Raw genomic sequence first — 144,179 nt, 5'->3', positions numbered from 1 at the left:
TTATCTCTTTCCATCTTACTTGGGCCCTTCAAATTCAGGGAAAAAATAAAACATTTATCACTCTTGTGGTCAGAATTTTTTCCTTTCATATTTCTAACACATCATTGTTTTTCCTCTGTAAGTCAAGAAACCATAGCAGGTAATAATCAGTGCTTCCCAATTATTTATACCAAATAGTAACCTATTACCAAAATTTAAGGAGAAAGTTTATCTTGTTTTATTACTGGCTTCTCAATAACCTTATCTTACAATGCTAATACGGTAGCTGTAACTAATTCCCTTGACATCCATAGAGAATTTTACCTGTGACTGTATTAGGATCAGGATTTCACTTAATGTCTTTAAACCAAAGTCTAAACAATGAAAAGAAAAATGTGCAGAGCAAAACTGATTCTAGCCAAGTTGTATACACTGAATGTTTATACTGGGTTTAAAGCTGAAGCATTGACAAAATAGTACGAAAATCGCTATGCTGATGTGGTGGAGAGAAGAGAAATTTGTGATGTCTGTAGTTGAGGAAAGAACTGACAGCTGTCAGTATGAATTTTTCTTGTCATTTATAAATTAAAGATTGATTCTGTGGTGGGAAGCAAAAAATAGGTTTCGGTCTAGAAAAAGCTCTGATTCATATTTATCTGGGGAGAGGAAGCAGAGGAGAAGGTTCTTTTTTTCCCCTAGACCCTCAGGAGTAGCACAGTTTCTGGTCTGTCCTTGTGTGTGTACTTATCTTCAAATCTCTCCTTCCTCTCCTCATTCAAATTCTGAAGAGTTAGATGTTTTTCTCTTTGAAAGACAATCTGCATGTTTGTGAAGGAAAGCTTTTAGGGACAGAGCACTTAGAAAGGAGTCCTCGAGTCTATAACACAACTCTAAGAAGAGGTTTTTGCCGTTCTCTAGGGATGGTTGCATCATCATAAGCCTGTCTCCTACAGTCAGAGGCAACCATCCCTACAGAACAGGCAAAAACTTCTCTCCCAGCTCCTATAACAGACACCTGACCTTCAGCAAAAAAAGACCAGAGGCCATAAAACCTAAAATGTTCCCATCAGGATGGAAATCAGAGAGGTCAAGGGCATTGCCCATGTACCTACAACATCTCATGGTTGTTTTAAGGATTCAGCTGGATTAAACTAGTAAATTGAGCTAAGAAACCCCATTAGTTAACATTTTCTACTAAACATGCTCTGAATAACTATAGTGGAGGGGAAAACTCATATTTAAGAATGAGTTATCTGGTTGCTGTCAACTTAAACCTCGACCACAACTAGATTAAATGCTCTCCATTCATCTACATGTACCTTAGTACCAGAGCTTGTTGTACCAATGAAACTCTTACTGAGTAAGGAGTTCCTTTAAGGAGCTGTTTGCATCAACTCTTAGCACAAGTCATCCTTATCTGCTCAATTTATGAGCTCATTTGAAAAGCTCCTGCAAAACCTACTGCATTCTCAGTATTCAATTTGAAATGTCATAACTCAGTCCAATGAAAACCAATTTTCTCTAGAGAACTCAAAAGCCTTTCTTCTTGGTGAAAGCAATTTCCAAGCCATATTTCAAGTTTCAACTCCAAGTGGTTTTGGCTGTAAAAGTGTTTAAAAAGAAGTCACTCTCACTATAAATATAAATGCATATAAATTATATAGATATACATTTTACTTTAGTATTGAGATTTTTTTTACCCCTCGGTTTCATCAGATTCAGGAACAAATTAATTGCTTTAACTCAAGACTTTCCAGGAAAGATAAAAATACAATCAGTTTCAGGAAGAGACAGGGTGGAATATTGGAGAATCAAAGGTGAAACTTCAGAAACCAATTAAACCTGAGAGACAGACATGGAAATCTTATAGTTGTTTGTCCTGCTTTTTCTGAGGTGTAACAGAAGACTCTCCCCTTCCAACACCTTTGGTCAGATACTGTGTAAATATGTCAACGTTTAGAAGTTTATCCAAATTCATATAGGCCAAAAATACTCTTGCAAAAATACTTCCTAAATAGCATGTCACATTTACATTATGCTGTACACATGTGCCACCTACAGTGCACATATTAGCTAATCTACACGTGGTCTCAACTATACAATGTGGCATATATAATCCACATTGAGTTTGCTCTGTGCAGTCAAATCAAACTCTCCTTTGTTTCAGATTTGTCGCCTGTGATCTTCCTTTTATTCAAGCAGTAATGATGAAACAGCTTTATTTCCAATGTAATTTTGTACATATAGTGCACGCTTAAAATAGGAAGCGGAAAAGAAACTTTTACTTTTAATTACTCCAAAAGATTGCCTCAGGAGAATAGTTTCTATACTTATGCGAATATATGCAATATATATAAATAGGTACACATTTCCATGTTATTTTACAGCATCTTTTCAGATTAACATTTTAGATTTTGCTCAAATTTTGTTGTGTTCTTCTAAGTCATGCTAGTGTTTGCACCGAAATCCTTCCTAAGGCCTTCCTGGATATGCTTTGTACTAGCTCCAACAGGAGCATGGTTTATTTATGGCAAAGGGGGTGGGGTGGGAAGAAGCCAGACCTTTGACTTGGTACATGAATAGATCTTCCAGTTGAGAAAGGCAACCACAACTGCAAATCAAGTTCTCAGGCTGGAACTCAACCTAGTCATGAAATATTCAGAGGATTGATTTACAATGACACCTGAAATGTGCTGTAAGCTGGGCTACTTCTGTCTAGATTTTTTTTGTCCAAAGTCACCCAGCAAGCTTATGTATGAACTGAAGTAATGGTGGTGAAGTGAAGAAACTTGTGCGGATGAAGAATGACTGAAATCTAGGAAAAAGGATAATGGAATGAATACAACAATAAGAGGTATGAGACTAAGAGGGAAAGAGGAACAGTGTGATGAGAAAGATGACAAATGTCAAAAGACTTGGAAAATTTCAGGAAGACTTCAAGGGTAAATCTGCTTTGACTGGAGAGTAGGAACTAATGCAGTCCATGCAGAGCCATTGCCTTTCACAGGTATAAACACTCCTTGCTAGGACCTCTTTTTTTCTTCGTTTTTGCAAGCTGAGTGCATGTGTGAAGTTTGTCATCTATAACAGTCACCACTGAATGGCTGACTAATTACACTTCCTAAATCATTCAGCGCTGAAAAGGCACAGGACAGTTATTATTCACACCTCTCCCCGCAAACTGGCAGAAAGCGAGAAGGAAGCGATAGAACTGCTTTGGGTTACTGCAATACAGATATGCAGGTCTGTAAAAAAACCTGCTACTTCCCACCCCACCTTCCTCTTAGGATTTTGAGAGAAGTTTTGATGGGCAGAGAATAAGACTAGGAACAACGTTAAGAATGAATCCTTTCTGCCAGCTCCTGAGAATCCTCACAAAACTGAGTTTCTGGCCTACTCCATACGCCAAAAAGCGATCATAGCAAACCCATAAAATTCTAGCTATGCAGTTGTTTGCAGCCCATGTTTTTGTTTGGCAAATACGAGGCTTTGTCATTTGCTTGCTACAACAGCATCTTGTGGAGAGCACCCCACAGACATTAATTTCACCCTCGTTTTCTCTAGGAATTAATTAATACTTCCATTTTACTTACTGACAGCAAAAAAGAACGGTCGCACTGAGGTCAGGATTGTAAAAATTACTGGACTGAGCATGTTAATAAATGGCCATCCAATTAGTCACAATTTGACGCTGGTAGTCCCCCTAATTCTTAACAAACAGTAATCCACATAAATATACTGAGAGTAATACACCTTTGCATGCTAGGGTCAAACCAGCCATTTGATCAACTGAAAATGAATTAATACTCTTGAAAGCGTGAGCTAATAATCATTCACCAGTGACAGCCCTGGGTAAATGATGCAGAGATGGAACTAGAACTGTTATTTTGTCTGCCTTTGGGAGCAGATCGCTGTACAGTTGAGAATGGCTGCTGGGTCGCACTCATATGCATCAACGTACAGGAGCTGATGCATAAAATCAGCCATTGTATGACTATTGCATGGCAGGGTCCCCAGAAATCCTGAGCTCAGGACTCACCTGTACTAGTCACTCCGCAGAAACACACATATTAAGAAATATTTCTTCCTCAGTCACAATCTAAATACACACAGCTAACAGGTGACTGAAGAAACAAACAAAATTGAAGTCCAAATAAATCATCCAGCTCCATATAATCCAACAGTGCAGCCACAAATAAAATTCAAGCCTCCAGACTAATTTTCCTGTAATTCTAAATCAACATAAGGCTATTTCTCACGTGTTATTTGTTTGTATTGCAAATTTTCAGTTACTTCTTAAATGTTACACTTTTTTGTTGACAGAAATATCAAATGCTTTCATGTCTTACACTTCTGTTTGTCTCCTTTCGTTTCCAAGGTGCACTTTTATTTCTTCGCTACCTGGCAGTAATGGGTACATACTGATTTTAAAAGATACGTTGCTTCATTTTTGGAAAGGTTAGAGTGCTCAACTCCATTGCTTATCTTATGGTAATAAACAAGATTGGATGGAGAGAAGACACCCCACACAGATGATTCCTGGCATTTAGATACTGCACTAGAGTAGGAAGAAAAGTAATTTTATTGTCTCTGAACAATTTGGAGATTTTTTTCCACTTTTACTGTGTACAGCAATTTGAAAAACTCAGACTGTTGCAAGCTGAACTCTCACATGCTTTTTGAGTACTTTGAAAATTTTCAGTTTGAACTCAACCATTGTAAACATACCTTTGTTTGTTAAAATCACCTAACGTTTCAAAACAAGAACTTAGTCAAATGAAAAAACCCCAGCCCACATTGTCTTTCACACTGGAAGATTGCAAACACTTTGATAAATTAAAAACCTTCCGATTATAAAAACTGTTTTCCCTTTTCTTTCCACTCCCTTTCTCTTAGTTTCAGTTTCAACAAATTAATATTTGATATCAAAAGATACCTAGAAAATTCTTGGCCAGTTCAAAACTAAGACTAAGTGCTGGAGACAAGCAGGTCCTGTGCATCACTGGAGATGGTGGTGCCATTTCCACACACATTATTGTCTACATAAAAGCAGGCTTAGTCCTACATATATTAGTGATTTCTGTTTACTTTTGAGTCCTCTGTCTTACATGCAACATTTATTCTCAGACAACACTGTGTATTCTATTTTAAAGAGTCTTCAAATGTTTGCTTATTAGTGGAAAGGATACAAGCCATTCTTCTAATAAAATTAGCAAACAAAAGTGCTAATAGTCTTTTCTAATTAACATTGAGCTAGTAACATACACAAAAAGTTTTTGATGAAGCCTTGAAATGAAACGAATTAAAATATATTCCACAACCTCAAGCAAGGTGGGGCCATAATGGCAAAATGCTAGCTCTGTCAACAGCAACCAAATTAATTAGATACATTGTGACATTACTTGTAGTGTTCTGGTAGCCAATGCAGTTTACAAGTTAAAAGGTGCTGGGAAGAACCCAATGCTCAATGTGCATATTGAAAAGCTAATGATGTTGCAGTTCTAATTAAATTAAGCACATACACATGAGAATTGTTGCAACACCATCCCCATATCAAACAGTTGTGCATCTATGTCACTTCACAGAGATTCTGCAACACTGGTTCTCATCTTGCAATTCATCTTTGATGCATAGGCATGAAGTTCTCCTGTAGACTTCCTTGTTCTGCCAATTTAACAGGTCCTTCACATTATTTCAGTGTCTTTTGTGTATAAAAGCAACTGCCACATGCAAACACTCGGTTAATAACTAAGCCATGATTTTACATCTGGGCAAGCATTCAGGAGCTAAGCCCCATAAAGTATAATAAAGTTTGGGACAATATTAGGAGTAACAGCTTGGTTTACTTATTCTCATAACCTCCTACAGGGTCTGTGGCCACTTTGACGGTTTATGAAATATTAGCCTATGCAAAACACATCACTACTCACATATGTTTGAGAAAAGTAATTTATCAGAAATACAATAAACCCCAGCGGAGAATAAGAAGGATGTAAATTCTCTCAAACGTTATTATAACTTGGAAGTTAAAATTTAGATTTTTAGCAGAAGTAGAATTTACATTGGGTCGAATTATTTTTTTGTGCGAGTGAACATGAATCATCCAGTTTGAATGGAGTTTTATCAAGTTATATCAACAAATGATTTATGCCATTGGCATCAAGCCCTCATAGCTTTCAAAATTGCTCATATTTAAAACTAAGTGTTGGAATATTCACTCTGGTCATCGTTTCATTTTGGAACCTTGCAATGTGTCTCGGTCTCTTGGATGCAAAACCACGCAAAGCAGCAACTGCATGCAGTAGCACTTCTTTCAGACAGAAGCCTAGGCTGAAGACAGCTTTTACTGAAAAATACACATCACAGCTGTAAAATCTTGCATTACAACTGAAAATGAGTATTTCTCAAAGACCTAACTTCAGCACACCAAAATGAACAGAATTAGTGCTCGTGTCTGTAATAGTATCAAGGGATTAATTCCACCAGTATTACACTTCTCTTTTCTTACAGACTCGAGTAAAAAACTTTTGCATTTAGATGAGTTCTTACTGACCTAATCATAATGATTTAAAAAGGCAGGCCATGGCTGAAAAAGCCTTCTTTTAGTTCACCTGTTAAGGAGAGATTAATGGAACTGACATTTCTGAGAGCAAAGATAAAGCTGCAAGTCAAGAGAAACAGATCAAAACATGCGTCAGCAAACCGTAATATGACAAATATATTTCTTCTTCCATACTGCTTCATTCTCTGTCCAGAACTACAGATTTACATGAGATTTTGTCTATAACCTCATAAACACAGGGGAAGCAGGACCTCTAACAAATTCTTTGATGTGTTTGGAGTTGCGACTTTCTCCTCTAAGAGACAGAATAGGAGGAAGAGTCGTACAGAAAGAGCAATTAAATTTTTTAGAATGAGTTTTTTACTCAAAGCTGCTACTAAGTTGCAGGTGACTGACAGCAAAGTAAGAAGAGAGAATTAGCAGCATTTTCTTCAAAGAAAAATCACTGCATAGCCTAGTAAAATATTCTTTTAGTGTATTACTTATTTTAAAAACAGGATTGACAACCGTAAGTAGTCTATAACAATACAAAGCAATCAACAGAAGAGATTGACGTTCAAGTTTAGCAGAAAATGCAAATGTATTTCTACCCTGAATACATTTTGGAGTGTTTCCAATTGTTAGTGGAAACTTCAGCATCAGAGTGCTTGCCACTGAATACAACACAAAAGTCATGGCCCCTGATGCCAAGGAGTGTATAATCTAAAGGCCAGCTCTTGTAAGCTAAATCCAAGGTTTTTTTCATAGCCTAAACAGAAAACTGGTTTTGAGTTCAATAGAACTATTCACTTGCATAAGGCTGGCATACTGTGGATACTTATAGAATGAAAACCTGTTTCCACTGAAGTCAGCAGCAATGTTACCACTGACGTGGGTGATAGTAGGTCTAGAACTTAATTTCCCTGCAACACTTGTACCTGGCTCTTCTGCTGCCTTGGAGGTACCGAGCTTAAGTATTACTGCACTTAAAAGAACACAGGAGCATTTTAAAAACCCTCTTATTTTCAAATTGGTTTCCTTGACTGGAAAAAGTATTTTGTACCCTTTATGTTTATTAAAATCACTAAACAGAGATGTTCCAAAAATGTAATAAATAATAAATTAGTTGTATTTTGTTAACAGATTAATTAAAAAACCCTAGGCTTTTAGAAATGCATATATATTTTGCATAATCTCCTTGTATGTGTTTTAGCAAATTAATAAACAAATCTTTGTGGTTTCCCTTCCCCTGTACCTCACAACTAATGTGCTAAACTGAAATACAGCAGTGGGAAAGTATAATTATCCTTAATAGCAATATATGGAGAGCAAGATACACAGAGAAGCTAAGTGTCTGCTTCTAAACTCTACCGCAGATGAATCAGAGTTCACTCTTTCTGAGCTACAAACCAGCCAGACATAAGCCACTTCCAGACTGGGAATTACACAGTTCCTCAGAATTACATCACTGGAGAGCAGAGGGTATCTGGAGCAAAATGCCAGGTTAATACGATTACTTATAGTAATAAGTACCCCATGCTTTTGGGCTAAGCGTGAAGTGAGTAAGCTTGGGTCTCTGCAGAAGACCACAAAAATACAGCCAAGGTTTACAGGAAGTTGGAGCAAATAACTGATTGAGGTCTTCCAGACCCCAAACTCAAAGCATAATTCTTAGAACAACCTGACTTACCAATAATTTTATAGAGACTTAAGAGGTTTACATATCATTTGATTTTGGGTAGATAAGGGTGGTACTTACTGCACTGGAAACTTTTGCTTAGTGCCACTTAAGAAATTTGCATTAACCCATGCTATTAAAAAGTGTGACCCAGCAGGGAACACTGATCCTGATATCTTTTTCTTTTAAATATTTTTAATTGATGGCTTTTAAATGTTACAACAATCCATAAAAAACATCTCTCATATTTATAATATACTTAATACAAATATGAACTATTGCAGTTGTATCTTGAGACGTCTGATCTCATGCACAGAGCTTTTAAGAACAATTTGTTTGGCTTAATGAGATCTCTACTGAGGAATAAGCTGAGGAGCTCCTAACATACCATTTTAGTACAAGAATAAACAAATCAGATTTCTATTTCCTTTGGCAAGCTTTCAGCATCTACCTTTTCATCATTCTTTTTTCTTGATCTCTTTCTAGCTCTCTCCCCGCCATTGCACAATAAAAACCTTTCACATCCCAGAGCTGTACCATATCAGACACCTTATAACTCATACTACTAGCAGATTAATTCAGTGGGCAAACTGCTGCAGTGCCATTTAAAAATCAAGAGAGTATAATTTTTTTTGTACAGCATTACCAAAAAGATTCTAAAAAGGCATGACTGCAAATTGTGATAGAGATCTCAACATTCCCTTTTAGTTTACATGGCACCCTTTGGTTATCTTAGTGATACGCATTAGGTGCACATATTTCTCCTTTTTAAACTTTTTCGATAGCCATTTCTACAGCAAAGAAAATCCTCGTATCAATAATGAAATCTATCGCTGGACTGTGGCAATAAAAACCCAATGCTTTACAGAGAAAAAGGACACACATGCACCGTGTTGACATATATGTCAAGACTATATGTTTATCTGCATGCCTCCTGGGCAACACTACAGCTTCTAAACATGATATGCACAGGTTAGCTAAAAATGCTCTGTGTAGCTGTTCTAATCCTGCTTGCGTTGGCCTAGAGATGGAAAAAATCCCAGTCATCTGAGGAAAGATTCAATAAATGGCTGACCATTTTTTGTTCACCTTGAGAAAGCTGCGTATCACTAGTTTTTAGTCAAACTTTCCCTGTATTATAAAGTGCTACTTGAATCTGAATGTAGAAAGCTTCTGTAATGGTTTTGTGTAGAAATGATCACACATACTGTGTAAGACTAACTGAACACTAAGAAACACTGGATTTTTTCTTTTAGAACAAGTGACCCCAACCTGAGTCAGTCAGATCCTTCTGTGGAGCTCCTGTGAGTTTTTCATTAAACAAACAAATGATTCAAAATTAAAAACTACTGTTCGACAACAAAAATTGTACATGGGACCACGCTACTAAATGTTGATCACTACAATTCCCCGTGTGGCTCAGACAAGTTGAAGCACTATAAAACTCATTTGTGAAAAGACCTTAGTGCTCAGAACAATTACTTTAAAACATCCAGTTTAGTGTTTTACCACATCCTTATTAAAAACCATTAACACTGTGTGTGTATATGTATGCATACAGTTCTTGTGACAATGTTTATTGTTTAGTTGAAACATACTGTACTTCTTAATATGGAATATTACATCTTAAGCACAAAAAGTCCTGCAGCATTTCACAAATTATCAGAAACCACTTTAAAGTACGAACGTTCACTTCAGCTCACACAGCACGAATTTAGCTCTGTCAATAACAGCATACAATTTCTCTCGCACAGATGTTTTATGTTGTTTGATATGGAAAAATACATCCAAGATTATAGCTTACATTTTTAGCAAGATATTTTTGAAAACTCCTGAATGTAATGTCAGAACACTCTTGGCAGTGACCAGTACATCTGGTTACACTTAGCATGAACTAATATCCCTTTTAGCTGAAGAAAATAAAACCAGGTCTCTTTAGACAACTATGCATCTTCTCAAAAAGGCATCACAGATGCTTATGAAAAGCTCCAATAACCAAACAATTAAGAAATAGTAAGATTTGATTTTTACATTTATGGACTGTGCCTAAATAATCCATTCAAAGTATGACACAATTTGTTAAATTACTTTACCTGTGATTGACAGATCACAGCATTAGCATCAGCTGGCTGATGCCAATAAATCCCACATGAATTCCTGTCATCCTCCAGGGAATGGTAGCATTAAAAGCCTCAAAGAGAGATTAGGCAAAAAAGCTGACCCAAAGAACTGAAGATTCAACAATTAATTGAAAGCTGCATATTTGCTTCCAAGTCCAGCACAGTTGAATTTGTCTCACTTTATCCCATGGCTAACAAAAATCTGAAGGCTTAAGAGGCAATGGTGGAAAATATTTCACTTACAAAGCAATGGTATAAAAACCTCAAACACTGGCAAAACCATTCACTGGAGAAAAGATAGCAAGGATGCTGGTGGCACGCTCCCACCGAAGAAAGAAAGAGAACAAATCAATCCTTTCAAATTAGTTTTTAAAGAAAGAAGATTATTTTGTGAATCTAGGCTTCTGAAAGATTCTAGAAAACTCTGCAAATAATTTCAAGTAATGGATTATTCTGAGAATACCATCTGTCCAGAGAGGATCAGAAGGCGTTTTTGTTTCTGACTTTCTTCCTATGATATCCTTTCCCTTCTTTCCTGCTCCCCCCATTTTTTTTGTGCTGTATCCAGTTTCAGGGAAAAATAACCTTAATTTTGGGGCTGAAACGAAGTTTGTGCATTTTATAATGAAGACCATTTGAGAAAGTTGTTTGCAAACCTGGTGTAAGGAAATCCACAATAGGACACGGACATTAAATTCCCTTTTATGGCTTTATACCTGAAAAGCATACCTTTTATACGTTTGGAGCTATAATTTAAAGGATGATAGACAGAAAAAGTCATGTTTCAAGATTATGAGATAAAGATTGCTAGGAATGTAGACAGTCATGAAGAGTGAGACGCTTAAAACACAACCTTCTCCTGTGTGGGGCAGGAATGTGACCATTGCTGGCACAGTGATTTTGTAAACCTGCAGTGGCTTCAAGAATTGAGTGGACTTTTTCCTTAGCTGTCTATATGAGCATGTAGAAAACATTCCGTTAGCTAAACAGCTCTGTCAGCGACGTGGGTACTGTCAAAATTGTCTCAGTTTTCATTAATGACTTCTGAAAAGCAGCAGTATTTTATGCTAGCACTACCATATCCTAAATACATTAGTTATTACCTTTTCGCATTTCCCTTGCTTTTCTCTCTTTTACATTCTTATCCAGGGGCAATTCTTAACTTAGTTGTGAAATTCAATTTGCACATAGCACCCTATGATTTACAGTCACTGCAGTTTTCTGTATTAGTTGATGACAAGCTCATGTATCAACATGGATCAACGAGTTTTATTTGGCTCGAGTGCCAATGCTCCCCATGCTAATTCCATTTAGGAGGTCTCTGTTGTTACACAAAAAGCTTTGAATGTATTTGTTTCAGTTTTTAAACTTGTCATAGTTTGAAATGTAAGACTAATGAAAAATGTAAAAGGATGACTCTGGTCTTAAAGGGTGAGATAAATGGCAGCACATTACCTACTGCCTGGGCTACAAACTGCTTGGCAGATACCTCCTAACTGCTGATTTTATTTATCGTCAAGATGACACCTAACAGGGCTATCTCCAATCACATGCCATCTACATACCTGAACTAGGATGTCCTTGAAGGACTTCACTTTTATTCTGAAACTTCCCAAAGATTCATTTCTATTCTTGTTTTTCAGGCTTCAATTAATGGCCCTTGGAATTATAAAAATACATATATTTTAGCAATTATTGACAAGTCAGCAAAGCCACTTCTGTCTGTTACACTTCGAAAAGCCAATTATGATCATGTGCAGCAGAAACACTTTTCAGCTTTGTTAGTCTGGATATTAAATTTTGAAATCTTTTAGTAGTCCATAAATTAATATTATACCTATAAGTAGTTACCAAAGAGACATTCAAAATAGATTTTTATGGGAAGGAGTTCTAGCTTTTTCCTCTCCAGCACCATAAGCCCTGGCCTGCTGAACAGGAGACAAGACATCATTTTCAGAAGTCTCAAGGAACTAAAGCTTCTAGTTAAGACAGGGGCTTTAGTGGTCCTGCACACCTTCATTGAGGAGAAACTAAAAAAATCAAAACACACTTTGAACACACTGGTCCTTGTGTCTCAGGAATATATTTTTCCCAGCTCTGAAACAGGAATCTTCACTCAAATTTCAAACCTAGCAGTTATTTGGAATAATTTGAAGTAGAATTTATATTGATTTTATATTGCACTTTTTGAAAAATTATATCCCGTTTCTAAGCATGTTACTTTACCGTTATTATCTTTTATCAACAATCTTTTAGTTACACATAAAGGTACCAAGTTAGTTTTGTAAGAACTACTTCCCCAGGTTCTTCCATCCATTATTATTTATTTTCTCTTTTATTCAAGTCAATATCAATAATTCTATTATTTACATAGGACTGGCAGCCTTAAAATACCTGTGTTACCTCATTTTCTTATCTAAAGATTGCTCTGAAATATTCTAAGTGTTCCAAGAACTATTCAAATAAATGTTAACAGCACAGATATCTGCAGCCAGTTGTTTCAAAACTCTTGGATGTGAATTATCTAGATTTAAGATCATCTAATTACAAAAAAAAAAAGCGCTTTTTTTCATAATCCCTCCCGTAATACAGCTTGTAACGTCATTCTGCTTTTCTGAAAAAACAGTTTTAGTACATCCAACCACAAATTTCCAGAATAGCTTATTCTGGATACTTAATTTAATTTGATGATTAATTTTCTAGCTAAAATGTTACCATGACTTGCAAGAAACACAAAGCCATTTTGTAGTCATTCAGACTATAGTAAGGTTCCCACTTTGGGGATTGTAGGGTGGCTTCCCACCTTTGGATCTACAGGAACACAAACAGTACCACATTCTTTGCCAAACAACAGCTGGAAAAGACACTAAATTCTAACAAAGTCTTGGCTGAACAATCATCTAATCTTTGACTGTCAAATCACACACCCAGTGAACTATAATTTATCCTGTCTGTTAGGCTGTAAGGTCTCTCTGTCAGTCATTTTTTTTCAGATATGAAATGGTTAGTATACGTTGGATGATAGTAAAAGCAGAATTATCACACATCCAAGCAGCAGATTTAACCCTTTGAAATGTCATGTATGACTAGTCTGCGTGGTCAACGTGAATCACATACGTTTCTGAACACAATTACTATCTGTACTGAAACAGATAGAATTCCCCTGGATTTTAGCGGGTCTAAGATGTGAATCTCCAACTGCCATTTTCCCTATATTTAAATATTTGGGCTTAGAGAGAACATTACATGTTGCTGGACTTCTGAATGCTCTTACCATTATATATACATAATGCTACGGGAGAGCAAAGTCAGCTAAAATGCTTTGCTTCAAAACACTTCCTCGCTTTGTTGGTTTTGCAAATTTTGTCAGCTTAAAATGCTACCTTAAATTTCTGAGCTTCAGTATCTATTACATTTAACATTTAAATATTTATGTGCTACTTAAATCACTAAGAACTACAAAAGAGTATTTCAATTATTATCTTGCACTAACTTTTTCTTTCTCACCTTTTTCTTCCGAGTTGTAAACAGATTATTTTGCTTTTAAGAAAAAAATGTGACTTTAAGACTCACAAGTCAGTAACATATCAAATTTGATTTTTAAAAAAATTATTTAAAACTGTTGTTCCTGAAGAGAACAAAGATATAATTTTCTGCTTTTACATTAGAGGAAGTCCCCTGGAGCAAGTCTCTATTAAAAACCTTTTTTTTTTTAATTGATATATTTTGATGGGATTTTTTTAACTGAGAAACTCCATGGAGATTGTCATCTAAGTAATAAAAGAGTCTGGGAAGACTGAGAAGGGAAAGTGTCATTGAATACCACAATTGAAGTGTGTGGGTTTTTTTTTAAATTACAATTTATAATTTAAAATATCCTCAGATAATGGAAAGCCTACAGAAGAAACAGAAGCCTAACAGACGCTTATGATTCTGTGCTAAATTATTGGTGTTATCAACCTAATAGTATCTGTGCCTTTAAAGATCTTTTCATAAAACTTCAGTGCATTTTTATTATGAATGTTATTTTATTCAGAGTCTTTCCTTTCCATTTCACTCACTAAAATAATTTCCATGATGGATTTTCAAATAAAGGGAGGTAGGGGATGTTGAATTGTAGTTGAACATGCAAAAATTTGTAATATTGAGGAAGTTCACATTATTGAATTGGCCTTATACACTGCACTGCAATAAGAATTGCATTTTTACAACAAAATTCTGCCTCTGGAAAGACATGAAAGGTAAAGACAAAATCTATACTCATTTTAAAGACAAATTTTAAGCTTGTTTATCTTCTGTAGGGGATATGACTTCATCTCTTCCATCATATATTTTATAATTATATTTGTATAGTATAGCATAGTGTAAGCCCTTGGTGCTATATAAACACTAGATAATTAAACAATATACATAATCAGTATCCAACAGTTATATTATTTCAGTTGTTACCTAGAAACCACCCTAGAAAACATCTGCGCAGAAATACAATGAAGAAGGCACGTAGAAATTATATTTCCTTTTCCCCTAATTAGACCCTATCAGAGCCTCATCTCTTTTTCAGGACATAATAAAGTATCATTAGCAGAAGAGCAATCCTGCTTGACAGAACCGTTGAATTTATTTTAATTTACAGCACAGACCGCATACACCTAACTAGGCCTGATTTTGTTCGGCCTGCCTTCAGGCCCAGGCAGGAGCCGAGGGCCCGCTGCTGGCACGGAGCTAGGCTGGGCTGAGCTGCCTAGGCAGGGAGGTCGTATAAGCAGGTCTAACCTTAAATTATCTGTTTTTACAACTGGATGGCAATTACCTGCTTTTTTTTTCAGTGCACTGGCAAAAAGGCTAAGCTAAACAATAGCTTAAATCAGATCAAGTAGCCTCAGTTCGCTCCAGGCTGAATCCGAAGACACACTAGGTTTTCTGCGAGTGGCAAGTCTCTGAGCAACACAACCACACGCTCAAGAAAAAAAAAAACAAAACAGTGTACTAAGCCATACAGGCGACATGAATATCGATGCGATCAAATACTGTCCATAAATCTGGCTTCTTGATTGCTTTTAAAATATTCCAGTCAGCCAAGAAGCGTCAAACACTTCCTCAGGGACACGGAGGCCCTGGAGACGTGACTGAAACATTCGTGCCCATGGATCGTTCTGCCACTATATTCCGCTTGCTACCATAATAATCCCTCTCAAATTCACAGATTTCAGCACATTTTTCAAAAGTTAGTAAGCATTCCAATAAATTTCAGTGGTTCAAGGTTATTTCCTTTGTCAGTGATTCAAGTTACTCAAGACATAACATTTAGGCCTCACTGAAACCCAAATAAAACCTGCACAGCAAAGCAGTGGTGGAAATAAAATGCAAATATTTGACTTCATGCATGTAAACCTGAGGCTATGTTTATGACAAATTACTTCTCCTGGAAATAATTTATTAGAAATCACACCAGACACAAAACATTCTGTGTCTGCTCCACAAGCATAGTTCTCATACCACCGAGGACAGGGTGGGGATGGGGAGAGCAGCTCTTGTAGCACATTACCAACAGCTTAGAGGCCAAACCACAAAATGCAAGTTAAGTCCATAAGCCTTATGAAGGCAGAATAAAATTCAAGGGGCCATATTAGGTCACTTCTTATGCACTCTATACTTCCTTTCCTTTAGTTTAACTGACACCAGTGAGTCCATATATCTCAAGCCTGGAGCGGCATCTGTCATTGGGGAAACAACTACAGCCTTGCACCGCTCACATCAATACAGGAGATACAACTATATGCTGGTGTTCTACAAAGGACTGATGTCGTGAAAAAGCTTAATTTGAAGTATTTGGTCTTTTCTTCCATGAGCTATTTTAACTGGGGACACCCAAACTTACAGCTTTTAGAGGGGTATTTGTTTGGGTGGGTTTTTTAGTTGTTGGTTTGTTGTTTTGTGTGGGTGGTTTTTTTTGTTTGTTTTAAGTCTTTCAACTGAAAATATTTATACTTTTAAAGGAATTTTTTTGGTTGATAGGAATTCATCGACATTGATATATTGTAGATACGACTGCTGAAATAATATGAGAAGTATGATTCTATGATTCTAAGTACTAAACACATGTAACAATTATGTATAACCTGCTTATTAAAGAATGATGTAAAATTACAGAAGTGCTGAGAGACCTCTGCAGGATTTATAAAATAGACTTCAGTGAGTTTTGAAGCTGCTGTTCCCATTTGAATAAAATATTGCTGCAGAATGAAGGAAAGGCTCTAAGCTGCTTATCATTCCTGTGTCTTCATACAATCTTTCAATCCAGCTGCTTCATAAAACCAAGGACAATTATTTTCCAAATTGTTGATGGTGCGACAGTCACAAATGTTTGCATTTTAAGGCAGCTCAGCACACTTCCATCCAGAAACAGATATGTACCAAAGGCTAAGGTTTTAAAGCTCAGTGTCAAAGTCCTAGGTCCTAAAAACTTAATCCCCAACTGATTTATTGCATTGGTGGCATGTGTAGAAATAGCCTGATGAGACACAGATGAGACAAGCACCCAGGATTTCTGTTGTGGTCTTTGAGAGGTGATGATTGAACTATAGATTTAGTTTATGCTGCTCTCTGCTGCCCTTGAGGAATACAGGACCCACTGGCTGATTCATTACTGTTTTTCCTTACTCCTCCTGTTGGCTTTTGTGATCCTTTTAGAGTATTCTTGCTTTAGAAGGGCAAGTGTGCTTAGCCAAGAATGATGGCCTATACACTACCTTCTACACGCCTGCTTCAGGTCAAATTGTTATTATCAAGCTCACAATACAGAATTTACAGTGTAAATAAATAAATGAGAATACAGACAGAAGGGCACATAATATACAAGCAAAACAATGGAGTTGCATTCTTATGTTTTATTTGTTGCACATGCTTTTATTTCCCTCCTCCTGCTCATCTGTGGGTTTTTTTTTTTTGTCCCTGATCCAGGCCTTTGCTTTTCCCTTTTAGAAACACTGAACTCAATTTGAGATGTACAAATAAGATGACTAAAACGATTAGTCAGTCATGAAATGCCTTGAAAGGCATCTCTCTATCTGCCTATCTAAATAGCTGCACCTCAGACTGGTGGGGATACCATTTTCATGGCATCCTCCCATTTATTTTCCCCCTTTATACAGAATAACAAGCAAATGTCATCTATTCAGAGTAGTCATTATTATTGTGGCACTGGCATTCCAGTGAATAAGGGCAGCTGGGTTAGGTTACACAGGGTTTTTTTTTTCCCCAGGTATTTAGGAGCTCATTGGGTCTGAATGCAGAATAACAACTCTGACACTCTCCTGCAACTACTGTAGCACAAAAGCACCTTAACAGCTTTTCTCTTTCTGAAGACATCTCTTTTTTCTATAGAAAATGGAAGTACCTCTCAATTTTGTATAATCACTCTTGTACCTCAAAGTGAACAGATATAACACTTCTGCTTTTTTGGTCTATTGTTACTGCTGCATTACAGCCCTGAAATCAGGCTAATAAGAATTTTTCAGGGAGTCACGTATATTTTTATTAATCATTCTCTGGCTCCATGGCTAAGTGAACTAAATAGACTGCAGTCTGCACAGACTTCAGGCGTACAGCATAAGCACACTAAGCCTGTGCAAATGGCTGATGCAGCACAGCAGAACAGGGTCTCTGAGGCTTTCAGTAGTAATTTCTGTATAATGCCAAACAGTGTGAATTACAGTGTAATTCAGAGTGTTCCTGTGATAGCAGAAGGAATAATTAATGCAAGTAGTTATTATGGAAGAACACAGCCAACCTCATTTGCATCAACAGTACTCCGCCAAACTCTTTACAATTGTGATAAATTGTAATTTCCAGGCCATTTTAGAGTCCCTTTGCAGGAGCAGTGTGAAGGACATAAGAATAAACAAAAAATGAGAAAGCCTGAAATATGAATTAATTTTCATGTGAGGAGTTAGACTTAAGGTACATTAAGTTTCATATTGAGCATGAAAACACTGAAAGAACCCCTGAAATTTTGTTCTGGTTTGATTACTATGTAAACCTGTCTCTCAGAAAAGGACTCAAAATAGTTGATGCTGAAGCCATAATGGAAAACATTGCATCAACTTTCACTTTCTTGGAACTGTGTGATCAAAGTGAGTTAAATCATTAATCCTGCTTTTGTCAGAAAATGTGCGAGACATCTTCTGGCAGCACATTAAAAAAATACAGCTTCCTTTTTTTTCTCTTGGTTAATATAAGAGCAGATACTGAAGTCTAGTTCAAAACCCAGTAAGATTAGTAGTCAGTCTATTAGCTTCAGTGGATTTTTTTTAATCATACCCCTAATATACAAGAGGTTCAAAATACAGCTAGTATGCTTGTCTTCTTTTTGGTGTTTGTTTTTTTTTTTTTTTTTTCCTTTTTTTTTGTGGTTAGATATACCAGCTGCCCTCCTCTCTCTGCAGTGATCAAATGCAAAATGAAGACTTGCAGTGCTACCACAATGAGACAAAGAGGAACAGCTGAAGAATACAAAAGCAAGCAGAAATTTTTCAAAAGACACAAACAAGAACTTTGAAAATAACTTTCAACTACATATTGTAAATCTCCTATTCTGCAGTGCACATTTAGGCAAGCTATACTGGCAGAATTGGCCTTTATAGATCACCTAATAATACAATCTTTGAGCTTCACCTAACAATCTCAAATTCTGGTGATTTTCAAGTTTGTTTTTCTCCAACCCTCACAAGTCATTACAGTGGAAAATGGAGCTGATTCACTGCTATTGTAGACAGTAATTCAACTTGAAAGAAAAGATTTACCAATTTATATCTGCTCTCTGCATATATGGTAGAGTAATACTGACATATGCATGGAGGTATAGACAAATCAAAACAAAACACCCATCTCTCTCCACACATTTCAGTTTTCTGTCCTACTAATTTGAAGTTAATTACTGTTTGCATAACAGCAAGTAAAGAGTTTAATTCTTTCAAAACCATATCAAATCAAATATCCTATGTACATTCTGCTGAATGGTATTCTAAATGTGTTAGACTGATGGGAATAGGACATCTTGAACCAGGTACAGAAGCTTAAGTCTATCAGCAAGCAATGAGTAATCAGCACTTAAATGATGACTATACCTTTTACAGTAGCTGCAAGCTAAACAGTTCGTAACAAGAATTGTTTCTCTGCTGGCAAACAGAAGGAAAACTAGTACGCACCCACGTAGAATTACCTGCCAGAAGACTTCACCCTGAAATATCTTCTCTTATGGCTTCTCACTCTTTTTCCACCATCCTTAAGATAAAGGAATGTTTGGGGTACATCTTCTACTTATTAACACTAGAGCAAATACATTCGCTAAGGTTAAGATGTTCAGGCAGACATAAGTGTTCTTGGAAGGTCTAATAGAGGCATCTATGTCAATATTAAGCATGCAGTGTTTTTTCACAACAATTTCATGCTGTTTCTTCTCAGATCAAGCATCTCAAGCTGTCCTTTTCAATGTTTTGTTTACTGAAGTATTCTGAGTAGATTTCTTTGAGAAGCAATGTATTTACAAGTGGCATGTCTACACTGAAGAACTAAAAAAAAAATGGCAACCAACATACTTGGGAAATGACCTTTCAGTAAAATCAATAGTTACTAAAGAGAAATAAGCAATTCCTCCTTGCCATCTACAAAATCACTAGTAATTCCCAGTCCTCAATAAACATCCAGGATAAAGATCTGAGAGGCAGTGACACAAAGAACATGAGGAACTTCAGCCCTTTCACAGGAATTTGTATAGAAACAGCATTTTTTTAAAGCTGAGTCAAGGATAGAGTTTGACAGGGTGAACAAAATAATCATGAATGTGATGCTGTGCAAAAGGGAACTTGTAAAGAGTCCCTGAGAAATGAAAACACCACCTAAACCCAGGCAAGGCCTATGGTCCTAGCCACAATTACAAGACCCTAATTTTCTAGTCAATTTCAATTAACTTTGCAATTTGAAATTCCTGAATTTTTTTTTTTTTGTTCAGAAAATAATTAACTGGTTTCACTAGACTGCTTTAAGGACTAGCAAAGGTGCATATAATTAAGACAACCCTCAGGACCAAATGCATACATAGTAAGCAGTCAGGACACCAGAAGGGCTAGCATCAGTATTAGATGTGGGTAACCTTGAACACAGAACGCACAAATGCAGAAAGCCCTGTCTTTCCCAGGCTGAAAGTTACTACCATTTGCAGTCATGCATACAGTTTTAATAGACAAACACCTTTCCTCCCCAGACACAAATATAAACTTCATATAGATACTTTCTTTTCTGGAAAAAAAAAGGAACTGTGGAATTTATTAGGCAGAAATGTTATTTTTCAAACACAATTTCAACGCTCAGATGTGATTTTGAGAAGACTGCATTGAATAGTGGTCAGGAACTAGAAAAATAGCTCTTCAACGGGAGATTTTTCTGTATGCTGCAAAAGCTTTAAAAAAAAAAATCAAACTCAAGATTATGATCTGATTTTTTTTTTTTTTTTTTAAACAACTGCCTGACCTGTATGAATTAAGAGGAATTAAGAGTAGGACTACACAGAAGAGATCAGAGGCAGCAGGACTGGGTTATACAGACACTCGTATAGTTTTCTCAGCCTTAGCGCTACCTGGATAAACTACTCGAGACAGTTCATGTCACTTTGAATATTCTCAGGAGGGTTTCACAGAACCACAGAATGTTTGGGATTGGCAGGGACCTCGAAAGATCATCTAGTCCAATCCCCCTGACGGAGCAGGATTGCCTAGATCCTATCACACAGGAACGCGTCCAGGCGGGTTTTGAATGTCTCCAGAGAAGGAGACTCCACAACCTCTCTGGGCAGCCTGTTCCAGTGTTCAGTCACCCTCACCGTAAAGAAGTTTTTCCTCATATTTATGTGGAACCTCCTGTGCTCCAGCTTGCACCCATTGCCCCTTGTCCTGTCAAGGGATGTCACTGAGAAGAGCCTGGCTCCATCCTCATGACACTTGCCCTTTACATATTTATAAACATTAATGAGGTCACCCCTCAGTCTCCTCTTCTCTAAGCTAAAGAGACCCAGCTCCCTCAGCCTCTCCTCAGAAGGGAGATGTTCCACTCCCTTAATCATCTTCGTGGCTCTGCGCTGGACTCTCTCTAGCAGTTCCCTGTCCTTCTTGAACTGAGGGGCCCAGAACTGGTGAAGCTATACAATGTTACATAAAATAGAATATATACTGAGTCAAGGACTTAAGTCAAGCTCTTTCATGTATGACTGCAGAGTTGTTTTTCCTACCTTTCCTGCCCCAATAACTACTTATTTGTAACAAAATGTTCCTGTTTGATACGAGGCTTCCTTAAAATACTTCAAGCATATTTGAATACAAAACTCTTTTGAATACAAAACAACTTTGAATACAAACTGTGCAATTTAAGGCACAGTTTTAAACTTGAGTCTTTCACATGTCAAGTAAGCACGCAAACCATTGTGCCAAGGAAAATGCCAATTACTGCCAACGCAGTAACGAAAATTCATCTCACCTCCGCAGCCTGCACCGTCTTGTCTTTCAGTGATCACTACCATGCCTGTTAGAGCCAATCTTGCAGGCAATAGGAGTTTATCATCTTCTATTATTACAAGACATTTCTTCAAGGCTTTTATGTATATGAACTTTGGATCATGTTCACTTCACATTAGTAAGTAGCGCACACAGTCAAAAAAGTCCATTTGTATTGAGTCTGAAGCCATTGCAGAAAAGAATAAAACCATTCCAAAACCTCATGCACATACTTTAAACTCTAATCCTTTCACAAAATAGTATTTTAAACTATCAGATTTGTCTCAGCCATTATTCCATGCTGTGCACATTTCATGCTATTGTCAATCTGTCTCTCTAATTAAAGAAATTATTTTATGATGACTGTGAAGAACTTTTTCCACCTCAGCCAGATATAGCAAATTGTTTGGCAAGCAACAGTGTTTGAATTTGCCAGGCTTACTTCTACAGAGGTCAGATACGCTTTAATGATAGAAGAGATGAGTTCTCATGTGGGAGACCTGACCGCATGCATCCTTTTGTCCAATAAACAGATCTTTGTGTTTAAACCTGACTGTTGTGTTACTTCTCTTTATTCTGAGCACTTCAAAAGACCTCCTCAATTTCGCACATCACATGGAATAAATAACACATACCATCTGAAAGAGAATTTCAAATGGCTCTGCTGTATAGGAAGAACATTTCTATTAAAATAAAAATGTTTGCCAGCAAACTCTGCAAAGGAAAAAAAAAAGGCCATTTCAGTAGACTGCTAATTAGACTAACAGCTTTGACTGACAATAAGGTGTTTGATTCTGCTAGCTGCTGATTTTACCTCAGCACTGGAAACAGTGATAGGAATGTTCATGAGTCTTCAGCTGTTGGCAACCTTATTCCTGTCTGCAAACACACTCTCAAAACACAATATACACAACTTGCTTGCGCCTTCCTGCAAAGAGTCACTTAAAAGCATTGTGTGCAGATGTTCCAAGCAGTGTTTTCAATTTACTTCTGTTCAAAAACCAAACGTGTCTTGGAGATGACTTGGACATCCCTGGATATACTTTTACACATGGCCTACTCCAAACAGATTTGTATTGTGTGAAGAATGCTTTGCCAAGAGGGTTACTCTGAACATAAAAATTTAAAAATCTGTATTTCAGGCCCGTTCTGTACAACTTCTATAATAAAAAAGTTTTCTTAATTTTTTTTTTTTTAATACACTGAGTACTGAGAAAGCAATGTAGCCAGGTTCCCAGGACATTATGCTGTTAATCAGTTACATTTTTGTTCTAGCAAATCATAATCTTTTTTCCTCCACTGAGAAGCTTGGTTAAGTCTGTCTCCTGTCCTGGGGCTTGGTGCAAAGAAAGCTTCCCAGGCAGCATCTGCACTTGTTTGAGAATGAATCCTTTCTCTCATTAAGGCTTGGGGATGTTCCGGGAAGATGCATTTTCACAGAATCTTTGCTGACTAGCCAAGACTAACCTCAGCCCTTGGGTTTGACATGACAGAAATTCTTGATGAGCTTTCCTAGTCGCACTCGGACTTTTGCCAGATGTGTTTGACTATACAAGTGATGCTGTCTACAGACTAACTGCTTCTTTGGTAGGCACTGAGGTAGCAGGAGAAGGGACTCAGGGGAAGATCAAAGGCTGTACTATGTGCCATTGGCATTTAAAAAGCAACTCCCAACTCAGAAAAACAAAGGGGATGCAACTGCATCCAGGACAGCTGGGGAGCAGAGAGAAAACAAATTCATTGTGTGAGAAATAATAATTTTCAGAAGCAGATCCTGTGTGTTAGGATCAAAGGGGCTGGTAAATTAAGGCCATTCCATAGCAGTGAAATATATTAGTAGTGTCGTATAATGCAGTGACATTTATGAGGCTTTTATTGTGCCAGTAGATCTCTCTGCATCCCAAATACTGAATCTCAATGCAAAGAATAATTAATGTTAATTATTTTTCTTTAGAGATACTGTTATGCTTATGTAAGATTCTGGCACACATATCTGAATAATCTATTTAATCTATACGGCCACAGACCTCTGTCTTAGTCTGAGAAAGACTTGACGTGTTTTTGAGTACTAGATAAATTATAGCCTTAAATCATGTCCACACAGTCTTCTCTGATTACAATTTTGAGCTTTCCATACCTGAGATAAAGACAAAGGCACATTTATTTCTGTGGTAAGCCCCTCTGATATTTGCCTAGACTTTAAAGCCGTCAGTTTTTCAGGCTGAGAAGCCACAGATAGCCTACAAAGGCTCTCTTTCTTTTAGGAATAGATGGAACATTCCTCCCTGATGTGAAGTGAATTCAGAAGCGAGCTATCTTTCTAAATCCCTTGGCTTCCCACTGTTCTTTTGGCTGTCACAGTAACCTAACCAAGCGAGGGGGTGAAACTACATTCCACACAATTAATACATCAGACTATTTTTTTACTGAAACACAATGCAACTACAGTGAGCAAAGCCATATTGCTAGGTGGCAAACACAGCAGAGGGAAACAAAGCCCAAGGGCTTGCAGCGAGTACAAGTTTGCTATTGATTACAGATGGATATCTGGGGTGAAAGATGCCAGGTAGCTTGTGCAGACTGGGTTTGGCTACACTAAGAAAGGGAAGTTCAGGTAACTACAGTGAGGTAAACTTCTACTCTTACAAAGCACAACATGAGGATTTTTTTTAAATGTGGGGCACATAAAAGCTGAGCTTTCCTGCCTGGATAGTAAAGCTTAAAAGAAAAAAACTAATCCGAAAAGGCAACAACCCCCAGTGATTGTCATTAAAGCTGCTGGTATCTTCTACGTAAAAGGACATTAACCTCTGACTTCATGTTTTGCAAGCTTAGTTTAAGAAACAATTCATGCCACAAGACTACCTAGCCCTACAATGCTGAATCTGTACAGCCTGATTAGCTGCTCAGATTCCCAAAGATTTCATAAAGTGAAACAAAACACTGTGAGGGATTTAAGTGCTACAAAAGTGCTATACTCCTTGGCTTTTCATCCTGATTTGGGATTTTCCTCTCCTTCAAACTGTAGCAGTTCAATACCAGGCATTCAGGTTTTCCAGTCAGCTCTACATGCAGAATATCATGTGCACCTAATTATCATGAACAGGTAAAGTAACCAAAAGCACTATTAAAACCAAGCAGCAGCTGCTAGGTATTTTAATTGCCACCCAGGTCTTTTTGCTTTCCTAAACATCTTTTCTACTCCCAAACCATTGTCTGGAAAAATAACACACACAAAGCACTCAAAAGTGGGTAAATCAGGAATATGAACACTGACCAAAGAGAAGAGAATAATGGGATAAAACATTTAGACAACTCATGAGCTTTACAGGACTCAACTTCATTGGCATTTGTCCAGAATTTTCCTCACTTAAAGGATGAATCTTATTCACTGTGTCCCATTACAGTTATTTAATGTATATTGAAGAAGAATAAAAGATGCTGAATAAAAAGCTTATTCCAATAGCCTTTGAACCGAATGAGGAAAAAATAAAATCACATTTACTTTCATGTGCTTGAATCAGAGTTTACATCAAGGCACATGTATATTAGCAAACTTGTACATTGGTTTTATTCCATCAACTCCAACAACAGCACATACATGTTCTGGACAACCTCATTCACTATTTTATTGGTGTAAATCTAGAATAATTGCACAAATGTTGAAGTCCCAGTAGAGTCTGGTCTCTGAGCGCAGAACAGTGAAGATTTATGAAGCGCATTTCTTCTGCTTATCGAAACCGCAGCTAAGTCTCCTTACTCTCATAGTCCTATCACATGCATTTATGAGATCTGCTGGTAAAACATTAAGTAGAAAATCAAATAGGTCTTACTCCTGACACAGATTATATTTTGGCTACGGCATGTACATGACTTAAAGCAACTATGTCTTTGGAAGTAAGCGCAACATATCTGGTATTACCTTGGAAAACTCCAGTTAAATCACAGGGACCAAAAACTCTGCATATGTAAGGTACTTGAGGAATGGGATGCAATCTTCTACCACAGATACATTTTGGAACCAGCTTGTGTTTGATTAGCAGATGTCTTTATTTTCTCTCACTTTCAGTCCTGCAATTTTTATTCCCATTATACAGCTGCAAGCCTTAATTTATTTCTTGGACCCAATAGAGCTATTCTGGGGTCAGTGATATATTAACTCTGGTTCTGCAAACACTTCCAAGCAGCAAAACATGAAGGGGCCATGCCTTCTTCCTGGAATGGGAAACTAAAAGAAAGGGAAATCTAAACAGGCTGGAGTTGGTTTCAATTTCCAAAATGAAGCTGAGAAGAGACAAGACCACGTTCTGTGAACAACTCACTCCGTAAACAACATGAAGCGTGCAGAGTGTGTAAAACTATGCAGACACAAGAAGAAAGTTTTAAAATGATCATTATTACATTTAGGCTGGAAATCAGAAAATTTGAAATTATTCAAGACATGAAAATCTGTATTAAGCTTTCACAAAAATTCATAGGAGTTTGGGGCACAAAGAAGCCAACGAGTTTGGGTAGGGATCTTGACGAACTGTACAGACAGGATCATGTAGCTATGTTGCACACAGCAAGATGGCATTAACCTTGTAACTCAAAAAGATCCCTGTTGGTTCTCTGACATTTCTCATTTAGGATTTTTTCCAGTATTGATTCAACTATTTGATGAACCTCTGTCATATTAAAATTGCTATAAGAGTATATTATGGTAAACAAATATAGTTATCTTCTAAGATAAATATGCCGAAGGTCTTCCAGAAAGTTTAGCATTTTCTTTAAATCCTCAGCTAGTAACATGAGAAGAGTATTTTTATAATGTTTATCATACAGGAACCAATATAATTTACCAGAAAACATAGTTTTGCATGAACAAACTGTAGTTTGGCAAATAATAAGTAAAATATAAACCTATATTTTATCAATTAAAATATTCATTTTTCAATTTAAAAAGCACTACAATTCTGTAACACAGTGACAAACCAATTTAATGATGGTTTGACTATATGCATGTTGCTGGAGTGTCACCTGCTGGACACTGCTGGTACACTTGCACCAGTGATACCTAACTGAGAAGTCAGGGTCAGTAAGGAAAAAAAAAAATCTCTGTTAATTTCTTATCTTCATGATAAGAAAAGCGTACTGTTGAATTGTAAAGGAGGAAAGGGAATCTGAGCTCTCATACCAACTCCTACACCTGTGACTTCACCTTTAATTTTCAGTTTTGACACTGATGAGATGAAAATGATAACGCTCACTTCACTGTTTGATCTCCTTACGAGACTGCTGCAGCTAAGCGCACCTGAAAAACAGATGGCATGCTTGGTACCAACTAGCTGCTCCACAGATTGACACCATCTCTTTAGAAATAGCACTGTTCTCAAAACAGAGAGCCTGCACTCTGAAATCAGAGAGCTAAAGCCTCTCCTTTAGTTTAGCAGGACTGACTGAGGACTTGACCGTGATTATTCTTCCTTTGCCTTTTCTGTGAACCTGAGTAGCCATCATGGCTACATACAATGCCAAATTCTACTGATTTCTCCATCTTTTAAAAGATTGGCTGTCCAAGAATGGAAATTACATTATTTGTACCCTGCATCACAAATAAAAAGATTTAGATTACCAGATGAAAATAAATTTCCTTTGAAATAGGGCTTAAATGAAGGCTATCTGGATTGTCTTTGCTCTCCAGTTTCTACATCAATATGTCTGCTCAATGTTACCTTGAGATGTCTTAGCAAAGGGACAAGCTACTTCATAGCTGATTATCATCTAGAATCTGACAGCTTTCATAATATATTTGACAGCAGCCTTCCAGGTTTGCTTCTCCCCCTCCAGGCTGTTTAACTTCTATATAATTTCAGATTATCAAACATATTTAGCAGGTGCTAAGTAATCCTCATTTCTGCTTTTTCAAGCTTATCACAAAAATGTTATTCTACAGCAAATAAGAAAATTAGAAAAAGAATACAGGAAGTGCACTCAAAGAGGAATTATTTAAACAGTAGAAGATTTCTCTCAAGAGCATATTCAAGAGTATTAGGCATTTATTTTGACAAAAATAATTTTCAGGGCTTTAATCATTTACATATAATCTATTTCACTAGGGTTTAGTTCAATGACTGTAAAATACTGACACCTTCAGGTGGAAGAGCTGTTGAAGTACATAAATAGGATGCGCTGAATAGAAAACATTTAAATTAGAAATAATTCTTGAAACAAAAGTTTTCCTTTGAAGATTTTTTTAATTTGGCTTTTTTACCTTTGAATGAATTATGTATAGCTGCATATACATTTGTGAAGTGTTAATATAGATATGAAAACGCCTGCAGCCTTTCCAATATGGGATTTGTGCAATGTTTTGAATAGGTGTAAAAAGACATGAAGGTTCTTCACAAAATATCCTTGAAAGCATCAATAAATTTATTTATGAAAACCTTTTCCAAATTATTTACTTTTCATGGGAAAGCCAACTTTTTCTGATCAATTTATAATCTTGGTAAAAGTGAACAAAGCATAGTTTTCGTTTCATTTCTTAACTTGTTTTAGCAGGCCTTTTTAATCACGTGCACTCTCAATATTTGGATTCATTTGACTGAAGTCAAGTAAACAGGCTGATTCGGGATTTACAGTCGTGACAAAAAAATTAAAATATGGCTTTGTGGTCCTGTTCTCTTCACTTTCCTAGCCTCCAGTGGAGTTCAAGGCCAGAAGGGATCACTACCCCCTTATTCATACATCCTCTGAACTACTGTCCACTTTTCACAGATCTGCCCAAGTGCAATGTCATACTGAGATACTCACAGTGGCTCCTCATCATCTAGAATGAGTGCTGAAAGATACCTAACTCCTAGAGCAAAAATAATCCACTGGGGTAATTTAGGCTTAAGAGGAACTACAGCAGAACGCAAATAAACACCAAAATCCTTGCCTACTTGGGGACAATTTGTCTTTCATCTCCAAATCTGTATCTGTCCAGTAGCACTCATTTCAGTATATCCAAGGAACTGCTAATATAGAGGTTTGACACTTGTTCTCAGTACACAGGTGCTTATCTGACACTTCAAGCAGGTGTTATTAGGGAAAACAGGTTTTTCACAAGGAATTTTGGTGTGTTTTATTCTGGATTTGAAGGCCATAATTATATAGGAAAGCAAATAAGTGGTGTTCTCATGATTCAAGAAAATTAACCTATTTGAGAAATTAAAGACAAGTTAACCTACAATGTTAAAGCCTATCGTGAAGTCCTTACAAGTTTACTCCAAGCATTTTAATATTTAATTTGTTTAGCTATAAGTCAAAGTATTAGCACAAACAATTTTTGTTAAACCACACCAAACAAGCACTAATCTCTCTGAATAAAACTACCACAAACCAGATCTAGGAACATACGGACACAGATATTGCAGATGTCTCATTAAATAGAACACCGTTAGTGAGGAACTTGGTTAGATATTCTCCTTTATCTGGACACAGTCAAACATTTCAAAGCTCTCTTAGGCTATTAGTTATTCAGACAACTTATTGCAAGACTGCTTGTGTTACTTAGGACTTTGAAGAAGTTCAGACAAAAAGACAAGTGTAAAGTGTGACTGCTCGCAAAGTTCATTCCTACAGCAGTTTGATTGCTTTATAATAATTAATGGACTTCATAAGAACATATAAATTGAAAGGCTGAGCATATCATTCACTTTATCATATAAAAAAAAACAAACAATGGAGTTGAAATAGGAACATTAAAGACCAAGAAGGAACTTAAACCTAAACATGTATGCCATGCACTAGATATTATTCCTGGGCACTCTGCAAAGGTGCATCCTACCTGAAGCCCTAAACTACAATGAAGACTGATAGGTTATTAAGTACCAAACACACTTAGATAATAGTGGTTAGTGTAAGTTGTAATTTCACTGAAATCCTCAGTCATTTACTTATGAGATTGTGAACTTTAGACATAAATGAAGATGAATTTCAAGTACCAGTGCAGGTCGACCAGCATCCAGACTCTTGGACAATCACAATACCGAGTTAAGGAAGGTGGTTATGTGCTCAGACACATTAATAATTTGACAGTTATTTAAAAATTTGTATGAATGCATTAACTATAAAAATCAGGTTTTGAAAAGGAGGCTCAGCTATTATGTAAATACAAAAAACCCCTTCAATGCCTATGGATTTCTTATGATAGTACTGTGCATCCTGACTCACTCTTCTTATGTACTGTACAAACACAGGACATCACTCCCTTCCTCTCTCCAGAGGAATGAGCATACCACTATTGCTCTCTAGAGGTCCTCCACGAGTTGCAACTGCCTTAACTTTAAGGTTCTATAAGGATTTATGCTGATGAGCAGCATCAGAAGATCTGCAACTTCATGTCTCTCTATCCATAACTTAAGATACCACCTCTCTTTCTCCATTCACCCAACTACTCATCACACTTGCATTTTAATAAGCCACCAGTTGTAAGAATATAGTGGCAATGACTATCATGGGTCATCACAGGTGTGTCCCAAACTAGCAGTTAACACTAATACAGAAGACAGTTTATTGAACTCCATTTCAACAGTGGAAGGTGTTTTCTGGTCCTGCCCTGCAACTTCATTTTCAGCAATGACAGCACAAAGCAGCCCCCACTTGTATCAGCCTGAAAGTATGACTCTATTTGAGAAGCAAGGGTGCCTATGGAAACCACTGAATAAAGACACTGATGCTATGTCACATTTGTTGAGAAAAAAAAAATTCACCTAAAAATTGAAGTTTTCCCGCATGAATTTCAGGAGTAGTCAAGGGTACATACAGCAAACACAGAAGGAAAGAGTGCAGCACAGAAATTTGTTCTCCCAGTAAAGACTGTAGAGCAGGTTATGGGAAATGCTACAAAGATAACAGCCTCCATAGGTTATTGTCTGATGACTGCAATCATTTGGGCATCAGCAGATGACAAACAAATGAAATCCCTTTTTTGCCTGTTGTATTTCATAGAATATTCTCCTTTCATATTCACTGTAGCACTAGCTAAACAGAGTCTATTTGCTGTGAGATTACTTACAATTTCCTTTCCTTTCTTAGTTTCAGATATCAGAGTCACTTCTTCTTATGCATGTTTGGGATGTGTTGACTAAACCTCATCTTAAGATCACTGAACATCTATGCTGTCTCTATAATCACCAATTCTGAGACCTTAGGAATGGATATTAAACCACCTCTACTTTGGTAGGACATTTTCCATCGAAGCACAAGTATCTAGAAAAATATCTCATGCATGCTGCAGCATCCTTCCTGTTAAGCAGCTGGTTTAACATTCTTGGGCTTGTTGTAAACATTCTGTTCTTCACCATCACTAATTAAGTAGAAATAAGTGGAACTGAATAATCATTTCAAAGTAGATGCACAGCTCCATTAACTTAGATCTGCTCATTTAAAGTTCATATGTACAAGCTGGTGAGAAACAATTAAACATGGGAAATCAAAGCTTGATGTATATGGGCCTTCCTGAACAATGAAAGAGCAATAATAATTTCAAGTAACATTTTTTCACTCTAATTCTCTGCAGTTTGACATTCTAATCTCAATCTCTCAAGTACTCTCCCTTCCTCATTGACAGACTTGCTTCATTCATAGCTGCATAGCAGAAGTCCCACTTCAGATCTTTGAGTGCCAGTTTTCTATCCTGGAGTAACAGTATGGGATCTCTTCCCTGCCCTGAACTTGATAAACAGGAATCTCAGAAAAGCAGTAAGTTCTGCCTTGGTCAGCTGGCAGACTTTCCATACAGCCCTTCTCCTTGGGTGGCGGGGTAGACATTCCTCAGGCCTATGTTTGCTAATAGCTAGGATAATTATAGCCTTGTACTCTGTGCATGGGGGTAACCTAACATGATCATACTGTCAATTACTCTTATCCTCAATCTCATCTTTCCCACCTATAATGTGTCATGCTCATACATCATTTCTAATTAGATGGGAGGTACTTGAAGGCACAGACCATGTCTCTCCATGTACAACAGCTTGCATGCTAGGGTCTCAATTCCAATTTTTGTGTGTCACTGCAATACAAAGGATAACCTAGGCTTCTAATTAACCTACAAAACATACCCTCCATTTAAAAGATATGTTAATGAAGTGTTTACTGGATATCACCTGATGTTAGCATAAAGAACTTTATATTTTAAGCAGATAACTATCAGATTCTCATGACTTTTTGCTGTAAAAGGATACATGAAATATTTAATGCAAGACTGAGAAAGTGATAAAAGATTAGTCAAATAACAGAAGCTATATCCAAACCTTGTTTCCTTTTCTATTTAATTACTAAATTAACCTCAACTGTTACACTGGAAGATTCTAGTCATAAGAATGGTTACTACAACAGAGTTCAGTATAGTGTAAAGTACAGGTTTCATACCAAACGTCTTAATGAAAATTTCAACGTAAGGATTTAATTCTGCATTGCATCCTCACTATGACCCTTCTGAAACCGTATTAGTCCAGTTGAGCTTTATTGGCAGTTCTTCCCTCCCTATTCACATATACCACCTAAAGAAAACAAAATGACCTCAAAACAATCCCACAAACAAAGGTCAGGATCATACCATTCATTCAGGATTTCCCTCCCTTTGTCCATGATGTTAACCTTCAGGCCAGTCAGGAAAATTAGCTGACCTGGCTTTTCCTGAAGCTGTTGCATTAACAAGAGCACCAATACATATTCATATCAAATTATGAATATAAAAGTATGACAGATATACATGTAATACAAATACACAAAGTATTGACTGAGGCCTGTGAAAACTTGTTCTGACTATTCAGTGTTAATGATAGCCTTGATAGGTTGAAACAGGAGCCCCTGCAAACGCTGCAGTCTGTGAAGGCCGTATTCAGTCTCCAGCAAGGTTTGTCAGACTGCTCAAAGTCTCCACTTGCAGCATGGCTGTCAGGCGAGGGAAGGTGCAAAGAATGAAGATGTGCAAAAAGCACCATGTGAAAATATACTTAGAGTGCTGGACTGGCTGTCTCTTTCAGAAAGGCGTTGATACTGAAAGGACATCTTAATTGTCAGTTAGTTCATGTGTGCTTATCAGGTTATCTACCCAAAACATTTCTCATGTGCTCTCAAGTTTTACTGTCACTCAGAATTAGTTTTAAGGACACACCTATCTTACCTAATCAGTGTACAAAGGAGCCAGAACCTCACTCTATATTCCTTTGAAGTTAATTATCCTTACTACTTAGCAGAGCAAAAGTTCACTCTACTGGAAGACTTCTGCTACCCTCAAGTATTTTGACTTGCTCCATTATTTCTGGATTACAGAACATTCCATTCCAAGAAACAGATTGTAAAATAGAATCAGTTATTCTCACAAATAAACTTTCTTTCATGTAGCATGGGGGTGTAGAATATTTGTGATGTTGACATTTGTGGCTTTGTAAAACCCAAAATGTATACTGTGTACCATGCTAGCCTACTTAGCAAGGATTCTGTGTACATACTTGGCTAGTCACAAGGACATAGAAAAGCAGCCATCAGATATCAGAAATGAAAATTTAAAGCAGGGTAGGGCAGCTAAATCCATATCTTCTACATGAGTAGCCTGAGTAATGTGATTATACAAGAGTGCTGTAAAATAATAGTTGACGTAGGATAATTTGAAGTGTTTTTCCATTAATTAAGTATAAAGACGAGATTGAACTTTTATTACAAGTTTTAATAAGACTTATTTTAATAATCTGGTCAAGGGTCAGGACAAGCACCTGATGAAACCAGGTCCAATATAGTTCTTACTTCTGCTGGTATTTTATGTATGGATTTTAATACTCTTGAAGAAAACAAAGTGCTCTGAAATACTGGCTTACGCTACTCCCTGGCACGTGGGAGACAGAAATAGAGCCAAAATTCTGTGTGCCTCAACCCTGCCTAACACAAGGGTAGTGGAGGGGAGTGAGGGAGACAGCTCTTCTCTCAATACAAAGCAAGGAAGCCTATGCATTAGAGGGAACAGATGTTTTATTTTTGCTATTTGATGGGTTAAAAGAAAGAAAATTCAATTAAGTTTTGATACCAGAATGTACCAGGATTTCTTTGAACTTTAATTTTGAAGTCTCATAAAGATACTACTTTTTTTTCCCCCAACACTATCTTGTCTTCCACAAAATGGAAAATAGAATAGAAACATCAATAAACACACTTACTTCATCATGCTATTTTGAGGTGAATGAATAGGCTTAGACTTTTTGAGTACCAACTGTATTTCTCATATTGGCACAAGTTAGGACGTGCTGAATCTTTGTCATTGCCATTTACAAATTGATATTTTTATTAATGGGAAAACGCTATGCAAAAAGTGTCACAGACAAGTTTCATTTTGAATCTAGTTTTATGGATCAGTTGAAGTCAACTGGTAATGTAGAATGGGTAATTAAAATACAAAACCCTTTAGACATCCCCCATCAAAGAGATTATAGAAAAACATGGAGAAGTTGATGAGTATTTTATAACAATTATGCATTGTCATTAAAACCTACATAGCTTTATGTACACACTAAATTTCTTTCTCCTTTTGCACTCTAAAAATACAGTCAAGTTTGCAAACTTACTATTTTCTATATTACCTTTTACAATTGGAGAACATATAGCCCGTCCCTGTCTCTAAATGCACATTGGCATGATTTTTTTCAAAAAAAAAAATGTTTTCTCCTTTGTGCATCACAACTGACAATAGGGTTAATTCTTGATCCTTTAAGTGAAATCTGGTTACCTATATGACCACATACAACACATTATTTTTGCAATAATTTGACAAAACTATTTACATTTTTCTTACATTTCTTTCTGCTAATTGCTTAACCGCTGAAATTGAAAATCAAAGGAGAAAGATGATTTAAATATTCTCCAGCAGGTCAAACTTGGGAGCTATTCTAATGCAGAACAGTGTCCCCTTAAATCAATGTAAAAGATTCAGATCCTTCTCCAATATGGCCACATAGGCACTTAAGACTATCCTCAGGACAACTGCACGTTTTCCTTCTGTGTTTGCACATTAAATAAAAATCTGCTTGCTGTTTATTTTTGGATGAGAACCAGACACTCTTCCTTGTTGTGAACCTGTCAGCTGCCCAAAGATAGCAGTATGAAGCAATGTAAATACTTGTATTAAATGCAGAATTTACAAAGCAGAATATTTCAGTGATAACGTCAAAGGAAATAAAGGAAGCACAGCAAATCTAATTTAGCTTACCTCAGGCTTTGATGTAATGCTCTATTACAAATAATTATGCTAGAGCAAGATTACAACAAGAAATATTGGGTGAGCAGTAACTGGCTAAAGGAGAGAAGATAACAGGACATGTTGAAAGTAGAAACAGCAGTGGGGCCAACTATTGATATTCTCCTATGAACCGTCTTGCATCATATTTTCATTAATGAACGAGATAAATGAAAGTTGTTCCAATAAAGCTTTTCCTATAGATTCCAAAAGCATTTCATTTCAATAGCTCAGTATCCCTACAGTCTGAGATGCCTTTCTTAACATTTGACATTGCTTTCAAGACTTTTAGTCTACAATCCTTACCCCAGACCACCTATGTGAGTGAAGTCTGTGTGGGGAATACATCCAAGTTTGCCCGCAATTGTTTCAAGTCCATAATTTGTACTTGTAAAAAATGTCAAAATAAACTTTTAAAAAATTTCTTTATACATTAATTTTCTACTTTTGCTATGAATGAGATGAGACACTATTAGCTTAATTTTTTTTTTTTTAATAATGAGATAGGTATAACTAGAGCAGGATGAAATGGAAGGAGACATGGAAAAGGGTGCTGCAGGATTCAGCTACACCACGCTGCACAACAAGCATAGCAACTTTGATCACTGAAACTTCAGGTAGTTAAACTGCTCATGAGCAGGAGAACCTCCTCCGTAAGTGTTTAAGTCAATGAAGGATGCTGTTACTGATATCACCTTCAGTTTACTACAAAAAAAGTACCAATACCTAACATTTACCAAGGTACAATTATAGCTATAGTGCACTCTGCAATCTACAGTACTGAGTTTATAATTTTTTTCTAATAAAAACCATTACATTGTTTTCTCCAGAAATAGAAAAGAGCAGTAGTTTTTGACAAGAAATTCTGAGCATTATGCTGTACAACATATACCAAGTTTTGCTTCACAAACCATTCATTCAGAACAATGAAAGACAAACTCCTGGTCTTCACTGACATGAGAACCCACAACTAAGGATTACACATTACCAACGTGCAGAATATTGTCCAAAATTCAGCCTAAACGGGGGCAAGCAGCAGATAAATAGTTGGGCATTGATTTTTAGCTCCAGAGCTGCTTAGTTAACAGAAGCTTTAAGAAGTTCAATGCTGTCATCTACCACAATTATAGCAGACCTCATCTTGGATGATGCTGAGTCTGCTCCTCTTTGTGAAGCAATGTAGGACACTTAACGTCGCTTAAAAATGAGGAAATTATTTTTCAAATTGTTACAACCTTTGGGCAAAATTGAGCTCTTTCCTAACTTCTGTTCTGAGACATCTCAAATCTACTGTACTTTTTCCTATGAACAGCCCCTCTAAAACAAAATTACAGGAACAGCGTGATTTGTTTTTTTTACATTCTGAATTCACATCCCAATACAGAACTATGAATATGCTGGTGATGACAAATACATATATGGGAGCGCACACAGACTTTCCACCAGTAGGACACAAATTGCAAAATGTTTAACTAGTTTGCATTTTGCATGCCCTTCCCTAAAAAAGAAAAGCTTTTCAACAGTTCTAATAAGCTGACAGAACTATGTAAGATTCAGAAGCGTGCACAAAAGTTACAGGAAGGGAAATCCTAGGATTTGCAAGAATATGAATATTCCATTTAGTCCACAGGGTAAGGAACTCATTTCATGTCTAGAATTATATAATCACACCCACCCCCCCCAGGTAATCTGGGAAATAGTACATTTATGTCTTGAAGGAACAAAGATTTTTGTATTTGTTTCTTCACTGGGAAAGCGACACGGGGAGAAAGCAGTAAAGCTGCTAAATGAACACAATTTTTGTTACAACTGCAAAAGCCATTTCTGAAGCTCTTATGAAACCTTAAGCCATTCTGAAGACTGTATGCATATTTGAGACAAGATGCACGTGCTCTTTTATAGATAAATTAGAGCAGTAGGTCATACTGGAAAAAGCTAACTTGGAAGCATTTGAGGTTTCTGTTCAAACCTGTTCTTAAATACTGTATAAACTGGCATATATTCAACAATGTTACTAGAGATGAAGGTGATAGTCATACATTCTTCCTTCTGGAAATACAAGAAAAGTGATCTAAAGTAAGTGAATAAACAGATAAAAAGGAAAACAGTGCACAAAAGTAGCTTCCCCACGTTTTCATGATTTTTCATTAGCACTGCCTTCATCAGCAGTAGCTTCAGGAACAGTGAATGACTATTCCCTGGGGTATAGCTGCAGGTCAAAATTTTCCCTCCTACATAATAGTGCTTTTGGGATGGCTTGTTACACATTTTGTAACATTCACATAGATCATGTCACCATATTAGCTCCTTTTACCATTCTCCCACACATACATAAATCAAACTATATTTGCTCCAACCTCTGTGAATGTCAACCATCTTCTGATACCCCATCCATTACTTGGTCTGCATCCCAGTCTGCCATACACCTGAGCACACCCACAGAGCACATACAAAATTTCTGGTGCTTCCAGCAGTGTTCTTCCAAAAAGAAATAAAACATACAGGTTAAGTCTTCATTGGAAGATCTCCTAGTCAATAACATACGCTGCATTAAACGTGCGGTAATTTGTTTTGGTCAGTTGTGACGTGTTTGAGGGATGCCATTCCTTTTTTATGACATCACCTAGATTAGGGAATTTGGGAGTGCGTGCAGATTCCGGACACTGGCTGCACACCCTGACAGCATCCTGACTGTGCTGTAATCTGACCTCATGACGTATTCTGTGGGGTGATCTCTGTGCAAAACAAGCAAATGAACAACTCTCCAGAGCTGTTGCTCTCAGGCAGACTTGTCATCTGATCGGGATGACCTGGGAACCAGGGCGTAGGGGTTTGGCAGACAGCAGTAGGTAAAGGTTGGTACACCCTGATCTCTTCCAAGAACCACAAGCACTACCCTGCAGGTTGCAGCCAGTGAAGGGAACAAAAAAAAAAAACAAACAAAAAGAGTGACTGAGAGCACGAAGACTATTACATGATTATTTTAATTCTTACTTTGACATCCATCCTGGGTGGTAGTTGGGTTGTGATTCAGACACTCCCTACATAAATCTAAAATAATTACTTGGCATTTTCAAAAGTATTTGGGGTAAAATTGACTTCTCAACTTGGAGAGATAGCGTGTTGATTTACAAACTGTTTAGCATAACCCCCGTGGTGTTTTACTGCAACCCATTGTTTGCTCTAGTGTCAGCACACTTGTATGTACTTCCTTAACGTGTATTTTAATACAGGGTTTGCTGCTAGAAGCTGCATTGTTTCTGTCATGAAGCAGCAAAAACAGTGGATGATCTTACTGCCTGGCTAGCAAGGCAATGCAAAACAATCAGAACAAATACCCGATTTCCATATTGTATTTTGCCCCTATCAAAATTAATTTCACAACAGAGCTGTGTTTGAACCTAGAACAAATCACTGCTAGTTAAGCCTTGGCCCTTGTTTGAAAATGCAGTAGAATATCAGAATACAATTAGTACAACAGAAGCCACAGTGTAGTATATGACACAGCTGGGTCCTTGTGTAGCTACTCAGGGTCCCTAAACAGCATACTGAGGAACATCATCGAGTATTTTCGACTTCTTTCTACCCCTCCTTCATGTATTTTTTAAGGCACAGGCAATCTCAGTCAAGGGACATAACTAATGTGGGAGTCAACCTCTTCTCCCAGGCAACTGGCAATAGGACAAGAGGACACAGCCTCAAGCTTTGCCAGAGGAGGTTCAGGTTGGACATTAGGAAGCATTTCTTCTCAGAAGGGGTCATTAGACATTGGAAGGGGCTGCCCAGGGAGGTGGTGGAGTCACCATCTCTGGAGGTGTTTAAGAAAAGCCTGGACATGGCACTTAGTGCCATGGTGTAGTTGACATGGTGGTGTCAGGGCAATGGTTGGACTCGATGATCCCAGAGGGCTCTTCCAACCTCATTGATTCTGTGATAAATTTGATAAGCGGATTAATGAAAGAAGAGGACAGATGCCACCAGCCCCGTGAGACCACGGCAGCTAGGGTGACAATAAAAGTTATTTCCAGCAATATAGTAAGTATGCAGCTGCAGAAACAAACTGCTCTGCCTCACCACAGTAACATACGCAAATAGGCAGATGCCCTAATGGACCTTTCAACTTGTTACAGGATTGGGTATGTACAGGCTGCTGAGGTAAGGTTTTTCCAGGGGAACAGGCTGCAATACCTCTCTCTTCCCCTTTGCCTTTCTTCCCCCCCTATTTATCTATTTCTGCCATCTTGCTGTGCTTATCACCATGACTTCTTAATTCTCCAGTCTTCAAGAAGCATATGGAATCTAATAAATGCATGATTAAAGCAGCTGTTCAGAATATTTCATCCTGCTGACAGAACAATTTATCACAATACAGAACAGAGCAACATAGAAGGCCTAAGAAAAATAAAAACAAATCCTCAGATGACCATGTGGCCTACACACATTTTTCTGAGTTCACTTGCTCCAGTCTGGATATCAGCATAGACTTGCTTTCCAGGACACCTACTCATTTTTTGTATGGTGGAACTAAACAATTAACTCAAACTCCACGATACGTAACATTTGTTTTAGTAAACAGAAGAAATCTTTCATAAACAGTTATTACTGAATAGCATAGAGCTTTACTCCTACAACTACAGTCAATACTTTTTTTTTTCTTTCCCCCTTTTTTATTTTCAAGTTAAAACAAATGCCTTCAGCCTACTTGCTGCAGTGGGCAGCTCTTTCTGGCAGCTAAAGCTACTAAAAGGCATTTTAAACTGCGTTAAAGAACACTGTCACAAACACTTGTTATGGATCAGTATTCTAAGTCTGTCAAAATATCGACCAGCGTACGTCTTCGTGGTCCTAAAGGAAACTACCAAGGTTTTGAAAATATAATCACTCCCTTTAGAAGAGGCAAACTGTGCCTAATTACCTGAGTTATCTCCACCACAGACATTGTGCATTCTTTGGCAGATAAAGCGGCAGGGGAGGTCTGCACACATTCCTGTCCGAGCCCACTCCGACTGTCTGGGAGGGAATGCGTTTTGCTAAGACATTCTTTAGGCTTCTGAGAGCCAGCATCATCTGCAGCCTACTGCAGTGAACCGCACAAGAATGACAGGCATCTAAGTAGAAGCCTCTGTGTGTGTGTGTGTGCATGCACATGTGTGTGTGCAGAAATGCAAATGCAGTCAGTCTGAAGTTATGCGAGATCCTGGTTTAAGTTCCCCAAGTATTCAGGACTGATTTCTCTTTCCTAGGCATAGAATCATACTCTGTGTGGAAGCAGAAAGACAGCAGAGGGTAGTTCCTCTACATCCCACCGTAGGCTGGTTACAGCCTCAAATAGGTTATGGGAGCCTAAACTCAGACTATCATCTTCTGTGGGAATATAAACCCACTCTTCAGGGCAAGAATGATTTCATTACCTTTCCCCAAAGGTATTTGGTTTGATACTGATACTATTGCAACCGCTAACCAACTTTTAAAATTAGAACCACACTTGACTGTTCCGACTCTGTGGCAACCCAGCAAGCTCCGCAGAACTGGACGTACCATGGCACCTTGGGGCTGTTCATGACCTACACCCAGCGTGGGCAATTCATGTCATTTCATATTAAGTGCAAGGATGGTTTGTGCTCAGGGAAATCATTTCTACAGAAAGAGGACAGTGGTGCAATATGAATGCCAAAGAGTTTTGTCCTTTTCTCAGGAACATTACTTGTGAAATGAAATTCTGAAGCCACAATAAGCCTTCTCTAATACGCATGGAAATAGGTAACACAAACAGAAAGGAAATCAATTCTTCCTCACAAGCACTTAATTTACATCCCAATACAATTTGCATACTCTTGAGAAGTTTGTGCTTATGCATAGGGTACCTTACTGATAAATACTCAGTAAAACAAAAGTGCTATCTGCATTCAGATTGTGAAGGGCCTCCTTGGTACTACAGCTGCTCAGTGAACCAAGCAGATGAACCCTCCGAAACTAAGAGCAAGGGAGACAGATTTCAGCAACCCTTTGTCAAAAGCCTAGGAAACCTCCTGGCACAGCAGACTTGATGACTGTTGCAAATGACAGTATCTGATCCACACAGGGCATCAAGTTTATCATACCTTCTTTTGTACAGCTCCCCTCCTCCCACTATTTTTGGCTAACCACTTAGGTAGGTGTGAAACCACAAACTTGTTGCAATCATTGATGGTAGTTAATGAGCTGGGAGGAAAAGAATTTGCAACTAATTTGCTGAACCCAACACCTCGTTCATGACCTAAGACAGCTCTGAAGGGTTCAGATTAGGAATACAATAATAGGGTATTGAAAATTGTCCTACATTTTGTTTGGTGCAAGCACATTAATATTATTTAGCTGCAGACTTGCCAACTGATTGCTAAGTGTTTATCCCTTCTCTATGTTGTCACCTCCATGTTTGCTTTGACATACAATTTAGAGTTTCATAATCATAAATTCCGGCACTGTACTTTCTATTTTGTAGAACCTCAGAAAACAAGGCATGCTGTCCCGGAAAAATAAGGAGGACTTCAAGCTGAGTGATGAAGTTCATGATGAAGTACACCCTCCCTGTAAATGTCTCATGAACACGCCCTACTCCAGGCATACAACCTGTGGCTTGTATTTCCACAAAATAGTTCAAGTAATTAACAAACCAAAGATTATTCTTTTTTAATAAGTGCTCATTAGGGCCTAACTAGCGTCCCACAAAAAATAAATGACACACAAGCACTAAGGAGTATACATCCAACTCATTTTCAATACATGTTCCTGTATTTAGGGGGGCTTTTCATCATCTTGTCAGTATAGGTGGTAGCTAAGAAATCACCCCCAAAACCTTAGCAAGGATCTCAAATTGTCATTTATTTTTTAGAACCCTGGATTAATTCTTGAAGTCATCTCAAACTTTATCATCACATGAGACAGAAATAACCTTTCTTGATCTGTGGATCTTCCAACCTCAGCAAGCTCATGGAGAATGGCATTCTCAGTAGCGTTGAGAATGCAGGTTTCTCTCCAACTTACTGCTCAGCCTGGGATGAGGAGGAGAGGCTAGACCCTACAAGTCACAAATCTCTTCCTTTCCTTGCTTTCTGCTACAGTAGTGTTTTGTCCTACTTCAGTCCTAAAACCCGGTCCAGTATTTTTGCCACACTTATAAGATTCTGCCATCTCTTTCCTCTCTGCAGGGATGTGGCGTGTAAGGACAGGATGCATATGGGATAGAAAGAACATAGACTATAAGAACAGAAGGGGAGCGTGCAATGGTTCAGCTGCAAGACAAGAGTGATGCCTTCGCAGCACTAAACCTCTGTAGCAGCCTGGGCAGCAAGGCTGATGTGGTATCAGTGACACATACTATAGCTCTGATCTCCCAGTTGTCCTTAAGGTACAACAGAGGACACAGAATACTGCAGGACAGTAGGAAAGGATATATTCAAGGCTCATCCTCATTCTAGGTTGGGGAATACATAGAGACCGCAATATTTGGATGTGATTTCACACCCCACCTAACAGGCATAGGTTTGTATGGAGGTGCATGACAAAAAACAATCTAACCCCTTCGCAAATTATCTTACCATGACATCAACTGCGTGACTGTAACAGAGTCTAAACATTGATGTGCTACAGCAACCAGTGTTTTACTGTTCCTAGACAGATTAGAGAATTCAGACATTACTTGAATACCTGACAAAGACAGCAGCACCTGAAGTATCTGACTATGCCACTGCATGACGAATGATATGCCACAGCTCAATAAGCTCATGGCTCAGTTGGGAACTGTGACCCCCTAATACCAAGTGAAGCTGTGGCTTGTAAAAGCATCCAGCTATCACATCCCTAACTGCAAGGTTCACAAACGTACAACATCAAGTATGTCAGCTTGGGTGAATAATTATAAACAGAAGAATTGCGATTTGCCTGTCTGTAGATGAAAAGCACCGATTCATTTTCCCCATCATCACGTACCCTCAATGATAGCCCTCACAGCTCAAACTGAGTTTCAGGCAAGCTCAGCTGTGCACATATTCTGTGCCCTGTCTTCTTCCTTGAGGCACCGTTCAGCTGAAATCTAGTCGGCCTGTCCTAACCAGTGATTATTTCAGCTCTAGTTCACTGCACAGCCCTAGCTTTGCCTCTCCCGTTTTCCCAAGGTAACCCTTTTCCTTTGCTGCACTCCCATGAGGACTGCCTGCCATCTCTCCTGCAACTCCCATTCTCCCATCTTGCAATTTTTTGATTCTCTGCCTAATGGCATCCATCCTTATTTTTCATCCTTGTCCAGTGACAGGGAACAGAACACAGGATCAAGCTGGTGTGGTATGGTTTTCCTTGCTTCTCTCACATACCTTTTTCCCCAGAAGTCTTGGACTGTCCCTTTGACACTCCATTAGTTGATTCCCTCCCACCTCAGCACTATGTATTACAGTATTCTCTCAAACATTCCCACTCTCTGAGAACATTACCTATTTTGGTCACTGGAAACTGCTGATTAGATCATTAAAATCAGCAGATTTTAATTGTTTGGCATTATTACAGATAAGTTAGCAGTTAAGGCTCCATACCATCCACAACACCCACAGGGTAGACTGTGCTAGCGCTCCACTGCATCCGACTTTAATCAGGAACTCTGCAGTAGTGCTTACGTTTCAGAGATCTCTCTTGCTGATACCCAAGAAGCCGTCACAGATTTGCATAATGTATTCCATCAAGTTCAACTGGATACAATAGTGTAACAGAACACAATGTAGGATAGTAATACAGGCATACAAAAGAGCCACATACCACTCAGAGGAACAATTCAATTATTTTGGTAGCTAAAAGAATTGTGTATGTATGTTTTCAGGTGATGATTGTATGAAGCAAACAATACTAGTCATAATTTAATTATGTAATAAACACTTAGGTAGCCATGTAGAATCTGAATAAAATCTGTTTCACAAATACTTTTGAAGGTCAGGTTGATGCAAGCGGTATTTATTGTCTCAGTTACAAAACAGGACGTGTTTAGGGATGACAGCAATCTTTCAGCACTGTAAGTATATTAAAGACCTAAATAGGAGAAGAAAGAAGTACAAAGATGTCTGATATTTAGTACACACAAGAAAAGCTCAGTTTGGCTCTGCAACACGGTTCTAACCCTAACGCAGGTCTTACCTAGTTATGTGGCCAATTGAGGAACACAAAGTTTTCTGCATTTACTCTTTCCTTGTGGCACTGCAAGGAAGCATTCTGAGCTAGCAAGGACACTTTCCCTGTGCAACACCCGGTTCAAAGCAGCACAGGATACAGTAGGTTGAGTCCAGCTTCACGTTATCCTGACACAGGATAAGCTTACTGGTGCAAGAGATTCAGCTTCCAGGCTGAAGCCGGCTTGTATCTTACTGGCATGCAAGACCAGCTTTAGTTCCTCTGCAGCTAGTGTAGACATGCCCTGTGTTACCTTCAGCCATTGCTACACTATTCTGACTTCCAAATTTCAATCTTATTTTCTCTCGAATGACTTGCATCACTTACATTTCCTTAAGGCATTGAACCATTTTTTAAAAATAAAATTGTATTTAATTCAAAGGGAATCAAAGCAAATCAAGAGGTAAATGATAAGTTTCTATATTGTAATATCTTACTAGATATACGTACACATAAACTCTGTTTTTCCATGGCAAGTGCATGCCTAAATTGTGAATACAGCTGACTCCCTAATGCTCCTTATTAACTCTTAGCATCTCAGAGTTTATTGGACATAATTCTTACTCTATTTTTTATTCCTTCTCACCCCTTATTCATGGGTCATGAGGAAAAGAAGGTACAGTATGACCTCCCATGTAGCACAAGCTACAGAATCTCATACAATAACAACAAATTTATGTTTGTGGTTCAAAACCTATCTTACAGGTTGACATAATCTGCAGATTCCAAGGATGTAAGATAAAAATCTACCCACATACTATTTCAGTGGTAAAATTCAACTGCACTTAAAATACAGCACTTCATTTATACTTGGAATCTCTATTATGAACAGATTTTTCATACTACTTTATCTTTTGTTCTGTCTGGAGAAACCACATTGGGATATGATTCCTGTACTTTCATAGCAAGTGTTCGGAGGATGCTCATAACTAAGACAGATGAACCTGTTTTGAGCCTCTGTTCTGTGAGCAAACTTTGGAACAGAAAGTCACCATTCAAATCCCTACCTATAAAAGAGAAGGTAGTAAATTGCCTTTAGATCTAAACTTTATATATTAAATAATTTTACTACTTATTTGATTAGTTGGTATTTGGAACATCACACAGCACACAAGCCCATAGGGAACAGTACTAGAAGCAGTGGGCAGAACAGGGAGAACAATCACTAAGTGTCACCCATTATGATGGGACACACCCTAAGGAAAATTTTCCTTAGCAAACCCTCACAAAAGATATCTTACCTCAGAAATAACAAATCCCTGTGACATGCCTACTCAATAATTTCCTTTTCATTTCTCCATTTGGAAAAGAGCTTTTGGCACTAGGTTCCTGATATTAACTGTGCCAAAGTATCAGTAAGACAGTGAATGGCACTGATAATAACAGGGAAAGATCTCAGCACCTTCAAGTTTTTCTTCTACTTTTTGACTTCTTGCTATTTTTCCACAAACTCCCTCATCTTCTTGCAATCACTTTCCCCAGTATACTAATGATAGAGTCGAACAGGTACATACCTGAGAATAGTTATAACATTACTGCCAGAAAGCAGTTAAAGGAATGTTAATGTTGCAAAGTCAAAGATGAATTATAGAGCACTGAAGTTAATTTTGCTCCCTTGTATGATGCATACGCTACAGTATAGTCTTCAGTTACAGGCAGAAACCGATTCCTGGGGTTCTCAGTTCCAGAAACAATCAGTGCCACAATCACCTCTACCTATTAGGAGATTAAATTGCAGGAAAGAGTTTCTTAATGATTGCAGTCCTGGGCTATGGTATATACAGCACACAATCTTGGCAGAATTTAACCTTCCAAACTCTAACAAGTCTCCATGAAGCATGTAAAGATCTGTCATGTTTCTGAAATATATATATATATATTTTTTTTTTTCCAATAAACTATTCCTCTATGAAATGCCAAATTCCTGCTTTTCAGAATAGAGGTAGTAAAGTGTTACTGATCCTTAACAGTTTGTTCTTTAACATTAGCAAAGTAGTGTATTCTTCCTGATCTCTCTTTTCAAATAGCCTACATATCATAGCCAAAGTAACATCACTAGCCACAGGCAGGCAAAAATACATGGCAAATTTCAGATCAAGGTGTTGAAAAGAGGAAATACTGCAATGTGCTACAAAGACAGGATTTTAGGATGCAAAGCACCAAGAAGTTATAACAATAGATGGCACTAGCACTTTTTTCTGTAATTAATACTTATCTGTCTATATTTATGATTACACTATGCAGGACAAAGACCTAGATTTTTCATACACTTTGCATTTTTTGTTGCTACACAGAACATCTGCACCATCTTCAATAAGGGATTACATAGAGTTTACTTAGATATAGCTTGAAAGAAGGAGAAAAAATCATTTATGGAATAAGATCCATTTTTTTGAAACCAAATCTGTACTGAACAGTATAAACCAGAAGCAGACAGAAAACACAATAGACTATTTTCAACAGCAAAGCACGCAGAAGGCAAAAAAGATAGTGAAAACATTAACGTTTGATACTGAACTGGACAGAAGCTTGTCTTAAGTTACAGCATTCACCCAAGTGATGAAGCAACCTTCCTGGCACAAGCCCAAACTGAAGGAAGAACCACCTGACGTGAAGTTGGAAGGTTGTGCCTCTCCTTGTTCCAGACTCACTTTTCCTGTTCTACTGAAAGCAGCACCCAAAAGCGCGTTCCTCTGGGCTTGTTATAGACAGAAGTTGGCAACGCTTTGGTGTGCATACCTAAAAATATAAATCTAATAGACTAATTAAAGAAGTATGAAATAATTGCACATTGCAAAAGTTCTTGCGAAATTAACTACAAAGCACCGGAGAGCACTTCCCAGCAGTAGTTCAGAATGGCGTGGTATAGAGTAGACCCCCTATTTCTAACAGGTTTGCAGTGGATATTATGTCACCAGTGCCAGTAGTCAGAGATGCCATTAGTGTTTGATTTCAGATCAAATGAATGAAATTAATCAAGACTGAGATACCCTGAATCACACTTCATTTTCCATTGGTCCTTTACAAAAAATAATCGCATGCTCCTCATCCCCTAAAAGGCCACCACTTTGATGCTCTCAGTTTTGTCTGATGCTGTTTCACAGGACAAATTCTTGTACTCCTCCTGCTCATGCATTTTTAACAATACTTGATGTATCCTGTCACTTTTTTCTTTCCAAGAAATAGGATTGTATGTTAATTTGTATTTGAAAAAACAGATGTCATCAGGATATACCCACTTTCAAGTGCTTCTTTCTGAATTATTTTTACAAGTACTGTATATTTCTGCACAACCCTAATTCTGTAATTGTACATATCTCCAGAGGGATGTTGCATTTCATTAACTAGTTGACAAGTCTGAAAGTAGAACATACCCACAGCACAAATATTTTTGAAACAAATTGACAAGACATATTACAGTGAAGAAAGTATGCTCCTTACAAAAGGAGTCTCAGATTCACAGAGACACTTTGCTTCACAATTCATAGGGAAATGCCTGTACCTATCTCAATCATTTCAGCATTGCTTTATAAGTAAACTGATCAGCCTTTGTGTATTTATGCTCTCTGCTGCTTCAGGATCATTCCAACTAGGTGTCATCTCCCCTGTGATGAGAGGCAACAGTCATTTTGCCTACCCACTAAAGCCACCCCTCTTCTCCTCCTGTTCTTCCCATCCTGTAGTGAAAACTACTCCCAGACTTGGCTGCTCTTGCTGGAGTCCTGCCAGCTCAATCCCAGGCACAGAGAACTCTCTGGAATGCAGGTATTTCCAAGGTAGTGTTCAGCAGACAAAAAGGAGGCAGCCCTAAGCTGCTTGTAACGACAAGTCAATGAAAGGAGCTCTAACAGCAGGAGCAGAAGTCAGGATGTTAAGAGGATCCCTACCACCACTGTGATCAGTGCCATCATGGAGCACAAGAAAGATGCAAGGGTCAGTTATTCACACAGCTGTCAAGGTAACAGCAAAAATCCACATCTATTAAGAAACCCTTTAGTGCCATTGTGTCTAAACACAAGATTTCAAGAGGGCTTCAGTCACTGTGTTTTGATAGTTGTACCAGCTGCTGTGCAGGAAGGTCAGCAGCCAACTTGGCAATGCTGCTACAGGGAGGTGAGCCTCTTAGTGTTATGTGCTCTATTTGCAATTACATGGAGAAAGGAGTTGAAAGCATTTTACCCCTCTTCTGTTTAAATACTCTGCCTGCTACCAGGCTGTATGGATCACAAAGGTTCTGTATTCTTACCACTAACCCCCTTCTTGTCATCACTACGCTCAAACCAGGTTCTTGAGACTCATCGCTTAAAAATGTATTTTTCCTGCTCTGTCAAATCAACAGCCATCAGTGACCTTTAACATCTCTAGTCACTGTTATTCTCTAAGCTGAATTTTGTTCATTCTCCTGCAGTTTGCATCCTCAAGCCTTTTCCCCAATATTGGCATTGTGAAGGTGGCAGAAATCAAATGTTACACAATACACATGTCTATTGCATTATCCAGTGCCGAAGAGTACTAGGAAGCCTACTCTGATTTACAGTCTCATCTTCAACTGAATGTCAACAAGATCAATGAAAAATTAACCCAGTAAGAACAAAAGAGCCAGCCAGGACAGTTGAATGAATCTTCACCCCAAAGTTACATCATCAGTCAGGGTTACTCAATTTCTAAGCCACTAACTTACACTACAGCAACTACAAAAAGCACAGCCCTTCTTGAAAATTACTCTGCAAACAGAACTAGCAAGTTGCCACCATCTCAATTCTTCTTCTTCACATTACTAGGTATCAAAAGCTCTATAGAACAGCAGCACCATGCCTGCTTGCTGCAGCTCCACACGTGCAGACTTTTTGTCTGCATTCACAGCTGGAAAAAAGCATCAGCTATGTATCTTCACCTGTGCCAAATATTTGTTTGAAAGTAACCTAGGCAGAACACAAGGCAAGGAACCACAGGAGTTTGGTAGCTTAATTACCAGATCCAAACTCTTATTGTGTCCCACTGCAGAGAAAAAGAAAAAAGATTAAAAAAATCAAACCATAGAGCCACATAGGAAAACATTGGTCCCTGTGACAGGAGCTTAGTATTCTGAAAAATTATTTACGGAATGCACAGAAGTGTGTGGATAGGTAATAAAACAAATGTTTCAAGGCAGTGTAGCAAAATAGCAGGGATAAACTTCAGTGTAATCTCATAGTTTTGCAAGAAGAAAAAATAATCCAAATTACCTAGTGTTCAAACTCAGATACAGCCTAAAACGAACCACTATCCACTATTTAAAAAAGCAAAATGCAGTTATTGGCTGCGAAATTTAAAAGATGCGTCACCATATGAGAGCGCAGAACAGCAACAATAGATACCAGCATTTCATTTGTTCCACTGGATCATTTTATGACAAAACCAGGACTTCAGTCAAGGAGAACCATACATATCACATTTACAACTTTGAATCCATTAGCAACATCATACAATGTACTTGTAAAGTAATAAATTAGTTTTAAGTTCACAATTTTTTCTGCCTCTCTCTTGTACACACACATGGAAAAAAGGATGTATGAAAGCAACATGCACTTAAGTAACTCGTAACTTGTGTGACTGATGCCTAGAGCAAGTAACACTATTTTCATTCTTGCATCAATTTCAGTGACTGAAGTCTGATTTATAGACTGAATCCTACCAGAAAGAAGAGGAGCAAACAAACGCACACTGTCATCGGAAAAAGAAAGGTACCCAAGTGCCACACTGCTCTTTAAAACTGTGCCACAGTACTCACTCCAGAGGGGACGTATTAACTCCATTGGAGATATGCTGGCTGCCCCACAGAATGGGAAACGTCAAAGTACTTGAAATTGTTTAGGTAAATACTATCAATATATAAGTCTCTTAATGACAGTATCCTATGTATTCCACGATTTTTGGTGGATTGAAGGATAGCCAAGAAAGGAGCTATAAGGAGATGACTTGCACTGTTGTTAACACTTAAATAGAACGCTTAGTGTGAGGGCCCAGCACAAGCAGTACATTAATCTGCAGTATTAGATACCCATCTCACTCATGCATGGCAGGTGCACTCACCACTGCACACTTCCCATCTCAACAGCACTCCTTTTTATACTGATAACAAATGTCAAACTGGTAAATCCAATTTTTAACAATAAAAACCTCTAAAGTGCCACTGCCAAAGCATTCCTTATGACACGTAATATTGATTTCATACATATAACATGTAATCATACAAGAACATCATCGTTCCTTATCACTCAGCAATAGCCACTTAGTGGAAATTGTTACTGTACTTGATAACTATAGCCCATGAAAAAGCAGATGATAATTATTTACAAAGGAAGTTGCACCCAATGAACATTCATTGCCCATCGCTCAGGAATTGCGCAAAATAAATGTTTACCTGCCAAACTTGCATTCCCTGTTTCTAGAGAAGACACCATGTAGCAGTGTTACCTCTCATTAGACTGCAAAACATTAAGCCCAGAATTGCCTTTCACCTATAAGGTGCATTCATGAAAGATTTTCTTAGTTTCTGCCTTTTTCTTCCTATATTTAAGTTTGCATTTATAATTTGGGATTTGCACTAAGTTATGAACGAAAGAGCTTTCAACCAAACTCAGCTGGCAAACAGCTGTAGATGAAATCCGATGGATAGGCTTGGACTAGACGGATTTAACAGGCTCAGCTTTGGAGATGTAAGCTGCTATGCTTTTATTTGCAGTCACTGATGACACTTGGACTGGATTGCGTATTTCTGTGGTCACAGTAGGGAAGGGACTTGCACATACATAGGTTTAAATTTTTATGCAACACACAAAACTGAGCATAAGCAATTAAACACAATGATGCAGCCGAAGGAATAGCCTTATCAAGAAATAAAACTAAGTTTGAAATGAAAGACAAAAGGATAAAAAGAAAACAATACTGTATCATTTTATGCTAAATCTGTATTTTTCCCCTTCTCTGGAGGACTTGGATGCTTTGTGCTATTTTAATGCTCAGGCTATTGTTTTCCAAAAGCACTTGAACGAACACCGAAGGACAAAGGTATCATTCCGAAGGGCGTAGCTGTTTGCAGTGAGGTAGCCCTGAGATGTTTATTCTGTTAATTCAGTGTCTCTTCAGATCAGGTGAATGACAGGATGTACATTCATCAGCAACTTTGCAACTTCATCTTTATTACACACTCCTATGTCAAAGCAAGGAGGTCAACAGTGTCTTAAGTGGAACCCATTAATGGCCCATATCCTCACCACCAAGGGCACAACCAGACCAGGATATACTACATAATGAGCTACAAAATCTCTCATACCCACCCAAATACAGGTGCTGAAGTCTGCTTTAACTTCCTAAATTTTGCCTTTGAAAGAAAACTGGAAGGGAATGTACTTCCTGACATCCAGATGCTTTATTGCTTTAGATGACCCAGATTGTGTTCTCAAACACATTTGCTCAGCTGAGCTATGAACTGGCTTCTTTAGGGAAAAAGAATTATGCAGAGCTTAAGACTGATTAGAAGATGCCTCCTTTCATTTCTGAATTCAGAGAAGTCCTGTAAATGTTAAGGAAAACTGATCAGGAAGATCAAAGGAGAAGGGAAGGCAATTAGCAGATTGGCACTTATCCCTCTTCAAAAGAAACAGTTTTGCAGCATTTGTTGATAAGAACAAACTACTACTGTATTTTAAGGAGCTTTTAGCAAACTATCATAAATCACAGGGGCATCAGTTTAAGGCTTATGAAGGATATCTGCTTATTTTAAAATCTAAATTGGTGAGACGTATTTGCCCATTATGGTGAGGGAAGAAACTCAATATTCTCATTAAGTTAGAGATAAAGAAAAAAAAACCAAACAAAAGAAAGGACAGTGCAAACTGTATAGAGTAAAAGTTCAGAAAGTGGACACTTAAAAGGACACCCTAGATATTAACTGAAGCCCAAGGAAACAGTGAACCCTACACCCAGTAGAATCCCCCTTGCAGTACATATAATAAGTTTCATATTGAAGGTCCCACTTACAACTGAAGATACCAACGGCTGTAAGTCAGACAAAAGCTTACCTGATTGTACAAATTCTGTAAAGCAGCAAAAGCCCTCCAGGCATCATTTAAAAAGAGAAGAGGCTGCAGAGACATGCATTGACTAAACATCGGTACTACAGAACGATATATCAGGAACAGATGCACAACCAGAAACATCCAATGAAAAATCTTGTTTGGGATGTCAAGCTCCGAATTGTGGACAACGCTCACTGGGTTGTAAAGCAAACCCAGACACTATTGGGTACCTGCAAAGGAAGTTTTACATGGATGCATGAAATAGGATGCAGTCAGGAACAGGACAGTAGTTATTGCTTGTGTTCTTGCTGAGATTTCTCCTCAGCACTGTCATATGAATAGTGGTACCAACAGCCAGGAAGTAGCCTTGGGTGAGTTTTGGTTTATCCTCAAAGGATTCAAGAATGTCTTCAGCCAAGCTAAAATACAGCTGATTCAGTAAGACAAAACATGCAAACTGAAGCAGAAATGCAACTACCCCTTATTAGCTAAATGTCTTCTCTCAAAGCATGTGCAAGGAAATTAGGTCCCTAATTATCCTATTGAGGTTTGTCTCCAAAAGGGGACTTGTGGATATATTGGATCAAACTATAATGAGGAAACAGGTGACATTGCTGCAGTTCCATTATGCCAGACTGGAAAAGGCAACATGGAAGACAGATGAGGCTGGCATTCTCAATCTCAGGCACTGAAAAACATTGCATATTACAGAAGAGTTCTGGCTCTCAGTCAAACATAGAACTACACTTTGAAATAGAAAAATAGAGTTTATGATACTAGGTGGGATAGAGAAAACCGTATTTATTTGGTATGTTATAGTACTGAGTACCAAAAGTGTTATCAACACAAAGCTACAGTTAACAGATGTCAGCTGGTAACTTCCAGAGTAATGAATACATCTACACCTACCCATCACAAAAAGCAGACCACAAGGGATGTGGGACATGCACTGCAGGTGTTTCACACAGAGCTTCTCAAAAAAACACCCAACACAAACCCACAAAACCAAAAAAGAAAAGACAACCAAAAGACCCAAACAAAAAGAAAAGCTACATGGTTTCAGTCAAATTGCTATTTTATTCATCAAGTTGTTATTCAGGGAATAGTATGTACTTATTTGTTTGTATAGACTTTCAATGTACCCTGAGGAAAGGCAGCTTTTCAGTCAAGTGTCAGCATTGCAGGGAACAGCAGCACGTGCTGGGAGTTGACAAAAAGCCCTGCTGCACCCAGAAACATCCCAGATTTAACATTCTGTCCTCAGACACCTGTCTAATGCGAAGAGCAGCGTCAATACCAAATCATTTTTTCTCACATGTGACAGACTACTGTGGAACAGGTAAGGCACCAGTGCAAACTTTTCGGACAATGATTAAGGGATCATTTGTGAGAATGGGAGAAAAAAAAAAGCAACATGCAATTTGATGTCTTCAACCTTAAGAACAGCCACCACCCTTTGCAGCAAGAGAAGGGAAGTGACTCTCTCATCAGTGCCTGAGACTGACTCAGACTACTGAAGTTCACTCCACCCTAATATAGTGGCTTTAAAGATCATAGCCTGATCCATCCCTTTAAGTGAGTGTCCTTTTTGCTCCCATTCTGCTCCTAAGCTATCACAGTTCTGTCCAAAAAAAAAATCTGATGTACATTTGGCCAAATTATTAAATTAAAAAAAAAGTAAGAACCCAAACAGGCTCATTTTAGGGGAACAACATCTCTTGTCACCAAACAACATCACATAACGTGTTTCCAGCAGTGCTTCTCTCCTCTGGCATACACAATCAAGGAAAGCATACATGGACATAAATCAAGGACTGCTCCAACTCAGCAGTACAAACTCCCAACACAAGCACATTATCTCACAGCACTGAAAGCAAACAGGTGACATTCTGAGGGAGTCTGATCATTAAATACAGCATCTGTATCATGTTGAATAAAAATAACTCCTTCACCAAACAGTAACAACCTCAACCACAACAGTACTGGTAACCTTCATGAATAGTAGTATTTTATTGTCTTGAAGTATTAATAAAAGCATAGCTGAAATGGCACCTAGAATTTCTATTTTAGGGAAAAGATCTCCAAGATCTCCAAATCTTCAGTTAAGTGTGTTTTTCCCAACAATTATCACTATTACTTGGGCAGTTTTGCTATGGATGCTTGTGTGGGGATGATTAATTTAAAGTTGGTCTTGGCTGTTTTAAAAAGGGACAGGTAGCAAATGTTTTCTCCTGCTCCACACACTCTGCAGGGACAGCCACAGAATTATTGTCAAGAAGCCCCCTCCAGATGTGCTTCACTCCCCCTTAAAGCCCCTGACAGAAGTCTCCAGGTGCCTACTCTTCTTCCCTATCCTACTCCACATCATTACAAGCAACAGTAACCAAGAGATGACATTATGGTTGTTTTGCAAGTTTTCTTGAAGATTTTCAGCCATTTCACTCAGCAGCAACTGAAGAAAACTTCTATAACTACCCCTACAGAGACAAGGCAAGCAGGGCTGATTTGGGGGCTGGAGGACATCCCAAGTGACTAATCAGCCTGAGGAAGTCTCATGCTTTGGCATTTGACACTAAACAACTACAGTCACAGAACCTCCAAAGACAAAATATTTTCAGCTTTTGGACTTGTAATGACTGCTACTTGGAAAGAGCGATATTCTGACAGGATCTATTTCTTTTGTTTCCTTCTGCCCTTTGAAGATGCTAAGGGTTCTCCTGGAAAGTAAAATACCACACCAGAAAAATGGTAGGCAGTACCTGAACGGAGATGTACCAGCAACAAGCTCTGAAATCACCACAGCGTTCAAAACTGTCAGGCTGAGAATTTTAAAGAACAATAGGCAGGTGATTCAAGAGAGACATCAAAAAGCACAGAGACCACTCTCATGGTAAGAGAAAATAAGTCAAGTTTTTGTACTAGTGTATTTGACAGAGGAAATACAACAATAAATATATTTATGAACAATTGGTCAACATGCAGCCAGTAATGTAGTTTCAGTTCACGTGTTATCTTTTAGTTACAAGTGAATTTAGAACAACATTGGGTTTGGAGGCCCACACTAGGAGAACTGCCTAGATATGAAAGCTCAAAGAGGTAATAAAAAATTTAGTATCCCACTTATATTGTAGGGCCTGCACACCTACAGGATCCATATAATTTGCATCTGTTGCTGATAGTGGTCTTTTCAGTTTAGGTATCTAGTTTAAGGATCAGTAGACAATTAACAATTGATAACCAGCTCAAATAGCTCACTTGATATCAGTCTCTGAGGCATACTCCCACACTGTCAGTGTCTCAGTTCACTCTCTCAGCTACACTGAACAATAACTCTAAATCAAAACAGAGGCAGCTGCACTAACGATGTCAATAAGAAAAAGGCTCCAGTGCTCCCTTAAAAAAAATACAAAAATCAGCATTTATTGGCTACATTTCCTTTAGCATTGAAGTCTTATAACATGCTCTTAGAAACCAATTATGAAAAGTAGATAACACTGCTCCATAATGCTTGTGAATTGCTGCTTAAGTGGATTTTAATAATTGAGAATGGAAAATTTTTATCATTGTGCACTAGAACCTTGTCAGGATGAAATGTTGGGGAGCTGAAATTTCCTTTAGTTTGGCATTTTATTCTCATTTCAGTAGGATTAGAGGGAGTTCTGGCCCTTCGGTTTCTTCTGATTAAGTTACTTAAACAATCTAATGGGCTTTTTAATTTTTCAAGGGCGATGTACGAGGTAAGAAGCAACTTGGTAAAAAAAAAGAAAGGACAGGCCAGTTGCTACATAAATTACATTGGGCACAAATCAAAAGACCATACCTGCATCCGTCACAGAGCCACAGACCAGGAAGCAGTAGACTGCCCTGTGTGCCAAGCAGTTTGCAGGTCATGGCATCTACTGCCTAGACCTCTTCCGTCCTACTTGATGGAATCAGTGGTCCTCGGTCATTAAAAAAATGCAGATAATGTCTGTGTCACCTCAGGGTCATGTTTCCTGACAAAAAGTTTAAAAAACAGCGCTCCCAACTCAAAATGGTAAAGCCCATTAATTGTCCCCGATGTATAATTTTTTTTTCCCCCCTCTTCATTCATCATAATTTTAACTTTTGTTAATAAATGTTTTCAGTCTTTCTGGTTTTTACATCTTTCTGGGGTTTTGCCAGTTCCTATGCCAGAATTCTTCCCTGGAAGACTCAAGTTACATGTTTTTGTCACTGGACACAGCCCTACCAGCTGCAAAAAAAAAAAAAAGGTTTACATCTGAATACTTGGTAGAACCAGAGGCCAGTTATGATGCAGTAAAAAAACTAAAATGCAAGTGATAATTGGTGTCAGTGATCATGAAGAACAAAAAATGTAATTGAAAAATGCAACCTGGTCTGATTTAAGATTCCTCTAAACACATACCCACTTGGCATCTCCCATTCATTTTTCCCTTCTGCAAGCCACACACATTTTCCTATGTATCTTTCTATTTCATGAGGCAAGAATCATCCCTTTTAGAAAAGAAATTAAAAAAAAAACGCTTGGATTAGCCAGGCCTTACTGACCTTCCTTCATGAATAAACAATGAGCTTTTCCAGAACTGTGAGAGAAATTCATTATATACAATGAATGTATTTCTTTGTTGTCAGACAAAAAAAATCCAGCGCAGTATCAAAGCACTTTGTTCTATGCTACTTTCACTTAACACACTTTTTAAATCTTGAACTTTGAGGGAGGAATTAACCCTCCCAGGCAAAGGACTCTGAACACTCATCACATACCAGTCTCAAAAATTACACTGAAACAGACAGCATATAGCACATTTGCCTTGCTGAAGCTCTTGACACTGGGGTGGATTTAATGAAAATTGGAATACACTCATTTGTTTTTCCCATTTTAGCTTTGGAGCTTTAAAAGAAAACTCAGATCCTTTCTGCTTATTTTTTTTTTCCTAGCTGAATAAAAGTGGGGAGGCACTAAAACTACAGTAATTCCAAGTCAGTCAAATGGTTTAAAAATAAGAAATCACACCTTTTCTTCTAGAGGCTAATATCTTTCATTAGCATTCCTTTTCTGCTCTCAAAATATTTTTTAGGCAATAATAGATTCCCACTTCACTATCTCTTTGAATGTCTTTAGAATTGTCAAATGTAACACAACAAACATCTCAAGTGATATGTGCTATTTCCAAAAAAAGTCTTCAGAAAACAAATTACATTTATGGTTTAGGACACTGGATGAGAAAAAAGCAAAATAGAGTAGGAAGAAAACAGTGTTGGGGCTGCTTCTGTCCTTAATGAGTTTTCTGATATTTCCTAATACAAGTGAATTTGCTAATTAACTTATTTTTTTCCCCCAGAAAGCTTTATTTGATGAAACAAACTTTTGACACCATTGCAAACAAAACTTTCACTGCGAATATTTCTCAGTTTCAAAACAGAGCTGTGGCAGAGAGATATCAGCTTCTCTAAAATAACAACTAGGTGGGGAGGAGGACATGCTTTTCACAAAGTACTGGAAACAGAAAGGAGTGGTCAGCTCTTAACACACCAGGTTACATCGCAATATGCAGCTGTTATTCATGCAGAAATACATACTTTCAATGATCATTTATTCACAAAGGTAACAAAGGTCCACCCTATTGACAGCCAAAAGGATGTTTAAGAACATATCCCAAGGCAGTCTCCTACCAGTACCTGTTTCTGTAGCCTCACCCTCTACCTCCATGCTTGATACTTATTTTGAAGAGAGACTGTGTCTTTCCCCTACTTTTTGGGAGGAGTAGTTGGGGGTGGCATGGGGAAGGAACAAGGAAACATACCATCCTGATCTACCAGGACCTCATGTTGCTGTTTTTCCTCCCTACAACATCTAAGGAGCAGAAACCACAATCCTAGTCTGTACTTAGTGCTGGAATTACAAGCTCCAGTCAAATGATTAGACAGTAATCTAACTGCATTGGTGAGTACTGGGATGCACCAGCTTCTCCCAGAATTCATCTCTTATTTCATTCATATTATACAGTGCTTGACATGTTTTTTACTACTGACAAATAAGAACTACTGACTGACTTGCCACGCTTCATAAAACTCTTGTTTCATAATCATGTGGTTGTGACAAATACAACAGGGAAGAAAACCCAACTGATTTAGTATTGGTAAAGTAATTTGAAATGTATTTATAGCCAATGCTGTGGTAAAAAGCAATTCTCCATGTTACAGGGACAAAGCACAATATTCTACATACAACAGTTCTTCAGCTAAAGAGCTATTTTGGGGCTATGCAGGTCAGAGTTACAGTATGGATGAGGGGGGAACAGGAGACAATCTACCAACATACGATTGGTTAGAAATCAAATCAGATTAGAATTACAGACAGCATGTATTCTACCAGAAAAGCCACACATCAGAAAACCTACCTCTGTTACTCCTAAATAACATCAACTTTTATGGGGAAAGCCATGTAGCTTTCCTTTACCACTTTCATCTGCAGGCTTCCTCTTCTCCAGGGTCATTCACTATCCACACCTCTTCTTGGGATCCCCTTTTCTCCTATAAGAGCAGCTGAAGCTTGTGAGTTTGACTCCTTTCAAGTCAGTTACTTCTGCTACTTCATATGCCTCCATAATGAAGGCAAGCACTTAACTTTTTGGTGTTTTTTTTTTTTAAACATGGAATCGAGCCCTTTTCTAAGAACTACATACAGAAATATATTAAAAATGAATGTGGCTGTCTGATTGATTGTGTGATTGTCATGGCTTTAAAGCTCCTTGGAAGAAAGTTATTAAAGCTCTTCAGATGACACTTGTGCCAGTAACACAAATCATTTCCAAATGCACTTCTTTAAGATGTCATGATACAACCAAGAAACAGGTTCAGCAAATGGGCCTTTCAGGCACATTAAAAGTTAAAGCTGCTTACTTTTAAGGAAAGAACACAACCCCAACTGAAGACAGAGTGAACTGATTACTGCTCCTTTCTGTACATCAGTTTGCATGGTCAGCTTTTGTATTCAGTGTAGCTATTCTTCTGAGCTACAGAAGTGTCACTGCTGGTTCTGCTGACCATGGTCCATGAAGAACAAATCTTGCGTTTTGGCCACCAGCTCTTTTTACAGAGTTGACAGTTTATAAACAGCATTGGCAAAACATCTTTAACTATGTGTATACAGCAGAGAACTATTCAGCTCCCCACTACATAGCGGCAGCCACCTCAGCAATAGGCTGAGTATTAACAGAGATAATGGCTAGGGATTCTGGGCTGGTGTGATGCTGAGCACACCTGAGCTGGAATCAATTAATACTTACAGTGTAACAGCATCATTACCAGAAAACACTTCCATATTTGTAATTGTTGATATGGCCTCTACATGATCAGTAACAGAATATGCATTAGCTTGGATTGAATATGATTCAGAAGAATACAAGTGAGCTTGCAGTACGGCTCTAATAATTTAAGAATTCAAGATAATAAAAGCCAACCCTGTCTCAAACTGATGCAACAAGAAGATTCAACCCAAGTTCAGACCCAACCCAGGCCTCTGCACAAGTTGATACTAATATTGTATCACATAAATCACCCAGTCCCTGACCAAATACTAGAGCAAACAAAAGGTCAAGTCCTAATTAAAAAAAAACCCTCAAACCAAACAAACCCTATACATCTATTTAGGATGGCAAATGAAATACTGTGAGGCTGTATTTTTGTTTACTAAACTATGCCTTAAAAAAAAATTGCATGTTTTTATCTATACTCACTTGTTTTTAAATGTGATGCCAAGAGGATTATCCTTTTACTCACAGAAATACAAACTATCCATCTTAATTACCTCCTTAGTTTTTTTTAGAACCTATGTGCCATTTTCTATGCTATGTATTGTTATCTATAATATTACATGTCTATTAAGTACTTGTGTGTAGAATATTATTTATACAGCCTCTTCAGAATTACAGTAATTTTCCTATCCAAGGAGAAAAAGCAGTAAAAATGACAAGGTTATTTTTAACTACTAACTCCTATTCCCAGCAACCTCAATTCCAGTTGAGTTAGACTGGAACAGATTGGACTGTAGAAATGTAGCTATTGCCTAGTAACACTAACGCATGTTTTCTGTGGATTGCTGACAGCACAGGTAGTTCTTCAGGTCTTCTTTATTATTTGTTTCTTCCACTGCCTGAAAAGATGATGTACACATAATGCAAGGACATCCCTGGTTATCTGCATGTTAGGACATTACTTGTTTAATAGCAAGAAAACCTGAGAGGACGCCACTTTTTTCCACTTTCACAGGCTATATAAACTTTCAGCTGGACACTGTCTATAAGGATTGAGAATACAATATTTCCACAGGAGGGTATAGCAGTGTTAGCTCTGCAATGAAAACTTTTTTTTTAAGAGACAAAGAGCTGCATCTGCTATTACTACAATGAGAGCATTAATAAGATTCAAGCCTAGGAAACATGCTACAGAGAAAAATTAATACCCAAAAAGTATTAAAAATAATTAAGAAATTTTAGAAAAGTTTACACTGATAAAGCATTCTATGCTTACAACTTGATCATACTGCCTCAATCCTGTCTTGTAAGCATGAACTAAGCCAGCTTATTCCTCAAGTAACATTTTTTGTTTAAAACTGAAATGAAGACATAAATCAGACCTTTGCTTTTCTAAGAGTAAGTAGTTATGCATAATTTGCTGGCATTTGCATTTTCAAACACCTTCCAGAACCAAAATAATGACACTTATTAATATACATAATCACAGCAGTGAAGAAATGCTTCTTACTATTTCAGGGTTCAAATTTTACTTATTAAAAGTAATACTGCCCATTTAATTATAGGGAAAACCATTTCTATTTAATTATTACCTTGTGACTTCACACATCCTTAATACTACATAATTGTGATTAATGCATAAATTATCTGTATCAGCAGTAATCACTGACATAGTTGCATTTAATTATTCCTGCAATTCTGACCTATCCCAAGTACCTGATATTAGACTATGGCAAAGTTTAGAATTAAAACAGAGAAAATCCTCTTTCAGAAGGCAGCCCACATGCTGGATGGAATAGCCCAAGAGATGCTTGGAACCACAGAATCATAAAATAGTTTGGTTGGAAGGGACCTTTAAATATCTTCTACTGCAATGCCCCTGCCATGGGCAGGGACATCTTCCGCTAGATCAAGTTGCTCAAAGCCCAGTTCAACCTGACCTTGGACACTTCCAGTGATAGGGCATCCACAGCTTCTCTGGGCAACCTGTTTCACCACCTTCCTCGTAAACAAGTTTCTTCCTCATAGCAAATCTAAATCCACCCTCTTTCAGTTAAAACCCGTTGCCCCTTGTCCTGTCACTACATGCCCTGGTAAAAAGTCCTTCTCTGTCTTTTTTGTAAGTCTCTTTTACATATTGAAAAGCAGCAATAAGGTCCTTACTTAACTCTGATATTCTGCCTTAGACCCCATCTATATTATTCACAATGTTACTTAGACTTCTCCCCATTCCCACAGCCAGCCCCTATGTGCACTGGAAGTGCTGGTATATACTCCCCAGTGAGGAGAGAAGAAGGAAAGATCCCATTTGTATGCAAACATGACTTTGTGCATTGTAAAACTTTACTGTAAATTAACAAATGTAACAATAGTGTCAGAAACTAATGCAAACTCTTCTTCTTATCTCTCATTCATCCGTCATTCTCTATTTTCAGTCTAGCAGCACTATTTTCAGCATTTCTGATGTACAAATATTACATGTTACATTGCCTAGGGAGTAGCACTCGGTGCAGAAAGGGGACTATGGTTGTGATCTAACCAGAAATAGAATTGTTGGCTAGAAGTGCTCTATAGTCAGAAGTGATTTAGCTGAAAAAAAGGTGAATACTTCTAATAAATTTTTGCATTCCTTCATTATTTCCAAAGTATTGCCACATTCCTGTTTCATTATTATTGAAAGGACTTTAGGAAAACAGGCATTTTAAAATATTTTTTTTAAAAAAGTTTTCTGAATACTACTAATATAGACAAGCTTGCCTACATGTCATAATTCCCTGGGGAAAAAAAAAACCAACCCTGAACAAAATGCTGCTGTGAGACCTTGAGAGGACTGACCTCCAGTCTGCTGCAATGCTGTGAGCAATCATGCTACTCAAGCTGTTCAAATCAGGCTCTTCCTGCTGTGACAGCAGTTCCAGGGTGCATGCATGACTGAGCTTTCAGACTGAAAGTGTTTGTGGTTTTTTCTTTTAACATGGACCATGTGGAAACAAGTAGGACTTAAGCATTCAGTGTGCATCATTTTTTTACTATCCTACACATGACCAGTTATGCTTGGAACAAGAGTGCAGCTTTATCTATAATTTTCTATTAACTTGACTAGCACTGTTTTTACAATAACTATGCAATATTAAGGAAACTTTCCAGACCTTAAATTAAGGTGAATAGCTCAGAAGTTGACCAGCTCACACTGGAGGAAAAATAAAGTATCTTTCCATAGTCCCATCTAGGATCAGACAGAAATTTCTCACCTGTGATACTTAACATATTCCACCTAAACCTGTTCTCTACTTCCCCCAGCTAATCAAAAGTAATATACAATACCTCACATAGGGCCCAAACTTATCCCAGTGGAAGCAAATTGTGAAATGGTGACATTCGTACAGGTTGGTTTTGTAGGACCATGATGTAACATATTGTAGATGCATCCCAGAGCTGGAACAAAACTCTGAAATAACAAAATTCTGCCCAGAATAGGACACAACAGGAACCAAAACCTAAGTCGCCCAAACATTTGGATACTCAGCTCTCTCAAACCTGTGGATAGTACAGCTATGATTCAATTAGGCATCCTAAAGCTATTTTGGGAGTTCCTGCTCAACTTCCACATTTCACCGTAGAAAAGTACGCCTTCTGCTAGGTCTTGTGCCATCTGCCAGCCCTACATGAATGACTAATATTCTAGGCAATCTCAAATTGTAATAAATACCTGTTTTTAAGCACTCGGTCACATTATTGATCTCTCAATATTCTTAACTTCTTCTTGAATCTGGCTTTTATTGTCTGCTGCTTTACTTCCCACCACACCCCGTAATAGTAATTTTTAGTCTGCGTAGCAGCACAATCAAGTTGTGAGGATAGCCTGTGCTTCTTTTACCTCTGCAATAACCTCCCCTTCAGGCAACCCTCCCTAAATTTCTTACAAATCTCATTCAACCAGTGATTCTTTTTTGGAGCAGCCAAAATTCCGAAGGGCATCCTTAACCCCTCCAGACCTACTAACTAAATATAACAGAATTAAAGCACAATCTATAAATTTGTTAAACATCCTCACATCAAACCTTTCCTCCTGAAACAAAAGTTTTGGCATTCAAACCCGAAACCTACTGTTTGATTTGGCACAAGGATGACATGACTAGTACAGCATTACATGAGTTAGTTTCGTACTAGAGTTCTTAGAGTAAACACAGGCAGAACAGCAAAAGTTGTCCTAACAGTTATGCTCCTGCTGATGCTATCACCTAGATCTGTGATTTTCACCAGGCTGCTCATCCAAACAACAGCTAACATCTGCCTACCCTTTTAGCAGCGCTAGTAATTTTTGTAACTGAGTCCGAGTTAACTCTGTCACCATGACCTGAATTCTGGTTGGAGACTGCCAGGTTCATTGAAACTGAACGTGCTAGACAGCTGTGTCTGTAGAAATAAAAAAAATTATACTTTTGCACAACCAGTTTTCAAGTGAGAAGCACCCATATTTTGATTGAATGCATAGAAATGTGTATGTTGGCCAATAAAAAAATTACAAGCCTAGTATCACATCAGAGACACATAGCTGCCATATACAACATGTATATGTTGTACTTGGTATTTTCACTGATAGATTAATCTCTGATTATGATTGCCAAGTACAGTAAGTTACTCATTAAAATGTGATCTTATATCTCAGTTAGAATATAGTCTCTACTCATCAATTTCTATGCAGTAACGTAAGTGGAAACACAAACATCCCAAACTTACCCACAACAGAAAAAAGTATCCAACAGAAAACTAGCGAAGTTGAAACAGTTCTAGTTTTGCCATGATTAATCTTCAGAATTATCTTCCTTGCTGCTTCTTCCCTCCTTCACCCTCCCCTCCCCCCCCCAAAAAAAAAATCAAGGAAAAAATCTAAGTTTACAAATGAAAGCTATGCAGTCCACCATAAGAAAAATGGCTTTGTACAGCTCACCTGTCTGAACCAGTACATCACTAAAACTCACACCTTCATACCCTCTGGTTGTTTTTTTCATTTGTTTTTTCACTGATGATACAACTTCACTCTAAGCTGAATAGCTGCCTGCCTTTGGGGAAGAAACCTGCAGACAAACCTACCCTCCCCATTAGGAAGAGGCCACCTTTGACCTGCCAAGGAGCACAGCAGCAGTCTTTCAAAAAAAAAAAAACCACCTCTGGAGTCTTATCCCTATTGCTCCAGGGGATCTGCAACGCCAAGGACCTGGAAATACAACAGATCAGACAGGCAGGCCCTATGCACACAGCTTGCCTGGGGCTGCTAGCATGCCCTAAGTCAGTTCTGGCAGCTCAGCTGAATGCATTAACTCAGTAACCTGCAGTTTATATGCCCTTGAGTCCCATGATGATGCTTTCTGCTCTATACAGACAGAAGAATAGATTACAAGTCCCATTTGTTCACACATAAGAAATTAAGTTGTTTTTTTTCAGCCCCTCCCCACTATTGTACCTCTGGAATCCACCTTGCCTTGGCACCTCTCTGCTCAGCAATAAAGGCAAAAATCACAAACACCACTCAGAGCGACAGGTAAGGCCTAGCTTCATTCAGCAACATTCTGGCACTTTGCAGAGTTTTAAAAATAGCTTGTGGTCCCAGGAAGGGTCACCACCTTTTTAAAAAACAGACACTGAGCATATTCACAGGCAGTAAAAAAACCCAAATCAGGTGGCCTTTCCACAAACAAGGAAAGCTAGAAGTTCGCTTTAATTTCTGCTTACTGTCTTATGCAATTCCACCTCCTCCTTTTTAGTATTTTTTTTTTCCAAACAATACCTAGAAAGGGTATTTTGCAACAGCTTGGGACTCAACTTGCAGGAGCCCATTAGCACCTTCCTGGCCACTGTGGGCCTTCAGTAGAGTGTACATCCCTTGACAGACTTTGTTCACACCTTCTAACAGGAATAGGAGACCAAGAAATTGCTTACACAACATAAGCAGTATTTTCTGTTTGCATGGGAACAAGACACCTAATGAAAGGTACGTTATTCAGAAAATCAAACATTTAAGTACAGCTTATTCTACTAGATGGGACTGTCCTGCTCATCAGATCAATACAATTCTTTTTTTAAAAAAAAATCTTTTCAGGACCACGAAGAAAAAAAGTCCTCAGCAATTACAGGTGTAACAGCAAAACAGTGCAAGCCAAGAGCACATTAAGCTTTTCAACCAAACTATACTGAAGTGAAAGGCAATTTGTATTTCATTAATTTACTTCTTAGCAAGTCAGAGGGGATGAAGTGCCTGATTCCACCATCCGTATACAATATCTTACACATGTTGGTGATAGCTTAGTCCTTCTAGCATGTCATTTCAGCTCTAACCAACCACACTTGACCAGCACCCCAGAGAGTTTACACTGCCCCACTGCACAAGGTCAAGTGTCACCACAAAATACCTTTCTACAGGAATAATCCCACTAAGACAAACTTTTGGCTTTGTTTATATGAAGGCAAATCTATCAGACTGGCTTATCAGCTTCTGTGAAATCTCACAGCTCCACAGGGCTTGTTCCTGCTATGACACACCTGGTTACCAGGTGTTAGACAAAGGACCATAGATGAGCGAGACAACTTCTAGCCAAGCCCAGAATCCTTAATCCTACCAGAAAGTCTTCATGCATGTCTGTGACTGTGAGGAAGTTAACATGATACACAATGGGATTTGCAAGGTAACCAGGGTCAGGCTGTCAACTGCTTTGTAGAGAGGAATGCAAACGAAGCAGGAGCACAGCAAAGCTCCGAGTCACTAGCTTCAAGGGAATACCAATATTTTTAACAATGTCAGGGGAAGTAACATCGACATTTTATTACCTATGTTACTTCTTAATCTTTAAAGCAGATTTCCAAACAGTGGTCTCTGAAAAGCTCCCAGAACTGGACCTAAAAAGGGAAAGCCATGCAACACAGAGCTGAAACACAGTTTGTTAAGAATGAAATGTGAGATATAAGAGAATATCCCCCAGGGACTTATTCAGCTGTGTAGTGGCAACACCCATGAAAGTACAGTTTATGAATAGTCAAATTCAGTCTACACCTTTGAAACTATAGTTTTATTTGCTTACTTGCAATAGCTGAAAATCCTGGGCAGGGCAGGGTAACTGAACTACTATTCAGAGGTTTGCATTAAAAAAAAAGCCTCCTAAAAGTGCTGTAACATTTACAGATAGAGCATGAGAAGCCTTGCTGAGTTAAAGAGAGATCGCTTTTCTTTACCACCTCTTTCCTCCTCTGCTTACCTACCTATCTTTAGTGCTCTTAGTGTTAGGGATTCATCTTAGTTATAGCTTAAACCACTGACACCAAACTTCGCTTGAGACTTCTTATGAGCAGCCGTTAAGAAACACTGCAGCCAGAAGACATTGATGTCCTCTCTCTGCTTGGCCCACCAGCCCGTGTGGCAGCAGGGGCAATAACAGGCTCTCACGTTGGATACGCAGAGGCTTTGGAAGGAGGCAGCATTATTCCAGTGGCAATTCTGAATGTGCACAGAATGCGCTTAGCCTTGCAAAGGCAGCGTCCAACACACTGGATATTCCACACCAGCAGAAAAGCAATTGTGTTTTTTTTTTTTGTGAAAAGAAGCTTTACCAGTATTCAAGGTCACCATCAGGTGTCAGAAGAAAATAGCAAACTAAGTGTCCTTAGACAGTCAAAGTGTCTGAGCTGATTAGGAAAGTTAGAATATCTCTTGTTATTCTAAGCCACATTTTTTAAATAAGATTTTTTTAATGATTTTGAGGACTCCTTACCAAATCTAGATCTGTTCCCAGACTGGTACTTTAACTTCAAGCTTACTATTCCAAGTCTTATTCTTTTAAAAAGGTATACCCACAAGTTGTCAAACTTTGCCCTAAACATATAATTCCTCAATTACAAAGGGACCTGGCCATAGAGACACTACATGAGAATCTAATTTGTTGGGGAGAAATAGAAGATGATGATATTTGTTTTAAACTTGTCTGATATTAAAATTATTTTACAAGTTTAACAGTCACTCTTTCACAAATAATCTTTACTGCACATATATTCCTTTAGTGCATCCAGAACATTTGAAACTACAGTACTGGAATCTGGTTTTAGAAAACTTTGTTAACAGCACTGTTCTGACGGTAAAGGGAGTGATGGGAGGGAGGTTCAATAGGAGGCTAGAGATGGAATACACCGTTCTCTGGTGCTGCATTGCCATGAATTTCAGGAAAGTTTCTCAGCAGAATATGAGGAACTACCTTCACCCAGCACCCTTGAGAAGGGAAAGAGGAGTGGGGCAGCGGGAGCCCCTTGAGTTCTTTTTGTTTCTTTGGAGCACAGAGGATCATTTAGACTTTGCCACCCATGAATCTCCCAGTCCAGATATTCCAAGATATTTTGGTTGTCTCTATATAGACAGATATATAAGATACAGTATTAACGTGTCAACACTCTTAGCTGTTTCTCCCTACTACAGAGTTAACCAAAAAACAGTTATGCAAAGCCAGAGCTATAAAATCACATAGCATAGGCCTAAAGAAATAAAAATTTTAAAAGACTACTTAACACCTCTCCCTCTGATCCTTTGCTGCTAAAAAATCAACTCTCATTTGTGTCTAGACCAAGCATACTTGTGTTCCCATGTGGGCTGAACACCACTAGAGTAAAATCAGGTAGGCAGCTACTAAGTATCCTGCAAGAAGGGGAATTCATTGTAATAAGTTTAAAGAAAGGACTGAGAACATCAGGACCCAAGTTTTGCTGTCATAAACCTCTTCAAAAACTAAGTTCCCCATAGTGTAGTTAACAAGCCATCACTACCAAAACAGCCAGTGGTCTGAGTTGCTCCACTTCCACCCCCATCATTTGCTTTAGCTTACACTGGAGTCTCCCTGGTGAGCTCTGAGAAAAAAGAAGAATTTGTAATAATTTCAAGTATTTAATCTCTGTTCTGATTGCTCAGCCTTTGCCTAAGCATACCTTTCAAACTGAACTAATTTTGAGGAAGCTGCTAAATATCTTGTCTGTAGCCACATTCATTTCAACATCTTCAGAGCCGCTAGTTCACAGCTGTTCCATGGAACAATTCTATTAGACCAGCTGAATGAGATCTCATTAATACTTTTCCAAGGTTTAAAAAAAATTATTTCTCCCATAAAACCACAACAAGATACCACTATATACCCTCTCTTCTTTCTGAGAAGAGACAGAAGCACATCAGTTTGGGGTCTGTGGGAGTGTGAAGTGCTTCCATTTAATCAATGTGCAAAATCATTTCTTTGAACTTCCCAAATTTGTTGTATGTAACCGAGAAGTCTACTATATAAGCAGCAATGTGAGCATGAAATCATGAAACCAGGCACCCAAGGCAGCAGTACCACAATACTCTCTATACAAACAACTGCACTAATTAAAACTAAACAAAGGTCTTCATTATCTACAGCCTGGCTAAATAGTGCTTTCTGGGGTTTTCCTAATCTTAACAATACCTATTATTTCCTATGGATATGAATGAAATTCCACCTTTCCTTTACTGATTAATATATTTCACATAATGTTTTCGTATTTAGTACTCTTGCAATCACCATAAAACAGATTTGAAAGAATCAATATAAAATATTTTAAAGAATTGGCAAAAGCAACCCAGGAAACCCACTGCAATTCTCTGCACGACCCTTCTAATGAAATAACAACAACTATACAGCCAAAGCTGCAAAAGATGCATGTGAAAAATAAGAAATCTGACTAAACCCTGGCTTTAGAAGAAAGGTTGAGAGCATTCCCTTGAAAGGTAAGAAATCTCTATAGACTGGCTTTAAAGGAAAGGTTGAGGACATCCTAGGAGTGGATGCTTGTGACTTGTATTAAAAAACCCAGTATGTTACCCATTATGTTATGTATGCTATTTGGAGCTGTCGCCAATCAGAGCAGCAAGTATGTAACACAATGCCAAGGGATTAAAGACTTATACAACTGATTTTTGTTATTTCATAGCATTATTACTGACCAGTCTTATAGCCACATCTTTAAGACCTCGATGATAGAAAAACCCCTTAAAGGTCCCTTCCAACCCAAACTATTCTATGAGTTGATGAAATGTCACTAAGTATATTTATGTTTACAAATATACATAGAGTTGTTGTCTTTAACCTTGCATTGAATAGGCATTAACACTACATACTTATTCTACACAGCCACAGCTAGGGTGAAGTCAAGGGTTCTCAAAGCCCTGCTTGGGAGGAGCAGGACTGTGTAAATGGAAAGTGGGCTTTTAATAGCTCTCATGACTGGTTAATGAGTGACATTAAAATAAGTCTTGAAAAGTGTAACTTCCTGGTATCTAATATGGAGTGCACAGCATTTAATGACATAGTGAAGTCAGAGACAAGGAAGAGATACAACAAAAGGCTTTTAAGCTATTTAAAAAAATCCCATGAAAATAGAAAAATATGAAATAGTATAAAATGGGCAGGGGTTTAGATTTCAATTGCACATTGGATTATTAGATTCTTACGATTATTCTTTAGAGGCCTAGATGATGCATACAATTTATATTAAGAGGAAGAACAGCTAGAAGTCTCCCTGTAAGTTAATGGGAGATTCTTTATTAAATTAAATTAAAATTTAATTCTTTAAAGCTTACAGAGCTCCACAGACAAAAGCAACCAAGGAGTTACTTGCATTGCCCTGACATCAGCCCTCTTCATCAAAAGAGCAATTCCGCTTGTTCATGTGATAAGCATCAGGAAAAAGTGTTTCTCTGTAAATATACAAAGTAACTTCAAAAAAGTGGCTTTGCACTGATTAAAATACAAAACATACAAAAAGGTGAAACAAAGATGTGCCTTGATTTTGAACTGGATTAGAATTAGGTTTTCCAAACAGCACTTTAAAGCTCTTACGTAGTCAACAAAATGACCAGCCAGGTTTTCCATACATGCCACCTGTCTTGGGATGCATCTAAACTGTGGAGCAGGTGGATCACTGCTCCTGAATAACTTTGCAGTTCTGCTCTCCTCCTTGTTCAGCTGTATCCTCTAGAACTGCCTCCCTGTGCCTGAATCTTCTTCCAGCAGGGAGTGGGGTGTTACACAGGGCTGCCGTGCCCTCCGGGCCTGTCCCAAGGTACACATGGACATGGCCAGAGCGTGCCCCTGCGGTCAGACTGCTTGAAAATGGTCCCAGGTTTCCCTGCTGTCACAGCATCTGCTCAGAAACTCAGGATTCTGCCCTTTAAAGATTAAAAGGCCAAACTACACAGCTGGACAAACTATTGACTTACAGATTCAGAAAGGGGAGATAATTTACCTAGAAGTTCCTAGTGCCAGTACTATTTTAACTATGCATAATGGCCAAGTCACACTCCCCTACGCTAATGCATCAATTTAGTATAGCTGTGTCGGAGAGTCAGATCTTAAAGCATTAAAGCATAACTAATTCTGTCCTGCAATGTCACAGTCCATGAATCATTAACAGAATCACAGAACGGCTGAGGTTGGAAGGCACCTCTGGAAGTTATGCTCTGATGCCTTTTGCAGGTACTTTGGTGCTGTCCCAGGCCCTCTCACAGATCTGACACTGACACAGCAGACTGCACAGCCTCTCTGGTCAACCTGGGCCAGTGCTTGGTTACCTGCACAGTGAAAAAGCCTTTCCTCCTGTTCAGAAGGAGCCTCCTGTGTTTCAGTTTGTGCCCATCACCTCTGGTCCTGGCACTGGGCACCACAGAAAAGAGCCTGGTTCTGTCTTCTCTGCACCATCCCTGCAGGTATTTGTACACATTGATGAGATCCCCCCTGAGCCTTCTCTTCTCCAGGCTGAACAGCCACAGCTCTCTCAGCCTTTCCTTACAGGAGAGTTGGTGCAGTTCCTTACTCATCTCTGCAGCCCTTCACTGCACTCTCTCCTGTATGTCCACATTTCTCTTGTACTGAGGAGCCCACAACTGGACACAGTACCCCAGGTGTGGCCTCACTGGTGCTTAACACATCAGAAAAAGCTGCTACAAGGTCAGTAGTGGCTCTGTATAGGGCATGAGTAAAAAAAAGTCAAATTATCTTAAAGCATTCCAGCACATAGATGGTTTTCTAATACCACAGAAGATCACCATTGTCTGACTTAGCTTAAAAGAAGATCTTTGACCACATTCCCAACCCAGATTTTAAATATGGTTAAAACAAATTAGTTAGTTCCCTAACTGTATAGTTAAACAGAGAAATTTGAGATATAACATTATAACAAAGTTTCTTCCCAATAAAAGAACTTCTAAAACGCTGGATTGCCAGTTTTGGTCACCTTACCTTTTCACAGAATCACAGAATCACAGAATGTTAGGGATTGGAAGGGACCTCGAAAGATCATCTAGTCCAATCCCCCTGCCGGGGCAGGATTGCCTAGACCATATCACACAGGAACGCGTCCAGGCGGGTTTTGAATGTCTCCAGAGAAGGAGACTCCACAACCTCTCTGGGCAGCCTGTTCCAGTGTTCAGTCACCCTTACAGTAAAGAAGTTTTTCCTCAAATTTAAGTGGAACCTCCTTTTAAACAAATGCCATTTAGTAGTCAGAATATGAAGTAGTTGCATATCTAAAACTATCTTCTAAGGTTGAAAGCAGATATTGAAAAGGTCAATTCAATAAAGTTTATGTAGACTTCTTTGTATAAGGATCTCTTCTTGATGTCATACACTGACAAGAATCTCTATTCAATGCGCAGATAATGATACAATCTCTACTTTTGAACTGAGCCCTTTGCAGTTTTCTCCTCCATAGCTTTTCTGAGTGACACCGCAAAGTTGATGACACTCCTTCCCAACCCCACTAAGGAGAACCTTTAAAATCAGTAGTTATCTTTTATGCCTCAAAGATGGGTGGATAAAGTTTTGGGAAGAAAGAAGTGGTTTTATGTTCATTTCAAAGGCACTCAGTTGAGAGAGCAAAAGACAAGTAATCTGAATGAGGTCACAAATATTTGGCAAAGGAAGGAACTGGAACTATATCTTCTGAGTTCTGACCGGAGCCTTTTGACCTTAAGCTACCAATTTGTCGATTTTACTGACCATTTACGTACACAGAAGTACACAGAGTTAGCAATACAGATTATGCATTATAACGTAGCTGCTATCACAAATGCATTAAGACTTTCCTAACTCATAATTGCAGTGCAGTAACTTTTTTTTGGGGGGAGATTGGGGGAGTAGGTAAGTACAATTATTGTGAAATGCTTTCAAAAAATATATTGCTGGAGCAGTTTCTAAAATTATTTCATAGACTCCAGTTTCACAGAGAGGTGAACCAAAGAGCCAATATAAAACCAGTAAGGCTAACTCAGCAATGTGAACAAGGTACTTATGACAGAGTTCAGTTTCACTTGAAAAGTCCTGATACGGATCATGTACTTCTCTGACAAAAGACTGCAATGACTAAGCAAATGGCAGCATGCTGGATAGAGTCTCTGCTACAGTTAGCCTGATTTATCACATTACTCTAATTACCTTGACTTACTCATTGTTAGGATCACTTTTCTGTTGTGGAAACTTCAGGCAGCCTCAAACTTGGCACACATTTTAATAAATATGTGAGTACTAACTCAATACATAATTAAACTTCCAAGTCCAATGCTTTTTAAAAACATTTGTAGCAAAGCACCGCATCAACAGATATACACTGGGAATATGTAATGCTAAGGATTCTCACTCATGTTATACTCATATTAATTTCTTTGAATCAAACCACTTTGCCTTACAAAAGTTGTATAGGATTCTCAAAAACCACCATTTTCAGATTTCTCCTAAGTCAGGAAGAGTAAAAAAATTTACAGATTGAATTCTACAGTAATCCCTGTAACTAAAATCTTTGTTAGTTTACTTCCTTGAAGCCCAGTCATTTGAAGGTTGTGCTCACCTATTGTTTTACTTCTATTTACAGAACCACATTCACTCAGCTGTTTCATGCTCTTGTGGTGAGCCAAAGCAGCCTTTTACCCGACTTGTCCACCTGGTTAAGGTGGACCCACAACAACTTCCTTTCATTCTTGTGAACCAAGATAGGTAGAGACAATGGGTTGGTTTGTTTTAATCTTACCAGTTGTCATCAGTTACACCTCTGACCATTTAAAATATGATATAAAGTGCCCCCTCCCCCAGTATTGTGTTCTGTAATGTTTTTATTATTCATGTACATTTAACATACAGCATTTAGGATACAGAATCACAGAATCACAGAATCAACCAGGTTGGAAGAGACCTCAGGGATCATCGGGTCCAACCATTGCCCTGACACCACCCTGTCGACTAGACCATGGCACTAAGTGCCATGTCCAGTCTTTTCTTAAACACATCCAGAGATGGTGACTCCACCATGTCCCTGGGCAGCCCCTTCCAATGTCTAATAACCCTTTCTGAAAAGAAACTCTTCCTAATGTCCAACCTGATACATTCACTTATTAACAAGATATGACTTAACGATAATTCATACTCATCCCATGATAAGCCTTTGCAGGCATCTGAGCTTCATTTAGCAGCTACAGACATTCAATAAGCAGGAAGATCCCTAGCTTATCTACCAGTGGAATAGCACAGACTTAACAGAGTTTGACCTAGTACATGCACTGAAATAAAGTCCAAGAGTAATTTTATCAGACCCAAAGTTCACGAGTTACACAGTAAGAGGACAGCACACTTACGTCCCGAGCCAAAATTCAGATAGTGCTCTCTTTTAATATATGGCTTTTGGAACACTCTGCTTCAGAGGTCCGCAGTTCACTACTTCCATCTTTTCAAGATGGATCTCAAGATAGACAGCAGCCAACTTCCTGCATCAAGGAAGGCAAGGAAGTTGCTATTCTTCCCAGGGAAAACATACTACGAAATAATATTTTTTGAAAGCTTCCTATAACTTCTTATAGATTACTTAAACTACTGTGATGGAGCAGTGATGGTCAGTGGTATTGCTATTTTAATTTTGATGCATAATTTATACCCCACTCCCCAGAAAACTATTCTTTGCTGGAAAGAAATTATGCATATATTAAGCTTTTTTTGTCCCCTCCAGTATTCATGCAGAGAATAAATAGTCAATCTTAGATTATGCTCTCCAAGCCCTCACGATACTTTGTCACACACACAAATGACTTCCAAAGTATACTTGTGAATCCAGTGATCCACATGTAGGCAAAAGCTAATGCCTCTTAAACTGATGATACCCTAGTGAGATATGCATCTAGCATAGATGCTTATCAGTGCACTGACATTTCCAGGCCTGTCTGCAGGAGAACCCAGCCCAGCCACTGTGACTAGATTAGTATGGCATTGATTGCCAAGGCAGATATCAGGCTATGACACCATCCACTGATTTTTTGCCTAGGAGTATGTATGTCAAGCATGAAGATTAAGAAGGGAATCATCTTGACCAAGCATTTATTATTATACCATTAATAATAACAGAAATATTTGTTCAGACCTGCCTTGGGATTCAAAGTGAGTTTCTCTATACAGATGACTAGCAGACTAGATGACTTGGAGGGTTATTTAAAACCCAGAGCAAGTTATGTGGTACCCAGTGCCTGATGTCCTTGAATATTGTACAGGAAATCCGAATGCTCAGCACGGCTCACATCACATGAGCTTGTTACTGTAAGATTCCTTACACAGTATCACATATCCACAACCCTTTCCTTCCCCCGCCAAGTCTAAAGAGGTAATGTTTAAAACAATGGATTACAGGCAGGACGTTTGCCCCTGTGCAGAGAGACAGAGTTAAGCCTGTATTTAAGCCTCACTGAGGTCCTTTTGGTATCTCACAAAGAAAAAGTCACTATCAATTTCATGGCTCTGTGCTTAAATTCTCATCCTCATTTCACCAGAATGTTTCAGAACGAAGAGGAGAGAAAGATTGATTACATTTGGGTCCATATCTACCTCTCAGTTAAGACTATCTTCCTAAAAAAAAAAATATATATATTAATGCTTACTTATATATTTATAATTTGCAACTGACAAAGGAATCATAAATAAAACAAGTTAAAATGGAATCAGGTAAGAGCAAGACAGGTAGAATCAGAAGAAGAGCAAAGAAAAACCAGACCAAGTAAAAAGCATGTGGCACAGAGATATCCTGAGTATAACAAAAAGAGCAAAATTGCATAGGAATAGGAAAAAAATACCCATGGAAAATGCTTTACATTTGAGAGTTCTGCACGATAGCTTTCTGTAAACACATTTCACAGTGTTTCCCTCACAGCTGATCTGCCTTGCAGGAGAAGAACAGATGAAGACATTTTCTTCATTTATACCAAGGTATTACCAACTCCAATTAAAGTGATTCTGAAAAAGAACATGAAAGATCATAAAACACTTGCATACGTGTGTATAGATATATAAACACATGCAAGCATCTCATGCCAAAGGCATAATGACCATGGATCTACAACTTATCTGGAGAATTACATGCTGAAAACACTGTGTAATGTATAATCTTACATCGATAAATCCATTTCAGTGTTCTGTTCCTGAAATTACTGCAAGGAGGGAAGTACCTTCCTAAAAACTTAGCCAGCTCATCCTGCCAAAAATCCTTAGGTTGAACCTAGTAAAGTTTATAAATAACATTTGTGTTCTCCCTGATAATTGCTGTGCACTTCTGAGGCAGTACCTCATATGGCTAACAGGCTCTTGGGAACAAGATATACAGGTACTTGTCCAAAGAGCTATACCAATCAAAATTACTACCTTAATTTTGTTGGCTAAATATATAAGTGAGGTAAGGCTCATGGCAGGGGTAGAGTCTTCTGTTCGGCAAACCTGTCACCTACGTGAATTTACACAGACTGGGAAATACCAGAATAAGATGATTGAGCAAGCAAAAAGCTCTTTCCTTATGTGAAGCTTTATAATGGGGCCACATGCAAGTTCTGCCCCACATGTAAAAAGGAATATTAATCTACCTAGGATGTGTCCCATCTTCATTAGATTAAATCTACAGACTACTACATGTAAATACTTTGCAAATTAGGAAATTAAACAATTTGCATACAATGATACACATGCAAAATCTCACATATCTGATGAGGTATTCAGGTACAGAAGCAGAAACTGAAACTACTGCAGGAGATATTTTTGTTCCCATATAATTTCTTCCAGCACAAACCCTGCTTTCTTGCTTAGCACATGTTTTGTGCACAAGTGTTTTCAGTGCATTATATGGCAGCTAATTCTGAGGTATTTCTGGAGGCTCATCCATTTTTGAATGGAAATGTATAAATATATTTTGTAACAACTCTCTCTGAAATATCAATAAATGGGTTTTTTTTATATCAGTCTGAAGAAAACCATCACTAAAATCACATTTGGGAGGATCTTTGCCAGTAAGCGTGCTCTTCTAAAAGCTATCAGCTTAGATAGTCAGATCAGTGGACAGTCAACATTTCTTTTAGCTTAGCTGCATCATAAAGCAACCAGACTCAAGAGAATGTGTCACATCCCTCCCTTCTAATAGAAGATTAGCAGCATTATGGAAAATAAAGAAAACTTTTGACAGCTATTCCACAGAACAATCCAAGAAAGAACAAACAGAAAAAGAAAGCATCAATACTACTATGATTGGCAAATTGGGTTATTCATCAACCACCACATCACAAGCATCAGTCCTGTATTGCAAACTACCTCAGAGATGAACATAAACTCAACCAAAATGCGAAACTGCACAAAATTGACTTGCAGACAGAGAACTGAAGAGAGCAACTATCATTACTCCACCTCTACCTTGTTGACACACGAAGCCTTAAATAAATGACTTGTTTTTATTTAGTCTTTAACCTGGTCAGAATCTGCAACTATATGAAATGTTAGCTAGAACAAGTGATTCTGCTTTACTGAGCAGGTTTTTGCCTGGGGTTTTTTTTTTTGTTTCATTGTTTTGTTTGGTTGGGTCTTGGGGGTTTTTGTTTGGTTGGGTTGTTTTGTGTGGGGTTTTTTGGGGTTTTTTTGTGTGTTTTTTTTGTTTTGTTTTGGTTTTTTTTGGTTTTTTTGTGTTTTTTTTTTTTTATGGTGTATGAAGAGCAGAATACCAGTATGGTTCCTTGATTTTCCGGGCTAATCTGCATTGCTACAAGCCCTAAATGAGCTCAAACTTGACCAGGTAAATAAAACTTCTAAAACTCAAGGGATTAGTCTACAACAGGAATGTCAGAGCATTAACTGTAGCTTCCCATCTCATATAGCTGATATATAAATTAATTACTTTTCTAGCACATTGACATTGCAACACTACATAACACTGGCCTTTAGATGCAATTTTCAAAAAGTGTCATATTATATCTTCCAACTTTTAGCATTCATTTTTTCTAATGGTGTCACTATTTACTAAAGGCTTCATCTAGTAGGATGTTGCAATTTTGAAATAGGAATTGGTAGTATTTTTTGGCAACGTTCATGTACTTAAAACTTTACTTGCATTGTTCCTGCCTCAGCAATGTTCTAGGTATAATGTATTTCCACAGCGGGTTTTGCTTACTGTGCTTTTGTCTTCCCTGTTTCAGTCCGTAGATTTTCATTCTGTGTTTCCTTTCATGGCATATACTGTCATGATATCAGATGCACTGGGATGTAATTTATGTTGCTAATGCCATCAGCCAAGTGTTGGTGGTGCTACACATTGCACACACACAAATAAAAGATGGCTTTTTTGTCTTTATTATCAATCCTACCCTCTATAGTCAGAACAGTTGATGCCTCTTGCTTAAGTATTTCTTTCGAAATAAGTTGTCTGTTTAAAAACATCTTGGCTCTGCTGAGTGGAATGTTTTCCTGAAGAGTAAATCACATCACCTACAGCATCAAGAAACAGAGTTTGTTGTTTCCCGAGCCAAAGTAAATTTCCTGGGTAGTGGTACTTTCTGGCAACTGTATGTTAATGATCAAAAACCATCCTCTGAGGACTGTGCTTGGCAGATCATTACTGAAAGGACATGAGAGTGAACATAAATGTAGTCTGGCTGAATTTTGTTGCCTAAGTCTGCTGGAAGAGAAATTGTGTCCTGTTGTACAATTCCTCTCTACAATATGCACAACAAATATACAATACAAATTTGCCAAAATTTCAACAGACCTTTATGGTCACTTTTTTTTTCCATCAGAGCTACACCCAAAGTGAAAAGCTTTAATACCCTTCTTGTAAAACAATTGTGATGCTACTGTCAGCCCAGAGCTGGAGGTGATAAATCCTCTGTACTAGACAGAGCCCACATGCTTCCAGATTCATAATAAAACCTTCTTTCCATCACATGGCTATCCAAAGACCTGTTAGATGGGATAGGTGCCATACTGCAATTAACAAATTTAGATATATTCTAGTCTGTTAACACTGTTTTAAAGTTTACTTAGAACCGTAGTGAAACTACATTGTAGAGGTTTGAAGCCCATATCAGAAGACAACATAAATATCTATATATGAGACGAGTTGCTGAGGATGTTGAGATGTTCAGAAGGTTTAACATAGAACAGATTCTCACTGGAAAAATGTTAATTCTTTTTAAACATATTATCATAATATACTAATATTTTAAAATTTCTTTTGAAACCTGGAATGATGGAAATTTATGTGACTGTCAGAGGGCAAACCAAGCACAGACTTTCATTTATACTTCTACCTACAGCCTGGGACCAGAGGGTTTACAGGTCTTTGCTGCTGTGGTAAGCAGCCTTAAAGATCCCAGCCCAAGAGTTACTGTCTGTTTTCACACAGAGTCCTTTTTAAAATCACCCATTAGACAAAAAAATTATTAATGGTCAATAATGCAAGAGTGAGTTAAAATTCCATTTCCTGCACTTAGAAAGTTTAGTGACCTAACAAAACTTGCAATAATTTTAAAGCAGAGTCAACTACTACTACGCAGAGATTTGTTCAGAGCATCCCTAACACTGACTGTATTTAATTGCACTAGGCACACAAGATATAGGAGTACTATCTGCAAATGTTTCCAGCTAAGCAGAAGCAGGACACTTGCTCTGCAAGAATCTCATCGCTGACACTTAACAGACAGCAATGCGTTCTTACTGTTTGCACTACTTGCTCAACTCCATGTACATGGTTTGATCAACACAAGCTACAACCACACATTATAAACCAGATGTGACAGGTAACATAAAAGTTTAATTTCACATGTGCTTACTATGCAACTTAAAAGCATTTCAGCAACTCCTGTCTAGAATTCACAGTTGCAGTTCACTACACAATCACCATATTAATCACACTTGCACACTGTTTCACAGATGCCTTAAGGTTTATGTGGTAATTTACACCTAATTATAATTTGGAGTCAAGTTTTTGAGGGTTATTTCTAATCAACACACTGCATCATGGGTTGCAAAAGAATTTCTGAGTCACTATCAATATCGTGGCCTTACATGTCACATATTGTAAAGACAGTTTCGTTACCTGCTTTGCTGACTTGACCTGACTTATTCAAGCACTTTTTGCCTCTGTCCCATCTGTTCTGGCAAGAAAGGAGTGATCCTTTCTAACGGCTAAGCCATTAGAATTAAGATCTGGTGATAGCTCGAAGTTTCATGCTGTGAGGATACATCCTCTTTTATGTTTTAAGAAAACATTTGAGATTTTTAATCCCACAGCAGATAGAAAATGGCCTGTTAATAATCTTTCTCTTGCTATGTATTTGAAAGATAACTGCACCTTACTCCAGTGGATGGAGGTACCTACAGCTGTCTCTCATCCTTTTTCATATCTGTGCCTGGAAGACATACGGCAATAAAATTTTCCAGTATTACAACAGAACCCAGTGAAGTCTTTATGCTAACAATGAATCCTGTGTCTAAGTTAATATATATTACACCTTTGCATTATACTTTTGCTGTCACAAATAGCTGTGATAGATAAGCATAAAACTGAGGAGTGTTTTGGCTCCCTACATTTCAGATGTATTGTGTGCAGCACAGTAATTAGAACACAGCAACATTTTTCTTTCAGTGTTGATTCTTGATTATACCAGAAACATGGCATTAGTTGGTTCAAAACTGAATGCAGGTTAGGCTGAAAATATTTCTAGAATGAACAATGTTAAAGCTCTTATTTTAATCTTAGTAATTATGGGCCATTTTCCTGGGTCAAAAAGGCAGGATTTCAAACCCCTTCCTATTTAAAGAAGCTCAAGCTCATATTTTCCTCTCCAAATACTCTCAAGTCAGGTCATACTGACAAGTCTTTCATGATTTATCTGTTAAGATGTTGCACTTACATATTTGCATACACACTGATCATCAGAAAACACTTTTTTCCTTGATATTTTTAAGGAAACTGAAAGACATCTCTGTACTCTATGATATGGTGATGAGAAGGGAAGTTCATGTTATTCTCGGAGGGAGAAATAGATTTTTAACAACCCATTAGTCAGAGGAAGTATTTGATCCAGGCAAGACAGCAAGGTGTGACACCATCTGTTCATCACTGTGCTTGTCAATGATAATGAAGTTTAGTTGTTCATAAACATTTCTTCTGTTTTGTTAGAAAACTCCTAATATTTGTATTTAGGGAGTCAAAATAAAAATATTGCTCATTTCATTGGGCCAGATGTATTTATCTTTTGCTTGGTGACCAGAACAAATCAATTACTTGTGCAGACATAACAACATCCATACTGTTGAAACCAGGCTGTCATATGTATACAATAAAGCAACTATTGCCAACCTTGTCACGAACACGCACAGGTCATTTCACAAATTCTTTGTTGGCTTGTCCTGACTTCTCAATGATGTCTCCATGCACAAGCACTGTTGTATTCAGCTACTTTTAATTCACCGACTTCACATTCATATTCTCCATGATCTGTCATTCACATAGTTCCTTCCTTTGTGGTTCTGGGTTATTTCTACCCCTCTATCCCACAGCACTTGTTGCTTTCACAATAGGCAGAAGCTGCCTCTCCCTTGACTGCTATCCTTGTCCTTATTTCACACCCTGCTTCTCAACTGTGCACACATTGTTCCTTGGAAGCCACCCTTCTGGTATGTGTCTTTTTGCTGGGGAGATCACAATATCCTTGCAGCTTATTTACTACTTCGTTGTACCAAAAGTACATGTAAATCACTTCACTCCAAAAATCCAAATCTTTGACAGAAGAGCAGCCCTCCTCCATCTAGCCCTGTTGCAGACTAATCAAATACATGGTCCAATTGGTACAGTAGCACCCGTTTATCTGACTATAATACAGCAATCATCTTTTATACTTATAGAATCATCGATCACTTCTTGGTGATTGTTCCATTTGACTTCAGCTTCTGGCAAAAATAAGCAACACAGAGGTGGGATGCAGCCAAGTAGTTTCCAAATGTGAAGTAGGCTGGAGAGGAATCTGGGGAAATGCCCTTGAGGATTATTTTTAGCAAAGGAAGAACAAGAGACACAGATTTACCCCAGAAAGCAAGCACTCTAGCAGAAACAGAACTCTATTCCGAAGTCTTCTCGGGAGTTCTTACCACTAGATGGGGCTTTCGAAAAGAATCGAACAAGCAAAGTCAGAGTACCAGCCAAGGTCAACATGCCACTATGGAAAGAAAAAAAAAAGTACACCAAAAAACTAGAGGCATATCCTGTACACCATTAAACTACCAATCCTAAATTCCTGCTCTGACTAGGCCACACTGTAGTTCTGTGACAGAGAAAGGGAGCCTTAACACACACTGGCATCACAACAGGGACATGACCACCAACAATGTATAAATAAATATTCCTAGCTCTTAATTGCTTCCAACAAACAATACTGGGGCATGGAGAGAAGAAAATAAATTAGTGCAGCCTCTGGGCAAGCAGATGTCATTTTGAGACCATAGACATATTACACTGAAAGCAACCTAAAGCCATCTCAGTTACCACCTGTCACATTCCCTCCAAGTGTAACACCACATCACTGGGCTCAGTGGTCTGGGAAAAGAGGAAAAAGTTGGCGTTTGTCCTTGTGAACAGACACAAGTTAGAGAGCTTTGCTGGTTATTTCCATCATTTAGAACCTCAAACAAACAGTATGAAAAGCTTGGCAATTGCCTTTTGAATGATGTGGCATTTTGTTTTAAAAAACATCAAACATTGCTGTACAGACGTACAACTCATCCGGTTGGAAGCTTCAAGTCATGTTGTTTAGCCTTGTGCTTTAATCAGGTAATGAATAGAACATGGCACAGAAAAAAATATGTACATTTTAATTTCAGCCTTTGCACTGTCTTATTGTTTGTTTAAGCCCGTCCAACGGAGACTCCTTGCACTATACGCCCCTGGTTGCATTCCATTTGAAACAAAGGCATATTTCAGGGAAGTACCTCGCACAAAGAGGTATTGATGAACCAGAAATCAGAGTCTGGACAAATGACCATTTATCTATAAACACAGCTCTATTGTTTCAGCTTTTCTTCTCCCAGGGAAGAAATATTTCATTATTCAAAGCAGTGGCTGAAAAGCAAATGACTCCTCCCCTTCTACCAGTAATCTTCCCCGCTACTCTAGAGAAACACAACTCAATGGTTTCCATGGCTCCTCTCTTGCAATATTTGCATTAATTTTTTTACCCTTATCTTGTCTCCACAAATAAATTACCGTGGAGTTAAAAACCAAAAAGTAGTTTTCTGCTCCATTATGACTTAGATCCACGAAAGCCCAAGCCTGTTAAGATGTATACAGTGATTTCTGTGACCATTTGCCCACCATACAGTAGTTCCAGTTTGCTCTTTGCATTTGTATCATCTATACTTAACTTTGGTCATGCCCTTCTACTACCAACACCTTCATTTTCACTAATCCTGTCCCTTCTTTTTTGGTTGTTATTCCATCCCTCAAACTGCCTCCTCTGCAATGGATTCTTTCACAAGTGCTTTCTCAGCTGTTTCACAGATACAAAATAATTCAGAGGGAGGAACCTCTTCTGTCTTCCCTCCAGCCTTTGCAGATTTCAAGATCTAATCTGAGTCAAGAACATAGGATTTACATTCAGTATCCAAGCACTGTCCTGGGAATCACTGTTTCTGTTCCACAGAACACCCTCTGCACCCAGATTTACAAAATAGGCTCAAGATTTGAGTAGGTGTGAAGGGATATTTACATGCCATCACCCAAAATCCACACTCAGGCGAAGATGGAAAGAATGCAGGTGAAGAGCTTCTCTGACATCCTGTATCTCAAGAGACAGCTGAGGGGAGATCTTATTGCTGTCTTCAGCTATCTAACGGGATGGTATAAAGAAGGAGCTACACTCTTTTTGGAAGTGCAGTGATAGTATGAAAGGCAATGGACACAAAGGCCAACAAAGGGAAATCTGATTAGATACCTGGAAAAAACCTATTACCATGAGGGTGGTCAAACACTGGAAAAGGTTGCCCAGATAGGATGTGGAATCTCCATCCTTGGAAACATTCAAAACTCAAGTGTTCAGGCCCTAAGCACCCAAAACTAGTATGATCTACCCTGGGCAGGGGTGGGACTAGACCTCCAGACATACCTTCCAACCTAAATTATGATTCCCATGCTCAGTGATCTCTGGTACTGGCTATAGCTACTCTGGATACACACAATCTCCAGAACTTTATTCAAAAACTTCTACAGGAGCAACATTAAGCAGCAGGCCCCTCTTCTGCAGAAAGAAGATTCATTAAGGCTTCCAAATATTCAAATCCAGATGTGACAGTTCTGTAATGGAATTTGGTACATTTCTCCATTCATAGCACACAAACCCCAAAATCTCAGTTTATAATCATGCATGGGTGGGAACCAACAACTCTTACCACAGAGAAAGGACAAATTACATTAACTGCAAATTGATCAAGCTTTGCTATGGCTTACCAAGAAAAGAACCAACCTTCCAAAATTGATAGAACTACAGTGTAGAAAGAGAGATGATACATTAAATGATAGATTTTCTTCCCTAAACATGCACTTTTGATTGGCTGATGTTCAGTCATTCCTACTAGATTAATAGGATAATGGGACAAATGAAAGTGTAACAGGTCACTGCTCCAAACATCTTGATCCTCTTGCATTTATTTAACACAGCCTTCGAATGAAATGAAGAAGATTCAATTTCCCTTCGCAAAACATTCAATGTATTATTCAAGGCTCCCAAGAGGGCTTTAACATAAACATACACAGTGAGAGACACTTAATAACTTCAATTAAATCACTGAAGGTTCAATAAAGGACAAGGCCCTGAAGAAGAGCATTTATACGAGGAGGAAAACACAGGAAACTTACTGTATGACAGCATCAACACAGGACTAGTGTCCTAGGAGGAGCAGAGATGCTCTCCCCCCCCTCACCAGTTAGGGCCACCACATCTCTTTGAGCAATTACCTATCCATGCTACTATTCCTGTCCAGTTTTGGTTTCCCTGTGTCTGTTTAGCCCACATCCAGGGCTGAACACTAACCAGTTGTTCTATCACCCAGTGACCCCTCCCCAGCCTGAAGGGGAATCAGGAAAAGGAAAGGAAACCTGTGGGTTGAAATGGAAAGAGATTTAATAAATAAAAACCCTAATATTAGTACTAATGCTAATACAGAATACAGAGGTATACTCAACCCATATAGTGTTCGCACGCTGTGCACTCCCAGTAGTGAATGCTGGATGTCGAACACTGCATGATGGTCACAACGAACAGCAGAGTAAGCCTTGGGAGCAGAACAATGGGTGAGCCTCTCCAGGGCTGGCAGCCATTGAGGAGCCCCATCCTCAGCAAACTTCCCAATTTATAGTGAGCATGACATTTATGATATGGAATACACCTGTGGGCCAGCTGCCCTGGCTTGCCCTCCTCCTAGCTTTAGCATCTGGCTAACTAGAAACTGCTAACAGCCTTGCTCACCATGGGCACCTGCATACCATGGCTGGCCACAAACTAAAACAAGTGTCTTATCAACTTTGTTCCCACCATATCAGGTGCTGCAGGCTTCTCAAAAATGCAGCTTTTCTAAACAGAAAATTGATTCTCTGATTCCACCCCAGGGAAACCAGGACACCCTGGTAGTTCAGAAGCACAGATGGGGTTACATGATAATTCACTGCTTCTGAGCAGAGATGTCAGCATTGGGTAGAAATAAATTCTTCTCTTGTTCCTTGTTTCATTTCAAGCAAACAAAATAGAGCTTAGACTTCCTGGTTCTAGATCTTAAAGGACTTCAGATTTAAAATGTAAGCCTTCACTGCATTCAGATTAATACATCTAGCTCATCTTATTCTGTAAGTAAGGAAGAGAAAATGTATACTTGTGACTTCTTTAGAAGAAAAAAAAAAAAAAAAAGATATAAACTGCATTGCTCTAGCAGGTTTACCAAAAAGAAAACTAAGGTAACTTACAGCGTCTGGCTAGGATCCTTGAGTATGTGATTACAACAATGTTTAACTGTGAAACTATAGGAAAGCAACTGCAGTTTCAAGAAAACCTCAAGTATTAATCAGTGTAGGAGATGTAGAGTCATGCTTACTAGAAGTGATTAATGGAGTTCTGCATAGGTGATAGATACAAGCAAGATACAAACTATATAGTTCCATATCCAGACAACTACACTTAAGAATGTATTAACCAAAAGACAATGCAAAGAAAATAAACTGAGAGGATTAATACAAGACAAATTTCCCCCTCCAGGAGGAGAAAGGAAGATGAGATACCTGGAGAATAAAAGCAGACAAAATGCTTATTTGAAAAGGAGGGATAACATTTCAATAACACAAAATATTAGTTATTTTCTGCAATTGTTCAAAACCAATTTTCTACAGTTAGTTTGTATAGAATGTCAGCATCAGCGATATATACATTCTACTTGTTTAAAAACATTTTTCTTGTTCTATTTAATACTCTTATTTTAATACAGCCTTTTGACATTATGCTGTTCAGAATTACATCAAAACTATTAAACATATGAAGTTCCAAGGTTAGTGCATGGGATATCCATAAGAAAACCACAGAGAAATATACATATGATTACTCATTTGAGACCTTTGGCCTAAAAGAAAAATGGTAAGTATGCCATTCATGGGGAAAAAACCCAACAGATTTCTAGTAGCTATATATATGTTCTGTATTTCTATATATATGTTCAGTATTTCTATATATGTATAGAAATTAAAAATTTCAATTCTCTTCATAGCTTATCAGAGTTCTAATTTGTTAAGATATTGTCTTCTCTAGTTTTGAGAGAAATGGATTCTTGATCATCTTAGAAGTTTCTTTCCCATCCTTCTCCTGATATTTAGTTCACCTCCTAAATAAAAGGGAAGGCGGCTACACGAAAATTCTAAATTAATGAGCAGTTTGGAAAGAAAAGGACTTGCGATTTGCTCTGTGTCCCAAAGCAGATCCCCTGCCCTAAATGAATGTCACAGTTCATGTATACATTCAGGCCTACAAGCTTTCTCATTGCTTTAAGCCAGGGACAGCATAAAATAGGTGGAAGAACAACTGGGAAAAACTTAACATTTTAGGATATGGTACCAGATACACTCTTAAAAACAGATAAAGCAGTACAAAATTAATATTTGAATAATTACACACCATATTTGTAAGAAATTGTAAAGCCACTTGTACAGAAGGGGCAACATAAAATTACACAGCAGGTAATCCAAAAGGAGTCATTATAAAGACAGTCTTACTTGTGAATAGCTGTGGCCTCCAACAGAGATTTTGATGGTGGGATTGCAGAGTATGGATGAATTTCTTAAATCTGAGTGGAAGAAGTGACACCCACAATGATGCCAGGAACATGGAGATGTGATGAAGAAAGAGGGACTGATATTTGGTGCAAGATGAAAAAAAGGCTTCTGCAGCATTCAGAAGAGAGCTCACCAGAATGCTTTTATTACCAGGGCTGCTTAAAAGCAAGGAAGATAGCAAATAGTTCATTAAATGTACAGGAACACACAAAGACAAAATAGGGGCAAGGAAATTCTGTGAAGACACCTATTACTGTAGAAACTGAAGAATAAAAAGGAATAACTTCCTGGAAAGACTACTTCTCTAGATGAAACACAAAAATGTCCTCTGATTTTTAAAATGGTGGATGGTGGCGATTTCAGTATGACATTCTAAGAGTATATCATAATGTTTGCAGAATGAAACACACAGACAAGTGAGGAATTTGTTTGGACTATCTGGTATGAGGATGAGGTGGTGGCTACCCAAACATTGGGAAACAACTTGGTATGTGGTAGGTACATAGAGTGATTTTGGCACACTCCCCATCAGACCCACTGTGAGAGTTACAAGAAGATTAACAGGTATTGCTAGTAAAAGCCCACAGCTGTCACAAGGAATTTCATACTAGAAGTACTGACTTACCTAAGTACTGCAGAGCTGTTGAGATATGCTCATGGCACTTGAAACACCATGTTCTTCCCATGTTCTGTGGACTTGCATCAGTGGCCACACTATTACTTTAGCAGTTTTGATTAATCATGCTGGTGGGTTATTTTGTTTCATATCAGCTGCTGGAAATCACTGTCCCCTACCTCTCCTGGCTTTGTATATAAACAAGACAGTATTTATATTAAATAATCACCCAGCACTGGAGCTTGAACTCAGATCTTTGCCCTGTACCCCTTGCACATGTCCTAGAAAGAAGGCTGAAGCATCCTGTTCTGTGGGTTTTTTTTTTGTTTTTTTTTTTTTTTCCTCTCAGGTTTAAAAAGTCTCTAATCAGCAATTTAGGATTGAAAGGGACCTCCTGGGTTGAGACTTACCCTGCTATTGCAGGAACTCAGTCCTACAATGTCTTTCATAGACTTTCAAGGTCATCATAAAAACACAGTACTTTTATTACAAGTGGAAAAGGTACAAAAGTTACAGTCATTACTAGTTTACCAAGTAGAGCCTATAAGCATGCATCTAGAGCACCATCTTAGGAGACAGAAAACATGTTCAGACATCTGAGAAATGAAGGACAGACATGAATTATTTTCTGCAGATTCTAATGCTGCTTAGCAAACTTTTTCAGACTACTGCTTAGTGTCTTCTTTGACTACAAAAACACAACACTGAGCCCCACATGGCCTATTCATTTTATCTTAGCTCTGACAAAGAGGGGGAGGAGAAAAAAGTAAAAAGGGAAAAAACCTACCCATGCAGAACACAACTTAAAGGAGATTAATAACTATTTGTTTTGCCACTCTACAATTAAGGCTATGAATACTCTTACCAACCATTTATAGAACAGAAAACTGAACACACACACACCATACCACACCCCTATCAATTATCCCAGTATCAAATGCCCAGCTAGATCTCAGTTCAATTAACTACTTCCTTGAGTCCCTGTTGAGGTTCTACAAGTTAGCTCTATTCATTACTCTCACCTTTCAGATGAGGTAAGGAGAACAAACACAATGCACAGAGCTTTTTGGGTTTGGTGTTTTTTTTAGTAGGTGTGGTACAACTGTACTCTTATTAACAAGAATAATGTTGCAAGAACCAAATATAATAAAACACTGCTGGAGTAATACATTTGTTTGTTTCATTACCCTTTTTTTTCCCCCCCTTCTTTCAAACAGCAACATGTTTTAGTAGAGCTTCCAAGCACTATTAATTAACTTTTTCCTGTATAAGCAGAAAAGGTTAGTAGTATATGACCATAAAAATGACATAAACCACAGTTTACCATCATGTATGACTTAAGTTATAACCCTATCTACAAGCCTCATCAGTACTTCCTAAAGTCACTTATCAAGGAAACACAAAACCAAAGTACATTCAGGCATTCTGTTGGATTGATTTACTCTCTCTGCAGTCAGATTTTGAACTCTGTACTTGTTACAACACATAGATAATATGGACCAGAAGAATGTCAGTTCGTGCTGAAAAAGCAACTTTCATTGGTTAGGTATAAAATTATTACTACCTCCAAGCTTCGCTAAGTATTTAAAAGATCTTTTTTTTTTCTTTCTAAAAGGAGACACTATCATAGTAGCATTTTGTAATTTTTTCTTCACATCTAACAAACTAATCAGATTAAGCAAGCCCTATCAGGTAACAGATTTTTAATACCTTTTGGTACTTCAAAATAACAAAAGACTTGTCACCAATATCTGTTACATATTGCCTTCCTCAAGCTTAAAGAGATAGAATCATAGCCCTTACCTTGAGAGGGATAAGGATAGCTATAAATAGCATTATTTGCACACAGTTTAGAAACCTGCAAAATACATTTGTAAACAATAAAACATTGTAAATTACAACTAAAAATACAATCTTTTAGTCAGGTTAAATCCATGCAGATGGTTCACTAGTTTATACAAATCAGCTTGTCAGAGACATAACAATCATCCAACATTGGAACCTTCATGTGAATGATACCAATGGCTTTTCAATTTTCAGCTCTAATTTCAACTCCCATAGAATTAAAGAAAACATCATAACTGAAAAGATAAGCTTATGGATAGAAACAATAATAATAATAATAAATAGATAACATAAATAAAAAAATAAATAAAACCTTCATGTTTTCTCATGATTTTTCATGTGCAAGTTTTTTATACACTTAATGACTTTTCTTCTGAAATTGAATTAAAACAATTTTGTCAAAACACCAAGGATGTTCCATTATTGTATTCGAACAATCACAGGGTAAAACCTTGCCTTTAATAATTATTTATAGACTTGTTGCCCACGAAGCTGTTTGCTCCCTTTCTGAACCTGCTGAAACAGTCTGCCTCCCTAACCTCCTGTGGTCATAAGAAAATCAAGGTCAGCTGCTTTTCTAGAAGAGCTTCCTTTCATCTTGTCAAGGTTTTGATACTTGCTGCAGTTAGCATCACCTGGTTCTTGGATTACAGCATCTAGTGAATTACACCTGTGTGTCTATCCTTTCAACTCCCTTCATGGTTTTGCAAATCTTGCCCATATCCTCCCTCAGATTTTTCCTTTCCACACAGCAGAGTTTCAGCTTCTTTAGTCTCTACTCCTAAGGCAGCTGCTCAATCCCCTTAAACACTTTAAGTGCTCTTCCCTGCACCTTCTCTAACCACAGTATGTCCTTTCTAACAAGGCTCAGTGAAGTGGGATTAATGGTTTTAACACATTTCTACATGAAAGTGTTCTGAACCTGTGGTCAACAAACACTCAGGACAAAAACCTCCTCAGAAAGTTACAGGACTTCCAGGGAAGGAAAAATATGATATAAGACCTCACTTAAGTTTGGTTATAAACAAGTCCTTTCTCCTTTGTTAAAATTCCTGCTCAAGGGAATAAAACATGATGCTTTGTAAACACACAGGCTGCACTGAGAAAACAACTGCAGGTGCATCACAGGTCTCTCAGTGAAAAACTGAGATGCCCCATGTTCTGCTGCTACCCAGATACACCCAATTAACTAGAAGTTACCATTTCACACTTATAAGATCCACAAAACACAGCATGATCACACAGTAGTTATTTTCTGTTTGGAACCACCATTCATAGCTGTAACATATGGTTATGGGAGTCACCTATACAGGTAGAATAAAGGGCACTTCTGCATTAGTGTCAATTATGTGAGATAATAAGGCCAACAGTTGCCTACAGCAAAGGCAGACTCTTCTGCACACCTTTATTGTGTTTATGGGGATCTGAACAAGGTCACAAGACATAGCAAGCAGATCTGAAAGAGGTGGTTGTCTGGTAACACTGCAGTTAAATTAGGTAATATACATTTCAGGTGATTATTTCCATCTAGCAAATGGGTAAGCAAATAGAAATAAAAACCTTATTTAAATAAATTAGTTGGGCTGCTTATGATCTCAAACCAATTAACATGCAATATTAGCTAACACTACCTTAGATAAGTTACAAGGAAGGTTATATTTCTACTTTGCTCTGTAGAAACTCTTGAAGTATACACATGTATAGTCAAAACAATCAAGGCACAAGGAAAACAACACTTAAAAAACCTTATGTGAACCATCATAATCCAGAAATCTGCTGGAGAAACCAGTCTTTTGCCAAGAGAGGAGTAAAAATCAGGAGAAAAGCATAAGTGACATAATCTTCAATTTAACTTACATAACATACATACAATACAACTAACACTGCCCAGTCCAAACAACCAGATTTGAAGGAACACAAATCCAGAATTAACACTGTGATATTTCTATATTCTATTGAGTATGATAAAACCTCTAGTGGGAAGAAAACACAGGAGGAAATAATGCTCTGCAGCTGCTGCAATCTCACCTGCATCCAACAGAATCAAGTTCTAAATCCCTCAGAGAAACATTTCATGTCAAGATGCATTTCTTGTTCCTCAATTCATAAAAATAACTTTGATGACATCAGTGTCCAAATTAAAAGGAAATCAAATAAATTCCTCTCTTGAAAAATAATACGAAGGTGTCCCTTTGGACAACAATAGAAGGTTCTTCAAAAGCACTTCTGAACTGTTTATTAGCCCTGTAAAACTTTAATGAAAATTAAAAATGCTTCATATTTATAGTATTTTTTGACTTCTCATTATTTTATTTGAATCTGATTTCCTTATCACAACTTGAAACGCCAAGATTCCAACATTTTTGGAGCACAGAATTTCTGTGTTATGTTCTGGAATGTACTGGAGAACAAAAATTCCATGTTTGAGTATTGGGCTGTGTACTTCATATACCTTAGATTTATAATAGCAGCTTAATTAATAATAAATATCTTACATTTACTGTCTCTACAGCTGGGTTGCTATAAATATGCAGCAAGTAACTAATACAACAAACAGTTAAACACAGAAAAAAAAGACAAATACTTTGTATTATGCACACTTTCTATTCTGAAAACAATCTACACTTCACTTACATCTTTTTAATGATAAAAGTAGTATATGAACATCACTATATTATTTCTCAAAATAACAAGTGAGGCAATACAAGATTGGAGCTGTCACATAAAAGACATCAATATTCCAGAGTAAAATACTACTTTATCTGCCAAGACCCCATAATTTGAGTCTCTGGGAGTGCCCAGTATTTCCAATAGATATTAAATTGTGACAAGATAAAACTTAGCATTACATGTCAACAACTGTATCACACAATTTAACGCTCTGGTTTCAATTACTTTGGAAAATTATCGTGATAAAGAGCTTTAGAAGATTTCACCCCAAACTACACTGTATCTCCATGCTTAAAATTTACTTTGAGAGTAAGACAATCAACATTTAGTACATCTGGAATCTTCTATACTAGAAAACCATTGAAAAGATATCCAACTACATCACTACTTGAAATTGCTTTTCCTTGACTAGTCAAAAAAAAGTTAATTAGAGAATTAACTATGTAATGTCTCTGCTTAGCCCACATCCAAGGCTAAACAATAACTAGTTGTTCTATCACTCAGTGACCCTTCCCCAGCTAATAAAGGGAATTAGGAAAAGGAGAAAGATTCATCAGTTGAAATCAAAAAAGATTTAATAAAAAAATAACAATACTAATACAAAAAATACAAAGTTATACTTAGCTCATACACTGATGTCAAGACCCTCCAGAGATAGCAACCATTGAGAAAAGAGAGAAGACACCACAGCAAAAAGCCCCTCCTCCTCAAACTTCCCAATTTATAGTGAGGGTGATATTTATGGTATGAAATACAGGTGTGGGCCAGCCTGGGCCGGCTGCCCTGGCTTTCGCTCCTCATAGCTTTAGCACCTGACTAACTCAAAACTGATAACAGCCTTGATCACCAGGGGCAGGTGCATACCATCACTGGCCACAAACTAAAACAAAATGTAACAGAAAATGGATGGATTCTATGATCTCATCCCAGCAAAACCACGACACCCTGAAAACAGTAAACTGAGATTATGCCAACTGTGTGTTCAAGTTTGAAGATACTCTTCCAATCCAAAAGTCAGCCTCTCTGAGAACAGGTGCTATTGTAACATTAGGTAGCCTATATGTCAGTACTTCCCTCAAATGAAAAAAGATCATCTTTGAAAGAAACAAAAAATTGTTAAATACAAAATTAAATGCACATCTGGAGTTTGAAATAAACCCACTTTTGCAATACCATGTAACCGTAACAGGCAAAGACAGGACAATACCACATACCTTGAGTTGAAATATTTGCACTAAAGAAAGATCACTCCATCATGTTACAATAAATGTGCAATGTTACAAGGAAATAATGAACTCTGAACACATTAATGTTCAAAAAAAATGTTTTATCTGACCTATGCCAGTCTGCTGAAGATAGGAAACTGGGAAGGCAGAACATTGATAAAATCAAGCAACTCTGACTTGCTGACAGGAAAGTTAGAAGGTGTGGGGATGAATAAGAAAGCTCCTAGAAGTAACTTTCTCTCCTGAGTTAGTATTAAATAGTATACAGTAATTAAATTCAAAATACTACCATCACTGTGAGACATTTTCAGTACAACATTCCATGAAAAGACCCATAAATTAATTTTTTACCAAGGTCTGATAAGTAATTTTAATAAAATTCCCCAGGTAATTGCACCAGTTGCTACTTTTCAGCATTGCTACTTCTACAGCAAGAACAGAAATTTACTTTGCCTGGAAATAACTAAAACTTTCCACACAATAATGGATCTGTATGCCTAATTCTGGGAGATTTAACTTCAGAACCTTATTTGTAGAAACTCAATACTTATCTTAAAGCCAAAGGCCACTATTAGCTTGTAGGATTTGAGTATCACCTGCTAAAGCCTAACACCTAATTTAACATCAACTAAATGTCAAATAGAGCATGAGATTTCAGAAACTTTAATGATTTGTTTCCTGTGTGAGAAACAGGAGAGCTTTTAAAAGGCTCTATAATGAATATCATGAGAAGTTCTATGTCCCAAATAAATAGGATTAATTTGAATGAAAGAAAAGTTTCATTTTCTTTTGCAAGCCGTCTTTACTAAAATGGAGATCAACTCAAAGCTTATGTTGTGTTCTTATGCATTTCATTAATTTATCATTCATATTTCATTAACTTTCTTGTTTTGCCTGATGAAACTCAAACCTTCCCTTTTATTAAAGGAGTAACTTCGTCTGTCAAATCAGAAAGACTGCCTAAAACTTCTTTTCCTTTAAAGTTCATTGCAAAAACTTCAGTGAAAGAAGCATTTACCTTGGTGGGTTCCTAAAACACTTTTGAACTTGTAACTTAAAGCAAGAGGGGGAAAAGTTTGGATTTTAACAAAGTGTGTGTCAGGTGGGGGGCAAATCTTGTTCTTTCAAAGAACTTTGTTGTCTGTCATCTGTGAAATTACACTTTGACAAGTGAATAACTACACTATACAACAAGTAAATAAAAAAAAAACAAACCCCCACACCCCCAAACCACACACACACAAAACTAATTAGAGAATTATAACAAGTGAATAATTACACTATACAACAAGTGAATAACAAAAAAACCCCAAACGCACACACCCCCAAACCACACGCACAAAACTAATTGGAGAATTAGCGTTTGTATTTAAATGCTGTCAGGTGAGAGCTTAGAAGACTATTGGTAAGTCTTTATTAGGTTGATGGAGGACAGAAGATATAGGAGCATTACATCCCTTTTAGCTAAGCTTCTCTAAGCAGGGACTAAACTGGCAGAGAGCTGAGCACCTTTTCCTTCACAAGAAGGAAATAAAGGACTATGTATCATTTGAGCAGCCAGGATTAATTAGACAATTGCTGTTAGTCCTAATGAAGGGGTGGGGGGGTGGGAAGGTAGGAAGGGCTTTGGAGTTTTTGAGTGGTTGTGTGTTTTGTTTTTAACCAGCTGGCAAAGATAAAGGAGGACCGACAGCGGGGCACAGCTCTCTCCAGATACCCTTCACAGTTAGGACAGGCAGAGATGGAGGTTCCCCCAGGGGTGCTGGCTTGTGCCTCCGAAACCCTCCACGCTTCACAGCCCGCACTTGCAGGCATGACCGGTGGCGAGCATGAGAGCAGCCTGTGGAGTTCCGAGGAGGCAGGACGGCGGCAGGCACCGGCGTTGGGCAGCACCTCGGCACGGAGCCCCGCGGGGCTAGGCCGCCCCCCGCCTGCCGCCACGCCCGGACTGATTGGCGGAGGACGGCCCCGGTCCCACCCGCCAGAGGCGGGCACAGGGGACCTGCCCCGCCGGGAGCTCCCCGCTGTCCTGGGCGCCGGGGCAGTGCATGGGGCGGGAGGGCGCCCGGGGATCCGGACGGCAGCTCTCGGCGCCGGTGAGGGGGAGCTTTTTCTCATCTCCGCGGGGGCGGACGGCAGCGCCGGTGTATGCGTCCGGCGGGCGGTGAGGTACCGGGGCGGCTGCGCGGCGGAGCGGAGCGGGGGCAGAGAAAAGTGATGAGAAGTTGAGGGAGGACGGAGCGAGGGTGCCCTTCTCCTCTCGTCGGCCCGCGCCGCAGGGGCAGCCCAGCCCCGCAGCAGGTGCAGCAGAGCCTGGGCGGAGGGGACAGGCGGGCCCAGCGGCTCCCGGTGCCGCAGCGGAGGGGCTCCGGCGGGAGCAGGGCCTCAGGCCGGGCCGGACGGAGCCGCGCAGACCCCGCTCGACTGAAGGAAAAGAGCGACCAGTGGAGCTCCGAGCGGCTCGCTCCGGTTTTCCGTTCGTTACCAGAGGCAGCGACGCGGAGAAACGGCGCTGAAGGGAGAGCGGTGAGGGAGCTCGGGAGTAACCCCCGGGGGCAGCGAGAAAGGGGGGTGGGGGGGAAGGAGGGAGGCTCTCGTTTTACCTTGCTGCTTTTTTAAGTTCTCCTTTTCCTCTTGCTTTCTTTCCTTCCTTCTCTCCCTCCCGTAACGCAAGAGGAAGCCCCGGGCGCCTTGCATCACCCCGCGGCGGAGGGTCTGGGGGAGAGGGTGCGGTGGGGCGGGGGGGGGGGGGGGGGGAGAGCCGTGGGCTGACTCGAAGCCGCAGAGGAACGGGAGGCCGTGGCGATGCGGTGTCCCTGAGCAACGGGAGGGGACGGTGTGACCTGGGAGCGTGTGCGGGAGCGCCGTGTCCTTGCGGGAGGTGCTGAGGGGCGGCATTTCTGGGCGCAAGAAAGGGACCCCCTCCCTTCCCGCCCTTTTCCTGAGGGGCGGCATTTCTGGGCGCAAAGAAGGGACCTTTTCTCTTCCCGACCTTACCCTGAGGTGAGCTTGGGCTGCTGCTGTGGGGAGAGGAGGGCGGCAGGCGGCGGGACGGTCCCTAGGAGAGGGTCTTTGTGCGCCAGGCACTGCACCTGTGTGGCACGGCCTCCCGCGGAGTCGGGCGGTCTCTCTGGCCGTTCGCCCTCCGTCAGGCGCCGCAGCGGGGAGAGGCGCCAGGTCACCCCGCGGCCGCGCTCGGAGGCCCGGCCGCGCACGGCAGGTGCCCGCGCTGCGCCCTCAGGAAGTTGAGCGCCGTGAGTCCGCGTGAGGAGAAGGAGGAAGAAGAGAGGGGGCCGCAGCGCTGCCGAGGGGAACGCGTACCCGTGCTGTGCCTCAGCGGAGGGCAGACGCTTGGAGAAGTTCGTGATTTGAAGCGAGCGGTGACAGTACGTGCCGGGAGGGTGATCGGTAGCCCGGGGGCCTGGGGGGGGGAGTGTGTTGGGGCCGGCGCTGCCGCAGGCCCCGGCGCGGGAAGGGGCGGGGGGGCCGCTGTGTTTGGGACAGCGGCTTTGGCTTAGTTGAGCCTTGCATTTCGCTTTTCCCGTTCTACATTAACTAATCGGAGCGGTTACTCGGCCCTTGGCATTACCATGAGGGGTTGTCACCGACAGCCATCCCAAAGTTAGGCAAGGTGGGCAGCCACCCTTGCTTGGGGATGCCTCGTAAATATCTTTATTACCCTGCTACAAACTTGAAGACGTGATGTGAGGGACCTCTGTGGGAGTGCTTGGCCTGGGACGCGTTTTGAGTGTGTTGCGCTTTCCGTGAATGTTAACTTGAGTTTCCATGGAAGCTGCCTTGCCTTTGGAGGAAGAACATGGCATAACTGCCTCCCCCGTGGGTTTAAAGGAAGGAAAATGGTTAAGCGTAGACTTTTAAGGGAATATGTCAATAAAGTTGCGGTATTTAAGCAGATATGAAATGGTAGCTTGTCTTTTATGACTTGTTTACATACTTGTTTTAGTACTAACTACTGAACAATAGGAAATCATTAGAAAATACGCAGCCTGTTTTGCATGCTCATCGGAGTTGCCTGGGGATGAACAGCAGTGGGTGACTTTAATAGTAGAGATCCTTGAAGGTCTTCCCCCTCTCAGCAAACACCTTGAAAGTAGTATTTTTATTTTTCATATTGTGACTAGGTGACAGTTTTGGGAATAATTCACATAATATCACTTGTTTATAGGCATTTATTCTAAAAATCATCTCAGTTACGTTTCCGATCTGAAGCTGTCTACCTGGCTCTCCAAGCAATTATCACACAAGGTCACTTAGGTATTTTAGCTGAGCTAGTTTTATAGCACCAACACAATGTAGTATGCAATTAACCTCTACTACAGTTTTCCTTTTTTTTTTTCTGTTGGTCATTGATCCAGGATGAACAGTGGATACTGCAGTGGCTGTGTTAACTAGTTTGTGCAAGGGTCTTATATTCTTTCTGATGGCTTTCATGGTATTGTGAAAATATTTGTTGAAATACAAGGAAATGAGTACTTGGCCTGAAATGCTTGCAATTTGTTTTTGGCTTTTGCATAACATTTGCCATTGACAGAAGCTCTTTACAGGAAGCAAGAAAAGAAAATGATTTGCTTTGTTATATGTGTTTAAGTATGTAGACTCTCAGGTGAGAATTGTGTTAAAGTATTTTGTAAATGCCCCTTACACTTTATATTCTCCAAGTGCTCTAAGCAGTTGGGTTGTTGTGAAGTAGGATTTGGATGGAGAAACCCATGGGACTAACCAGGGCTTGAGGAGAGGGCACCTGAGACAATCCCTGTATCCTCATTCTGCACAGGGTGGTGTCACCTGAGCTCTGTAAGAGTCCTCTCCTTGCCTGTGTGAGTGGAGAGCGGTGCAGCTCACTCCCTGAGGAAGTGATAACGAAGCAGTGGATTGGTTTTATATGCTGGTGGCAACTTCAGCTTAGTGAATGGCTACTAGCTGTTGTAGTTCGTTGGCAGTCTCTGCATTTACAGCTTGGGCTTGGTCTGTGATCAAGGCAGGACTCTCATGGCTCCATATTGGTACTGTGGTAAACTTAGCTGTTTTAGTTATTGTTTAGAGAAATTGAAGGTAGTCAGAACTACCATGATCATGAAATTTTAATGCTGTATTTATCATATCTAAAACACTTTAGTGGTTGTTATCCAAATCAACCATTTGCAATAACTGTGCTAGTCAGTTCAGTGGGAGGAACTGTATTGGGTTAGTAAATGAATGCTGGGGTGCTGTCGATCACACCAGTGTGGTCTAATCAGTTTGTGAAGCGAAAGTAAGAGAACCTGCCATAAATCTCTGCTGTGTATAATTTGCTACAGACTGACTTGGTTGATTTCTAGAAATGTTTTATTTCCAGGAATGGGAAAAAATCAAATTTATCAGTCTTCTGCATGTGGTAGGTGTGTTACTACATGTGCAGACATTGGGTGAGAAGGTACTGTGGTAAACCTCATCATCCATAAAGCAATGCCACTGAGCGTAACTTTGTGCATGGCTTTTTCTGCTCCTGCTGACTTTGTACAGAGGGTGTGTTTTGCTGCAACACTCCACCTACCACTTAAAAAATGTTTTGCAATTAATTATAATGACTGTAACAGCAATGCCTATCCTGACTTGATTGTTTTCTAGTTGACCTTCCTGAGCATGAACTACATTATTTCAGACTTTAACTGCTGAGTATTTTATTGCCCACACCTGCTTTTCTTTGTTTTCCACTTTGGGTTCTTTAAGGTGATTCTTTCCATGTCACTGTTTCAGTCAGATTGCTTCCTTTAGAGTAGCACCAAGAATTGATCTCAGTTTACTCCCATCTTGAGTCCCTTGTCAGTTAATTACTAGAAAAATCACACTACAGTATTAAAAGCTATTGAGATGTTTGTTGTAAGGTCATATTCAAGAGATGCTTGCTAAATGAAATACCTTTCCTCTCCAGATCCCAACTATTAACAGAAATGCTTTGATTTCTGTTTCAGTATTAGAGAGTGATATTTAGGAAGAGAACAGGCTTGTGTTTGAGAAATGCTGATACGTTAGAAGCTGTTGAAATCATTCATCTTCTTTTGTTGTGATTTTTATTCTTTGAAAAAATTTTGGCATGGATTTATCTTTTTTGTTGGTTTTAGAAAGCATCTTTGGGCTCAAAACTGACGTTCTGGTACAGCTCGAAGTGTTTGTGAATAGGCATTGTAGAGTGCTCGTCCTGTTTTCCAGGAAGTAAAATAAACTAGACCATTTAATACAATTCTCTGTCCTGAAACATGTGGTGGTTTTTCCATTATTTTTTTTTTCCCCAGGACAACTATGCTTGGAGTGAATTTCCAAGACCTGTGATGTAAGGTTTCTTGAACCCTTTGAAAAAATATTTCTAGTGTTTTATGACACTTAGGATGTATATATCTTAAATGCTCAGTGCGTGAGGTCCTGTTAATGCTCCTTGTAGGGAAGAAGTATTTAAATTGTCTGTAGTTTGGTAAAGAAAACCTCTTAGGATTTTATTACCACTACTTTTCATTGCAAGTCCTTGAAAATGTTTTTCTTCATAATGTTTTATCATCTAATAGAAGAATTTTCAGCTCTCCTTTTTGCTGTTACATAATCACACTGTGCTATTTTTGAATTATTTTTGTTTTGCTAATTACATGAAAGATTTTTGTGCTATAGTTCTTGACTTGGAGCCAGTGTTTTGGAGTAGTAGTGAGTCCTTTCTTTTGGAAGCTTTTGAAATTTTTAGGTTTTAATATGGAATTTCGTGTGTGTTCTTGATTCCTAAATATGGGAAGAGTTGGTGACTACCTGTGGTTTTATGGAGTAAGTTAAGTGCTTAGCTGTTAGAAACAGTACACCTCATTGACTATACCTGGGACTAAGGGACACTCATTATATCCTTGCTAAGTCTTGAACTCTTTGATCAGTAGATCCTTTTCCAGAAAAAGAATAGCTGCTAGCCCGGTTCAAAAAGATGTTTTAATATGGGAAGAAGGTAAATGGAAAAAAATACCACAAAACTTTGCATTTTTACGAACTGTAAATGTAACAGTTATGATTTAAGGGACTTGAAAGGCAGTGTAGATAACTGTTTTATAAATTACACAGTTTAGAGTTGCAAAAAGTAGTTATAACCTGATTTGTTATGACAATTTCTCCTTAGTACAGTTGTAATGCACATAATTTTGTTTGTAAAGGGAACAAGTATGGCTTTCTTTGCTCTATACTGTTCTTTCCTCCTATGAATGGATGAGCGACTTAAGACTATTTTCCCTTCCTACTCAATAACTGAAGGGAGAGTTAATGGGAAATCTTGGGTCAGCTTCAGATTCTGAACTGAGCCTTGATGCTCATCAAGAGTCTGAGGATTAAACTACATAGAAGAAAAGTCATTACATACAGTACTTTTATCCTTATTCTAGCAACCAAACTCTGCTAGGAGGTAGTTCAAAGCAGGCACTACATAACACAAATCTGAAAGCAAAAGACAATTTGCTTTAAAAAAAAAACCCCTACTTGTGAATTTCAGAACAGAACCTAGTGATGAACAGATGGAACAAGCTGAATGTTGTTGGAGTGTCTTGCTGCATAGTGTTGAGCAATTCAGTTAGTTTAATTGAGCTGAATGAGAGCAAAACATTATTACATCAAATATTTTAACTTTAAATAAAGTTGTATTTCCTATTGCAGAAACAAACCTGCTATAGTTTCCTTTGTGACTTTGTGGCTTGTTAAAATGTAGTTATTTGCTATAGGATGAAGTCAGAAACCGAACAAAGAGATTCATTCAGTGCTCCTCGGTGTCATGTGATGGCGTGACCGGGGAGAGCTTGTACCAAGCTGAAGCTGGCTGTAGTGAAAAATGAAGCATCCCCCCAAACAATTATTAAAGTTAAAATAAAAGCCCAGTTAAATGTGTTTAAGTCTGAAACTGACATTGTTTCAGATCCTGAGGCTCATTCATGAGGCAAATGCATGCTTGTGTGATGGTAGCCTATAACTACAGGCTGTGTTTGTTGCACCAACATGTTAGTCTTACCACAAAGTTGTGCTCTGCATTTTCTTTGAGCCCCTTCTTTGGAGAGTAATTTTATCAAAGGAGACTCTGTCACTGATGAAAGTGTTTAAAATCAGGCAGAGTTGGGTTTTTTCTTTTCCTTTTTGATACTTCATTTGGCCAGTATTTCAACCTGTCTTTTGATGCCAATGTGAAAGTGAAGTCTTGCTGGGCACCTTTGACCCCCTCAGTGGAGGCATCTTTGTCTCCATCAGCTGCTGTGGCACTTGTTCTGCCTGCTCTCTGCAGGTAGAAGGTTTTCTTCTTTGTCTTTCTGCTCTTAGTTCTGTAGCTCTTGACTGCGCAGCATGAAACATGTCGCAGTAAGGTATTCTGTTCCTGGGCATTTCTGGGCAGTGCAGTGTCACACGGCAGGAGCAGGGCCAGCAGTTTGACAGCCAGAAATAACAAACAGCACTGGTGTCTCTAAGAAATGTGGAGTAACCTGTTGACTTCTCGTAATACCCCCATGCCATGATGTCACATCATTATTTCTGGTTGCTTGCTCACTGGAGCAGGTTGAGAAATGTTGCTTTTGGATCTCGGTATTTGGAGGAAAGGTCTCCAGAAGTTGAGGGGACTCTGTCAAGTGACTTGTATGTTGGTGCCAAAATACTGCGGCTTCTGTGAATTCGCAGTACCTGTGAGGATGTAGTATAATTTGTCAGGAAACATTCTCACATAGTTTTAGATGAACTAGACAAATCTCTCCACAAGGAATATACATGTCCCACTTCCAAATAGATGGCTTTTTCACTGTGTAGCCAGCACTTACCTTTCCAAGGTGCTGGGAGTAGAGTAACTGTGGGCAGCAAGGAAAAGACCCGCATAATAAAGAGCACCAGCGCGGAGAAATCCGAGTCGCCTGCACAGTGAGTCAGGTTGCCTTCGGTTGAAGGTACATAGGTTTTGGAGCAGGCTTTTTGTTTCTCAGGTTTCTGCACTGTGCTTCCTTTTTGTCCTGAGGTCCAGGATGGCACGTCAGCTCCATCGCAACACCGTGCGTGTACATGGTCAGCTTTGCTCTGGCGCAGGGCCTGAAGTAATAAGCACAGCTCTACCTGAGCTGTCCTACTGATGTGTCTGCCCTGTCTTCCCCGCTGCTCCCAGTTCTGGGGATACAGTGTAGGTGCAGGGAGCCAGGAGCCTGTTCTGGCCTTGCTATACTGCTTTGGACCTTGGTAGGCAGCAGGAAGGGTGGGGTTTTTCTTCATGCAGCACTTCTAGGCCTGGCTAAGCCTTACAGAAGAATTTGCCATAGCACTCAGTTTTAACAAAACATTGACAGGTAGACTAGGATTTGCAAATGCCAATCCCCACTATGTAAGGTGAAATATTTACAGGTTATAAGGATCTTAAAACACCCCATTTGAATTGCCCAGTGTACAGCAGGACAAAAGAACTTGCTCTTCTTGTTCTTTTTATTTTCATTTGGGTTGTTAAAATATATTCTTGAGATATTTTGAATTGTTTTAACTAGCCTATCTGGCAGGTCTGCAAACATTAGAGTTTCATAGGGTGTAAAATCTTTATGGAACTTGCTTTCGTGCAGTTAGACTGAATCTTGAGAATGGATCCTGGTACAATAGTGACATTCAATAAAGTACATGTTTTAAACTGAATACTGTTTGCTCAATTCTAGTGCATAGAGTGTTAAGAAATATAAGTTGTGTGAAGGGGAATGAAAGGGAATCCTTTACTCTGGGGTAAATCTCCTCTTGACTGATGCTGTCAATACTGCAGTATTATCATCCCAAAGTATGTGGGCCTTGCTATGGTTTATAAGTGACTTTGTTTAAAAGATTGAATGTATTACTGTTAATAACTTTAGAGATCATCTATGAATAGATTCTAAATTTATACAATAATAAAGGCCATCTTTGCAAATATTTGATCACTTTAGATATAATTCATCTATTCAGAAGTTTAGGATTGTTTTCCATCACCATGAAGACTCATTTGAAGCTATTATTTCAGAAAGCCAGTGGAAAGTGCTAGCAAGAATGTTATACCTCGGTCACTTGCTAAAAATTATCTTAATAGGGCATTATGCCTTGCATGAGAGTTCTATTCCCATGTAACTACTTAAAGATCTACCTGCTATCATGTCTGTTGAAAATACTTTGTGTACTAACTGTAAAACCTTTATTTTGAAAGAGAATTACCTCTTCTACCTTGCTGCCTTTTGAGTGAGGATTTTAAAAATTGTTTATCCACAGCTCTCAAGTATAAAAACTTAGGTAAAATCCTTCAGTGTTTGATAAAATCTGCTACAAAAATATGAACGTGTTACTAAAAGGGATTTCATAAATTGCATATCCTTTTGTCTCCCTCTTAGTAACTCTCTGCTGTTTGCATAAGTGACAGTCTCTGACAGATGATTACAGAGACATCGGAATGCCTATAAATCTTCCTCTCATCTCTTGATGTTTTTGTACTCATTGAAACGGTTCAGTCATTGAATAGAAGGATGTAGTAGTTCAAGAAACTGTAAGCAAACAAATGCAAAAGCCTGCCCTTGTTTATGTGGACATGATTTCTTACTAATTGTTTCCACTAACTTCTTAATTTATTAATTTGGTTGAAATAGGAGCCTATAGTTACAAGCTAAATCTTACCACCTAAACCATTGCAACACAAAATAACAATCATAGCATGCGCTACCTCAGCAATTAGCAACAAGATAAGTGATAGAAAAAAATTAAGAATATAAATCCCAAGGTTGTGCAATACCTGTTATCAGAGTCTCTTCCTACATAAAAGAACGGCTTGCTGCTCCAAGGCTCTGTGTGTTCACATGTCTGATGCTTTCGTCTGTTTTACAGCACGTGGGTTGCTCAGTAGCAGCTGCTTCCTAATCTTAAAACTGCAGTTTGCTGCCTGAAGTCAGTTTATGGGCCTGATCTACTTTAATGCTGCTAAAGGATTATGGAGTAGTATTTCCTACAGAATGTGTACAGTACAGCAAGCAGTATTATAGGTTAAGAACATACTTTACAATTTCCAGCCTAAGAGGGTTTGGGAGTTAAGTTGTACTTTTAGCTTGAAGAACATGGTCTTTCTGTTGTCTGTTATGCCACTAATTAAAATCTTCCTGTGTCTGTGCCGCTTTGATCATCTTCCAAGATGTGCTGTTACACATAATTTGGTCAGTGTGTTTCCTCACATAGGTAGCATTTCCTTACTCTGGTGCTTGGCAAAAAAAATACTGATATGGACCGGTATTAAATCTGGAAGAAAAAGTTTTGAGAGGGACTTGAAAAATTGTTTGTATTGTTTCAGGAGGTGTCTTGGAGGATGTCACAAAGACATCTCTTCTCTGGTTACTCTTCCTCAATTTGAATCAATGCACTGCGTTCATGCTTGTGTATGTATATATTTTTGTCTTTACTATCAGTTGCTTGTATGTGGCTGAGACAACCGAGATTTGGTTTGGGTGCTTGTATTTTTATCACTGAATCATCCTGTAAGCAGTGTTGGAGAACCTTTTATTTGTCTTGGAATATTTTCTTCCTTTTTCAGCTTTATACTTAACTGTAAGTGCTTTTTGTTGGTCACTCATTGCTATCTTAGGCTTGATAAAATGCTTTGCTTACAGGGCCTTTGGTCATGCAACTAGCATTGGAGGGATTGGTTCTGTATTTGTTTAACTGAAATGTTTACAAGCCTGCAAATGTTGGATACCATGCTTTATCTATAAAACTGTTTAATAACAGCTAAAGCAAACAGATTTGCATGTAAAATAAGTTAATGTCAATGGGATTTTGAGTAGGCAGGGCACAACTGGGGCTTCGATAAATCAGGTAACACAGGTAGTGCACCAGGTAACAATCAGAGATCTGTGCTCATTTCTTTCTTCTCTTCAATGCTTCCTTTTTATTAAGAGTAGTAGTAAACCATAGCCAGCAGCTGCTTATGTGCTTTTCAGAGGGTGCTTGTAGTGCTCTCAGTAACGAGTTGTCTTTCAGTCACAACCTAGCTCAGCATTTTTCTTGCCATACTTTGAACCATGTCTATTTCAGCTACAATACATACTATCTTAAAAGAAATAAATGCGCTGTATTTGCTTACCTGTGGTTGAGTTTGAAGTGATGAAAGAAAAACAACCAGCTCTGCAGCAGCCTGGCCTGGAGCCTATGGTGGGCAGTTGCAGTATAAAAGATCCTCTCTCCCTATGTGGAAACTGCGTCAGATTTGCCACTTTTTAATTAGAAGTTTAGTTGCTGATAAAATATAGCTTTTTGTCCAAAAGTTTTCTGTTTTTCTGCCTCTTGTTCCAATTGGCTCAAGTCACTGATGTGAAATTTTGGAGAGTTAACAGTTCTAAAAGCAGGGTTTGTGTTCTAAAATACTGAGTTTTGTGTAGTGAACTGATAGTAAAGAGAGAGGGCAAGGTAAAGTAATAAATCTACATGTTACCAGAACTCTGGTGGCAGTTTGCAGGATGCACAGTTTGCTGAAATGCATACAAATCTCAAATTTCCCTCCTTCTTGATAATTATACTTCCATGATGCCCATCATTAGCTTTCCGTTTGGGCATAGTCGTTTCGGTGCTCATCAGCACCCATGCTTGGGTTTGTAGAGGTGGAAGTCTGGTTGGTAAGCCTGCTCTGTTTAATGTATACTGGTATCTGTTAAATTCTAATGAGTAATTTGAACTCTCTGGGTAAGGTGAGAGTGATCAGCAGCTAGAAATATTGCTGCTTTGCTGTCAGTACAGCACTGCTTTTTAATATGAAGGCCACCTTTTCTAGGCAGAGGTCCTGGTCTTCTGCCCAGACTTCACAGGTAAACTCACCAAACCTTAGCAAATCTAAAGAAAGGCCAGAAGGATGGGAAGAACTTGAAAAAGCTAATAGCATCACTGAACTCAAGCTCTGTAAAACTTCATTTGCTGCTTTAGAAGTCAGGAGTGTTACATGTTACTAGAGAATAAAAAAACTTTTTATACTGTTATAGTGTGTGTAAGTACTTTTTTGAGTAGTGATAAATATTCGTGTGGTTTGAATTCATGCTGTGCTGTATATAGAGGTGCTGAGAGCCTCTTTTGCTTCTAGAACTTGCTGCAGTGGAGGAAAACACAGGCAATGGTATTGCTGGCTTAAAAATGGTTATTTCTGTGAGAGTCAGAAATAGTAGGTAGGCAACCAGTGGTATAAAGCAGAAAAAAAAACCCTAACATGTCTGTAAGTTTTAATTACAAGTGATCAGCAGATTGTTAAGGATTGGCAGTAGATCTGATCTTCAGTATGTATTCCAGTACTGTAATTGACTGTTACATAAATTATTAGTTGGAGTTATTTTAAAGCCATTTTTAGGATTGAAATGTAACTGTAGTATTAGTTCAGTTTTATGATATTTAAACATCAAGGCTTTTCCATGTAATTTATATAAAGGTAAATGTCATTCATTTTCTTTCCACATTTCCCGGTTTTCAAGTATCAGGCTGTTGTGAGCAATGTGGGGAAAGGATCTTCCCCCTTATTTTTCCCTCTGGAAGTCGCCAATTTCTGTACAGTCGTGCTGCTTCTAGATCCTACTTGATCTTTCTGGGTGAATGGAAAAATACTTCTTTAAAAAAAAAAAGAACTCTTTTGGTCAGCTGAAAACATCACTAGCAGTCTTCTGTGCATGTGCTTGGCTTTCTGTAACACTTTAAAACTTGTATTTTCTCTTTCATTTGGAAAACACGCATGTAGGTCATTAACTAAGAGAAGCTGTTGGAATAGGTTTAATGTTTAACCTTTGGTATTTCTTTAATCTGTAACTACTTCTTGCTGCACTCCAATAGGTGAACTCTTTACAGACAACAGTTGGTTTTACTCATGTAAAGCCACTCTGTGTCTCATTTTTCTTTCATACCTGTTTTTGCTTTTAGGGCTTTTTGGCTGAAAATAGTAATGGCTTCAATTTGGTGATAGGTTTGTGGGGTGTTTCTTTTTTAAAATTTATTTTTAGAAAATTTGGATTTTTCTTTTCACCCTCATTATAAAAGGATGTTATGTACCAGCTCAGATAACAAAACCATCTTATTTAACAGAGGCAAATCCTGAGCAGCAGCACTTAGGATAGAGGTAGAAAACGGTTTTATATTAACTGTCTTGGAGAAACATGTCACCCTCTGGCTTTGGGTTTTCTTTCCTCTTTTCTGTCAGGACACTTGACAATTCTGTTTCATGCTCCTGGTATCTAGAAACAAGAAGCAGTTGCGTTGAACATTGAACCTTTCTATTTGTTTTGGCAAGTGATTTATTCTGGGAGTTCACCGGTGGAGTATCACTGGAAGTTAGTGGGAAGAGTCCCTGTGAAATGATGAGGTTTCAATTGCAGGTTCCTGCCAAAAGTTCAGTATGAGGTTAATGCCATTTTTCCCAGTAAAAATGTCATTTAATTGGCATATCTCTAATAGCATCATGTGTCTAATCTCTGTGGTGTGGCAGGTCCTGTACATATATTTTCCTGTCCCTGTGGAAGATCCTTGCATTGAAAAGGGGAATTACATAATACATTTTGGAGAAGTGATTATTTTTTACCAGTTCTGAAGATACTGCAAGCTACAGACTCCTGGGAAAGCATGTTGTGTCATCTCTTGATGCTGATACACCTCACAGGAGAAAAACTAATGTCTGGCAAATTGCTTGTAGTTACACTGACATATTTTCATGTTAGGTTGGTGGTGCTTTATAGTAGCTTCATAAAGAATAAAATAGCCAATGTGTTTCCCATTTAAAATGTTGCTTCTGGGTGAAAGTGTGGGGATAGGAAGTGATGGGGTGGCACTGGCATCATCCTGGGGAAGTACAGCTGTAGTTCCCATGGCTTTTGGTGGCATGTGTGTAACCCTGGCTGAGGAAAATACGCCTTAGGGCTAAGGATTGTATCTTCCTGCGCTGTGCTCCAGGCTTGTATCGGGTCAGGAGATCAAAGTACAGCCTGGCATGCATGCAGCTGGCAACCTGTTGGATCATGACTAGCCTTTAGGCTCCTGGTACATTTGGTTTATACTGCTGATAGAGAAGTTAACTGTTCCTGAGTTTCCCAATCTATGCCTCCATTCATGGCTCTAATGCTGCTATTGTTGACAGGAGCAGTAACTTAATACCGTGGGAATGCTTATAACATGGGGAGATGTAATCAATAACGTTTTTTTCCCAAGCTTGATTAATCACTTTTCTTGGATATTTCATTGACGAACCATTATTTACTTATTTGTTAAAACTACACTTACCTAAGGAGCGTTATCCTCCTGTGGGGTCCTGTTGAAGATAGCTGAGCACGGCTTGTTGGTACCAATATTGAATGCTACACCCAACCTGTGTACAGGAGCAAAGTGGGATGGTGAGCGGGGCTTGGTGCTGGCACATCCTTTGAATGGGAGCTCCTGGGAGAGCAGCTGAGCTCTGTGGGGTGCTGCAGTTTTCTAGAAAGCCTTCGATGAAAGCAGAGGCCTAAACTAAAAAGGCAGTTTAATACCTTAAACTCTCTGGTAGGTCAGGCTTTTGTGCTGGGAGGTAAGCTGTTTCTTGTGTAGTTACCAATGCTTTTTCCAGCTTTACTGGAGAGTGAATAGGATTGCTGTTTAGTTCGATTTAACTACTACTGTTTGCTGAGGAGGAGGTGTTTCAGGGTAATCTCCAGCACTCTGAGGCAGCTTGAAAAACAAATTGATCTTGCCTCATGTCAGACAGTGGTGCAGTATGGTGAAGATTTCATATGCTGCTGGTAATACTTGCAGCAAGTAATTTGCTCCCTCTTCCCCTGAAGTGTTCTCTTGGTAAAATTGAGCTTTGTGCCTGGAAACAGTGAAGCCTCCAGGTACTTCCCAGAACGCCTCGTCAGCCTGTGAATATGGTGGTGGTGTGGAGATCTCAATAAATTCTCTGTTTCAGTTGCTCATGATTTGCCCATGGGTACCGTAAGGTTTTGCTGTGCATCTTCATGTTCTGGGCTTTGTCTTTGGAAAGAAAAAAAAAAACCACACAAAAAAACCTCACAAAAAAAGTGCATCTGCCTGAATGAACTTTTTTTTCTGCACACACTACTGCTGGTCATAATAAATTTAAAATTGGTGGAGTTTTCTAAGTGCTGGTCAGTAATCCCCTAGGCAGTGGCTAACACTTTCTGAAGACAAGTGTGGAGGAGGCTTCAAATCCAGTAAGAAAACTTCTCATGTGACAAACTTGATTTAAATAGTCAATGTATGTCGTGGTGATTTTTCCAGCTTTACTTGGGCATGGTGCATGCTTATAAATGTTCCAAAGTCAAGCTACTTCCAGAAGCTGGAGTGGGAGAAAATTGGGGCATCTTTCAGAAAGCTCAATATTATATAGTAGCAATATGAGATGCTCTGTTGGTGAGCTGGTAACCCCCATAATATCAAAAGTGAAAAAAAAAGTCCTGAGAAATCTGTTCTAGGAGAGTTAAGATTACACTGTAAAGAGATAACAAGAATTGAGTAGCAGTGTTATCAGTTTCTGTTGTGCTTTTTTATAAAGGGCAGTGCAACAGACGCTGGTTTCCATGTGGATTGGTTTGGCATGAGAGAAGAGCAGACAGCTTGGTTTGGCTTGTGCTTGTTTCTCTGTCCTAGGAGGGTTAAAGTGACTGAGGAGCTTTCTGACATGCCCTCTCCATGCTTCTAATGCACTTTGATTTTTATCTGCTGCATACAGTGTTTTATAGGCTTTACTTGCCAAAACACAGCAGGGAAAAAAGTGTTTTTTCCCTTTTTTTCCAACAGCCTGCTGCTGTCAGGAACTGTGTGTGTTTACGATGGCAGTAGGGTTTTTAGCATAGGTTAGAGATGGTGCTTGAGTGTGCTCAAGGGCTGATTTAAGTAGGCTCAGAATCAAGTACTTCTAAATGTGCTTCAGTGGAAGCTGTGATGTTCACGTATGTAGTAACTCTTGTTATTTCACTTGTTCTCATACACTGTAATTTTTGAAAGCTCAAAGTAGTTCGTTGGTTCTTATTTGATGGTAGCATCTTCCTGCCAGATTTTGACTTTCCACCCCCACGTGTATGATCAGTGCTGATACTAAAGAAAAACATTGCATGAATGTATATGTCCTTTCAGGAGGGAAAAAAAACCACCACTTTATCTCTCTATTTCCATTGGCTTGTATGAAAAAAAAACAAAAGAAAATGTTATCCTTAAATCAGAAGAGAATTGCAACTTGGAGGACAGCTTGAAAGCTGTGGGTGACTATCAGACAAGACCTTGTGCTAGAAATGCTCCTAACCATGTTAACAGTAGTGTGAAGTGTGGTGCTCTCAAACTGCAGAATTAAAATGGACATATCGGAAGTTCCAGCTGAGGGGGCAAGATTGAATTGTATTTATAAAGGAGTCATCTTACATCTTATGCACTGAAAATCACCAGTGCATCCTTTGAGTCTCATTTGTGAATAAATACTGGATTGTAGCCTTTGGGTCTTTGAACTTATCTTTATTCACTTTAATATATTACAATGACAATAATACAGTTGTGCTTTTAAATGTCATCCCAGATGTAGCAGGGTCTAGATTTCAGAGCTGACTTCAAGATCTTACAGCTGTTAGATGACATAGGTAATTTGGAAGCAGTGCATGTGGTGTTGCTGTAGAGGGTACTGACCTCATTGTCTCAGTTGGTTTTCCTGCCATTTAATGCAGGTGCCATACTGGTGTCCGTGTTGGAAGAAGTCTCTTGTCTACCCTTAATGCCAGATCAAAAGGGAGAGGAGGGGAAAAGGCAGATCTTGCTGGAAACCGAGCACTACCAAATGCACTCTGAAGCCAAGTGACTCTCTTGTTCACTGTGACCACTGCAAAGATGTCTTTGAAATAGGGAGCTGTGATTAGCTTTCATGGGACAGCTGCATAATAACTTTTAAAAATTCCTAGGTAGCATACAAGCCTGTCTTCTGTTGATGTAATGCTTTTATTTCTCATTTCAGCTATGAAGCCGTACGCTCCAGCTTTCATTCTCCTGTGGAGTGCTCTTGGGATAGCGAGGGCTGCCAAAATCGTCGTCGTGCCGCCAATTATGTTTGAAAGCCATCTTTATATTTTCAAGACTCTGGCCTCAGCCTTGCATGACCAAGGTCACCAGACAGTGTTTCTCCTCTCTGAGGGCAGAGAGATTCCTCCATCTAATCACTATAGACTTCAGCGCTACCCAGGGATCTTTAACAGCAGCACATCGGATGATTTTCTCCAGTCCAAGATGAGGAGTATCTTCTCTGGGAGACTGACAGCCCTCGAACTGTTTGATATCCTGGACCACTATACCAAGAACTGCGACATGATTGTTGGCAACCGAAACCTCTTGCATGCCCTGAAACAGGAAAAATTTGACCTGCTCCTGGTAGATCCCAATGAGATGTGTGGATTTGTTATAGCTCATCTTTTAGGGGTTAAATACGCTGTCTTTTCCACTGGCCTCTGGTATCCAGCAGAAGTGGGTGCTCCAGCTCCATTGTCTTACGTTCCAGAATTTAACTCGCTGCTCACAGATCGCATGAACCTATTTGAGAGGATTAAAAATACCGTTGTTTATCTTATTTCAAGATTTGGAGTCAGTTTTTTGGTTCTGCCAAAGTACGAAAGGATAATGCAGAAATACAAGGTTCTGCCAGAACGGTCCATGTATGACTTGGTTCATGGATCCAGCCTGTGGATGCTTTGTACTGATGTAGCACTGGAGTTTCCAAGACCTACGCTACCCAACGTTGTTTATGTGGGAGGAATCCTAACCAAACCGGCCAGCCCTCTGCCAGAAGTAAGGTTTGCTGAGCTTTACAGTAATTTCTGTGGTATTTGCTTGACCTCATATGACTAGTGGTGGTTTTTAAGCAGTGAATTTCAAATGGGATCTAGTGCTTTTTGTTCTTGCTTGGTGAAATATACCCTTGAAGTCACTGGAAGTAGCTTGGGGTGGTGGTGAGGGGAACTGTCAGACACAAACTCATCAAAATGTGTCTTTTGTGGTTGCAGGAAGTATTTTGCTTTTGAGTAAGGTGCTTAATGGTACAGTAGAGGAAAAAACAGTGCATGCTATCTTGGAGATTACATCTGTAGCTTCTAACCAAGTATGGGTTAAAATGGGAAGAAGGGAGAATGGATGAATACTGCTTATGCTTAAGCCTGCTGATAGATTATACTCTCTAATTTCATGGTGTTAATATTTTTATGGAGAGTTTGCTTCCCTTGGTTTGATAGGTAAAAATGTCTTTAAAACTAGGTGTATGTAAGCACGAAGAAAGTGTGTATAGGCCAAGAAATGGAGATGATTTGAGTTGGCATAAATGGTATCACTGCTGTACTCCGATACGAATTTTTACTGTACACTTACTGGCCATCAGGTACTGAACTTCAGACTGAAATAATGCTAGTGACTGGATTGTTTCCGGAAATCCTGGCTGCACAGATTAATAATTAAGTTTGATTACTTCAGTGTACCATGTAATCTTTGATATGTGATATCTAAGAATGCCTCTGTTCAGCAGCACAATGTGTGTGAAAGGCAGAAGAAAATTTCACAGAAAACCATGTAATTTACCTGTCTATTTATGTATACATAAACAAATAGGTCTTGAATTGGAGATGATTATTAATGGATGCTTCTGGCTGGGTGATAAATAGGTAGGTAGACTTGCAGTGCTCGACAGTTTGCTTCTAAAAATGCCTTGTCCAGCCTTTGCTTTTTGCGTGAAAAGGCCAGGCCCACTTTTCATCTATTTTAGCCTGAAAATTGGTTGTGGAAGGCTGGGGTGTGGGTGGTGTTTTTCCAGTTTTTTTGTGCTGTTGGTAGTGTCTTGACTTAGCAGTACCTTTTTTCACCAACTCAGAAAACATCAGACAATTCGCTGATTTGGGCTGCAGGATGTGGAGGGCTGAGCCACTTCCCTCATCTCTTTTCCTCCCCTGCTCAACTTTGAAGTGCATCTGAGCTGAATGAGAGCAGGCACTTGCATTGCACTCTGAACATGCTAGTGGTTATATGCCAACATATGCTGTTGTCTGTTCTCCAAGGTGTCATCAGAGATGACCATAACAGTGCTGGTTTTAACTGGTTCTTCCTGTGTGTACGTTAATGTTTAGAAAGTGTCAGGCTGCACAGATACCCTGAGAAAGCAGACCAAAGGTAGCCCTGGGCTGTCTGAACAAAGTTCAGCCGCATTCTCTCCAGGGAAACCTTGCTGGCTGGATTAGGTTTCAGCTCTTCATTTCTCAAACTGATATCTTCTTCTGTAAGAAGAAAAATGTCTTTGCACGATAAATTTGGGCACTATGTCAACATTGTCTATTTTTTGTCTCTCTAGATTGGTCTTTAGGATAAAAAAATTAACTGTCTTCAAAAGCAGATAGTTCCTTTGCTATAAAATGGAGTGGAAGAGAATGAAAGGAGCACTTTTCTTTCAGTGTTTTGCTATAGGGATGTGTATGTATAGATGTATAGAGATATATTTGTGCACATCTATATAAATATATATTTGGAGCCTTTTGAGGATATACTTCTGTGTACTTTCTAAATTTACTCTGGAACCACAGTTGTTAACCTGTTACAATATCTTACAATGCAAGAAGGTGGAACAGTAAGTAAAGTGTTTAATAGAACTAGACTGACAGTGACCTTGAAATAGACCTGTGGGTAGAGGACATGCTGGCAAATATTTATTACAGTGGGGGGGAAAAAAAACCCTGTAGTTATTTGTGAAGAGAGACATTATTTACCTTATCTTCGGTTTTATTGGGCAATTCATTCCTACAATGTTCTAAGGATGGGATTTGATTGAATGCAAGAGACAAAGTGTGTGCATCTTTTATCATATAGTTTGTCCATGCCTAAGCTGTTATGCATAATCCACTGTGGTATGTAGTATAGGTAAATTATTGGGCAATCAGTTTGTTTTACTGAACAGTTAGATAAGATTCATAACTGTCACTCTATTCTGGCAGATTAAAATTAGATAGCTAGTGCTGTGACCGTTTTCAGCTATCGCTGCATCTCTAAGGCAGGAGCCTTTGCCAGTTTATTTTCTGCAGATTTTAGCCTCGTGGGTTAAGGTAAGTCAGAAGCAGAGCTGGCTCGTGTTTCTGTGCTGGACTGGAAATGGTGATGCTTCAGGAAGAGTCTCGTAAATAAAAGCGATGTTCAGGAAAGAGAGGCATGCGGTGAGAGAACAGCTTTAGTAGGCAAATTTAAACTGCTATTACAAGCTGTTCAGGTCTCTTGCATTCTACAAGAGTGCTTATAAGTAGCCTGGTCCACTTTTTTTGGTAGAGAAATATTAGGAAAGAAAATCTGTGTTGTTTTTTCAAATCCAAAATACCTGCTCAACACAAAATACACAGGCACCTCAGCAGTGGTGCTGCTGTCTCATCAGCAGAGTTTGTTCATTATTTTGGGGGGGGCTGGGGCGGGGGGTGTGTGTGTGAGCAAGTAGTTTGTTTTACTAAATCAGAATTCCTACATTTAACTAAAAAGCTCTAGTTTTCTACTAATAAGTAACATCTTAAAAAGAAAAGGCAGAGAGTAATAATTAAACAAAGAGGAGACAAAGGTCAAGGCCTTGTAAACTGTTTGGGGATGGCTGTTTAATTTTAGGGGATGTGGTAGCTCTGTTTTGTGGTTGCTCAGTCTGCAGCTGTGTTTTCCTTAAACTTTCTTTAAAGAAAAGTTTGAAAAAACACAGCTTTAAAGGTAGCACATAGCAGTGTCATGTAACAGTGTGTGTGTGAGGGGAAACAAATGTGACTCTTGCTTTGGTCTGTCCCGTTTACATTAATATTTTGCTTCAAGGCAATGGAAGGGTTTTGTAAATCCCCCAGTCATTCCCACTTACTGCTTGTGGGTTCCCTTTGTAGAGTATTTTTGGTGCAGGTAAACTAGATTTATTTCACCTGAGAAACCAAATGCTTGCTGGTGCCTGATAGGAGCCATAAGGGTCTGTAGCAGCAGTTGATGTTTTGGAGGGCTCTAAGGGATGTGCTTTGTGGGGGGATGCTCAGATGGGGCATCCCCCCAATAGATGTAGCTGAAATGGAGCCACTGGAGCGTGCACAGTGTATATGCAGAGCCCCTGCTGCGCTGGTGCTGTGCTCAGGTGGGGCCAGGCTGCAGTCCCTGTAGGGATGGTATGTGAGCTGAGCATCTTGCATGTCACCTGTGAAGGGAACTGGCCTTACCGAGGTGTATCCTTACTGCCTGGCACAGATCAGAAACCAGCAGTGGCTGATCATGCAGTTACCTCATGTGGCAGGTGTGATTTTCAGCTGCTGAGCTCCACAGCAATCATACTGCAGTGCGCAGCGCCAGGCTGTGGCATGCAAAGTGCAAATGTGTCTCCAGGTTGCAGCCTGCCCGGGTGCCTCGGGAAGTGTCTGCTGGGCTCCCATCCTCCTTTTTGCTCTCGTGCTGAGGCAGTGCCCCGATGTCGATCCGTGCTTGGCACGGTCGCTGTGATCAGCGTGCTGAGGAGCGGGAGCCAAGAGCCAGCAAGGAGAGCAGCGGGTCCTTTGGAGGTCACCCCTCTGCCAGTCTCCTTGTGGTGCCTTGCGGCATGGCACGGGCAGCCGGGAGCTTTCTCCTCGGCATAGCAGGGTCAGGCTTGCCCTTTACAGAGAGGCAGTATGTCAGGCAGTTACTGAAATTCCCCATGATGGCAGATTTCCTCCTGTGCTCTTCTGATCCCTGTGGCAGGTGGATGGAGCTGGGCATAACTCGTGTCACTGTTTCATTATGGTGGGAGGGCTGATGGTTGCTTCGCAAAGCTCAGCGTAGGCAATGGACACTGCACAGTTATCTTCTGTGGTAGCTAGTATGCTATTTTATCTGGTTAAAGTGCATGGTTTTAGAAGGTGCTTCTTGCATGAATAGTGTGCTCTGTAAAAGACAAGGAGAGGGTTAATATTGCTGCACCCATTACCTGTAAGTGAACAAAATCTTACATGCATGTGGGAAAGGGTCCAGGGTTTGTGTAGTGAACTCCAAAAAGAGTGTATTTTGAATTGCATAGAGGACAGTGCGAGCAGAATCAGCCTTAAAAGATCAAAAGCTAGAGACAGACTGAATATCAAGTTTTTAAGGTCATTGCTGACTTAAACTATTAAGTGTATGGTGTTACCTGGCAGTATTTTCCAGATAACTGGCAGTGGCCATGAGGAAAGTAAAAGGCTCCTCTGCCTCTTACTGCACTTCTCCAGAGGGATCTTGCAAAGCTGAATGAAGCTGGATTTTTAAAGTAACACACATCTTTAGAAACAATGGGGAAACCTCTGCTATGGCATTTATATCTTGTGACTAGTTTGATATGTAGTTAGGCATTAATCAGCCTGATATGATATGTCCTTGAGTCAGGGTAGAAACCCAACGGGTGCTCCAAGCAGCAGCCTGGGGAAATACCGGATCCCTGGTGAGGAGGGGGCAGAGGGCACTGGGAATGAGCAGGTGTCCTTGCTGCAAGAAAAGCAGCTGAATGGTGTTTCAAAAGGACACCTTTCCATCAACTCCATGATGTAGGTGCATTTGGACATGGGCTGGATGCTGCAGTTTGGCTATGGTTGTACTTGAGTTAATCTGTGTCAGTGTTTACCAAAAAACCCACAAACTGAAGTGATTCATATGTTGTGGTTTAAGTTGAGCTGCTTCTCATTTGCATCTGCACAGGTTTTGAAGTTTCCTAACTACCTCTGTGTAACACCATGCTTTTTTTCAGTGCTGATCTTGGGGTGGTACTTGGGCTGGAATGCCATTTGATAGGAAAAGAGAAACAAATGATAGTTCACTTCTTTAATTCTTCTGTACCTGAGTAAACTAAATTTATGCTACAACGGAGGGTGTTCACATTGCAGAATTAGAAGCTGTCCTTTCAGCCATAGCTGTCAACAAATAGTAATTACAGTAATTTACTTCCTCCTCGCTGTAGATCTCTTATCTCATTATGTAAATCTAGATGTATGTAACAAATTGGTGGCTTAGAAATATCTTCACTAAAAAGTTTTTTTTCCTGAGCCTTGCTGACAGTTGTATGTTTAGTAGGCACATGTTAGCTGATACTGATATTTATCTTTAAAATTAGGTGGAGGAATACAGAGGCATTTTATTCCTTCAGTCAGATTTTTCTCCTTCGTTCAAATTCAAGGACACTATAACTGTCTATAAGCTCTTGCAGAGGGTAGCAATAGATTTTTGCGCATGGCATAGCACCATTGCTTTTTTTTTGAAGTCTGGGGAATAGTTCTTACAGAGCCACTTTTGACAGTAAATTTCTGGTGATGTGAAGCAATTCTAGAGCTGTTTTAAAATGCATGTGACTGTCAGTTGGGGAGGCAAAAAGTCTTTTAAGGATGATAGAGATTACAGGGCACTGTGTAAATTCTGTGCTGAACCATATAATCATGTATTTTGGCTCTGAAATATATTCCCACATAAAGCTGCTTCCCCCCCAACAACTGATCTCTTGCTATGCACATAAGCGTTGTCTGAGCTCTTCAGGTACCCACAGCCGTAAAACTGCCGTAGTCTCCCATCGCAGATGCTCTAGCATGCCTCTCTTCATGAACCATGTCTCTTCCTGCTCTACTGCTGCATTTTAGTTTTGGGAAGATGTGTGACTCAGCATCTACTTGTGTAGTATAAGACACAGGAAAAAGGATGCAGGGCTGATTTCAGAAGCCAGTATCTCCAGTAAAACTTGGTCGGGAACGCAGACCTTCCAAGTGCATGTGCCAAATGGAAGCTGGCATCCAGCGATCTGATGAATGAACACCGGAGCTCTTCAGCAAGAGTGTGCTGTCCATCAAAATGCAAGTTTACTTGGTTCATGGATAGTAATATGGGGTGGTTATTTCTTCAGCTCAAATGATTGTTTGTATTGGGAATGGAAAATGCAAGGTTCAGACCTTGGATGTTGCATAGGTCGAAATATGAAAGTTAAAAGAAACAGAAGTTATTTTACTATTTCCTTATTTACAAAAAAATCAAACAGGTTAACGTAAGTTACTGTTATAAACAGGTTTTCTGGTTTTAAATATTCTAATTCATTTTCATACTGAAACACACAAATTACCAAAGTTAAGTCTTGTTGATGTGCAGTGCTTTAACTGTGAGTGTCACTTGTAAGTTTTTAAGACTGACCTGTATGTAAGACAAACAATGAGCTACTGTTTTTTCCATGGGTCGCTTCTCTAGCGTACTGTAGGATAATTTCTAGCATTATGTAGAGAAACAGAAGGTAAGAGCTTATTTCCAAAGGCATACTTTTTTTTATGTAATATTTGCATCATGCTTGAGTTTGAACACCATGTTTGTATAGAATGGGAAATGGGGGTGTGTTCAAAACTGACTTTTAAGAGCAGCAAGCCTAATTATTAATATTATTGACTTAAAAAAAAAATCTTGTGATCAAGACAACTTTTCATATGTTGTAGTTGCTTAAAGGTTATTTGAGTAACTTGTGTTTAGCTAATAATCTGCTTGGGCACTTACATATCCTGTGGCTGAGCTGCTGTTGTCAGACAGCACCCGTTGCTTGGGGTGGTGAAGTGTCTGTGGCCTCAGGAGAGGAAGGAGGCTTCTGAGGAAGGACTCAATGTGATGGATGGGGAGGAGAAGGGATGGTCCTGTGCCTGGCTCCCTGCCCCAGTGTTAGTGGCTTGAGAGCAGGTGGTATGTAACCTCTTCCAGCCTGTTAAATACATAAATATTCTATATAAATATATGTATGTTATGTCTGTGTATATCTGTGTGTGTATACATACATGCACACATGTGTGTGTAAATATATTTATAAATACCAAAGAAAACAGAAGGGAGGAGGTAAGCTCCAGGGAGAAAGAAAAGCTCTTTCATCTGAAGAGGAAATGAAGAACAATTTGCCATTATTAAATGAAAGCTTCAGGCTAGAATTATATCTCCTACTGTCCACAGAGCACAGGTGTCATACTGGAACAATGGAAGACAATTTCCCACCTAAATTAGTTTATAATGTGGATTTATGGGTGGGGCTATGTGTCAGTATCTCTAATGCAGAGGTTTGGATTCAAAATTCAGCTGCTTTTCAATTTTCTTCTTCCTGTATTTTCTGCAACTTAACTTGACCCAGTGTTCTATAGATGGAGTAAGTAAAAACAGTCTCTATACTTAAAACTGTCTTTTCTTAATTGTTACTTGTACAGCTTTATCTACTACATATGCAGCTACTGAATCTGTAGGAGGATTGGCAAAACCCTGGTTTGTATTTACATTTAATAATTGTAAACTTTTCAGTGTATGCTTGCAAGTTATATGATAGGGCTTCATGCTTAAGAAAGTGCATCTTTTTTTGTTATTTTCTAACAGAATATTGCCTCTGGGGCAACATCAGCAAGGTTTTAAATTTGAATCCTGGATTTGAGGATGCCTTTGCTGCACCAGCTACTCTATGCAGTGATTTTAGTAACCTCTCTTGAAGGACAAGCTGCTTATTTTTGACTACCTTCCATTCATTTGAAAGGCAAGGTTGCTTTCCCAGGGTGCTTGCCAAAGATCCAGTGAGTAATGGATTTTTGATGGAGAGTGTTGCATCAGGGAAGTACTTGCGCGGCAGTTTTCTGGTTGACCTCTAGTTCTAGGTAGGCTGTGTTCTTGGAGGCTTCATTGGATATGCCTGTAACTCTAGAGAGAGCTGAGATACAGGAGAAAAGACAAAGGCTTGTGGTACTGTATTTCTTGCCTGCATTTTTGAGTCTGAATTTCATTCCTCTTTAAAGTTAAATGGACTTAAACATTTGTTGGTATTGGATGTTAAATGGGAAAAGGCAGTAGAGGTCAGGGACAAGAAAAGGCAACATTTTAGACATTGAAAAGCTTCATAAGGCTTTAAGACTTCTTTTTTCACAATGCATTTTGATAAGCCAAATACGCAGTGTATGTATATGAAATAATTAGTGAGAAACATAAAAGGGAAACTGTATTTCAGCAGGGCTGAATCTGTGTGTAATACTATTGAAGAAGCACTTTATCAACAGTGTTGTTAGATTAATATGTGATGACAGTGCACTTAGTAGTGCCTGGGGTCCTAATAGAAAACAGTTCAGCTCTTTGTTTCCCAGTTGTGTGTTAGCATGGCTTTAACCAGCAAGAAAATAGAGAAACTTAGTCTACTGCCATAATCTAAGTATGCCTTGTTTTTAATGTGTACTAAGTACTGTTTTTGGAATTGTCTTACTCTCTGCTAATATGAACTACAAAATACAAAAAAAGTGAATATTAACTGCATGGACTTTGTGTATGGTAGATCTCACTAACAGAATGAGATTTATCAGCATCTTAGTAGTATGTGGTACAGGTCAGCCAACATCAGTCTGTCTAGGGAAGACAAGATATAAAGCTTGTTGAGACTTCACAAATATACCCTTTTCTGTTTCATTTTTAGAAGTTTCAGGTTGACTTCAGACAGCAGAATAAACGAAGGGAGAAAAGAAGGGGAGAGACCAGAAAAAATGTTAGTTACAAATTCACAGCAGAGAGGAGTTCAGTGACTGACAGCAACTTGTACCTGAGGAAAGAGAAAAATTAACTTGCAATTAATCCAGAGGGAAGTGGTGGTGTGGGGAAGGATCTTGTCCTGGCTGGGAGCAGTGTGGCTGCTGTTAATTGAACTGACTGAGCCTGATGATATGAAAAGGAACAAACCCTGATGAAATGGGAGGAGCATGTCTGTCTTGTGGCCATCACTTGTAAAAGGCAGGAATTTAGTTAGTGGAAGAATAACCTTCAGAGTGTGACATAGGCGCTAGCTGATGCGGAGGTGTTGGGCTGAGCCAGCAGAAGGCAGCTGGATGTGTTGAGTCAGGGAGGGTGTTCGCTGCAGTGTCCCATGTCCTTTGCTCATTAGAGCAAATAAAACCCCCTGTTTTCGGTTGTGAACTGATTCACAAATTCATGGCAAGTAAATGCAAGCAGTATACTTTGCTTAAAGTGATGGTGTTCCTCTGGGTTTGCTGTAGACTGACATTTTATAACTTCAGGATTATATGATAGGACCCTGCTTGTTCAGTGATAAAGGCTGTATAGTGGCATCTATATGACCTTTAACCACCTGTGCTGAAATACTGTTTTAGTAAAATCTGAAATGAGGTTAAAAATGTATTAATATAGCATTTAAATATTTCCCATGAGAGAAGTACTATTTAGAAGATGCCAGAGAAGTTAGGACACCAATAGCAATGGTCTGTGTACCTTTATTTATCAGTGAGTATCTCCTTTCTAAAGATCACTTCATGTGGCTTCTTATTTATTTTGAAATAGATCTGGTTCTGTCTATTCTAAGCAGCATTTTGTGATATGGGTTGCGTAGTATGCCTGTGCTCTCCATTGGGGAATGATGGTTTGCAACCATATTCAAAGAACGGACATTTGTGCTATTACACACTTGAATCGAGCAGCTGAACAGGGAAAGCTTCGGATATTACACCCGGTTATGTTTGTATTTGTGTACTTTGTTTATCTGAAACAAAGCTCAGTATTAGGCACCACTGGTTACTGCCAGCTGGGCCCTCACTCTATAGTCACAGCTGTGCATTTAGCATCTAAGCCTGCTAAGAATAGCTAATTAGAAAATGAAACAGAACAAAGCTCACATAGTCGGGCTGGGACAATAACATTCCTGTCTGAGAATGGTAAAAAGATTTATTTTAGTTTTTTATTCCTTGCCCTTCCCCCTCATGCCTATAGTACAGCATAGATCAATAAGTACTTATTCTCCCTACGCAAGCACAGGGACAACCTCAGTAAAAGACCAGTATGTACTCGAGCACCTTCACTCTTCAGTAATGTAGCGTCACACAGAAATTGTTACTCATGGGCAACCAAACTCAGAAAAGAGAACAAGGCAAGGTCGTAGTGTCTGCTTCCGTGCAAAGCTCGGACTGCAATAAATATTACCCATGTTGAACAAGCAGCCTGCTTAGGCAGCCTGTGAACAGTGTCTATGACAAACTGGAGGCAGCGTTTTAAAAGCAAGCATGCAACTTCTGAGAGGGGTGACATGGCCACAAGGCCAGTCCACTACTGTGTGAAAGCTCCCTGCCTAGGGAGGGAAGGCAATAGTCGCTGTCTGACCGCCTGTGCTGGGTCTGGGCAGGTGCCATACCTCTCTGTGAGACCTGGAAGTGTGTTTATCGCTTATTGAAAGGGTTTAGAAAGGGCATTTAACGTGGAATATAGTTGAAGATGAAATCGGTACCTCCCTTGGGACTCAGTGTGCCAGGGTCAGTCAGTCAACATAAATGGAACTAGGTATTTGAATGAACAGGTAAGGAGCTTCAAAAGAAAGTTTATCATTTCACTCTTCTACTCTTTTACTGTTTTGCCCAAAGAACATGCATTTGCACTAAGGTTAACATGAAAACAGGCAGGGGCCTGGCAGGGTTTGGCACAGTGTTGTAACTGGGGCTCCCTTGAGTGTTTCATACCTTAGCATGCATAGATTATTTTTTAAGATCACTTAACTCAAATGAAAATGTTAATTAATGTATTTATTAGATCATATTTTGTTGGGGATGTATATAAAGCTATAGTAGGATGAAGACCAAAATTTGGGTAGAAAATGTAGTTCATGATTCAGTTCAGAAACTGAACATGTGCTATAGTAGCCTTGACAGGTTTTCAGTCTTTCACATGGGCTAACCTCATCTGAGGTGGTACTGCACCTGGTGAGGAGATGAGGCTGGGCAAGAAGGGGTGTGGTGTGTCTAGCTTTGAGTGTTCAGATTTATCCTTTGCACGAGCCTCTCCACTGACAGCCTGGAGAAAACAACCTCCCTCACTCAAGTCACTTCTGCAAATACCTCTCTAATCCCAGACTTTTCAGCTATGTTTAAGTGTCATAAAACTTCTGGAAAATCCCACTATGCACCTGTGTATCCAGCTTAATGCTTTGTTAATGTCAGCTTGTTTTCAGTGTGAACTTACAAAGAATAATTATATTTTTAATACTTCTTCAGCTATATGTTATATGAGTGCCTGATCTAAGTTTCTTCAGAAATTCTATTGAAAATTTTGCTTTCAGGTTCATTGAGGTTTGGGGGTTACAATTGTTTGAGGTTCGATTCTTAGCTCGGAAGGGGAAGGCCACGTCTCTCTAAGCTGCTGGTCAGTCTGTCAAGTTTGCCAGGTAGCCTCAGCAAAGCAATGTTGTCTGCTGGCTAGGCTGGGACTTAAAGTAATTGAGGCAAGAGTTTTTCTTTCTACACAGCAAAAACTGAAAATACTTATATTTGGGAAAAAAGCTATCATCAGGTGCTCTGTTACAGGCACTGAAAGAGAACCATTTAAAGGAGTGCTTGTTTTTACGATGTATATGTAAAGTTTGAGTTAACTGCAAAAGTCAAAGGTATTTCCTTCTCACTTCTGTGTTCAGTTGAAGTTGGTAGAAGAATTAGAGGAAGGCTCAATAATGCAGCTTGTCATGTTAATAACCCTCCTCCCCAGACCTTTACTGTAGGTTTAGACCTCAAAAGTTGTAATTTTGAATATTAAGTATTAAGTATCCTTTCCTTACATTAAAAAAATTGCACTGAATTTGCGGCAAACCTGAGCATCGCTTAGACTGGGCAAAAGGAGGTGGCTTTGCTGCTGCAAGCAAGGAGCTGTAAAATGCTGCCCGAACAGGGAACACAGGTTTCAGTGAAGGCAGTTCTGACTCATCCTGACTGAGTGCGTTTTCATACGGTGCGTAGTTAGATCGGGAAGACAGACTGTGCTGGAGGTCAAAAGTGTAAGTGGATTTAAGAAGAAAAGGGTGAATTCATAGGGGATGAGCCGAGGTGTCTGTGAAACTCTCTAAGGTACAGCGTTGGAATGGTGGTTTCATTGAGGCTGGTACTTGGGGTGTTAGGGCTAATATGGCCTTAATGAATGGAAAGGTAGGAAGGTGACTAAAGGCTCTAGTGACTAGATATGGTGAAACTGTAGGCAAACAACATTGTCCTGTGGCATCAGGTTGTTTTCTTCCACAACTCAAGTTTTGTTAGAATTGCTCAAAGCTTGTATCTTGCACTGCTCATCCTGCATCACAGTCGCTGCAGTGCACTTCTGAAGTGAACATTGGGAATGTATATGTGAATTAAGTGATGTACATAGCCATAATAATAATGCTGATGAAGTATTTAGTCCCTTTCGTGTGCCAAGACCGTAGCCTGCTTTTTATCTACTGTGAATATCACTTCTATACCTTGTATGTCACACAAAGAACAGGGAAAGCACAAGAAAATACTGAGCCTTTGTGCCATGGCCCAGCTATTTGTACCAGGATGTTCAGATCTATCTTGCAACCAAAGAACGCCACTCACTTGGATTCAGCTTCACTAGATCTTCAGTTTAGAAAGTCTGTACTAAAAAGCTATCAGGAGAAATAATTATAAGAAGTTAAAGGAACCTGAGAATAACGGACTCCTCCAGGTCATGAACTCAGGGAACTCTACAAGGAGGCAGTGTAAGTACCTTGTTCTTAATTTCCTGATTTTTTTTTTTTTTAGCAAACTCTTGCATTTTTAGCCATGCTTAGTGGTCCCATTTCATTAAAACTGTTATGCCAGGAATTACACAGATGTATTCAAGGAGAGCCCTTGTCCTGACAGTCTGTAGTTCACTTTCTGTAAGCCCATGGATGGTACTGATCTCCAGCACACCTCTGGGGAAGCAGATTGGATGGGGGCTGCAGATCAGAAGGCTGGCAAGCAATTTCTCTTACTACCAGCATGATGTAAAGCTTAAGTAAAATTAGGACAAAATTGAATGGGGGAAAAAAAAAGAACCTTTCAGTTGATACGACAAGCTGAGTTGAAACTCTTCTGGATCTTCTCGAGGTTGCCACAGGAAAGTTTTGACCCTAGCTGTATCAGGAATCAAAACCATATTCTTACTAATTTAGTGTCCTAAAAGAAACCCTGAGGACAACTTCAAGTTCCTTTGCTTCTGGTTTAGGTTGGCCAGGCATCATCCAGCTCTGGTCTGGAAGCCCGTGGTAGCCGTGTAAGCTGTTGTTCTGTCTGAGCTAAGTCTGTGCCTGTTGCACTTGTGTTTGTTATGTACCTGTTGGATCAGAGCTGACTTGCACCTGACTGACTCAGAGCATGGCAAACCTCATTTCACTTCTCTTCCTTGTGTGGACCTGTCTGTAGGGGAAGCATGCCTGATTTCTGAAGTTAATGAAGATCTTTCCATGAAAACTCCTCTTGCTTGGATCGCAGTTTGAGAGCTTGAGTGTGCATTTGTGCATTGCCACACTTCAGAAGTGGGTCAGGAGAGGGAGCACTTGGATAACAAGCTTCAGTTTATACAAAATAAAACAGTTTGTGTTCTGTTAATTTTTTTTTATGTAATCCCATTTAACATGGCAAACAAATGCCATCTTTTGAGCACCTGTGTCATGGAGTTGTCATCAAGAAGGTGCTCCAGAAACCTCCAGGTTTCTGTCCCTCCAGGTATCAGGGTGGGTGAGTGCCCTATGAAGACCAGAGCCTGTGAATGTTGGGCTGCTTCTGGTTGTTGGAAGAAAACTTACCTTGTAACAGGTGACTTCAGCTCTCAGAATATAATTTGATTTAATGCCACAAATGAGCACTTGAGAACTGTCTTTTACAGCATGGTGCTTGATTGCTTTTCAGAATGGTTTGTCCTGGAGCCCATGTAAGGTTATTTTCTATTTAGCTTTAAACAACAGCTAGGAAGTAGTTCAAGATTTAACTAGTTGAACCATTAAGTAAAAGTGACTATAATATAATTACATTTGCAGTGTGCCTTAGGTCCTTAAGTAAAATCCAAGGACAAACTTTAAATAAATCACAAAACCGCTTGAAACATTCGTGTCAGAAGTTCAGCCCATAATAAATGATTCAGCTTTGAGGCAGGTCACAGACACTTCCCCTCCTTTCCCTTCTCCCTCCTCCCTCCACAGATGTAGGAAAAAAATGGAAGAGAAAGTGTACTGGAAAAGGATGAAAAAAAATGACAAAGTGTGGATTCTAGAGCAAGTGGAAATCCCTTTTTCACTGCATAGCAGAGACTAGTGTACAACCCCCAGTGTAATGTGCTGGTCTTTGTTACGCCTGCTGGTTTTTGTGGTAGCTTTTGTGGTTTTGTGCTCAGATAGGATAGCCCAGCATTACTCTGTTGCTGTCTGGCCTGCTATTTCTTACCAGGACAAGAGATGCATTGTGAACAGGGCTCTTAATTTTCCTTTTACTCATTTCCTATTGCTGTACTGATGTTGAGAAGGCTTATGCTTAAATTTAGTGAGCCCAGAATTGAACCATATCCTGGGAAATAGAAGATATTCTGTCAGACTATGACATATCTGTATGTTAGTGGTACAATTTTTTAGTTCCCACTCCCAAGAGTTGCATTGGAAAAAATAGAATTTAAATCTCCATTTCTGAAAGCAAAGGGTACACCGAGGCTTTTACCTTTTCTATCACTTTTCCCCCCACCCCAAAGCCAAATGACGTTGTGTCTGAGACTTGTTTAGCTGGCAGCTCTGCTCTCTCTTGTATGCTAGGATGGTTTTTCCTCCTGCCCTGCAGAGCCGTGCTGTCCTGTCAGCAGTGACACAGACCTCATTTCCACCAAGTCCAGCCTGGCATTTGGATGTTGGCAGTCGCCTCTGCAGCTTAACAGGGACTTGCCCGAAGCATCAGCTGTGAAGGAATTACCTGAGGCTGGACCCAAGGCACGGGGGTGTTTAGTGCCATGAAACCAGCCGTGGTCATGCATAGGGTGCTCCTGCCAGCAACCACGTGTGGGTCAAGCATCTCTTGGAGAGCCCCAAAGCCCTGTACAGCAGAAGGTGGGGGACTGACCCTGCTGCAGAAGTGTCGCAGGGTGCCCTGCTGTAAAAGCTGCTGCCACTCAACTTGAATCTCACGGCGTGGCCATCAGGTTACCCCGGGAGATGGGTGCTGGTTCTGCTCTCAGCATGCTGCTGAGCAGTGCAGTACTCCCAGACCTCTGCTTTCGGTGGTGTTGCATGCCTTGCCTAAGCTGAGGCAGCCTGGGAATCAAGAGGGTCGGCAAAAGTTGCACTGCAAGAGACTCAGTTACAGGAGGAGGATGAGCTTAAGGATGTAAAGAGCTTTGGCCTTTGTTACACTTGTGTTTTTTAATATAATACTGGTAACTTGCTGTGGAAGAGGCACACAGTTAGGTCTAAGGCAAAATATGTAGGCCCAAGAAGGAGGGACATCCACCCTGTCCTTGCTGTACAGATGCAGTGTTGTTCCTTGCTCCTTGAAATACGGGAGCAGTGGAAACTGAAGGTTTTTTTGAAGCTCTGGTTTCTTTCAAGTTGTGTTTATTTTATGTAAATGAAAGAAAAACAATGCTTTTGAAGTACTCTCACTACTTTTAAGGCTAGAAATCACACAGTTAAGTCCCAGATTTCATTCATGTATTTCCTGTGCTGTACTTCCAGACTGATACTACAAGATAGATCTATTTATATTTTGCTGAGTTAAAATGTAACGTGTTAACTTGTGAATGTGTGTCAACGGATCGGTTAAGAAAGGACAAACCGTCTTATGAAACTGGTTGTTAATACAGAAGCTAAAACAAACCCGGAAGAATTTGGCTGTTCGTAGCCTGTACTGTGGATTCTGAATCATTGAGTCATTGTAGTCAGTGATTTATAAATGTGACTTTTGAAACTTGGCTTGTGTAGTAACACAGGGACCAACAACTTTTCTTCCTAAGCAATGTTTACTTAATCTGTTTCTGTGGTTTACCTCTGCTTCCACAGTGCTCAGTATGAATTTTCCCTTTAACAGGATCTCCAAACGTGGGTGAATGGTGCTAACGAACATGGCTTTGTCCTCGTCTCATTTGGAGCTGGAGTGAAATACCTGTCAGAAGATATAGCAAATAAATTGGCGCATGCTCTGTCAAGACTGCCTCAGAGAGTTATCTGGAGGTAAGTGCAACGATAGATGTACTTAGGGTGATTTGAAGCGTGCTCACTTCCTCTTGTGCCATCTTGGGCTGGAGTTGCAGAAGCTGAAATTGAGACAGTCTGGGTGGCGCAGAGAACATGACTTTTGAAAGACGATCTTGGTGGAAATGTTGCATTCCTCTGGTAATGAGGAGGAGCAATGATTTTGTGTCAGAATAATGCACAGGTTATACTCCTATGCTGAGTTTATATCCTAGAAGGATTGGGGATGATGAAAAGAGTCTGAGGCAACACTTGTGACACACTGTCATAATTTCTGATGAAGAAGCCACCCTGGGGAGCAAGAGTGACATCCTGCAGATTTAATTGTAGATTTTCTTTCTTGTTTCTTCATTTTTTTTGAGCTCCTTCTCTTTTATCTGTAAACACAGACTTTCATAATTGCTATTCTCACTTGTCTTTCTGTGAGAAATTGGAGGAAGAAAAATCTGCAGGAGTAAAAAATCAGTAATTAGCTTTCTTGGCTCTAAAGACATCTTGAGTGGTGCTCTCAACTTAGTGTAAAAATCCAAGAACTGTTTAGTCAGCTCTGCTTCATGTGGAGCATTGCTCTGAAATATAATTCAGAGGAGTTCACATGAACTATTGTGTTCTAAACAATCAGTGTCTCGGTTTGACTGCTGTCCTTGCTGCACCTCTGGAATTGTATTACCAGTCTGTTTAGTGTCCTATTTCCCATCACCTGTTAGGGACTGTTTTCACTGCTGTGTAATTGACATAGTGAACCCCACTAAAGAACAGGAAAATGGAAATTTTTCAGGCTATGGCACAGAACCTTTGGTAGTTGTAGTAATGATCTCATCAGTTTTTGTTTGGGGTAGAGCTGCTATATGTTTCTTATTAAATGTGCAACGCTGCTTGGCTTGTAATTATTAGTTCCAGTTGATCTTATTGCTTTTTTTTTTGGTTTGTCCTTTTATCATGTTTTTCCTGGAATGTTTTTCTGTAGGAAGTATACACTTTCTGTAGTAAATAAATACATTTTAATGGATTTTTCTTGGGGATAGCTTTTTTTTAAATGCAAAAGCAACAAGTTCAGTTGAAACCTTCTGTTAAAATTTTTAATTTTCTTTGCTAGTATTTCCTTACCAATGCGCTTTTGGATTTTTTTGTGTGTTTTTTTTATCTGCAGTTAATTATCTGCTGAATGGCTTTTTGGATAGGGGAACCCACCTGCTGTTTCTTTCCATCATGATTTGTGGAATGGGAAGATGTCCCTGGGACTAGGTGTAAGACCTGGTCTTTGGGAGAGCTGAGCAAGCAGCTTTCAGTCACCCCAGTGGGAATTTGAGATCCATAATTAAATATCTAAATATGAAATTATGAGTCCAACTTAATACTTTGATTTTTTTTTTGTTCTTCAGACCATTGGTCTATGGTCTGTGTTGGACATGGGTGGCTTTTATACTAGACTTTTCTGAAAATGAGAAAGGCAGTACTGCTTGGCAGTCTTATGATGCCAAATCAAGGAAATCTTTGTAGTTCTTTGTATGCTTCTGATTATGGAGTACTAGTTAGAGCCAAAACCAGTAACCAGGTTTATTTGCTTTTATATAACTTAGTATAAATAATGTACGTTGTTTTCAACACACAGAATGTACAAGCCAGTTGTAAAGCTTTATGGCTTGCTTAATTGGGAATATGTAGGTGATTCTTTATGAAGTTGCAGTTCTAATGCTTTCTAATAACCAGAATATTTAAGTCTTTCGATGGAGCTGTCAAAGTTCTATTCTCTAGTAGTCACTGATAATTTTTTGCCTCTTTCTGTTTAGCAGATATTTAACTTCCTATATTAAGTGCAGATAACATTAATATGTAAATCAGTTTCTACTTTGAGCCTGTATTCTATGGGCTAAAGTTTTCCAGCAACCTCAGATGAGCAAGGCATTGCCATTGGGTTTCAGGCAGTTGAGCAAGTAAGGAAAACGCACTTGTTGTCTCAGTCTGATCCCAGACTTTTTGTCTGTAGTTTCTTGCCTTATAAGCTGAACTGTCAGCCTTTCCCTTCCTGGAATTAGTAACTTCTTTTAAAATAAGACAGTGTCAATTATCAAGGAAACTGGCCAACATGAAGTTGGAAGCTATTAGCTATTTACAGTGTTTTGTTGAGCCCATTTTGTTTTCTTGTAGTAGTGAGTAAACAGTATCCCTGTGTAACTGTAGATCTGCTTAGGGCTCGTGGATCATTTGGGTTGATTCTCTGGTTTGAGTTTACTCATTTTGGAGGTCTTGATAACTCAGCTTCCATTTGATTTTATTGTTTTAGGTTTTCAGGAAACAAACCAAAGAATTTAGGCAACAATACGAAGCTTATAGAATGGTTACCACAAAATGACCTCCTTGGTGAGTGCCTGTTTTGATTGTGTATCACTTATCCTTCCTTGAGTTCAGGTTGCTCTTCCAACAGTATTCTACTGAATTAGCAGTCATTATGAAGATAGGATAATTTCTGTAATGGAAGTCATAGAACAGGAATATAGAATTAATCAGAATAACAAGATGATGAAATCAAACACCTTTCTGAGGTTAATTATCTTTCCCTGGTACTAACTCCATTTTTTCCTTAAGTTAGTAGGGTGGAAGGACATAGTTATTCCAAAGACTATTTGTCCTAATAAATGGGAGATTTTTTTGACAGTTGACTTCTATATCATGGAAGCTATGCACTTTGAGAAAAAAATAATAAATAAGTAGGAATTTTCTTGAATCTGCTATTTTAGGGAACTGATGACTGTAAGAATTTCTGTTACAAAAAAGCATGGTATGGTGGTCACTGATCTTTTCATGGAAGAGTCATAAAACAGCATACAAAATTTGTTCATTGCATCAAAACAAGTCTTTGGAGTCTGTACATACTGCTGTACGTATACACATTTCTTTCTCCAAAGAAAGCTCTACCAGAACTTGGGCATGTGTTCCAAGCTGATAACCTTTCTGTTTAACCTGAGGTACTCCAGGTTCTCAGGTGCAGAGATGAAACTTTATATTCTTCCATCTTTTGGAAAAGACTATGTTAGAGTCTATGTATTTTATTTTTTGCCCTTCCTTCCCTACTGAAGGGTAGCTGAATACATTGCAGATCCGAGGGGCCACAGAATATTTATGGTTGTCTCTGGGATACCTGGATGTTTGTGTGTTTGCAAAACAGCTCCAGTGCTATGATGTGTGCTGATGAACACATTAACCATGCGTGTATGTCAGGGTGTGTGCATGTCAGCTGGAATATTTATCATAATGTAGTGATTAGGCAAATGACTTTTAAAGCAGGTAGATTTGTTTTGGGTACTAAATTGCTCTGAGGCAGTCTCATTTTTCCATTACATGAAGTTATCGTTGTCAGATCTTGCTAGCCTGAAGTAAGGCATGTGAAGCTTTAGAGAGAAGGTAACATCAGTTGTCCTGTCATTAAATAGCTTGTATTTCATATGAATAATGAGGAAAAATGCGCTCTCACTGACTCATTTCTACTGCTGAACAGGTTGTAGTCACCACCTGCAGCTACTCATGAGTAAACAATGCATATTAATTACTCTGTTAATGATTTTACACAACTTGTGTACATGGGAATTCTCTTTGCATTAGCCATTCCCTCTCTCTTAGTGTATAAGGAAATGATCTAATGCATGTGAAATTTCAGCAGAGGGAGTTTGAGGAGAACTTCAGAACAAGTTGCGTTCATTTTTGCCTTCCTGAATTGCAGCCATAGAAACATGGTGACAAATGTGTTGTTGCACCCAGTTGCTTCAATAACTTTACATTAAGGAGATGTAAATGTTTTTTGGTTTTTTTTTTTAATCTTCATGCCTCTTCTGTTTTCAGGTCACTCTAACATTAAAGCTTTTCTTAGTCATGGAGGTTTGAACAGCATTTTTGAAACGATGTACCATGGGGTCCCGGTGGTGGGGATTCCCCTTTTTGGAGACCATTATGACACTATGACTCGGGTGCAGGCCAAAGGCATGGGAATATTGTTGAACTGGAAGACCATCACTGAAGGTGAATTGTATGAAGCCCTTGTAAAAGTTATTAATGATCCCAGGTATGCAATAATAAATGCTTTTATTTTAACTTATGAGATAAATCTGCATATATGGAACCTTTGTGCAAGGGGGGAAAAAAACCCCACGTCTTGGGATTTGTGTTTACAGTTGGGGCAAGTCTTTGGTTGTTCCTTTTCACAAGATTAGTCAGTTGATCAGGCTTCTGTGTAGGTGCTAAGCTCGTTGCTCAGCGTACCAAAACTCAATTGTCTCATTTGCATTTGGTGACAGTTGCCATGTGAAGGGCAGGAAGGTTATAGAAACAAACCTGTCTTGACTTATTCCTTGTTGCAGACCAATGTCTCTTTGTGTGTCTTGATTACTCCATATTTAGCAGTGTGTGCTGCCTAAGGGGCCTGGAGCAAAATATACGTATAGGATTGTAGGGTGACATGTTTGGATTGTAGCTAAAAACAGGGAGATAGTCAAAAAGTGTGACGTTTTTCTGAAGTTTCATGATTTGATTGAAAAAAAAAAAAATATATATTTTCCTGTTCTGGCCGGTAATACCTCTTGTAGGGTCACGAGGGTCATTTGTGTTTGTTGCAATGACAATATTCTAACCAATTATGATGAATGTGAGGACTCCAGTTTGACTTTTGTAAATTTTTTTTGCTACTCAAGTGGAATAAGAAAAAGCCCGTGAACTGGGTTTCATAACTCTTTCTAATTCCAGCAAACAAATTTGCTCAGGATTATTAAAGTGTGAGGAGAGTCACTTCACAACTTTGTTCCAAACTGTTTCAAATGTGTGATGTTCAGACCATCTCCAGATTAAAAATAATGACGTGTTAGCTGGCGGTTTATTGTATCAGGCTAACCATAGTTTTGGAGCACGGTGCTGACAATGCTGCTTGCTTTCATGGGAGCAAAGTCTTTAAGCAGCACTTGCCTTAAGGAAGGAGAAGCCTGGAAGGTGTGAGCAGCAGAACCGCAGCGAAGGGGAATGTGGCTAAAGGGATCTCAATAACATCAGTTGCATCACCTTTCCCTTGTGCAACTGTCCTTAGTGGAAAGGCAAGTCCTGAATAAATAACCTGTCGACCCCACAGCTGCGGTGAGGGGAGAGAGAAGGAATCTGACATGGTTGGCTGCTGGGGGTGGCCTGTTGAGAAAAATCAAGTTTTAGGCTGAACTCTGTACCCAAGCGTAAATAGTCTGTTGTGCAATCAAATGAGTTTCTCTTTGTTTTGTGTTTCTCTGGTAATTCAGTTGCACAATAACATAAATGAGTGTGTTAGAAGGGGTATATTGCCACCTTACAGTGGGAAGAGGAAATGTGTCTCACTCAATAGGATGCATTTTGGGTTAGGTAAGAGTCCCTTGAAGAACTTGGCTCTTCGTGGCTTTGCTGGAGGGTGGATTTCTGCCTTTAGTCACACACGGGTCTGCTTTTCTAGCCATTCTTCATCAACGAGCTGTAAGGACTGACTTTAAGGCAGATTATCTGCAGTGTCTAGCCCTCTGTATGCTAGTGGTTGCGAGAGTCCTGCGGTAATACTCTGTTTGATATGAAGAGGCTTAAGTATATTTACATGTTTGCAGGTTTGCATTGCTCAGAGCGCAGATGATGATTTTTCCTTTCTTCCCTTTTCTTTTTCTTCCCCGCAGCTACCGACAGCAGGCCCAGAGGCTGTCTGAGATCCACAAAGACCAACCCGGTCACCCTGTTAACCGGACTGTGTACTGGATTAACTACATCCTCCGTCACAACGGAGCCCAACATCTACGTGCCGCTGTTTACAGCATCTCTTTCTATCAGTATTTCTTACTGGATATTGCCTTTGTTGTACTAGTGGGTGCTGCCTTACTTTATTATATTTTGGCCAGGATAACAAAATTGATCTGCAAACAAAGCGAACACATTAGGTCAAACGACAAACACAGCGCTGTTAATGGACATTACCAGAACGGGACCCCCAATGGCAAGTATAGAAGAAATGGCCACATTAAGCATGAAAAAAAGGTGAAATGAGCCAACTGCCCCATGTAAAGTAGTAATGAATCAGATCAGTAATTGAATTTTATCGCTGTAACTTAGTCTAACAACTACTTAAAACCTCAATAAGCAGTTCTAACACTCCCCTTCAGTATGTAATGTTATGTGACAAAATTCAATGGAACTAAGAAGTCTTTTTTTTTAAAAAAAGGCAAGCACAACCTAAAATGGAAAATATTTTATTCTTAATACTGATGCAGAGAGGTTATTTTGGCACTGAAGTTTTTAGAAGCCTTAATTCTCTAAAGTTATACAATGACCGTATTTATGAATTTTCAGTTTTTAAAAGCTAAATGTGTGTGTCCCGAATGAAGAAAGGTTTCTTTTTATTTGCAGAGGTGTTTTCCTTTTATTTTTTTATGATTTTGGATATATCCATCTTTTAGCTGGGAGAGCTTTAGTGCTAGTTCTATGTTTCCTTTGTTGAAGGTTCAACACATTGTGTAAGAATGCTGTTGAAGTTTTTCCCAGTCTTTGTGCAAGAAATAGCAAGTTGTGGACTGAGAACACAGACATGAAAAAAAAAAATCTTTAAAATGAGCACTGAAGAAAAATGGCAAAACTATGTACTTGTTTGGCTGATAAGCTGTGTAACTCTTCTGCTCTCTACCAGTACTTTGGAGAAAAGGGTCTTGAGCAAGTCTACAATATGTCCTAGTTTTTAATTGATAAAAAATTTTTATTGGTTGCCTTTCTCTGCATATATAACTTATGCCACGAAAATATTAGGGAGTTTTATTTCAGTTTAAAATACGGCTGTGTGGGAAGTAGATTTGCATAAGTAAGGAAAGATAAACAACAAAAGAAAATCTAGCCCTGTGCTTGAGGCAGGAGGCTTTGTAATGGCCCAGAGCTGTGCAGAATCAAACCACTATTTGGGGTTTGTTTAAAAAAAAAAACCAACCAAACAAACAAAAAAAACACAAACAAACAAACAAAACAAACAAAAAAACCCAAGAAACACAACACACACCTCCCCTGCCCCAAAGTTGAATGTCTTTCCTGTTAATTCTCATTATTCTTAAGTTCTTTCTAGATCGCAGTGTTGTTAGATGTTCTCTTTCAGTGGCTGTATCTGGCAAAATATTACCTTCTGTTAGCCTGGGCCATGCAATCCATGGTTCACATAGTTGCCAATATGAATTCTCCCGGGCGGGACGGGAGGCTGCTCTCCGGGCGGTGACCAGCCTTCCTGCTGAGGTCTGACGGGACGCGTGGGGTGAAGCCTGGCCACCCGAGCGCGAGGTTTGCAGAGGAGGTTGTCTCCCCCCTTCCCTTGCTACGGCCCCTCCCTGCAACAATCTCTCTCAATCATTGTCGCCGACGTGGGACGCTGGCGGTGGTGTGCGCCGAGGGCGGGGACGCGGGGCACTGGGCGTAAAATCGTAACTGCCCTGCACCAGCGTTGGCAACTATGAGTTTATTTCCATGTCATTCTGTTTACTTGGAATTTGCACTACACCTGTTGTGAGTGTATGCTTTATTTATTTGTAGTTTGAAATTCCATGCCTGAAAGAGAAAGGGAAAGAAACCCATTTACCTGGTGTCTTTCACTAACGTGGGAAGAGTTGTGATGATGACAGGATGCTGAGATCATCTTCATACACAGTGATGCAATATTTCACTATCATTCCATCAGGAGCCTCTATCCTAGAGCAATAAATAACAGTACAGATATGTTTCTAATATACAGTACAGCTACTTGTACTGCTTTCTGAATACTTGAAGAAAATGGTATTATAAATAAGCCTATTAGCTATTTCTTTTTACAATCTTGCAGTTTCTGGCAACTAAAGGAGCACACAGAGGCGATGAACGGTGGGATGGTAATAAGACTTCGAGTGTATGAATGACTTGGTTTAAATGTGGGGTTTTTTTGGCATTGAAGGTACAAAAGCACTGACCGGATGATTAAGCATAATTTAATCTCCACTGTGATAAAACTTAAGCAATAAACATGGATTTAATAGAGAAATTCTGTTGTTGGAAGTATATTTTTATTCAAATGAATGCTGTTTGTTTTAAAGTACCCAGTGTGTGTGAGTGTACATAAATGGATGCTTATTAGGGTACACAAATTCTTTCTTATCAGTATATACCATGATGCATAATAAGTATTTGAAATCAAAAATTATTGTTTTGTGAATGTAGATCTACTTCCTATAGGAGTGTTGAATCAATTGGAAGATGGAATGCTGAAGCAGATTTCTTCTTTAAAGCAGTTAAAATTTTTAAGTTATGTAAACATTCCTGGTAAAGCGTTTTTTTTGCCTGTATGTGTTAAGTTCTACCCATTTCTTAGCAAGCAAAACCACAAGATTTTTCCCAGTGATATTAATGAGGTGATTGATTTCTGAATGGTGTCTTTTAGATATAAGCATGATTCAATTCTGTTGCAAAAAGAGGGAGTTGCTGCGTTATTGATTGTATTAGCGAACTTCTAGATGGGTCTGACCCACCTAAGCTGTAGGAATACCTGTTTTTGTTCAAAGTTACTTTCTTCTAAGTTCAAATATGATAAGATCCAGTAGTTATTTTTTATTTCAGCTCGCTCCAATATCGCAGGAACCTAGATTAGACAAAGTGGGTGGATAATGGTGTGGGGGGAACCTTTCCATGAAATGCGTCTGACAGGAGGAGAGTAAAACTGGTGCAAAATTAGTCCCTTCTTAGCTGTTCCTGGGGCAGGGGTGCAGAAGACCCCAGGCAGCACAGCACAGCTGTGTAACCTGCACCCCTCACACAGCTTTCTAAATGGCCTTCACTGCTCTCCCAAGTATCTGTGTATAAAAAGAAAGGTAATTGGAGCAACTGATAAACTATACTATGGGCAAAACTTAGATAGGAAATAGCCACAATAAGAAGTACTGAAGACACATGACACTTGAATAAAGATTTTCAAAGCAGCTTGAGACAGTTGGGTACTTGCCGTAGGTTTTGGTATTCCACTTTCTGATTTGCTTTGAATGGCTTAATGATTCAAGAAGAAAGCAGCCATTAAACCCAAGAGAGTTTAATTGTCATCTACAGAAATAGGTTCTGGAGATAGTTATCAAGTATTCAGAGTTTAAGGACATCGATGAATATCCTAGCAGTTTTTTCTTGCTCCCCAGATCACTGGCAAAATCAGGTTTTTAATACTATTCTGTGTTTAATCTCTTTTTGATGTTCTTGAAAGATACCACTTTTCATGATGATGTTCTGATTTTATTCTGTGGCATGGTAAGTAGGCAGTATTTGCTGTAGTTAGTCTGATGTCTACACCTGTAGTAGTGAGGAGACAATTAAAATACTAGTGTACGCATGCATATGTTTAAGCAAACTTTTAGCCCTGTCATTTCCAGGGTGCTAAACTTTCTCCCTTAATTTGTGTGGGTACCTATAAGTGGGTTTATTTGCATATGAAATCTAATATGTGTATTAGATCTAATATCTCTATTAGTAAGAAACAGAAGGTGGCCATTTGATTCCTTCTGAAGCTGAGCCGTGCTTTGTTTGGTGAATTTTTCAAAAGACTTCACTGCTTCTAATAAATTTTTGGGGTTTTTTGGTGTCTTTGCAAATGACTCCGATCTTCCTTGCTGTACCACACCAGAGATGGCTAGTGGCCAACAAGTACGAGAGGTGTGGTTCTTCTTTTGAGTGACATAATATTTGATATAAAGATACTGTAACTTTTCCTGCAATGAGATCACATAACTTTTTTTCTTGGAGATGTGTTTCTTTTTTGAGGGGTGGGGGGGAATGTGTGTTTCAAGATGGATATAACAAATCCAATATTATATGAGAAATTGCCCGTGATGTTGTAGCTTGTGTATTGGGATAAATGGTGGACACGCCTGCAAAAAGTGGGCTGTAGTACTGTGCAATACTTCATTTGTTGGTTCCTTGGGATGGTCGTACTCTGATTTCCAAGAAAGGAGGCAACACCTCTAATGAGAAGGTTCAGTTATGTAAATATGAGAAGAGTCTCTGAAGTCATGTTGCTGCTCTTAACATTAAAGGTCTGGGTGTGTCACAGAACAAAGGTGAAAGCTACCCTGTTGCACTTGGGTTCTGAAGAACAGTGTTCAGGTTTTTAAGCTCACAGAGGAGGATTAAGGATTAGGATGAAGATCTTGTGAGGGGAATGGGAGGGGAGGAGGAATTTTCCTAAGAAATTTCATGTTTTCCTTCTGTGAATTCTTTTATTAGAGCTGTACAGAAAACCATATACTACTTGTTTTATTCCAGTCCAGCAGCAGTGGTAGGAGAGAGGTAGCTATATTCAGGAAGACCATAACTCCTTCCTTTCATTTGGATAATTATAATGTTTTAGTAAATGCAGAAAACAAACAAACAAACCCCAACAAAACCAACACCACTGCCTCACCACCCCCAGAGGTATGTTCTAGTACATATTCCAAATCTGCACTGTAGATAACAATGGCAAAACTTCCCTCTTTGCCCTAGCAAGCAAATATTCCTGTGTTTCAAGACAAAGGAGTGATTGGTGTTGGTGCTCAGCCAGCATTGAAATCAGCCAGATTGTTGAAGGAATGTTAAAAAGGCATGTTTAAAAATACATGTGTAACTCCACACTGCATACTGAATCACCATACCAAGTCTGAGGTTTTACTCACCTGATCAATACTGTTTATTATGCATTGAACAGAGAAGGGAGTCTTAAAAGAAATGGAATTAATCTTCTGAGACAGCTTCTGCTGTTGTTTGGTAAATACCACAGACCAGCTGAGACTGATTTTTATCCTAATGAAAATTATACCTTTCAGTGGTATAAAACTGATTTGTCTTAGGGGTATGCTTGTGTTTGCTGTTTTAAACAAAAAACAACCAGTGCTAAATTTTATTTCATTGTAAAATAACAAAAATTGGAGCATGTCGTGTGTGTCTCGGTCTTCTCAGTTACTCTGTAATGAAACAAAGTGGTTAGAAAAGATTGTATTTCACATATGTGGAGGGGATGGAAGCTTGAGCAATAGTTAGGGAAATTTCAGAAAGCACTTGCTGAAAGTTACTCTTGTCTTCATGTGTTTTTGTGGCTAAGAGGATACATTAGGTTTATATTATTTAGGTATTATATAGAAGTTAGAAAAATGGAGACATGAGGAATACCAGAACATCCTTGGGATGTCATTGTGTGCCAGTTCAGGCATTGCTCCTTAGAACAGCACTGTACATTTCAGCATGAATTGGGAAATTTGGGATTAAAGGATCTCTTAAAGTGTGTCAAACAGGTGTTTGAACCACCACCAGCAGCCTTCAATGAGATTAGAAGTGCTGTCATGGAAGTGCTGGTCTATAAAGAATCCAGACAAAAGCATCAGCTTGCAAACGAGCATCACTGCACTGTGTGGAGCTTTAATTGGCTTTTTAATGTCAGTATGATTATATGTTAATGAAATAATGGTATGTTTCGATGTAAGAATTGAGGCTGGTGAGGAGCAATTACTAAAGCAAGAAACAACATAGACTGCGGCTTTTTGCAGATGAGCATGAGGATCTTTGGCAAATAGTTTTATGCACACTTGGTGGAATATTTATACCAGATGTTTTTCACATGGCTGCCGAGGTTCAACTCATCACAAAGTGAGTGTTCATGTAGTGTCTTCATCTCGCTGTTAAGATTTGTCTGATTGTTTCATCAAAGATGTCCTGGCTGTCTATTGAGTCTGCTGCTTAACCACCTCCTTAATTTTTATGATTTGCCTCAACCTCTGCATTGGGTATCTCTCCTTTTTACAGGATATGGTCAACATGCAGCATTCCAAAGCGCTGGCTAACCCCTCAGGCCTTGTTCCCCGTACTACCCTATCTCACCATATTGCAGAAACAACTGAAAAAACCCTCTTAGCAAAGTTCTGCCTTCTTCAGGGCGTTCGTCTAGAGATTTGGATTCCTTTCACTTGATATAGTGCTTGATAGAGGAGAAGTACTTTTGGATGCTGGTCTGTGAGAAGGCTTTTGCATAAGGATACTCACACTGTTAACATATGCAGATACTTGATGATCTACTTTGGCAAGCTTAGATTCTCTTGCAGATACACAGTTTAAACTGATTTTATTATGTTGCTGCTTGTAGTTTTTGTGACAGCTTTAAATACCAAGATATCTATACAGGCAAACTCTTGGGGGCGAATGTCCTAGCTACACTGCAGTTGTAGTCGCAGGCGTGGGATTCCTGTTGCCTTTCTTCTTCCCTTTTCTTTTATGGAGGGGGAGAGAGAACTTTGTCAAAATTAATTACAAATTAAGTTGATCTCACAATAAATCTGCATATAGACATTTTTATTCAAGATTAAGCTACTGGAATACATCTCAATTGGTACATCTCTGTACCAGTAGTGACAACACAGGAGATGGGGCGGGACTTACTCTGGTGTGTGTCTGTTCTCATCTTGTTTTGCTTGTGACAACTGCATGACAAAGCCAAATTTTACCAGAGTTTTATATAATTCATTATCAGAGTTCCATGGAAGTAAACATTTTATTACATTCCTTCACATTTAAGAATCACCTGGGACAAACTAAAGGTCAAAATTTTAATTTATTATCTATGTTTCTAGTCTCTCTTAGGAAAAAATAAAATCTTGCCAGCTCTTATAAAACTGGGAGGTTACCTATAAGGACTGTGAGATAATATAGCTAAATACATAGGTATAGGCAGTTTCTGTCATGGAAAACACATTGGTGAAGCTGAGATTAGGAAACCAAGGAGAGGTGGGGGTGAAAAGGAAATGTTTTTTTCAAAATTGGGAAGAATTCTTTGTCCTGCTTTGCCTGACAGAGCATTGCACTGACTGGGCTGTCCAGTGTAGTAATTAACTTTGACGAGATATAAACATCATTGTGTGTGTTTATCTGTGCTAGTGTTACAGGAGAAAGCAGAATTACATCAGTTGTTCAAAACCAGAAGGGGCAAAGGTGATGTAGAACTGCTGACCCTGCTGAGTAATTTGGGCATGAGGGGGAAGTAGGAGAGAGGAAACTTGGAGTAAGTGGCTGGTTTGAGATGAGCCTCAAGCAGTCAGTATGAAAATGTCCAGCATCCTCTCGGATGTCTTAATGCCAGTATCAGCCCAGTGCTCAGGGATGAGCCAATGCAAGTAAACTGGGAAGAAGTTTCCGATTGCTTGGGTTTTGGCCACTTGCAACAGGTTAAATGGACAAAAGATAGTTCCAGAAATGGACAAGGAGAGGAATGGAAATGTTTGACCGAAGGAAAAAAACGAGAGGGAGAAAAAGATGTGTATTGCACCAGCATGAGGCGGGAGTAACCACTGCCTCAACAGAACTGTAACATGACAAACCTGATATAATGAGAGGATCTAAAATAATAGTATGTGAAAGCAAAATTGAACTCACCCATGTGCCTTTCCCAATGACAAGGAACTCATAAGAAAATTAAAGAGCAGCATGTATAAAACTGGTCCATGAAAATAAAACACTGTATTGCTTAATGTGCAATTAATTTGAGCTGTTGTCATTATAATACCAGGCTTCAGCAATAACCAAGAATCTTTGGGTTGTAAGGGACTTTTAAAGGTCATCTAGGTCCAACCCCCCTGCCATGGGCAGGGACACCTTTCACCAGACCAGGTTGCTCCAAGCCCCATCCAACCTGGCCTCAAACACTTATAGAATGGTTTGGGTGGGAAGGGACGAGCCTTTGTTGTTGTAGATGCCCAAATGCTGTAGATACGTGGTGAATATGCAAGGTTATATCCTGGCTGAGGTTGAAAGGTGGCAGACCTTCCTGTCTGCTCAAGACATAAAAAAAGAAACAGCTAACCAGCATTTGGAAGCAAATTTCTGTGTTCTTGCTGCAAAACTTTGTCCTTTTCCCTGGTATCTTAGGTATCGCTTCCTTGGAGATCAATCGCTAGGCTTGGTTTTTAAGTTTCAGTTAGGGGCTGAATCTGCAGTGGTATCATGTTGGCCTTTAAAGATCATTAACCAGATTCAGCATTCAAGAAGCATTTGGACAATACCCTCAGACACATGGTGTGAATTCTGGGGCTGTTCTATGCTGGGACAGGAGTTGGACTTGATGATCCTTCTGGGTCCCTTCCAACTCAGGGCATTCTATGATTCTATGATTTCACATGACAAGTTTGGACCAAATATTAAACCCTCCTGAAGTGAGGAAAGAGGTGCTAGAATTTCCACTTTGGATGCTTCTAAATTTTTTTGTTACTTGTAAATCTCATAGGGTGGCTAAAACTTACATGATTGTTTTCAAAGTTCATTGTGGAAAGATGCACTGAATTCCTCTGGTGGCTTCAGAGGAAGAAAATGTTCTCATTTAGAACACAAACAACTTGTTTACTTCTTGAAACTAAGCAGCAGATACGCGATAATCTCAGACACAGACTTTGAATAAATTCCCTTCTTCAATTCCTGTGAGAGATAGAGCAAGGAGAAGAGTTTTCAGCTCCAAGAGGCACCCACTGAGAAAACTCTTTATAAAGACAGCAAATATATCTAGAAAAAACAGAGCTCTATAAGGAATTAAAGCAGTTGCATATATTTATGAGAGGTTCTTCTCTGTTGTGCCCTGCTTTTCTAGTCTTAAATTTTATGCCTCTTTTTCTGTATGTGCCTGTATCTTCCCTTTATAGTGCAGTAACCTTTATCACTAGAGTTTTAGTGTGTGTAGTTTTTGTGCAGACCAAGTGTTGATTTGCCACTTTGCCCCGGTGGTACTGTAACTGTGCCAGAAGCTGTCCAAATACCTCCATCCCAACTCCGCTTGTATGGCAAGCTTGGGTAGCTCCTATGTCCCCCTTATGTCCTGGCTGGGCTCTGTTGGTTTTCTGGTGGAGGGCGACTGTTGCTCCAGGGAACATTGCCAAGCTGAGATGTAAGACCATAAGTTTGGTTGTTTGGTTTCATTGCAGATGACACCTTTCAAGGCCATGAGCCTCACCTGTAAGCTTCCTGATGAAAGAAGTGTTTGTTTTGCTGTTCCTTTCTATTGCTTCTGTCTGATGGTCCAGAAGAAGGTGCAATGTTGGGTCTTTTGGTGACACTGAAAAAAGCATGACAACAAGGAGAAGGCACATGAATTAAAAATTTGCATTATGTTACTGGAAAAATGAAGACAAATGTTATGGGCTCTTTTAGATAAAATCATATGGAATTTGTAGTGTGATTGATTGCAGGGTACAGAAAAAGGCAACAACTTTTTTTCCTGGATCACATCACCTGTTAGGTGCAAGAGCTTTTTATGTTCTTTAAGACCACTTGCTGCTGGCCCCTCATTCTGCCATGAACTGCAGCTCACTGCTGCCTCGTTTGTGCAGACCTATTTTTCTTTTGTGGAGCTACACCGTAAACAAAACCAGTGAGAAGATCGAGGTTAAAAATAACCCTGTGGCAATAAAACCTAGGTCATTCCCTGTTTGTTTCTTTCAGAGCAGCCTTGCAAAAGCAGGTGGAGCAGTGAAGAAAGCAATGGGTGA

General features: G+C 39.1%; 1 protein-coding gene across 1 annotated transcript; it reads left to right on the top strand.

Annotated features, from left to right (window-relative positions):
- The first annotated feature begins 95,712 nt into the window (after nucleotides 1–95,712).
- UGT8 (UDP glycosyltransferase 8) lies at nucleotides 95,713–136,683 on the top strand. Its single transcript, XM_068403464.1, has 6 exons — nucleotides 95,713–96,188; nucleotides 111,643–112,466; nucleotides 128,495–128,637; nucleotides 130,943–131,019; nucleotides 132,496–132,715; nucleotides 134,328–136,683. Exons 2-6 carry the CDS (start codon nucleotides 111,645–111,647, stop codon nucleotides 134,689–134,691), a joined length of 1,626 nt encoding a protein of 541 aa, XP_068259565.1. The 5' UTR covers nucleotides 95,713–96,188; nucleotides 111,643–111,644; the 3' UTR covers nucleotides 134,692–136,683.
- The last annotated feature ends 7,496 nt before the right edge of the window (nucleotides 136,684–144,179 follow it).

This window comes from Nyctibius grandis, chromosome 6 (assembly GCF_013368605.1).
Source record: "Nyctibius grandis isolate bNycGra1 chromosome 6, bNycGra1.pri, whole genome shotgun sequence".
Lineage (NCBI taxonomy): Eukaryota > Metazoa > Chordata > Aves > Nyctibiiformes > Nyctibiidae > Nyctibius > Nyctibius grandis.
The sequence above is the reverse complement of the archived record's forward strand: the minus strand, read 5'-3'. Positions and strand labels throughout refer to the sequence as shown.

Bases quoted from the DNA above. Each gene is read 5' to 3' on its own strand.
- UGT8 (XM_068403464.1), top strand. From the start codon at position 111,645: ATGAAGCCGTACGCTCCAGCTTTCATTCTCCTGTGGAGTGCTCTTGGG. The intron at 112,467-128,494 runs GTAAGGTTTGCT...TCCCTTTAACAG, and splicing joins CGGCCAGCCCTCTGCCAGAA to GATCTCCAAACGTGGGTGAA. The intron at 128,638-130,942 runs GTAAGTGCAACG...TTATTGTTTTAG, and splicing joins CCTCAGAGAGTTATCTGGAG to GTTTTCAGGAAACAAACCAA.